Source organism: Scyliorhinus canicula, chromosome 6 (assembly GCF_902713615.1).
Source record: "Scyliorhinus canicula chromosome 6, sScyCan1.1, whole genome shotgun sequence".
Taxonomy (NCBI): domain Eukaryota; kingdom Metazoa; phylum Chordata; class Chondrichthyes; order Carcharhiniformes; family Scyliorhinidae; genus Scyliorhinus; species Scyliorhinus canicula.
Window position 1 is genome coordinate 215,832,885 of NC_052151.1, and position 144,179 is coordinate 215,977,063.

Here is a 144,179-nt window from a genome sequence, read left to right on the forward strand (position 1 = left end):
TTCCAACAGTTTGCATTGATTTTAACTTTGACGTTGCTCTGTACTGCCAAGTGTAAACCTTGCAATATTGATGCTTTCAAAGAATCTGCTGGAAGAATCTGAGGTTACATCGATTGTTCCGTCTCCACCTTAAACTTTACAATCCTCTGGTCTACCACTATCCCTTCCCAATTTGTATACCCTGCTTTTCAATTTAACTTTATTCCTGACCTCCTTTGTTAACCATGGCGTTTGCCTCTTTCTCGGAGAATCCCTCTTTTTGTTTGGGATAAACTGCTGCTGAGCATTATGGACCAGCTGCTTGAATATCTGCCACTGCAACTCTACAAACCTGTATCTTAGCTTGTTTACCCAGTCACCTTAAACAACTCATCCTTCATATCATTATAATTGCCCTTATTTCAGTTGAAGACACTGAGACACTGTTATAGACCTATGGCGCTGGCCCTCAAACTGCATCTGGAAATCTATTGTGATGTGGCCACTGCAAGATCCCTTTTTGTTTTATAAACTTAGACTATCCAATTATTTTTTTCCAATTAAGGGGCAATTTTGCATGTTCAATCCACCTCGCCTGCACATATTTGGGTTGTGGGGGCGAAACCCACATAAACACGGGGACAATGTGCAAACTCCACACAGTCAGTGACCCAGAGCCGGGATCGAACCTGGGATGTCAGTGCCGTGAGGCAGCAGTGCTAACCACTGCACCACCGTGCTGGGTCTCAAGATCCCTTTTTTATCCTTCTTCATTACACAAAACCAAATCTAAAATAGCACGTTCGTGGGTAGGTTCCACAACATACTGCTTTAAAAAATCATCCCCGATGCACTTCACAAATTCTTCTTCGACGCTACCATTGTCGGTTTTATTTGTCCAATCAGTATCCAGGATTAAATCTCCCATGATTATTTCAGTAGTAACCACAACATGATTGATTTTCAGATACAGTTTGAGGGTGAACACCCTCTTGAGTTTAAAGGTCTCTCTACTTCCCTAGTTTTATGGCCAATAAGTACACTGGTCCCGGTACGTTTCAGATGTAGTCGCCCAGCAGAAGAACCCCTGCATTCCCCATGTAATGTCGCACGACCCGAATGCCACTTGTCTTTGAGATACCGATCCACCTCTCTAATTTTATGTATCCTTTGCCAATTTGCAGTTGACTCAGGTAATAATCCAGGGATTTTTACGTTGTAAGTTATGTTCTTTAATTTCGTGCCTAACTCCACGAACTGCCAACACAGAAACTCCTTCCTCATTCTACATACCCCGTTGTTGCCTACATAGACTGTGATTACTGGCGCCGGGAAGGCAGCACAGCCTTGCAGACTCTCGGTCCTGGGTACAGAGAACTGTGTCTATTACCCTGACTGTACCAACCCAAGTACGGCGACATGTCTTTTCTCCCCCCACTAAAATGGCTCCCTGAACCACGGTGAGTGGTTCCTCATCCTTCCTGCAGCCCCCTTTCTCGTCCACACAGGGAGCAATAATTTTGTACATGTTGGACAGGGAACAAAGGCTGAGGCTCTTGCACAAGGCTGTCGCTTGGATCCGTCCACCTGCCTGATTTGCAGTAACACCCATTTGTCCCTGACCATTGACAATATTTAAGGCAGTTAATCTATAGGGTGTGACTGCCTCCTAAAACACTGTATCCAGGTAACTGTGTTGCAGTGTCCGAAGCTCAGACACCAGCTGACCAACTCTACGCTGGAGCAACAAACATTTGTGAATGGCATGGTCGTTCTGAACCACTGTGGGGCCCACCAGTTCCCATATGTTGCAGCTGCAATACATCGCCCGGTCCTGCATGCCTATTTAAATTCATTAGAATTTATTGAATTTAGAATTTCACCTAGTTTTTGCTTTTAAGCCCCACAATTTAAGTTTCCCGACTTAACCTGCACTTCCAAAGTCAGAAATGTAGATGACGTGCCAGCCACTTACCTGTGATAGCACACAGAAATAGTCACTCTATCCTACAGTTCTGAAAGTCGCCATAGTCCCAGGTGACCATCAGCTGCTATCCCCCTTGAGGAGGAGAACTGACAGGTGGTGACTTAACCTGAGGGTCACCACACCTCAGGCGAGGGGGAAGGTTGAGAAGGACACATGGAAACCTCAGCTGGTACGGGAATTGAATGTGTTTTAGCCCAGGTGCCTGGACAGCTGGTTCATGATGCACAGCAAGGTCAACAGCGTGCGTCCAATGCCTGTACTGGCCGATATTATTCACAACGGGACTATGGTGATGATACTGCAGTGCGACTGCAACTTGTGCCCCAACTCTGCTGCCTCTCACACACCAGCCATCACTGACCCAATCTGTTACTTCCTCCTGCCTCCGTCACTTATTGGAACCTTATGTCACCCCAAGATTCTTTATAAAATATTTTTCCACCACTTGGATCAGCTGCTCTGCACCAGGTTCGACCTCCCTCCCTGGCCTACGGTGCTCTGTGCCTCTCGCTGTACTACTCTTTTTAAAATTTACTCTCTAAGTTAACTTTACAAGTTTACAAAGGCTCACTCACCATCCTGACTTCAAAAAATATCCTTTTCTGTAGTTGGGTCAAAATTCTGGAATTCCACCCCGAACAGCACTGTGGATCTACCTCCACGACAGGAATAAAATGAAATGAAAGTCGCTTATTGTCACGAGTAGGCTTCAAATGAAGTTACTGTGAAAAGCCCCTAGTCGCCACATTCCGGCACTTGTTCAGGGAGGCTGTTAGGGGAATTGAACCGTGCTGCTGGCTTGCTTTGACCTGCTTGATCTAAACCCTGCGATTTAGCTCAGTGAGCTACAAGTCCAGCAGCTCAAGAATGCAGCACACAACCTCCATTTCAAGGGTAACAAGGGATGGGCAATAACTGGGGGCCGAACCAGCTACGCCCACATCCCGCAAAACGACGTAAAAAATAGTTCTTAAAGGTGCTATGATTTGTTGAAGTTTCGAGAGCTCTAAGATATTTTCCGACTTAGATAGCCTGCCTGAATACTATTGACTGGGAACAATTAGTTATCCCATGTCGTATTCTAGGGTCGATTAGGACACAAATTAACTGAAGGACAAATTAAAATGGGCCACTACCCAAAAATAACAAAGAGAATCGTAAACTTAAAAACATTAAATCAAAATGTAATGAGGGTGTTTGAAGGGTGTCATCCAGCCCTCTCCTCTGCCACCCAACACATCCCAGATCCTGGTCAGGCCAGCACCCACAGCCTTCCTCTCCACCAGCCGCCAGAAAGGATATTGGCGGAGGTACGGATTCCTGAGTAGTGGCTCCCAAATGTTAGAGACTATTCCTGATGATGGAGAGCTGCAACGTGTGTTGACCATGCTGCAGACTTTGAGAAAGTCCTGGTACAAGATGTGCAGCGAGAGAATAGAGCTACAAAAACCGTGTAGGTGAACGAACAGGAGTCGTAGTTCAGGCCATGCACCTGGTGGAAGAAACACATCGCCAGGGCACACCATCGTGGAGGACGCTCGACATATGGGGCTGGTTTAGCACAGGGCTAAAGAGCTGGTTTTGAAAGCAGACCAAGGCAGGCCAGCAGCACGGTTCAATTCCCGTCACAGCCTTCCCAAACAGGCGCTGGAGCGTGGCGACTTTTCACAGTAAAACGAGACAAGGCTTTTCACAGTAACTTCATTTGAAGCCTACTCGTGACAATAAGCGATTGTCATTTCATTTTTCTTTCACTTACAGGTACCACTGCAGGCTGAGGCAGACGGTTACCACCTTGGTGTGAAGGCACATCAGTGCCTGACCACCCTCCTCAAGTGGGAGACTCAAGGCCTCTGCAGCAACCCTGTGCAATCTTTTGTACCAGAAGAACGGGTAGAGAGTTCCTGGATGCATGTGACAAAGTCAGGGGGAAGGATCAAAGTGACCAGCCGGTCCCACAGCATGCAGGTGAGCAGCTGGTTTATGACCAACACTGGTCCCCTGCAGGACAGAACTCGGGGTAGTCCTGTCCAGCATTCCAGGTGAGTGGTGACCTTGGCTTCCAGCTCCTGCCAGTTCGCCAGCCAGACTGCCTCAGCCGGGCAAAGATGGTCTCCCAAATAGAGGCTGTTAGTCCTACTCCAGCAGAAGGGCCTCAGATCCTCTGGGAGGGGGTCCATCTGACATGGACCAAACAGGAGTCTGGAACATTTGGGGCTCAGGTGATCCTGTCAGAGGACGCGGTGGAATGCACAGACTGGCACTCTCGCATCTTCCGCAGGTCACCTGGATCAGTAAGCATGAGGAGCACATCATCAGCATAAGCTGAAAGGACCACCACGATTCCCGGTCTGCACACAACCAGACCAGATAACCTCAGTTGCAGGAGGTATAGGAAAGGTTCCATGCAAAGTGAGTAATGTTGGCCGTAAAAGGTACAGCGCTGACGCACGCCTCGCACAAAGTGAAGTGGCGCCATCAGGGACCTGTTAACATTAACCAGATGGGCAGCACGGTAGCATAGTGGTTTGCACTGTTGCTTCGCAGCACCAAGGTGCCAGGTTCGATTCCCGGCTTGGGTCACTGTCTGTGTGGAGGCTGCACGTTCTCCCCGTGTTTGCGTGTGTTTCCTCCGGGTGCGCTGGTTTCCTCCCACAAGTCCGAAAGACATGCTGTAATGTCTTTGGACATTCTGAATTCTCCCTCTGTATACCCGAACAGGTGCCAGAATGTGGCGACTGGCGGCTTTTCATGGTAACTTCATTGAAGTGTTAATGTAAGCCTACTTCTGACAATAAAGATTATTATTATTACACTCTGCAGCAGCGTACAGTATTTGGATATGGGTGACAAAATATGTCCCAAACCCAAATACCCATAGAGACGCGAGTAAATACTCGTGCCCCTCGCTGTTGAATGGCTTCTCCTGGTCAAGAGGCAGGATGGGGCTCAACAGACCAGCCCTCTGAGAATGGTGGATAATGTCCCGGACCAGGTGGATATTATAATACATTGTGCGGTCCGGGGGTGTGTAGCACTGAACAGGGTGGATCATGTGGTCCAGCACAGAACTATCCGCAAAATAATTGCCTCATCAAGGACTTTATTGTTCGTGCTGAGGGGGGAGACTGGTCGCCATTTCATAAGGTGGTGGACATCCTTTTTCTTGGACAGCAGGGTAATAATCATTCTACACCATGGAAGGGACATCTTGCCAGTTTCGATACATTTATCCTGCATCCCCACATAGTCGTTCCGCAGGATGTCCCAGAATGCCCTGCGGAACTTCACGGTCAGCCCATCCAGCCCTGGGGTTTTGCCACTGGTTAGACTGTCGAGGGCGCAAGTCATCTCTTTCATCTCCCGGCACCCTCCAGGCCGACCTGTGGTAGGTCATCCACAGAACTCCACAAGCATCGTCTCTGGATGGATCCAGAGAAAAGTGGTCGGAACAAGCCCCTGCAAGAGCCCTGAGCCCCGCTGCAGCCGAGACGAGGAACCCATCATTGGCCAGCAGCGAAGAAATCTGCCGATCGGCCCTGTTCCGTTTATCCAGCAAGTAGACGAAGGGGGAGCCGCGGACCATGTCCATCAGGAGATGGATCCACGACCTCACGTACGTGCCATGGGACCCGTTGCAGGTCCCATAACGTGCCCTTCTTTTCTCTGTACACCTGCCACAGGGCTGGTCCTCATTGGAGTGAGAAAAAAGATACTCCAGATCAAAGATCTCTTCAGCCAAATTAGCGATCTTGGATTTCCACCTTGCTGTCGACATCCTCGCGTACCCCTAACAGAAGGCACGGACGTGAGTCTTGTCCACACCCAACAATAGCTTCGAGGAGGGGAAGCCTCCGTGCTTCCTGCTCCAGCCGGCACAGAAGTGATGAACCGAGACAAGGAACCACCCATCCTCCAGCAACAGCTTGTTGAAGTGCCAGTACGTGGATCGCGCCTGAGCGTGGACAGGGCGAGGCCTGCCCAAATCAGACGGTGTTTCGGCATTGGCACCTTTTCCACAAAGACCGGAGCACTTGGCAAGTACATCTTAGAGATGTAAAGATAGTCGAATCTGGATGGTCCGACGCCAGGATGCGCAAAGGTGTACACCCTGGAGTCAGGATGGAGAGTCCATCAGACGCCCACCCGTCAATGGATGCACCCGACCAGCCTCTTCAACTTCACCACTGCCGGTGAGCTATGCTGTATATCAGCATGGTTCCTGTCCTGGACGGTGCAATTAAAATCCCCTCTGAGGACAATGCACTCGCCCACTGGGATGGTTCTGACAAGACTGGACACCACATCAAACACAGTCGTCTGCTGCAGGCCAACTTGAGAAGCGTAGACATTAACCAAGTGCAGCACCACGCCCCCATCGCGGACCGTTAAGTGCTGCAAACGGCCTGGCACTGGCTCCTTAGCCCCAAGATCTCCGGCTGAAAACTCAGGTCAACAAATAGCCAGCCCGCCTGAACATAAAGTCAGGTGACTCATGAAGCCCCCTTGGCACTCCCAAGAGCAACTTGGCTTCGTATCCCGGGGTGTTGTGGGTTTTGTGCAGGAAGCAGTACCAAAGAAGAACAAGATAGCGTACCTCAATAATTACTGACCGGTGTCCCTGACATCTGTAATCATAGAACATAGAACAGTACAGCACAGAACAGGCCCTTCGGCCCTCAATGTTGTGCCGAGCCATGATCACCCTACTCAAACCCACGTATCCACCCTATACCCGTAACCCAACAACCCCCCCTTAACCTTACTTTAATTAGGACACTACGGGCAATTTAGCATGGCCAATCCACCTAACCCGCACATCTTTGGACTGTGGGAGGAAACCGGAGCACCCGGAGGAAACCCACGCACACAGGGGGAGGATGTGCAGACTCCACACAGACAGTGACCCGGCCGGGAATCGAACCTGGGACCCTGGAGCTGTGAAGCATTTATGCTAACCACCATGCTACCCTGCTGCCCCCAATCATGAAATGCTTCGATCAGCTAGTCATGAGGAGGATCAACGTAGGCCTCCCAGATAGTTTTGATTCATTGCAGTTCGCCTATCGCCGCAACCGGTTCACAGCAGATGTTATCTCCCTGGCTCTACAATCAATGCTCGAACACCTCGACAACAAGGACACCTATGTCAAAAAGCTGTTATATAGATACATAGATGAAAGGAGCAGGAGGAGGCCTTTTGGCCGTTCGAGCCTGCTCTGCCATTTATCACAATCATGGCTGATCATCCTACTCAATAGCATAATCCTGCTTTCTCTCCATAACTTTTGATCCCATTCTCTCCAAGTGCTACACCTAGCTGCCTCTTGAATATATTCAATGTTTTAGCATCAACTACTTCCTGTGGTAATGGATTTCACAGGCTCACTACTCTTTGGGTGAAGAAATGTCTCCTCATCTTTGTCCTTAATGGTTTATCCTTGAAACCTCAGACAGTGACCCCTGGTTCTGGACACAACCATCATTGAGAACATCTGTCCTGCATCCACCCTGTCTAGTCCTGTTAGAATTTTATAAGTCTGTATCAGATCCCCCTCATTCTTCTGAACTCCAGCGAGAACAATCCTAACCTAGTCAATCTCTCCTCATATGACAGTCCTGCCGTCCCTGGAATCAGTCTGGTAAACCTTCACTGCACTCCCTCGAGAGCAATAACATCCTTCCTCGGAAAATATTCCAGATGTGACCTCACCACGGCCCTGTACAATTGCCATCATGTGGAGATGCCGGCGTTGGATTGGGCTGAGCACAGTAAGAAGTCTTACAACACCAGGTTAAAGTCCAACAGATTTGTTTCAAACACGAGCTTTCGGAGCACTGCTTCTTCCTCAGGTGAATGAAGAGACTCTTCATTCGCCTGAGGAAGGTGTTGTAAGACTTCTTACTGTACAATTTCAGCAACACATCCCTGCTTCTATACTCGAAACCTTTCGCAATGAAGGCCAACATGCCATTGGCCTTCTTTACCACCTGCTGCACCTGCATGCTTACCTTCAGCAACTGGTGCACAAGGACACCCAGGTCACGCTGCACACTCCCCTCTCCCAATTTCCAACTATTCAGGTAGTAATCTGCCTTCCTGTTTTTTCTTCCAAACAAATTATATTGCATCTGCCATTGATTTGCCCACTCGCCCAATCTGTCCATACCATGCTGTAGGATCTCTGCATCCTCGTCGCAGTTCACCCTCCCATCCAACTTGGTATCCTCTGAAAACTTTAAGATGTTGTACTTTATTCCCTCATTCAAATCATTAATATATATTGTGAATTACTGGGTTCCCAGCACCGATCCATGTGGCACCCAACTAGTTACTGCCTGCCAATTTGAAATGGACCCATTAATTCCCACTCTTTGTTTCCTTGCTGCCAACCAGTTTCTAACCACCTCAATACACTTCCCCCAATCCCATGCACTTTAATTTTGCCCAATAATCTCTTATGTGGGACATTCTCGAACGCTTTCTGAATGTCTAAGTATACCACATCGACTGGCTTTCCCTTATCAACTGTACTGGTTACATCTTCAAGGAATTCCAACATATTTGTCAAGATAGATTTCCACTTCATAAATCCATGCTGACTCTGACTGATCCTGCCAGTGCTTTCTAAATGTTCCGCTATAAAATCCTCGATAATGGATTCAAGAATTCTCCTATGACCGATGTTCGGCTTGCTGGTCTATAGTTTTCTCTCTACCTCCCTTTTGAATATTGGAGTGACATTAGCTAGCCTCCAATCTGCAGGGACTGTTCCAGAGTCTACAGAATCCCGAAAGATGACCACCAATACATCCACTATCTTCAGAGCCACCTGTTCACAGACTGCAGATTAATAACAGGACTCTACAGTCTTGGCCTGACCCCTCACTGTGCAGCTGGATCCTCACCAACAGTAAATAATCTGTCAGGATAGGTAACAGCACATTCCCCACAAACATCTCACACTTATTTGCTACCCCCTGAAAGAACCCATTCATTCTCGCCCGAGTCAGATGCACCCAGTGCACCACCTTAAACTGTATCAGGTTCATCCTTGCACAAGAGAAGGTCCTGTTTACCCTACGCAGTGCCTCACTCCATGCCCCCAATTGATTTCCCCTCCCAACCCCTTTTCCTATTTCTCCCTTATCTTCACCACCCAGCCGCTTGTATATACACCCACTTTTTCCCTTGCCTTCCACATCTGGAAGCATTAATCGCCCCAACAGGGTGTATCCCGGCAACCTGGGCTACCCATCCAGACCTTTCACATAAAATCCCTAACTTGCAGATACCTGAACTCACCCCCCCCCCCCCCCCCTCGGCAGCTCTACCCTCTTTTTAGCTCCTCCAGACTGGTGAACCCTTCCTCCAAATACATCCCTCACCTTGACCAGCCCCGCACCCCCCCCTCCCCACCCCATCAGTTCAAACCCATGATTCTCGCACAGATGCATTAACACCGACATCCAGTTCATCTTAAAATGCCTCCTCAACTGATTCCATATCTTCACATGGACTGCATCACTGGACTCCCTGAATACCTACTCAGGCCATTGGCAACGCTGCCGTCACCATAACCCTCAAACTAGACCCCTTACAGAATTTCTCCTCCATCCTAACCCACTCTACCGCTTTTCCTTCCCATCATCACCCCACTTTATCCAAATTCGCCACCCAGGTTAAGCAATGCCAACTCCCACTGCTGCCTCTGCCTCTGTAGCAGGGTCCTCCTGACACATGGCACTGTCTCCACCCATACAAAGTCCCAAATGATCGTGTCCAATTTTCTAATAAATGTCTTTGGTATAAAGATCAGGAGAGACTGAAAAATAAACAAGAACCTCGGCAAAATATTAATTTTCGCCACTTGGACCCTCCCCGCTAACATAAAGTGCAGTGTATCCCACCTCTTCAGATCCTCCCTGGCTTCCTCCACCAGCTTTGTTAAGTTCCATTCATGGAGCCCCGTCCATTCCCTCGCTACCTGTATCCCCAAATACATAAACCTATCCCTCACTGCCGTAAATAGCACCCCCCCCCCTAAATTTGCCCACCTTCCCAGCTCATTCACCGGAAAACCCCACAATAATTACTCTTCATATCCCGCTTACTCAAGAAGTTTGAGGTCAGCAGCCAAGTTAAACTAATACGCTGCTTAAGGTGCTGGCCGAAAGGTTGCCTACGGTTTTAAACAAAGCACCAAGTGAGATAATTGATGCCAGCGTGTAAATTTTCCAAAATTGCATAGATTCGGGGATGGTTCCATCAGTTCGTAAAAGAATGATTGCAAAAATGGAGGCCAGTTAACGTAACATCTGTCAGAGGGAAATTATAGACATTATTATTATTGGTGTTATAGCCGAACACTTTGAGAAAGCAAAATGAGAGCATAATGCAAAGTAATTTTGTGAGAGGGAAATCACGTTTGATCAATATGTTGGAGCTCAAGTAACACACAGTGGATTAAGGAGCACAGTTGGACGTACTATGCTTAGTTTTCCAGAAGATGTTTGATGAAATTACACGTTAAAGGCTATCGTGCAAATTATTTAGCTAATTATAAGTTGGTTACATTTTTGCACGTGAAGGTTGATTTGCAAGATGTAACGAACAGTGTGTTCTGGGGCCTCTGAAAATTATAGTAACTGAATAGGATGAAGGGCCGGAAAGTATGGTTTCTATGCTTGCTGATCACACACATAGATTGGCAGTAAGGTACGAACACGTGTACACAAACTAAAATCAACTGGTTATGTGTGTCTGCAAAGCTCTGAAAATTGGAGTTTAATGCGGGAAAGTGTGAATTGGTCCATTTTGGCAGGAAAATAATAGAAACATATTGTCTAAATTACGAGAATGCAGAGTTCTAAGATGTACAGGGAACTTGGTGTCCTGGCGTATGGATCAGAAACAGCTAAGATACAGTTAAAGCAAAGCATTCGGAAAGGTATTGCAATGTTATAGTTTATTGCGAAGATATATTGAACATGAGTATAGCGATGCTATCCCCCTTTCTGTTTCAAGCTTGTGTCTCTCGGACCACAACACCTAACTTCAATCCTCGGTGTTCTAAATAATTTCAGGGGGTGTTGGGTGAGTGTGGGTCTAAATTAATTTCACACATTGTCTTCTCTCGCCTCACTATCCCTGCTGACAAATTGTGTCGTTCTCCTCTTCCTATATCGGAGTGACTGTTTTTCTGGTTCAAACAAGGCAGATATTCGACAACCTTTCTTAAGTCTTGTGCACCTCTCACTCACATTGAAGGTCAATGGCTTTGAGTGAGAGTGTCCAAACACAGAACTACTTACTGAATTTGTGACACTCGAGATAGCCATGGTTTTCACGATCTTCCTTGTATCACAATACACCTGCACAGAGAAAGACCTTTGCTATTTCTACAGATTATATATTTGTATGTCTTTATAAATTTGATTGAGAAGTAGATTCAATTTACACGTTTGAAAGTAACTTAGTTTTGTTCAATTTGTCGTTAATTTGCCTGATTTCTTTATTACGCACTTTACCTGATTATTTACATAGTTTTTGATTATTAAAAATGCGATTACACTCCTGTATATCAAATTTTAGTTATGTTATGCGGAATCATTTACTGTTTATATTATTTAATTGGTTAATTCACCTCTTCACTTCAACCAATAGTTTGACCACTATATCTAAATGCCCAAACCTGGCGTGATTATGTAATAATAATAATCTCAATTGTCACAAGCAGCCTTACATTAACACTGCAATGAATTTAGTGTGAAAAGGCCCTCGTCACCACATTCCAGCGTCTGTTCAGGTACACAGAAGGATAATTCAGAATTTCCAAATTACCTAACAGCACATCTTTCAGAACTTGTGGGAGGATATGTTAAACACTTATCTCTAATTAATCCCCCATTAGTTTGCCATCTCCTTTTCAGCTCCAATTCTTCACGCAGGGATTGCATGGTCGCCGTTTCCTCGCTCGCACTACACCATAAATTATTCGTAGAACCAAAGTGATCTGCACGCCATAAATCATTCTATGTTCAATTCATTTCACGGTTTGTTAATCACTTCGGAATCAAAATGCTGCAATTGGACTATTAACGAAATACATTAGATGTACAGGTGTTCAACAAGGTCATGCAACATATATTTGGTGGAACAGGGAATCACAGCTCATGGATTTTCATTGCCAAACGAACGTTTTGTCTATGGCGATGTGTAACACAACGAAAGGAACATTGGGGCCGGTTTAGCACACTGGGCTAAATCACTGGCTCTTATCGCAGACCAAGGCAGGCCAGCAGTACGGTTCAATTCCCGTACCAGCCTTCCCCAACAGGCGCCGGAATGTGGCGACTAGGGGCTTTTCACAGTAACTTCATTGAAGCCTACTTGTGACAATAAGCGATTTTCATTCATTTTTTTCATTCATTGAAGATATAGCGTTAGAAAATTGGTAGGCTGGTATTATCAGTGACATTTCACCTTCGTAATAGCTAAGTTGCTCTCTCTTAAGGTACATAGTGAGGTTCTACCATCCATTGAATCGCTGTGATATATGTTTTTAGATTTTAGGGAGCCGAACATGCAAGGACAAGAACGGGGGAGAAGGGATGGCGAGGGATGCACGGAGATCAAACAGGAAAGGAAAAAAAGGAGAATGTTGGGCATGAAGAATCAGTTTAAGAATTGGCAATTAAACGGATGCCAGGTCAGAATCGGTTATACTGCAGAAAAGATAAAGCAAAGGGTGAGTTAGGAATTTACCAGGTGAGAGAGGGAAATAAATATCAGCAATCATAAACAAAATAGATGGGGGAGCAAAACATGTACTAGAGAAGGAAGTAGAGGACTCAAGCTGAGAGGCGTCGGGAGATGCATTGCGAAGTATTTGGATTCATCTTCAACTCAAATTTCACATTTCAAATATAGTATTCCAGAGTTTATTCATCACATTATAAATCCAGAGAATTTAAGGAAGCGACCCGAGAAAAAGTAGATCTATTGGTGGTTTTTTCAAAATTATTTTGACTCTGGTATGGGTCATAGAGATTGGAGGGCAGCTAATATAACCCCACTATTCAAAAAGGGAGGTATAGAGAAAGCAGGAATACACCAGTGAGCCAAACGAGTAGGGAAGCTGCTAGATTGCATTCTCAATGATTTCAGAGCATAGCATTTGGGAAACAGTGGTGTAATTAGACACATTCAGCATGGATTTATGAAAGGAAAGTAATGTTTGATAAATCTACTGGAATTCTTTGAAGATGTAACTCGTGAAGTTGACCAGGAAGAACCGGTGGATGTGGTCTATTTAGACTTACAGAAAGCTTTTGACAAGCTTTCACATAGCAGATAAGTATTCAAAGTTAAAGCACATGAGATTACAGGTAGTGTCTTGAATTGGATTAAAAGGAAAGAGGTTTGCAAACTGGAAGCAAAAAGTTGGAATAGATGGGTCTTTCTTCGGATTGGCAATCAGTGACTGTTGGGTTCTGCAGGAATCTGTGCTAGAACGCCAACTATTCACATTATATATAAATTATTTGGACGAGGGAACTAAATGTATTACCTCTAAATTTGCAGATAATATAAAGTTAAGTGTGGCAGGGGTGGTGGGGATACAAGCGTTCAGGAGGATGCAGAGATGCTTCGGCGGGTTTGGGACAAGCTGGTTGAGAGGGAATATGCATTGCAGATACAGTGTAATGTGGGTAAATGTGAGGTTATTCATTTCGGTAGCAAAATATGAAGGCAGATCATTATTTGAAAGATAGAAATTGAGATATGTGGATACTCACCAAAACCATGGTGTCCTTGTGCATCAGTCGCTGAAAGTAAGCGTGCAGGTACAGTTGGCAGTAAAGAAGGCAAAAGGTATGTTGGCCTTCATAGAAATAGGATTTGCGTATAGGAGTAGAGATGATTTCTTGCAATTGGGGCACCACGGTAGCATTGTGGATAGCACAATTGCTTCACAGCTCCAGGGTCCCAGGTTCTTTTCCAGCTTGGGTCACTGTCTGTGCGGAGTCTGCACATCCTCCCCGTGTGTGCATGGGTTTCCTCCAGGTGCTCCGGTTTCCTCCCACAGTCCAAAGATGTGCAGGTTAGGTGGATTGGCCATGATAAATTGCCCTTAGTGTCCAAAAATGCCCTTAGTGTTGGGTGGGGTTATTGGGTTATGGGGATAGGGTGGAGGTGTTGACCTTGGGTAGAGTGCTCTTTCCAAGAGCTGGTGCAGACTCGATGGGACGAATGGCCTCCTTCTGCACTGTAAAGTCTATGAAATTGTATAGGAAATTGCTGAGGCCACACCTGGAGTATTGTGTGCAGTTTGGTGTCCTTATCTGAGGAAGGATCTTCTTGCTATGGAGGGAGTACATCGATGGTTTACCAGGCTGTTTCCTGGAATGGTGGGACTGTCGTATGAGGAGAGAATAAGTAGGCTAGGATTACATAAAATGGAGTTTGGAAGAGTGAGAGGGCATCATATAGAAACGTTTAAAATTCTAACAGGATTAGACAGGGTTCATTCAGAAAGAATGTTCCCGATGGTGGGGTGAGAACTAGGGGTCATAATTTGAGGAAAAAAGGTACACCTTTTAGGACTGAGTCGAGGAGGAATTAAGTCACCCAGCGAGTGGTGAATTTGTGGAATTCACTGCCACAAGAAGTAGTTGAGGCGAACATTTTGTGTAACTACAAGAAGGAGTTAGATATAGCCCCTGGGGGCTAAAGAGATGAAGGGGTATGGGGGGAAGGCGGGATCAGGATATTGAACTGGATGATCAGCCATGATCAAAATGAATGGCCGAGCAGGCTCGAAAGGCCGAATGACGTGTTCCTGGTTCTTGTTTCTATGTTCAATGTATATATGTATTGTAGCTAGATGTCAGTGTTATACCAATACTGGAGCTTTGATCGGGGTGCAGGATGTTGAGGAGCAACATTTGTCATAAAATAATCAGGGCCTTTGAAATATCCGACGCTTTCAACCATTTCACAATATCAGCTGTAGTGGACCGAATTGGCCGCAAACTGATATCTGGGATGTTGGGCACCATGGAGGAGGCCGAGATGGATAATTCAATTGACAATTGTGGCTAAGGTTTGTTGCAAAAGCTTCACGATTATTGCCTGTATTGAGTTCTTGGGCTGACCCGTCATTGAGGATGGGGATATTGGTGCTCACCCTGCTCCATTGAGCTTTTGAACTGTCCACTGCGATTCGCGACAGGGCGTGTCAAGACTTCTGAGCTTTGAAATTAATTGTTGGTTGTGAAATCGATTAGCTCTACTGATTGTAGTGATATGCATCACTGTATATACACAAGGGGTTCATGTAAATGCACGACAACCAAGTAACCACTCGAGAGAGCACCAGAGATGTCCTGACATGCAGACACGCAACCAATGGGTCATTAGAACAGGACACAACCGATGGGTAATCAGGACACCCTGCGGTGGCATTACCACAAGGGGGCACTACACAACCCATATAAAAGGACAGGGCACACAGGTTCTGCCTTTTCCACAGACAGACACCTAGAGAGTAAGTCAGGGTTGATCAGCAGCAGCATCACACCCTAGCACGTGGCTTAGAGCAAGCTGGTACAATTAGACTGAGTTACTAGAGCTAGATTAAGAACTGTGTTAATAGTTCAATAAACACGTTGAACTGACACTGGTCTGGCAGCTATGTCCTTTTAAGGCTCAGCCATTTCGCTGACTAATTGGAATCTACTAAGAGGGGTAGATGAAGTGAGATATCCTGGCGAACAAGTACACAGATCCCTAAAAGCAGCAGTTCAAATAGATAAAGTTGTAAATAATGCATCTGGAGTATTCCCCTTTATTAGCATATAAGCATCCTTTCGTAAAGCTTACATCCAGTAGCAGTTTATGTTACATGAAGTAACATAACACAACACTGATGACGTGCTGCATATGGCTTTTACATATGCCTGGCGTTCTTCATGTCATGCCCTACTACACGCTTCATTGAACCAGCTTGATTCCCTGGCTTCATGGTAAGGGTATGATGGGAGACATGAGGAGGCCATGAGTACAATCTGATTTTGCTGATGAACCACAACGCCTCAGCTTTTCCGGTCTTCAGTAGCTAGATTTGTTCGAATTTTTCCGTTTAACACGGTGATAGAGCCACACAAAATCGTGGAGGGTTTCCTCAATTTCCAGAATTATTGTGTGGTGGTCACTCCTATCAATATTCTCAGACGCATGTGAAACACGCATGGTGACAAGGATGAGGTCAAAGATATTTGTTATCTGGTTGGTTCCCTCACCACCTTGCACTGACACTGGTCTGGCAGCTATGTCCTTTTAAGGCTCAGTCATCTCGCTGACTAATTGGAATCTACTAAGAGGAGTAGATGAAGTGAGATATCCTGGCGAACAGGTACACAGATACCTAAAAGCAGCAGTTCAAATAGATAAGGTTGTAAATAATGCATCTGGAGTATTCCCCTTTATTAGCATAGTAATATAATATAAATGTAAGGATATAATATCAGAATTATATTAAACACTGGTTAGGGCTCAACTGGAATGTTGTGTACTATTCTGGTCACCACATTCCAGGAAGGATGTAATTTCTCTTGAGATGGTGCAGACAAGGTTGACAAGAATGTTTCCAGGTGTAGAAAAGTATAGCTGTGAGGAGAAATTGCAAAGGTTGGGGTTATTTTCCTTGGAACAAAGAAGCCTAGGGGGTGAGTTAATTGATGTGTACATAATTATGAGAAGAGATAGAGTGGAAAGGATGAAATTGTTTCCTTGATGGAGACAGAGAGTAGTGGTGGAAGGGAGTGTCTCAAAATGGAGAAGGGTGACTAGTGATCCGTGCTCGGACCACTGCTGTTTGTGATCTACATAAATGTTCTTGAGGAAGGTATATGTGGTCTGATGAGCAAGTTTGCAGATGATACTGAGAATGGTGGAGTTGCAGATAGCGAGGAGAACTGACAGAGAATACAACAGAATATATATAGGTTGGAGAGTTGGGCAGAGAAATAGCAGATGGAGTTCAATCCAGGCAAATGCGAGGTGATGCATTTTGGAAGATCAAATTCAAGAGCGGACTATATGGTCAATGGAAGGGTCTTGGGGAAAATTGATGTACAGAGAGATCTGGGAGTTCAGGTCCATTGTACCCTGAAGGTGGCAACGCAGGTTGATAGAGTGGTCAAGAAGGCATACAGAATGCTTGCCTTCATCGGACGGGGTATTGAGTACAAGAGTTGGCAGGTCATGTTACAGTTGTATAGGACTTTGGTGCGGCCACATTTGGAATACTGCGTGCAGTTCTGGTCACCACATTACAAGAAGGATGTGGCTGCTTTGGAGAGGGTGTAGAGGAGGTTCACCAGGATGTTGCCTGGTATGGAGGGTGCTAGCTATGAAGAAAGGTTGAGTAGATTAGGATTGTTTTCGTTTGAAAGACGGAGGTTGAGGGGGGACCTGATTGAGGGCTACAAAATTATGAGTGGTATGGACAGGATGGATAGCAACAAGCTTTTCCCAAGAGTGGGGGTGTCAGTTACAAGGGGTCACGATTTCAAGGTGAGAGGGGGAAAGTTTAAGGGAGATGTGCATGGAAAGTTTTTACGCAGAGGGTGGTGGGTGCCTCGAACGCTTTACCAGCGGAGGGGGTAGAGGCGGGCATGATAGCATCATTTAAGAGGCATCGAGACAGCTATATGAACGGGCGGGAACAGAGGGAAGTAGACCTTGGAAAATAGGAGACAGGTTTAGATAAAGGATCTGGATCGGCACAGGCTGGGAGGGCCGAAGGGCCTGTTCCTGTGCTGTAATTTTCTTTGTTATTTGTTCTTTGTTCATTCCAGAACCAGGAGACATAGATTCAAGATAAGTGGCAAAAGGTGTAATGGGGACATCATGAGGAACCCTTTTACGCAGAGGGTAGTGTCATCTGGAATTCGCTTACCGAGTTGCTGGTGGAGGCAGAGAAGTAAACTCTTAAGAAACAGATCTGGATCTGCACCTTAAGTGCTGTAAACTAGAGGGTTATTAACTGGATGCAGGAAGGTGGCATTGGAAAGAGTACCTGGGGTGTCCCCGGACTGGAATGGACAAGATGAGCCAAATGCCCTCCTTCTGTGCTGTATCCTTTCGCTGGCTCCATAGCTCTACCGTGTACCCGAGCTTGGCTACAGACATTGAAGTCCACCAGCCAGAATCCATTCTGTGCTCGTGCCACCCTCAGTGCTTCCTGCAGGTGTGGCTAAACAGTGATTAGCCGTGACTCATCAGTTGATATGGAGGCACGTGGTGTAGGCCTGAGGTCTGCAGCCAATAATATTTTGCAATTTTGCATTTTATTTCTGCTTTGCTTTGTTTGCTAAATTTATGGTCACTAGGTATTTTGTCACTTGTTACATATTCATTTTAATCCAGCTATTATCATAGAACATAGAATGCAGAAGGAGGCCATTCGGTCCATTGAGTCTGTGGCAACCCACTGAAGCCCTGACTTCCAACCTATCCCAGTCACCCAATCACCCCTCCTAACCTTTGTGGACACTAAGGGAAATATATCATGGCCAATCCATCTAACCTGCACGTCTTTGGACTGTGGGAGGAAACCCACATCGACACAGGGAGAACGTGGTGACAGTGCCCCTGCGGCGAATTGAACCTTGGACCCTGGCGCTGTGAAGCCAACATTGCTGCCGTGCTGGTCTAATTAATGATTAACTATTTTTCTAGATATTTAGCTGGATTATCCTGTCTCCCAGCCTTCCGGCGGCTCACCCGTACCTGGCGGCGGATTCACGACTGCAGACACTGGTCAACGGGACGTTCCATTGAAACCAGGCCACGTCACCGGGGAATCCGCGGGCGGTGACAATGACGGTTGCAACAGTGAATCGCAACGTTATTTTTAAAGGCCGCACAGCTGATGTTTTGGCTAAGTTTTTGATTTTCACCTTCTCAAGCTAGAATATTGAAATAAGTGGTTTTTCCCTACACCAGCCATACTGTCCTTCGGCATTCTGTGACCCTTGAACTGCAGACCAAGTACCTGAGTGATCCTATCTGATGTGTACCTAGAGCATCAGATTGATGCACATAACACCCGATTGATGGAAGATGGCGAAGTACCATCAAAAGGTATGTAAACTGTGTAGTCTACTTATATCCAATACCTGGAAGTTCCCTTCCAAACCACTCCGCATCCTGACATGTAGAATGATAGTATAGTGGTTAGTACCGTTGCTTCACAGCTCCACGGTCCCAGATTCGGTTCCCGGATTGGGTCACTGTCTGTGTGGAGTCTCCATGTTCTCCCTGTGTCCGCTTGGGTTTACCCCGGGAGCTTCGGTTCCCTCCCACTGTCCAAAAATGTGTGGGTTAGACGGATTGGTCATGCTAAATTGCACTGTGGTGTCCAAACGTTTGATGGGGCTGTTGGGTTATGGGGATAGGATGCAGGTATGAACTTCGGTAGGGTGCTCTTTCAGGGGCCGGTGTTAACTCAATGGGCCGAATGGCCTCCTTCTGCACTGTAAATTCTATGATTCTACACTGTACCAATAATACCTGTACCAATTTTGTGGGAGCAGTACTGTTACAGGCTGGATTTGGGATTATGTTTGTATTTAAACAAACAGCTGTCTGCCACCTTTAATTCAGATTTATAGACAAAGTACTTTCTCTTTTAAGTAAAGTTATCTTTCTTCCATTTTTATATCGTCTTTTTGATATATAATACATATATTATTCTAATTGTCATGTGACTACCCCATGTCAATCCAGATCACGGACGAATATTTGATTCTGAGCTCTTATCGAAAAATGTATTTAGCTATGCAGAATCAAGGTCCAGAGCAGGAGTAGTTAATGACTGAAAGAATGGTGCTGATAAGAATTATGAAATAAGGTCATGGTTCAGACCGAACAGGTGCTTCACTCTGCCAGTTCATTTCATAACCAAACAACATTCCTTGCACTTTACTTTTTTTAAATTTAGAATATCCAATTAATTTTATCCAATTAAGGGGCAATTTAGCGTGGCCAATCCACCAAACCTGCACATATTTGTGTTGTGGGGGCGAAACCCACGCAAACACAGGGAGAACGTGCAAACTCCACACGGACAGCAACCCAGAGCTGGGATCAGGGCTAACCCATTGCGCCACCATGCTGCCCCTTTGAACTTTACTGGATAACAATTTAGTCGTGGTGGGCAATAAAATGGAATTGTTGTCCGGGAACTTGTACCATTTATATTATCTACTATTTATGTTCCGTATTTAAAAGGAGGTGGCAGAAATGAGAAAATATATCAATTGTTACCATACAAATAATTAAATAATTGATTACTTACGGCATCACTGTCATCACACATATTCAATTTAAATGCAACAGTGTGAGATTCAGACCCAGATTATGGTGGGGAGAGGTTTAGTTAATCAGGCTAAAGTTCTTGTTAATGAATGTTATGTGTAATTGATCCTTATACTGGGCGTGTTTGATAACCCACAGAATCCTTATATATATACCTTACCCAATCTCCCTGAAAGCAGAATCAAGGGCCGCAGGCAAGGTAAGTCCATAGATTCCACTGGGCGCAATTAATGTTTTACTATAGAGCTGCGTTAAATCGTCTTTATTTCGGGCATGAATTTCATTGAAAATATGACATGTCACGAACAGAGTAGCTCAGAAATTGTTATTTTCTCTCTGGTCTAGGAATAGGAAACTTGCCATAACGCTGTTTAATGGAATAAAACTTCTAAATGTAATCTCACAATGCCACTGTCTTAAATGCTACTTAAAATACATTTCTAGGTTACACTTATGTCCACTGCTCCTGTGACATTGTTGTGAACATCTCCACATGTACTACTAATACCCGCGCAGTAAAGCAACAAAGGTACGAGGATCTGCTCCTATTGGTTGTAGCTTACATTTACTCTGAATGTCATTTCACACGTCTGCTTCACTTTCCTATCATGTTACCAGTTTCTTCAAGTCTACTGGGACATCTACCTTAGAAGCGACCACGTTTCTCTGGTTTCGCGGCACAGCACACTACATCAACATTCTCGGTATTAACCTTTGATTAGAAATTCAACTGGGTTAGCCATACTAATGCTGTGGCTACAGGGGCAGGTCAGAGAGTAAGAGTCTTGCGGCGAGTGACTCATCTCCTGATTCCCCAATGCCTCAACAAACTACAAGACACAAGTAGGGAATTGGATTAACTGCTCTCCCCTTGCCTGGTGAGTGCAGACCCAACAAAACACAAGAAGCTTAACGCCATCTAGGGCAAAGCAGCCATCTTGATTGGCATGCTTCCACATTCACTTGCTCCACCAACAATGGTCTTGAGCAGCAGTGGGTACTACCTACAAGATGCATTCAAGAAACTCACCAAGGCCCCCGAGGCAGCACTTTCCACATCCAGGAGCACTACCATCTAGAAGTATAAGGGCAGAACATGCTTGGGAAATCCAGTAACTGGTTTCCCTTCCAAACCACGCCGCATCCAGACATGCAGCATGGTGGTATAGTGTTTTGCACAGTTGCTTCACAGCTCCAGGGTCCCAGGTTCGATCCCCGGCTTGGGTCACTGTCTGTGTGGAGTCTGCATGTTCTCCCCGTGTCTGCGTCGATTTCCTCCAGGTGCTCCGGTTTCCTCCCACAGTCCAAAGATGTGCAGGTTAGGTGGATTGCCCATGCTAAACTACACGTCTCCAAAAATATTGGGTAGGGTTATCGGGTTACGGGGATAGAGTGAAGGTGTGGGCTTGGGTAGGGTGCTCTTTCTAAGGGCTGTTCAGACTCGATGGGCCGAATGGCCTCCTTCTCCATTGTAAATTCTATGAATCTAGGTAAATATTCAGCCGTGCTTTCATTGTCGCTGGGTCCAACCCTAGATCTCCAACTCTAACAACACTGTGGACGTACCTATAATACGCAGTCGGCAGTGGTTCAAGAAGGGACCTTCTCAAGGGAAACTATGGATGGGTAACGAATATTCCCCAGCCGGCAATGCGCACACCTTTTGAATTACTAATATTAAAACAATATATAGCTGACGGTGCTCCTGCGAGACTGGTGACCATCCTAAAATATAATTTGGAGTAACGGTGGCATAGTTCTACAAAGGCTTATCTATGTCCTACACAAATAACGGGACAATGCACTATATTGGACGTAGACATGATCCTCTATCATCATTTACAAAGTATTCTTGAAATAACTACTATCCCCACACATTCTGCCTGCATTATTCCTGCAATTGAGATGACAGAGGCCAAATGGCTAATGGCACCTGTCACGTACAGAAGCAAGTGATCACATTTTTCAATTGTTAGTGGCACAGGTATGCTTACAATGCAGGCAACATTTCTTCTTTCTTCCAGGGATGGCGTAAAACCTACATATTAGAAAAGCACGCTCCTCAAAGACCAATACATTGTACATTTTTACTAGATGCGAAAATTCTTCTTTGATGCTCATGATAAGCTGCACTCATGGAGAGTTGGAAAGATTCTGCTAATATTATAGAAGGAGATATACTGTAGAGCTGAACAATTATATGGAGTGGTAACGATTTTCCACGATTACCTCAAAGGCTCCCCTATTCGATTCAGCACTGCCAACCTACCACACGTTAGATGCGAAAGTGCGTCCTCGGTCTAAGATACACGTTCCAGTCTGCACCCGATTGTCCTGGACATCAATGCCTCGTAAGGATACATAACCCGTGAAAAATAGTTTAAATTGATACAAAACTACGGTGCATGGATCCTATTGAATGTTTGTTTTTTAAATGACGGTCTAGAACAGCTGGGGCACGGTTCCTGCAATTCATGTCCGTCGTGGGACTAGCAGGAATTCCCACATACTCTGGATTTGCAAAGATTCGGGGATTGCACTCGGCTGCTGGACTGAATACCAATGGTTCTGACTTTGAAGAGTGGCTGGAAGCACGAAAGTCCATAAGGAGAGGGGGCTGAATATTTACTTGCACACACATTCTTGGAGGTGGTCATCCCTCTATTAAAGGATTTTCATGATGTGGTGATGCCGGCGTTGGGCTGGGGTGAGCACAGTAAGAAGTCTCAGAACACCAGGTTAAAGTCCAACAGGTCTGTTACGAATCACTAGCTTTAGAAGCGCAGCTTCATACTCAGGTGAATGAAGAGGTGGGTTCCAGAAACATGTATATAGAAAAAGTCAATGATGCAAGACGATGCTTTGAATGCGAGTATTTGCAGGTAATTAAGTATTTACAGGTCCAGACGGAACGACTGGAGAGAGGGATAATCACATGTTAAAGAGGTGTGAGTTGTGTCAAGCCAGAACAGTTGGCTGGATTTCGCAAGCCCAGGACATGAATTGAAGGGCGGTCAAGGCCATTCAGCATCTGATCTTCAAACAAGCGTTCTCCAAGGTGGCCTTCGGGATGCGCGACTACGCAGAATAGCCGAGCAGAAACTTATAGCCAATTTCTGCACACGTGAGTATGGCCTCAATCGGGAATCATATTGCATTACAATCACCCCCCACCAGAAATCTTATTGACAAGCGGCGTGAAGATACAACCCTATCGCCAGCGAAGGGTGCCCGGCAGAGAAGCACGCAACTGGAGGACCGAAATGTCCTACACGTGGCCGTTAATACGGAAAATGTATAAACGTAATGGAGTAAAATGGCAGAAATGCAGCAGAAGCTATGGTAATCATTGGATTTCCTGATCAGCTACATTTTTACCTGTTATCTAACAACATATGTGCGCACAATCCTAATGATACATTGACAATTCACGAAGACGCCTATATACCATGCTGCTAATTACAACAACATTTGAGGATTCTGCTGAGCTTTCTGACCAATTGTCATCCATCAGTAATGCCCCAGAACAACTACACGCATCGTCTGCATCACGTTTCAGTTATTGGAAACCTAATGTCGGCACTTAGGATCCAGCTGTTGGATTAAGTAGGATGAACTAACTCAAATTTAAAAGCCAAGAGGACATAGTTAGGAGGGACCTAAGCATACAGAAGGCCACAATTTACAAAACTAAATAGTAGACTGCTTCCAGCGAACCAGTCGATAGAAAAAAACTCGACCTGACTATGCAATGGATTCCGCTCCTTGATGCTATTATAGTATAGTAGGGATGTAAGCAGCTCATAAGCAAACTTCTGTGCTGCCTGCAGTACCCGATGGCGGGTGTCCAGTACTGATATATATATCCGAGAGTTTCCAATTTCTTATCTATAAAATTAATTAGGCCATCAGCACCCAAATGTTCTTCATATGCGAACTGAACTGGTAGTTGCAAGCGAGGAGTAGCCAAGTAGACAGCAATTGGGAGCATTCGACTCTCCAATCTTCCCGCGAATGCAAGAAAGGTGCAAGGAAGGGCAGCATGGTGGCGCAGTGGGTTAGCTCTGGGTCACTGTGGAGTTTGCACATTCTCCCTGTGTTTGCGTGGGTTTCGCCCCACAACCCAAAAGATGTGCAGATTAGGTAGATTGGCCACACTAAATTGCCCCTTAATTGGAAAATACGAATTGGGTACTCTAAATTTATTTAAAAAAAAGAAAAGCGCAAGGACAGAACATAACCCTTTTGTTTGCAGAGAATGTTTCCTTGTACTGCCTGAATGTATACAAATTCTAGAAAAAGTGACAATCCATTCTGCGAACTTGGCCGATTACCTTAATTCGGGTTGATAATAGCATTCTCAGGATTATTCCACAAGTGCTGTCCAATGGCGGAATCACATCGAACTGTAAACGTGTTGTTTTGGGTCCTGAAAGAGAGGGCTTGTTGGGTAACTTCTGTAATCTGTTATTAGAGATCATCGAATAAAACATAAGTTTGAATAGAGCAAGTCATTGGGATGGATGACCTATTTTCCTGCATTGCACCGACCTAAACAAAATCACACTCGGCATTGCTCAGGTTTATGGGGGGAAGACGGTACATGTAGTTGTTCTAGGTCATTACTTTCTGGTCCACCGACAGCATTCTATCAGTGGAGATTGCCCCTCGCTTGGGCTCTGCACACTCGCAGAATGAAACAATTGCGTAACATGTTGTTGACTGCCGGCAAGATGGATGGAATAACATTCTTCCACTGCTTGAGAAGAACTGAAAGGAAAGACCTGATGGAATGTTAGAAATAAGACGACAAGAACGTAGGAGCAGAAGTCGGCCAATCGGGCCACTGAACCGACTCCGTCAGTCTGTGAAATCATGGCTGATCTAATATGATCATCCTCAATTCCAATTTCCTGACTTATCCATGTAATCCTTGAGTTGCTTACTGACTAAAAAATCCATCTCAGCCTTGAACATGTTCAACCGCCCTACCTCCTCGGCTCTCTGCAGTAAAGACTTCCACAGAATTACTACCATTTAACAGAATAAATTCCTCATCACCCCTATCTTATGTGGGCGACCACTTTAACTGAGATGATGCCCTCTACTCCAAACCATGGAGGAAATAACCTATCAGCATCTACCTGGCCAATCCTGTTTTCTTTTATTACTTGCTACTTTGCACTCACATTTCATCAGCACCCTCGGTATTTTTTTGTTCCTCTCGTATTGTCTCTCTTTAACTTTCTCCATCCTCTGGCTACCAGCAAGATTTGCCACTGTCTATTTTTTCATTCCATTTAATTCTACCCTGAACTTTATTGGTTAACTGTACCTGATTTACCCTCGTTATGGCTTTCGTCTTCCACACTGGAATATATATTATTTGTGAGTTACCAATTATTTCCATGTAAATATGTTGTTGCTGATCAAACTAATTGTCTGGTCAACCCATTTCCTCGTCCACTCCAACCAACCTATGTAATTACCCTAATTTAAGTTCAGCATGGTTGTTTCCGACCCAACTGTCTCACTCTCAAATTCAATGCTAACTTCTGACATGCTTTGGTCGCTGCTTCCAAGGACAACTTTTGCTCTGAGATTATGTATTGAACCTGCCTCATTACTCATTTCTCGATTCAGTTTTTTCTAGAAAATTGCCCCGAATACACTCTCGAATTGCATTGCAGACAGTAGGGTTTAATTGATGCTGATGGATGTGACAGTGTCATGCATGTTAATATTGGCCATTGAAGCAGGGAGCACGTCAACGTTTAAGATTACGTTGTAAAGGAATGAAATGCATTGGGAACGGCGCAGATAAATACTGAGGACTACCACCCAAGAAGTTAAGACAACATCAAACGCAATGAACGGTGGTGAACGGAATGGTTTCTTTCTGTTCTGCAATTTCAATTCAATGATATGTAAGATCTTCTCCTACCATGTGTGTGGAAATCTGCTCAATAACTGATTCGGCTGTGATACGAATAATGCATTCGCATAAAGGTGTTTGATTTATTTAACGATTCGTAAAGGCAAACACACGAAGCTGACTTATGCTTCCTCAATGAGAAGGCGCTTCAGAAAACCAAACATTCAAAATAATTTCCGCTCTTTCTGTGAAATATCAAATTCATCGGGGATTTTATTTTGAAGAGAGAATTTCCTGTTGTAAGTGAAGACGTTGACTTTCGTAATGGCCAAACCGCCAGATGCGCGTGCAGGAATTTGCTGTTTATGCAACTCTATGCTTGCGTGGGCGTCTGTGTATTTTCCTGTGCGTGTTTTTAATGTCTGTAATGTTTTCTGCTTGTGTGCCATGTATTGCACGTGAGATTTGTGTTCCGTTTGTGCACTGGTAATTGCATGTGAAATTTGTCTTGTACGTCATACTTAATGTCGTTTGCGTATGTTTCGTTTATTATCTATACGCGTTATGTGTGGGTGTGTTTCCCTTCTTAATTGGATGCAGATGTTAGAGTGTTCTTATGTTTTTAAGAGAATGTGTCGACTATATTTATACCTTGTAACTATGTCAACTCGCATGTGTTTGCTGGTTGTTTTCAGGTGTGTGTCAGTTGCATATGCTGGTGTCTTGTAGTGTGTTTTTGTTCTTTGTTGCGTTTGAATGTGCTTATATGTATATGCACCTGTTGAGTGTATGTGTCTGTATACCTTCGAGACAAATTTTACATCAAAACCAGATGAAGTGGGTGAAATCCTTAATGAGTTCTTTGTATCGGTATTTACCAGGGAGAAGGACATGACGGGTGTTGAAGTCAGGTATAGGCGTCTGAAGGCTCTTGAGAACGTCAACATATCAAAGGAGGAAGCGTTGAGTATCCTAAATTGCACTGTTAGACTTGTCCCCGGTGCCTTACGGGATCTGTCCCAGGTTAATGTGGGAGGCAAGGGGAGAATTGGTGGGGCCTTAACAGATATCTTCACATCCTCTTTGACGCCAGGCGAGGTTCCAGAAGTCTGGAGAATAGCCAAAGTTATTCCCTTGTTTAAGGAAGCAGGGACAATCCAGCATATTATTGGCTGCTGAGCCAGTAGTGGTGAAGTTTTGGGGGAAATACTGAGGGACACGATATGTGTATATTTGGAGGGAAATGGACTAGTTTGTGACAGACAGCATGGTCTCACCCACTTAACTGAGTTTATTGAAGAGGAGACAAAGGAAATTGATGAGGGAAGGATGTGGTTGTAGTTTATATGGACATTTATAAGGCCTTTGACATGATCCCACATGGGAGGCTGGTACAAAAACTAAAATCACATGGGAGTCGGGGTGGGCTGGCTAGATGGATACAGAACTGGCTTGGTTATAGAAGACAGAGAGTAGTAATGGAAGAGTCTTTTTCAGAATGGATATCTGTGGCTCGTGGTGTTCCACAGGGATCAATGCTGGGACATGTGTTGTTTGTAGTATGTATAAGTGATCAGGAGGAATATATGGGTGGTCTGATTAATATGTTTGTGCATGACACAAAGATTAGCAGAGTTCCTGATACTGCCGAGGATTGTCAGAGAATACAAGAGGATATGGATAGATTGGAGACTTGGGCTCACAAATGGCAGATGGAGTTTACTCCGGACAAATGATCAAATCAAATTATGAATTCTACTGTAAATGACAGAACCCTTAGCAACATTACCATACAGAGAGATCTGGGCGTGCAGGTCCACAGTTCAATAAAAGTGGCAACACAGGTCGCCATGGTGATTAAGAAGGCATATGGCATGCATGCCTTCGTCAGCCAGTTCATGGAATAGAGGAGTTGGGAAATCATCTTGCAGCTGTATAAAACCTTGGTTAGGCAGCATTGCCTGCAGTCTGGTCACCACAATATCAGGAGAACGTGGAACCTTTGGAGAGAGCATAAAGAATGTTCACCAGGATGTTGCCTGCTCTCGAGGGTGTTGGCTATTAGGAGAGATTGAATATTCCAGAATTGTTTTCATTATAAAGTCAGAGGCTGAGGGGAGACTTGGTAGAGGTCTTCAAACTGACGACAGCCATAGACAGGGTGAATATTCAGAGGATTTCTTTCCCAGGGTGGAAGTGTCAATTACAAGGGGGCACAGGTTCAACGTGAGAGGGATAAAGTTTAATGGAGATCTTTATAACACAGATAGTAGTGGTTGCCTGCAACGCGCTGCCAGAGGATGTGGTGGAACCAGGCACATTAGCAACATTTAAGAGGCATCTGGATGGATACATGAATAGGGAAAAAAACAGAGGGATATGGACCGAGAAATGGCAGTTTAAAAAAAATTATGGCATCATGATTGGCAGCGGCTTGGAGGGCCCTGGAGCCTGTTCCTGTGTTGTACTTTGCTTTGTGCTTTGTTCTTTAGAACATTCGTAATGCCAATTCACATACTAACTACAGAAAACATGCCTTAGTTGTTACACAAGAATTACTCACAAATCTGAGCCTTATTAAAACATTTCATTTTGCAGGGAATGGCATAGATAGATTCAGCTTGGAGGACGAATGCCTTTTTATTCTGGGCCACCCTAATCATCATTCATTCGCTGTCACACTGAACATAAGACAAATCAACTTCACTGGTAGGTATAAAGTCCATATTTGCAAAGCAATAATTAATGCTGCATCAGTTCACGAAGAAATGTAATGGGTTGGTACTTCCTGCTGTCTTGTAAAAATTTTAATAGAAGACTTCAGACGTTTTGTTGTCTACCTCTGTATCGCACTACAGTGATCGTGTGGTCCCTGTTATTAGCTTTGAGTTTTGAAAAAAATGGCTTCTGCCTGATAGGCAAATTTCTGCGCAGTGAAGCTGATATGTTTCACAGCCAAGTTGCACCCGGGCAGCCAGAAACAGGGTGGATCGGTTTCGTCGTTATCACAGGTTATGTCAAGGTTATGTTAAAGGAGAATGAAGGTGTTTATTGCTTGCAGCGGGCATAAAATAACACACAAGCATCAGCAGTTTGCACGGAGAACTATTATTACTTTATGATAACATCTTTAGTGCACACACTTCATTCCAATCGTCGTATCCCCCCCCCCCCCCCCCGCCCCAGATCAGTGAGGCGTCAATTCGTAAAGGTCAAATGCACATAATCGAGAACAGATATTAATCCATGGCTGGATTTAATATTGGTTTAGCAAGGATTATGAATTGGTGAGCAGAAAAGACGCAGAGAGTAATTTAAACTGTTTCGCAAAAATTAACTCCCTCCACCAGCAATGCAGAGTGGCATCGGTGTGTACCATCTACAAATGCACTGCAGGAGCTCCCCAGGGCTCCTTAGGCAGGGCTCCTTCCAAACTCACGACCAGTACCATCGAGGAGGACTAAGGGAACAGATACATGGGAAAACCGCCATCTGGAAGTTCCCCTCAAAGCCATTCACCACCCCAACATGATAATGTATCACCGGTCCTTCGCTGTCACTGACGAGGTCAATATCCTGGAACTCCCTGCCTTACAATCCAGTGGCCATACATTCACGAGATGGACTGCAGCGGTTCAAGATGGGAGCTCACCACCAACATTTCAAGGACAATTTGGGATAGAATTACGAGATTACAGTCCAGAAGGAGGCCATTTGGCCAATTGAGTCTGCACGACCCTCTGTGAAATACCATCCGTTCTCAGTCCACACCCCGCCCTATCTCTGTAACCCCATGTATTATTTTTGGGCACAGGTGCAATTTAACATGATGTATCTGTCCAATTCAGATACTTCAACCAGCTCAAATAACAAAGAAATGTACTGCACAGGGACAGGCCGTTCGGCTCTCCAAGATTGCGCCGACCATGCTGCCCGTCTAAACTAAAATCTTCTACATTTGCGGGGTCCATACCACTCTATTCCCATCCTATTCATGTATTTCTCAAGATGCCCCTTAAACGTCACTATCGTCCCTGCATCCACCACCTCCTCCGACAGCGAGTTCCAGGCACCCACTGCCCTCTGTGTAAAAACCTTGCCTCGTCCATATCCTCTAAACCTTGCCCCTCGCACCTTAAACCTATGCCCCCTAGTAATTAACGCCTCTACCCTGGGTAAAAGACCCTGAATACCCACTCTGTCTATGCCTCACATAATTTTGTAGACCTCTATCAGGTCGCCCCTCAACCTGTGCAGCGCGGTAGCATAGTGGTTAGCACATTGCTTCACAGCTCTAGCGTCCCTGGTTCAATTCCCGGCTTGGGTCACTGTCTGTGTGGAGTCTGCACGTTCTTCCCGTGTGTGCATGGGTTTCCTCCGGGTGTTCCAGTTTCCTCCCACAGTCCAAAGTTGTGCAGGTTATGTAGATTGGCCATGCTAAATTGCACTTAGTGTCCAAAATTGCCCTTAGTGTTTTTTTGGGGTTACTGGGTCATAGGGATAGGGTGGGGGAGTTGGCTTGGGTAGGGTGCTCTTTCCAAGAGCCGGTGAAGACTCGATGGGCCCAATGGCCTCCTTCTGCACTGTACATTCTATGATCTGTGAACCTCCTTCGTTCTAGTGAGAACAAATCAAGTTTATTCAACCTCTCCTCATAGCTAATGCCCTCCATATCAGGCAACATCCAGTAAATCTCTTCTGCACCCTCTCTAAAGCCTCCAAATCCTTCTGGTAGTGTGGCGACCAGAATTGAACACGATACTCCAAGTGTGGCCTAACTAAGGTTCTATAAAGCTGCAACATGACTTGCCAATTGTTATACTCAATGCACTGGCCAATGAAGGCAATCATGCCATAAGCCTTCTTGAGTACCTTCTCCACCTATGTTTCTCCTCACAGTGACCTGTGAACCTGTACACCTAGATCTCTCTGACTGTCAATATTCTTGAGGGTTCTACCTTTCACTGTATATTCCTATGTATTAAACCTTCCAAAATGCATTACCTCACATTCGTCCGGATTAAACTCCATCTGCCATCTCGCCGCCCAAATCTCCAAACGATCTTAATCCTGTTCTATGCTCTGAAAGTTCTCATCGCTATCTGCACTTCCACCAAACTTTGTGTCGTCCGCAAACTTACTAATCATACCAGTTACATTTTCCTGCAAATCATTTATATATACTATGAACAGTAAAGGTCCCAGCACTGATCCCTGAGGAACACCACTAGTCACAACACGCCAATCAGAGTAGCACCCTTCCATTGGTACTCTCTACCTTCTATGACCTAGCCAGTTCTGTAACCATCTTGCCAGCTCGCCTCTGATTCCGTGTGACTTCACCTTTTGTATCAGTCTGCCATGAGGGACCTTGTCAAAGGCCTTACTGAAGTCCATATAGACAACATCCACTGCCCTACCTGCATCAATCGTCTTTGTGGCCTCCTCGAAAAACTATCAAGTTAGTGAGACACGACCTCTCCTTCACAAAATCGTGCTGCCACTTGCTTCCAAATGGGAGAAGATCCTGTCTCGAAGAATTATCTCCAGTAATTTCCCTACCACTGATGTAAGGCCCACCAGGCTGTAGTTCCCTGAATTATCCTTGCTACCCTTCTTAAACAAAGAAACAACATTGGCTAAACTCCAGTCCTCCGGGACATCACCTGAAGACAGTGAGGATCCAAAGATTTCTGTCAAGGCCTCAGCAATTTCCTCTCTTGCCTCCTTCAGTATTCTGGGGAAGATCCCATCAGGCCCTGGGGACTTATCCACCTTAATATTTTTCAAGACGCCCAACACCTCGTCATTTTGGATCTCAATGTCACACAGGCTATCTACACACCCATCTCCAGACTCAACATCCACCAATTCACTCTCTTTGGTGAATACTGATGCAAAGTATACATTTAGTACCTCACCGATTTTCTCTGGCTCCACACAGATTCACTCTCCTGTCCTTCAGTGGGCCAACCCTTTCCCTGGCTTCCCCCTTGCTTTTCATGTACGTGTAATAAGCCTTGGGATTTTCCTTAACCCTAGTTGCCAGTGACTTTTTGTGACCCCTTTTAGCTCTCCTGACTCCTTGTTTAAGTTCCTTCCTACTTTCCTTATATTCCAGCATTTTAGCCCTGACAAATGCCTCTTTTTTCTTTTTGACGAGGCCTACAATATCTCTCGTTATCCAAGAATTCCCAAATTTTCCGTATTTATCCCTCTTCCTCACAGAACCATACCGGTCCTGAATACCTTTCAGCTGACATTTGAAAGCCTCCCACATGCCAGATGTTGATTTGCCCTCAAACATCCGCCCCCAATCTATGTTCTTCAGTTCCCACCTAATATTGGTATAATTTGCCTTCACCCAATTTAGCACATTTACCCTAGGACCACTCTTATCCTTGTCACAAGCACTTTAAAACTTACTGAATTGTGGTCACTTTTCCCAAAAAGCTCCCCTACTGAAACTTGTACCACCCGGCCAGGCTCATTTCCCAATACCAGGTCCAGCACAGCCCATTCCCTAGTTGGACTATCTGCATATTTTTTAAAGAAACCCTCCTAGATTCTCCTTACAAACTCTGCCCCGCCCATGCCCCGAGCACTGAGTGAGTCCCAGTCAATATTGGGGAGTATAAAGTCTCCTGTCACAACAACCCAGTAGCTTTTACTCCTTTCCAAAATCAGTCTACCTATCTGCTCCTCTATCACCCACTGGCTGTTGGGAGGCCTGTAGTAAACCCCCAACATTGTGACGTCACCCTTCTTTTTCCTGATCTCTACCCATATAGCCTTACTGCCCTCTGAGGTGTCGTCTCATAGTACAGCTGTGCTATTCTCCCTAACCAGAAGCAGAACTCCTCCACCCCTTTTACATCCACCTCTAACCCACCTGAAACATCAAAATCCTGGAATGTTTAGCTGCCAATCCTATCCTTTCCTCAACCAGGTCACTGTAATGGCAATAACATTATAGTTCCAAGTTCTAATCCAAGCTCTAAATTCATCTGCCGTACCGGTTGTACTTCCTGCATTAAACCATATGGACTTTAGGCCAAAAGTCCCGCTGTTTTCAGCAAAATCTCCCTGTCTGCTCTTCCTCAGAGCCATAGTGGCCCTATTTCCTAGTTCTCCCTCAATTTTTTCACATTCTGACCTATTGCTCCGGTACCCACCCCTCTGCCATACTAGTTTAAAACCTCCCGTGTGACACTAGCAAACCTTACGGCCAGGATATTTAAGCCTCTCCAGTTTAGATGCAACCCGTCCTTTTTATACAGGTCACACCTGCCCCGGAAGGGGTGCCAGTGGTCTAGATAACTGAAATCCTCCCTCCTACACCAGCTGTTTAACCACGTGTTTAGCTGCTCTATTTTCCTATTTCTAGCCTCACTGGCATTTGGCACAGGGAGTAATCCACAACTCTTGAGCTCCTTAATTAAAGTTCACCCAGATATCTTTATTTATGAGCAGAACAAACTCTGGATATGGATATAATGCAACACACTTTATTAAATATAGTGAACCCATAAATTACGCACTATACATACAAGAAACACCCAGGATTCGACTATACTACCCGCAAAGGTTGTTTGGTAAGTTGTAGATCCGATCACTGAGTCCCACTGGTTCCTCTTTGCAAAGGAGATTCTCTTTGGCTGTTGCTTGCTTGCTTGCTTGCTTCATTCTGCTCCGGTCAGGGTCACCTCACACATCGAGTCTTTGCTTCGAGTCATGGCTTGCCTTCTGCGTGTCTTCTGCCCTTTTGCTTACTTTCTGCTCTTCTGCTTCTTCTGCCTCTTTTGCTTGCTCTGGTCACTCTTTTCCTTCTTACCTTTGCTCTGCTCCTTCTGCCTCTGGTGACTGAGATGCCTACTTTTATTCCCCTCCACTCGCTTTACCAGAATCTTCTCTGGCTTCCGGCCAATGAGGTCTCGGGAGTGGGACCCCAGCAGCCAATGGTCCGGTTGTTGACTGTTTGAGAGGCCACCTGATCCCGCCCCAGGTGTCCCATCTCTGCTTTTTGTGGGCTACATCTGACCTGTTTCCATGTAAGACAACAGTAGATACTCTCGTTGATGGAAAGTCTGGTTCGATCTGGCCGACGCACAACAGACTTCCTGAGGTTTGACTGCAGTATAATTTTAAAAGGACCATAATGGTTTACTACGTGGCCTGTATAGCGTTGGGTTGTAGGAGGAAACCTGCGAACATGCAGGGAACCAATGCAGACACGGGAGAATGTGCAAGCTCCACACAGATAGTGACCCTAGTTAGGAATCGAACTCGGATCCCTGACGCTGTGAAGCAGCATTTCCAAACATATGGGCAATGAATGCAGCCCTAGCCAGCAATGGCCACATCCTGCAATAAATGAATAAATATATAAACGTGTCCGAAGTTTTTGCAGTGACTTCTAGGACCCTGCAGGGATCAGCTCTTGGGCGACAGCTATCAACAATATTTATCCATGATTTGGATGGTGGAAACAAAATAAATAGTTCGAACTTTGATGACAACATGAAATTTGGTGAGAAGGTTGATCGTGAGGAGTATGTTAAGAGGCTTCATGGTCATTTTGAAAAGTCGAATGAGTTGGCAAATACATGGTAGGTGCAAAATAATGTTGATAAATCATCAACAGTTTGCCAGTTTGCACAGGGAACGATTATTATGAAAGTCGCCATTTCGCAAAGGAGAAACAAAACAGCAGTGTATTGTTGAAATTACAAGAGATTGAGAATACGCTGAGTAGCTATATTTTGGTTAATTGAATACACACACAGAGACAAATGCAAACAGGGATACACTCGATCACACAGAAACACGAAGACATATCAACAATCAACTTTATTTCTGTGAGTCTAGAGTTGCATGCATGCAATCAGCAGAATTTCTTCGCGACTGTTAACCAGATAGCTTTTTCAAACACCCTATGATTTGCTTGTGGCTAGCATAACAGGCCAGTTTTTCAATTGTATATATATTAAAATAATTCAAATTCCTCCAGCTGCCATGCCGAGATTTGAACTACGCTCTCAGAGAATTTTCCTGAGTGTCTGGATTACCAATCTCGTGAGTAGAGCACGCAGGACCATGGTGAACCACATTCGGAATAAAAATACCAAATTATATCACATTCATAAAAAAACAGGCAGCATAAAGAGGGATACTGAAGCGTAGAATAAGGACACTATCTAGAACTAATCTTTGTCAGAAAATTAGGAATTTGTATCAGTATGAGTAGAGATTAATTTGGGGCTTGGCTTAAATGGTTAAAGCGCCTTTCTTGTAAAAAAAGGGATCCTGAGTTCGAATTTCAGTGGTGCTTTATACCTTTAGATCAAATCAGCTACCTCGAAAAGAAATGCTTGTAATTTCACGGTGAAAGAGAATATCTTTGATCATCCAGCAGAGATAATTTTGGGAGAAGTCAACTCAATCACCTCAACTGTACTGTGGGTAGCCGAAGACCCCTTCCAGTGAGAAACAGGAGCAAGACCATCATCCAGAAAACGCGGCAGAAGAAGATTCTGGCAGAGGTAAACTCAGTCACCTCGACTGTACTGTGGGGAGTCAAAGAACTCATGTCAAAGGAGCGGTTAAGCCCAAAACACGACATTAAGTTTTCCCTGCCTTCTCTTCCTATTAAATAAAAGGCACTGTGAGGACAAGCAAGGTAGGACGCTTATTCATATATTTTTCTTAAGTGTGGAAGGGCAGAGATCGCAGTTGGGGCAGTGATGTGCTCCTGTCAAATGTGTGAGATCAGAGAGCTTTCTAGCGTCATTGACGACTATGTCTGCGAGACGTATGACCAGTTGTATCTCCTCACAGACCGCATAGTTCTGTTGGAGCCGCAGCTGGATATATTATAGAGGATATAGAGGGAAGAGCGAGTGATAGACACCAACGTCAGGGAGGTGGTCACATCAAAGGCTCAGATAGGTAGATGAGTGATCGTCAGGAGTGGTAGGGAGGTAAGGCAGGAGCCTCCTCTGGCTATTCCTCCCTCAAGCAGGTATATTCGTTTGGATAGTTTTTGGGGGTGGTACGATCGCCTCTCAGGGGAAGATGCCAGCAGTAGCCAGGCCTTTGGTACCACAACTGTTTCTGCAGCAGAGGAACGTCGGGCTAAGTCCAAGCGAGGGATAGTAGCAGGAGATTCGACAGTGCCCCACAAACAGGCGTTTATGTGACCGCAAACGGGACTCTAGGGTGGTGTGTTGCCTCCCTTGTGCCAGGATCCTGGATGTCTCTAAACAGCTAAATGGCATCCTGAAACAGGAGGGTAAACAGCAGATGACATTGTCCGCATGGGTACGGTTGACATGGGAAGGAAGAGGGAACAGGGATGCAAAGACATATCAGAGTTAGGTCAGGAGCTAAAGAGAAGCACATCTAGGGCAGTAATTTCAGGATAATTCCCCGTTTCACGTGCTAGTGAGGCTTGGAACAGGAAGATAGTGCAGTTCAACATGTGGCTAAAGAGCTAGTGTAGGAGAGACGGCTTTAGATGTTTGGATCACTGAGATGTCTTCTGGTTAAGGTGGACCTGTACAAGACGGATGGATTGCATCTGAACTGGAGGGATACCAGTATCCTGGGCGGCAGGTTTGCCCATGATATTCGGGAGGGTTTAAACTAGATCATAGAATTTACAGTGCAGAAGGAGGCCATTTGGCCCATCGTGTCTGCACCGGTACTTGGAAAGAGCACCCTACGCAACCTCCTCCCTATCCCCATAACCCAGTAACCCCACCCAACGCTATGGGCAATTTTGGACACTAAGGGCAATTTATTATGGCCAATCAACCTAACCTGCACATCTTTGGACTGTGGGAGGAAACCGGAGCACCTGGAGGAAACCCACACACACACGGGGAGGACGTGCAGATACCGCACCGACAGTGACCCAAGCCGGAATCAAACCGGGATCCTGGAGCTGTGAAGCAGTTGTGCTATCCACAATGCTACCGTGCGACAGGGGTGTGGGAACTGGAACAGCAGGCCAGTATGTGTAGGGACTGGGTGGGGGTGAGGGGGGGGGGGGGTGAGACTGAGATAAACATAGTGCAGAGTAAGAACAGGCAGAGGGAAGCCTCAGAGCGCAGCGGGACTCTTTGTGTGGAGTGTGTAAACAGATTAATGGAGAGCCTGGATTACTGCATGGAACTATGATGCGATTGTCATTACGGGGACATGGTTCAAGGAGGGACAGCTAAATGTTCGGGACATTGGTGTTTTTGATGGGACAGAAACAAAAGAGGTGTGAGAGTGCATTGCTGATTAGGGAGTCGATCACATCTGTGTTGAGGGTGGAAACATTGGTGGGATCTTGCAGTGAGGCATTATGGGTGGAGTTCATAATTAGAACGGTAAAATCAGAATGTTGGGAGTGTACTTTGGGCCTTCCAACAGACCGTAGGAGACAGAGGAGCAGTTTTGAAGTCAAATAAAAGCAGGATGGTTGTGGTGGGTGATGTTAACTTTGTCTATGTTGAATGTGAATCCCTTACAGCCAGGGGCTTGCATGGAGAGCATTTTGCTAGATCTGTCCAGGAGGGCCTTTTTGTACAGTACGTTGACAATCCAACCAGGGAGGGGGCCATACTAGATTGTGAGCCAGACCAGGTGATTGATGCTGCAGTGGGAGAGCATTTTGTGCTTCGCGACCATAATGCAATCAGATTTTGAGTTGTCATGAATCAGCATGAGGGCGGCCCGAGGGTGAGGGCGCTTAATTCGGCGAGGGCCAATTACATCCACATTAGACAGGAACTGGAGAATGTGGTTTGGAGCGGATACTTGAGTGCAAATCCACGTCTGCCATGTGGAAGGCTTTTAAAGGCCTTGAAGTGCAGGGCAGGCATGTCGCCTCAAAAATTAAGGATTGAAATGGCAGGATTCGGAAACCATGGATGACAAGGGAAATGTTATGCTTAGTCAAAAGGAAAAAGGAAGAATGCAATTGGTCGCGTCATCTAAAGACTGATGAAGCGCTTCATGATTACAGTGAAAGTAGGAAGAAACTTAAATGTGGAATTCGAAGGCCATGAAATGTGTTCAGCAAACATGGCCGAGGAGAACCCCAAAAATTGTTATGCATATATTAGGAGCAGATAGAAGCAAGAGAAAGAGTACGCCCACTCAAGGACAATGGGGGGAGGTTATGCTTGAACCACAGGAAGTGGGTGAAATCCTTAATTCGTACTTTGTATCGGTATTCACTAGGGAGATGGACATGATGGATGCTGAGGTCAGGGATTGCTGTGTGAACGCACTTGAGAACGTCAATATATGAAAGGAGGAAGTGTTGAGTATCCTACATTGCATTAAGGTAGAAAATGCCCGGGGATCTGTCCCAGGATAATGCGGGAGACACTAGAAGGAATAGCTGGGGCATTAACAGATACCTTCACATCCTGTCTCTTTGACCACAGGCGAGGTTCCAGAAGACTGGAGAACAGCCAATGTTATTCCCTTGTTTAGAAAATGAAACTGGGATAATCCAACAAATGATTGGCTGCTGACGCTGACATCAGTAATGGTGACGCTTTTGGGAAAGGTACTAACGGACATGATATGTGCACATTTGGAGGAAAATGGACTAGTTTGTGACAGGCAGCATAATATGGGGAAGGTTATGCCTCACTAACTTGATCGAGTTTTTTGAAGCGATTTTATTTAACGGATCTCTTCTTGTCCTGGTTCCTGGCTCCAATGCCACGTTCACTTTTGGATTCTCTCCATGATGAACTTCAGGCCTCCCTCTCGTGGTGGTGTTAATTAGCGCAACTAATGCTGTCACTTCAATTGTTAAGTATACCGAATATACCTGTCTCTGGATGGAGCCTACTTTATTTTCCTCTTTTCTACGTTGCTTGAAATTTGTATTTGCTAATACTTTTAGTTGTACTGGGTCAAGATTTGGGGCCTCTTTTGGCTCATAACGTTTCAGAAAGAAAAGATTTAGGAAATAATGTTCGTTGCAACAATTTAACTGGTGGACGGGCAAATTATGTAGCCTGAGAACGAACCGGTGCTTGGAATTTAGTATCAAGGATTTGGTGGCAAACTACAACAAATCAATGAGCTGCTGTTAAGAGAGATGTCATAGATGTTGTAGATGTCATAGATGGTTACAGCATGGAAACAGGCCCTTCGGCCCAGCTTGTCCATGCCGCCCAGTTTCTATCATTAAGCTAGTCATATTTGCCCACATTTGACCCATATCCCTCTATACCCACCCTGTCCATGTAATATGTTATCAGTGTAGAGGAGTTACTTTGTAACATTAATGGAGGAAAAGGTGGGGCATTGTACTTCATGGATCTCTGATGTCAAAATAAATTGAGCGCAAGGTGAAGCACAATACTGTTCCTTGGGTTCGAATTGAAGTGCGAATCCGACTGAAGCCGATTCCAGGCTTGGGTCACTGTCTGTGCGGAGTCTGCACGTTCTCCCTCTGTGTACCCAAACAGGCGCTGGAATGGGGCGACTGGGGCCTTTTCACAGTGACTTCATCGCAGTGCCAATATAAGCCTACTTGTGACACGAAAGATTATTATTATTTTTTTTTACAAGACAGAAACACACCGGGATCTCTGGCTTTAAGAATGGAGACTTGCAGTACAAATGGAAACAAATCATCATGAAAGCTTACTAAGAAAAGACATTTCCAACTCTGAGCGTTTATTTTGTCTAATTATGGCTGTCGCAATTCGGCAAGAATGCAAAGGACTTCGAGAGGTTCCATAAAATATTCAGCGGTATTGTTCGGGGGCTGTGCAACGTCTGTGACCTGAAATGTATGTCGAAGCAATTATTCCATGTTCCCAATTATACGGTTGTTCTCCTTAGAAATTAATAGATTGATAGGAAGTTAGACAGATTTGTTCAAAGTAACGAAGGCTCTTGGTAGAGCGACCAGTGAAAAATACTTCCAGTTGATGGTATATGATGTTAGATTGCTGATGCACATGGAGGAGTACAAAATAATCTCGGACCTTGTTTGTTGCTAGAGAGATAAAATAACAGCGCACGAACTTAATGCTTTGGCAAAATGAGGAGCAGTTTTTATACAGAAAGAATAGATAATGTACATAATGCATCGCTTGTAAAGCTGGTGGAGAAATATTAAATCGAAGCTTTCGAACGCTAATTGCATTAAACGCCGTGGATTAAATGCTTTCAGAGCTACAACTATACAATGGGAACATGTGACGAACAGGCAGCTATTACAGATGCCAAGAAGCTCCTTGTCTGCAACAACAATTGTATAATTCTATGAACCACAACAATGACACCATTTAGATATAACATTCAACATTATTTCACTCTATTATTTTTCAACAAATTGGCTCGAAACCCAGGTCATGATTGGCCCAACTGTATTGTACCCTCTAAATCAAGTTTCTCGGTTTGGAAGGTGTTCCAATTCCTAATATCAAATGCTATACATCCAACCTGTAAATAGATTTGTCCCTGCCTACCAATCGCGCTCACTTATTTGTAAGGGTTATGCTGGATTAATTATACTTCCTATTGCGTGAGTATAACAGGGCGCATGTTAATACATACTTGCTACAATTAGTGCAAAATAAAATGCTCCTTAAACATAGTGGGGGGGGGGGGCAGATGATTTATGAAGATTAGACTTGTGAAATTGTTGCTTCTGTCTGGATTGTTTTGCAGAAAAAACTTTCTTTCTTTGTCCGCAGCATGGCTAGACAAGCGAATACCATGTTTCCAGGTAAGAGTGGGTGCTCTCCGCCTTGTGAAGATCTGGATGATGTAGCGAACATTCCCGATGCCTACCAGAAGCGAGCAGGCGGCCAAGGCCGTTTCACTTTTGAAAACATGAGGAGAACTGTAGCCTCCCGTTTACATTGGAAGAAAGGCAAAATTGGAAATCACAGACAGAAAACTAGACTCGAAGAAAGAAGCAAAAGTCCTGCGGCAGCTTGCGAGATGGTTGAAGACACCCAAAAAGATATGGACGAAAGTACTCCCACTTCCAGAGATTCACAACCCACTGTACCTTCAAAGAACAATATTGTCGGTATGGACAATGACATATTTTCTCAGAACCAGGAGAAACATTTTCCTGCAGGGATTCTCAGACACACGGATATTTACAGCGGCACGAGTCCCACAGGCAAGTAGAAACAAGATTTACATCCATTGATACAAGGTGAATTCGTGTACATGTGCCGATATTTAGCTTTATCTTTAATTGAATTATTCGACATTATATGCATATATCAACACATTTGCATATTCATACCATCCATCCAAATACCTCCCGTACCGTCTATTATCCATCTGCTCATCAGCCTATTTATCTATATCTATCTATCTATCTATCTATCTATCTATCTATCTATCTATCTATCTATCTATCTATCTATCTATCTATCTATCTATCTATCTATCTATCTATCTATCTATCTATCTATCTATCTATCTATCTATCTATCTATCTATCTATCTATCTATCTATCTATCTATCTATCTATCTATCTATCTATCTATCTATCTATCTACAAACAAGGTCCGAGGTTATTTTTCATTCCTCCATGTGCATCAGCAATCTAACATCATATACCACTGATGGAACCAAATCATTTCTGCTAAACATAGTTTCCTTCATTTTATGTCAATTATCTTTCTTTTAAATAATACGTATGTCAAAATAGGCACGCGAGGGCACAGGGACAGAGTCACACACACTCACACTCAGACACGCGCGTGCACACACATCTATGTCTATTCCAACATTTACTGCTGCTAATTGCGCTTTTGCATCACGGCCTCACATGAGTGTCTGTGCGCCGGATATGCGGTTGAGGAAGGAGTCCCTGTTAATTGACCAAGTGACAGTCAAGGCACGGGGATTTATTTCAAGTCAGAATGGTGAGAGACGTGATGGAATAATTCCAGATGGTGCTTGCCCCATGTCTCTGATGCCTCTTTCGTGCTAGATGGTAGAGCTTGTGAATTTGGAAGGAGTTGCTGAAGATGACTTTCAGATTTCGTACAGTGTGTCTTGGAGATGGTAAACGCGGATGCCACTGTTCGACAGTTGTGGAGCGAGAAAATATTAATGGGAGAGGTACTAATCAATCGGACCGTTTTGTCCTGGCTGTTGTTAAACATATCATCTTTTGGCGTGGCAGAAAATCGAAATATTCCATCGCACTTGACTTGTAGATTGTAGATGCTGAACACGTTTGTGGGACTGAAGAGATGAGTTTCTCAGTGCAGAACACTTATACTCGGATCCACTCTCAACCTCACTATGTTTCTTTGCGGTGATCCACTTCGATTTCCGGTCAATGGCAACACCCACGTGGTGGATAGTGGGCAGATTCAATTATGTTAATACCATTGAATTCCGATGATCGATGGGTAGATTTTACCTTGCTGGAGTTGGTCATTGCCTGGCAAGTTTGCGGTGTAAGTGCTACTTGCTACGTGACAGCCCAAGATTGGATGTTTTCCTGATCTTGCTGAACTTGGACATAGAAAGTTTCAGATTCTGAAGAGTGCGGAACAATATGCAATCTTTAGTGAAAACCCACAATTCTGACCTCATGATGGAGGAGAGGTCATTGCTGAGATTAATCGAACAGCTGAAAATTTCTGCTCCGGACACTGCCATGATCAAATCCCGCAGTGATGTACTGGAACTGTGATGATTAATCTCAACCCGCTTGGAACAACTTTCAGAGAGTTTTCTCTCCTGATTGGCTTTAACTCCCGTTTTTCTACGCTTTCTGCATGCGATGTTTTGTCAAAAAGCTGCATTAGGTTGGGAACAGACGAATCCCGCGAGGAACAGAAGGAAAGTGGGACGGAACGTAAGCAAGGGTCAGCAGGGCTAAAATGGATGACGAAAAGTCATTGGCAAACCTGATTAAGGAAAATCTCAAGCCTTTTTACACACATATGAATATCAAGAGGATAGCCCGGGAAGGTGTTGACACAATCAAGGACAGGGAAGGGAATCTCTGCGTTGAACCAGAGAAAATAGGCAAGGTACTGAATGAGTACTTTGCATCAGTATTCAACAAAAAGAAGGACTTGATGGATGATAAGTCTGAGAACTGTGTCTAGACTCTAGATAGTCTGGGTAAAAATGAGATCAAACGGAGGAGATGTGGGCGTTTTGAAAACCATTAAGGTAGGTAAGTGTCAGGGCCTGATGGGATCTACCCCAGAATACTGAGGGAGGCAAGGAAGGAAATTGTTGGGGCCTGGACAGAAATCCTCATTGGCTACAGGTGAGGTCCCAGAGGACTGGAGAATAGCTCATGATATTCTTTTGTTCAAGGGGGGTAGCGAGGATAATCCAGGGAATTTCAGGCCGGTGAGCCTTACGTCAGTGGTGGGAACCTTATTGGAGAGGATTCTTCGAGACAGGATTTACTCCCATTTGGAAGCAAGTGGACTCACGAGCGAGAGGCAGCATGGTTTTATGAACTGGAAGTTGTGTCTCACTATCTTGATCGAGGTTTTTGAAGAAGTGACAGTGATGATTAATTAAGGTAAGGCAGTAGATGTTCTGCACATGAACTTCAGGAAGGCCTTAGAAAAGGTCCCTCGTGGCAGACTGGTACAGAGGTGAAGTCGCACAGGATCACAGGTGCGCTGGAAAGATGGATACAGAACTGGCTTGGTCATTGAAGGTAGAGGGAAGCAGTGGAAGAGTACTTTTATGAATGGGGAACTGTGACCAGTGGCGTTCCGCAGGCATCAGTGCTGGGTCCTTTGCTGCTTGGAGGAAATTGTAACTTGCCTGATTAGTAAGTTTGCAGACGACACAAATGTTGGTAGAATTGCAGATAGTGATGAGGACTGTCAGAGGATACAACTAGATATAGATCTGCTGGAGATTTGGGGGGAGAGATGGCAGATGGAGGTTAATCCGGAAAAATGTGAGGTAATGCATTTTGGAAGATCTAAAAGAGGAGAAAGTTTGCAGTAAATGACAGAACCTTTAAGAGTATTGACAGGCAGAGCTACCTGTGTGTACAGGTCCACAGGTCACTAAAAGTGGCAATGCAGGTGGAGAAGGTAGTTAAGAAGGCTTGCCTTCATCGTCCGGGGCATTAATTTTACAAATTGGCAAGTCATGCTGTAGCTCTATAGAATCTTACTTTGGCCACATTTGAAATACAGTGTTCAATTCTGGGCGCCACACTACCAGAAGGATGTGGAGGTTTTGGAGAGGATACAGAAGAGGTTTACCATGATGTTGCCTGGTATGGAGGGCATTAGCTATGAGCACAGGTTGGATAAACTCGATTTGTTCACACTGGAATGGCGGAGGTTAAGGAGCGATCAGATACAAGTCTAAAAAATTTCGAGAAGCAAGGACAGAGTGTTTAGTGAGAAGCTATTTCTCCAATCTGGAAGAGACAATTACGAGGGGACATAGCTTTAAAGTGCGAGGGGCAAAGTTTAGAGGCGATGTGCGAGGGAAGTGTTTTACTTCTAAATCATATGGGCCCATTATGAGACTTGCATCTTTATTCAATATAAATGACAAATCGTCAATTCCTCCAAATACCCTTTTCACTCTATTGTCCTAACTGCTTCCAAAATGATTTACATTGTCGGTTCTACATTATTTAACATAGAATGCACATTGAATATTAATTCTGAGAAAACATAAGACCACAGACTGACCCAATAATGAAAAGACAAGCGAACCAGTATTTTTATTACGATGAGGAAACGTCAGGTGATAACAGAGGAAAGGGGCTGGCATAGTAGATTTGCTGCACGGCGAGTAATCCAAAGACCCAATTAATTCTCTTGGGGTCCTGAATTCCAAACCAACCGTGGCATGTAGTGAAATTTGAACCAATGTTGAAGAATCTGGACAAAAACGGTCTTATGATGACCTTGAATCGATTGTCGTAAAATCCCAATTGATTCCCTCATGTGTTTTAGGGAAGGAAATCTTGCGCCCTTACATCGTCTGGCCTATATGTGACTCCAGTTGAATGGCAATGTGAAATGCCCTAAGTGGTGTGAAATAACTGTCTGCCGACAACAGCCATGTCTTATGAACGAATAGAAAAATGAGATTATAGTGGTTTGGTAAACAGTCATCAGACTCAAAACGTTAGCTCTTTTATCTCCCTAAAGGTGCTGCCAGACCTGCTGAGATTTTCAAGCACTTTCTCTTTCTAATGAGGTTATAGTGCTGGATCTCACTTTTCTCCTTTCGCTATCTGTTTTAGATGCTGAGGCGCAAATCAAGGAGTACCTGTCAAATCTCAGAGATAATGAACTCGGTGCAATTACACGTTTCTATCGTCAGAGATTGGTAGACGCCATTGAAGACTTCATTGAAGGTGTTGCTTTGGCTTTACTGAACGAAAACATCATCAGCAGTCAGGGATATCAAGTAAAGTATAAAACATTGCATGGAGTTTTTCATAATATCCACTTGGAAAATACAAATCAAAACGTTCTAATTCAAATGTTATTTTCAATATGACTTTCTTCCTTTCGAGATAACTAATTGTTTTTTCTAAGCTGATGTAATTGAATCAACAAAGGAAATGTATACTTTGTCTGGTACGTTATTAGCCAATATACTCCAATCCTGCCGGTTTTGAATATTGCAATTTTCATTTAATTTCCTGATTGACTGAATGTTAGAATCACAACTATGTCCACAAACACTTGTGTCAACATATTTTTGCCTAAAATGTATAGCTGCGGTACATTTCCAGGATGTAATGTAAATATCCACATATTTTTGATGAGAAACAGCTGTTCCTTTCTTTATCCATCTTAAGAATTCCTTCCTTTCCGGTTCAAATGTATGCCTAAATTTGAATTCAAATCCACGACTTACACATGATCTATGTTTCCATGTTCATCAGAAACTAAGGGCATGATCTTCCGGCCTCATTACATTCGGCCTCAGGTGTAACAATGTCGGTGAAGAGCAGAAGGGGTCAAAATTGAGATCCATGCTGGGCGCCCAACAGTTTGCGATGTAACTTGCCCACTTCCCTAGGTGACATCAGGATCTCACCATAGCGCAGCGAGAAAGTGATTATCACCACTTCCGTCCCATATCTACAGTATCAACGAGAAAGGCCCCATATCCAACGGCCTCCCGTTATTCAACAGCCTCCCCAGAAAGTGCTTAGGCTGGCGCCACTTAGCACTGATTTTGGAAAACGTGAACCTGGTGGAAGGGATTCTGTGGGGTGCCCAGGAGGTGAATAGCCATCTTTCCTAACAGGCAAAGAGCCCGGGTATGCTGGGCTTGCGACCTCAGTGTTTGGCAGGGAGTGGGCCGCCATGGGAGGGTGGGGGTGGGCAACTGGGGGGGGGGGGGCGTCAATCGCTCACGGCACCACCATGCCAAGCCCTGGATCCCAACTCCAATCCGGGGGCAACACTTGGCCCTGCCCGTCTGCCCCACCGATCACGCACCACCCCACCGCCTGTTGAGGTCTCTAGCTGCATGGCTGAAGGCTATCACTAATAAGGAATTGGCAATCATGGGTAAGTGAGCACTTGACATATGCTGTGCATTCCCGTGGGGGACGGGCCACGTAGCATGTGGCAGACATTGTCTCGCATTCCAATTGCACCTTGATGCATAGACAATGTCGGATCCTGCGGCAGGCAACACTACACACGCAGCAGCCAACACTCGAACACAGCTCCGGAGAAGTGACCATTGTCGCAGGCTGCATGAACGCCACGTTGTGGGGGAGGGGGAGCATTTGCCTTGAGAGATGGGCAAACAGTCCGATTGCAAAACGTTGTTTAACCTGCTGTACAATACCCCATTCTGGATATTGCCGCCTCCAACCCACCAGGCCCCCAACCCCACCCCTCGCCACCTCCTAGCTATTCTCCCCTATCTTCTACCTGGTGCCCTCAGTGATCCTCGACGCAGCAGGCCCTCCTATCTCTATCACTACGTCTTGGAGTTTCCCCAGAATGCACATCTGAGGTTGAGGAAGCAAGCTGCTTACCTCGTTAATGGCCCTCGATGAGTCTGGCGGATGTATTCTGGGGCCTCTGGCTCCAGAGGGTCCCGGCTCACATGCACATCCGTGCCATCGTGTCCCGTGTGCTGCCAGTGAGACATGACCTGATCAGACGGTTGGAATTCAGGAGTGCTGGTGCCCTCTGTCACCACTCCATGGGACGGGTCCAGCCTGGATTCTGACCAGTGCCCAGAGGGCCCTAAGATTCACCTTCGGAAGGAGGTTCGAGCAGGTTCGAGCCCTGGCTACCCCTGCATCGTCCAACTCTGACAGACCTGGCGGTTCCCCATGGACAGCATCATGGTGTTGAGCCCTCAACAATGCTGCTCAGTGACTGGGACAAACTCCATAGCACCTCAGCAAGAGTGGGACATTTTTCGCAGTACCTCATCAAGGTCGGCCTGGTACAGGGTGATATTCCCCTGTGACTGGGGCATTCTGCCGGGACCCTCAGCCATGGCTGTCACCGAGTGCGTGACACCTTGGACACCTTAACGCATGGTGCCAGTGTCGTGCACCAGGCTGTCCACTGCGGTTGCCACCCAGAAGTGTTGGCCGAGCTGCTACTCATTGCCAGCACCATCTCCTGCACCCATAGCCTCTGCAACTCAAATCGGCTATGAATCTGTTGGAGAGACACTGACATCTCCCTTTGAATGTCCTGCCTGCCCAAATCGTCTCCATTAGCTCCACATAATCCAATTCCAGAGGCTGAGCACCAGGCTGGGATCCAACTGGGTCTTCGGATCCAGCAGAACTCCGACTGCTGTCTCGCATGGGGGTTCCTCCTGTTTTACATCATCAGCAGTGTGGTGCTCGCCAGATTGCGTCCCAGTAGCATGACCACTAACATGTCCCACCGAGATTTGTGTGTCTGCAATGGTTGAGGGTGGGCTTGGGAGCTGTGCCGCGACCACGGTGGCATTCTCGGACATGTGGTCAGTGGGAGGAATGGGTCAGTCAGTAAGGCAATCGCTACTCACGTTTGAGAGGCCTCCCGGGAGGAACCCGGGGGTTCCTCACGTCGGCAGCGTCCGCCAGACTCCACGTGGGTGACTGACCTTCCACTGTGCATCCAGTCAGCTTGAGGTCCCGCTCCTTCAAGGAGGTGAGGATTCTAATGTCTGGCACCCTTCAGCCAGTCTGGGCCCTCTTACGCCGACTGTGAGGAGGCACAGAGGGAGCATTGTTTGCCACATGCGTGGTTTAATGGTGGGAGAGGGGGTCTGAAGACGGGGCTTGAGGGGGAGGGGGGGGGGTGGGAGCGCTGGGGATCACTTGGAGTTGGGATTTATGCTTCGATGAGGGATGGGTGGGGCGCGCTGGTGTCTACTCACTCGTATAGGTCTTTGCCCTATTCCTTCACTGCTAAGCAGTCTTCTTGGTCATACTGTTGGAACTAACCGTTGCCTCCACCTCATCCCAAGCAGCACTGGCTACATTGTGGCTCAGCCTCCGGTACCCCGGGAAACAGGCTATCCCTCCTGACCTGCTATCATGAGCCTCCCCTGTTCAGCGTCTCCATGGCACCAATATTGCAAGTTGGCTGCGGTTGGCTGAGCAAGTGCAGTTTGAGTGCTGCTCGATCTCGTTAGTGGAGGGACTGGCGAGCGCGGCCCCGGCAAAGTGGCTGGCTAAGCGTTATTTGTGGCGAGATTCCCGTGAGGTCTCCTGAAGTGAACAAATTAATGTTGAATGCATTGCTGGTTTTGCTGGGCCAAGCGGTGGCACATTCGTGGCAATTCCCGGTCGCTACAACACGGATTTTTTTCGGGGCAATCGCGGTTGTCAATAAAGATAAAGATCTTGGTAGGGTTATCCATTGGCTGACGCCAAAATCGTGAAATACAATTAGATGGAGATTATGTTCCGCTAAAATCGTGTTGGGTGCAATTTGACGCCAAAATGCTAGTCTACGTCAGCAGCATCAATGAGGGCCTCAATGGACGTACAAAAGAAACCGTTTGCATATCATCAGCAGACCTGACCCGATATGATCCAGGGCCTCCACGATGCTCCATCTCCAATGGGCTGAATTCTATAAATTCCATGAATTCTGTGTCACCGTCAACAATTATAGTGAATATTTATAAGTGTAGGAGAGAAAAATAGGTGCAGGCGACGCTGTGTGAGAGAGCGGAGTGTGTGAATTGAGTGTGTGTTGGTGTGTATGTGAGAGAGGTGTGAGTGTGAGTGTTTTTGTTTCTGTGTATGTGAGAGAGGGGTGATTGTCTGTAGGTGTGTGTTGGAGAGAGATGTGTTTGTATGTGCCTGTGTGTAAATGAGATGTTTGTGTGACTGTTTATTGCAGTGGATTGAGTGTACGTGTCATGCGCATGTGAGAGACTGATGAGTGTCTATGTGTTTATGTTTCCTTGTGATGGAAATAGAGAGCATGAATGAGTGGCGTGCTTCCATGAGTGTGCATGTGTGATAGGAGGGCTGTGTGTATCTGTGTATGGGTGTATTTGAGAGGTATGATTTTTTGTGAGAGATAAATCTGTGCCTGTAAATGAGAGGGAGCTGAATATGTGTGTTTGTGTTCTTGTGTTAGACGACGGGTATGTGCGCATGACTGCGTGGGTGTGTGAAAGAGGTGTGATGTGTGTTTAGTTGTGGGTTCGCATGTGTGACAGAGAGGGTGGTGAGTGTATGTGTGTGTGAGGGAAGTGCTCGTGTGTTTGTGTGTGATGGGGTTGCACGTATATGAGAGGTGAGTGTGTGTAGATGTGTGTTGGATAGTTGTAAGTGTGTGTGGCTGTATTACTGTATGTGTTTGATTGCTAAGTATGCTTGCAATTTGTGTGAGTGATACGTGCGTGTGTATGTGTATTTCTGTGTCTGCATGCAACAGACAGGTATGGCTGAGTGTTTCTGTGCGAGAAGGGTCATTGTGCATGCATGTGCTTGAGAGAGTGTGGGATGTGTGTGTTTGTTTTTCTGTGTGTATGCCTGTATGTAGGTGTGAGAGAGAAAGAGAGGGGTGCGTGTCTGTGTGTGCATGTGATAAAGGGATGTGTGCACACATGTTTCCGCCTGTGAAAGAGAGAGAACTGAAATGAAATCAAATGAAATGAAAATGAAAATTGCTTGTTCTCACAAGTAGGCTTCAAATGAAATTACTCTGAAAAGGCCCTCGTCGCCACATTCCGGCGCTTATTCGGGGAGGCTGATACGGGAATCGAACCGTGCTGCTGGCCAACCTTCGTAGCCAGCAATTTAGCCCTGTGCTAAACAGCCCCCGCTGAGTGAGTGAGTGGATGTGCATGTGCGTGCCTCTCTGTGAGAGAAAGATGGCTATGTGCCTGTATGTGTCTGTGAGAGAGAGGTGCGTGCAACTGTTTGCATTTCTGTGTCTGTGAAAGGGGTGTGGATCTCTGGGTATGTGTCCGTGTATTTGTGAGAGAAGTGGGTGTATGTGTTTATGCGAGAGCGGGGTGAGTGTTTGTTTATATGTAAGAGACAGGTGTGTGTGCGTGTGACTGTCGGTGTGTCAAAGGTGAGTGCGTGGGGATGTATTAGGATGTGTTTGTGCGTGCGTGTGTTTGTGGTAGACACTGTCATATCTGTGAGGGAGAGGGGTGTGTGGGTGTGTCAATGTATGTGTGCGTGAGTGTGGATATGTGTAAGAGGTGAGGGAGTGTAGGTGTGAGAGACAGGTGTGTGTTTGTGTGCGGCTGTAAAGAGAGGTTTGTGTTTGTGAAATAAAGGTGTGTTCATGCGCGTTGGTGTGTGAGTGTGCTTCTGTGTGTATGTCTGTGCATGTGTGTTTGTATGTGTGTGGGTATGTGAATATTTGAATGGGTATATGTGTGCGCGAGAGGTGTGTCTGTGGGCGCCGATGTGGGTGTTGGTGTGTGATAGTGGGATGTCTTTATATGTGAAAGTGCGTGAGAGAGGGGTGTATGTGTGTATGAGCCCCCGACTGCCTGTGCATATATTTGTGTGTCTGTGTGATAGAGGTGTGTTTACGTTTCTGTGTTAGTGTGTGAGACGTGTGTGTGTCTGTGTGTGAGTGAGGGAGAGAGAGTTTGATGTGCGTGTGTCTCCATCTGTGTGTCTATCTTTGTATGCGTCTGGGTCCCTCTTTTTCCACACTCCAAAAGACTAATCGTTTTACTTGCACCTGCGCTGATTGCTCTCGTGTCTCAATAAAATGTTTTTGGCCTCATTCGTCATTTTCCTTATCTTTATGTTTTGAATCTTTTTGTTCCGTTGCTCTTTATCACACATGATTTAATCAGAAATATCTGTTACTCATTTGCTTGACCAAAGCAAAATATATCACAATAAGTTATATTTGAATTATTTTCTCAATCAACCATCCATAATGCATCCTCCTTAAAATCGCTTTCATATTTTGTCCCAAGTTTTTACAATTATGATCCGTAATCATTGTAACTCCAACTTGCAAATTTTATTCCCACTGCCAGAGTTCAAAGCAATTTTGGTATCCATTTGCATGACAAGTTTCAGAAATAATTGAAATAGAACACAAGAAAGTTGTCAGAAATTGTTTACATTATGTTTACAGCTTATCAAGCAACAAATACATGAAGGTGATCATACAAAAGCCACGAATGATCTTCTTAACGATGTTTTGAAAAGTGACGTTAAAGCAGGGAGAGTATTGTGGGAAATATTCGTTAAAATGCAGAGCACAAAGCCAAAGTTGAGAGGAATACTGACAGAAATACAAGGAAAAGGTATTTTATCTGCAGTGGAATAAGTAAACAGGTCAATTTATTCATTGTTTATGTGATCTTATTCATGACCAATGTGCAATTAACATGTATCAATAGGTTGCAATTTGCCAAAAGAAGCAAGGTGGAGTTCGATTGAATCAAAAGTGCCCAGTAATTTGGAAGGTACCTTTCTTTCTTTAAACTGCACGTGTTATTGAATTCCTGGTTTAGTTTTTAAAACAAGATAAGTTCCTTACGGCTATGAAATAACGGCAGGATAACCCTTTACCTTTACTTAGGTGGACTGCAATCACTAAAAGTGATTCTATTACATATGACAAGTTGTACCATGTCAGAAATCTGGTACACCAGGTCGGGGTACTGTTACCATTGACTGGGCTGGGGGTGGTCTGGGTTTGGGAGAAGTTAGCAAACGTTGTACTCTGGGAAAGGGGGCCCGCATCCATGCACAACCACAGGGCAGCACGGTAGCATTGTGGATAGCACAATCGCTTCACAGCTCCAGGGTCCCAGGTTCGATTCCGGCTTGGTTCACTGTCTGTGCGGAGTCTGCACGTCCGCCCCGTGTGTGCGTGGGTTTCCTCCGGGTGCTCTGGTTTCCTCCCACAGTCCAAAGATGTGCGGGTTAGGTGGATTGGCCATGATAAATTGCCCTTAGTGTCCAAAATTGCCCTTAGTGTTGGGTGGGGTTGCTGAGTTGTGGGGATAGGGTGGAGGTGTTGACCTTGGATAGGGGGTGGGGTGCTCTTTCCAAGAGCCGGTGCAGACTCGATGGGTCGAATGGCCTCCTTCTGCTCTGTAAATTCTATGTAATTCCACAATAGCTAAAAACATAGCAATTCGAGTGCTCTTCATCTTCTCTTCTCTTCTCTTCTCTTCTGGGAACTTGCTGTGCTGTTGCTTCGGTTCCTTTCCTGAACGTCCGAAAGCTAAAGGGATCAAGCATATTATCTGTTAGTGTTCAGCTTAATATCTTGACTTTAAGTATATCTGTCCTCTTCTTCCAATTTTCCCTTTATGATGGTCACCTCCATGTGACTCCCTCATTTTTTTTTTCAAAAAGCGGATTTAGGACCAGACATATACTTAAATACTAAACCAGTGCGAGCCATCTCGCAGAGTGTTGAAATTTACCATCCCAAAATGTTCTTGGATGTAAATAGCATATGGAGTGGCGTCCGAAGGGCTACCTTAAACAAAAATGAAACCAAGGTTTGGAAATAAAAGGTCTAATGAGTTGAGTATGGGCCACGACGGGAAAGAGTTGTATGGGATCCCCGGGTAGTGCGTGTTGTGCTGTACCCGAGCTTAGCTGACCAAAGGTGGTCCTCAGACAGGGCGGGTCCTCAATGCCGTTTCTCCACTGCCTGAGCAACCTGAAATGGACGGGCAAGAATGTAGTCGTAGTGGAATTGCAGCCTCTATTTCCAGAATAGAGGGGCACCTAAAAAAAAGGGAGGAGCCAAGATGCTCCAGCATCTGTAAACAGAAGACAAGTCGTGAACATTGTGGGTTCTGCAGAGGACATTTCAATTGAGTGAAGTTCTCAGAAATATCGGCGGACAAACTAACATCCATGTGAGGTGGTCACAAGCTTTTCAGCTGAAAAGTAAGTGGCCAATCTCCAAATCATACATTTAACAGACAAACAAACATACGTGCAGGTTCCATCAGAAAGGACAGCGCTTCTCTGAAGCGGTTTCTCTTTTTACATCATCTGGACACCTCACTTCTGTTCATTCTCTGCGAACAGGGTCGCAAAGGGGTTGCCGTGTCGGGAGTCAGACATCAAGTCATCTTCTTCTCCCGGATCCCATACCCTTGTATGGATCAGGCATGCAATCTTTGCATTGTGAGACCGGGGGTCACTCTCGTCATTGCGGACAAGTCGCCAAGAATTGTCCCTGTGCCAAATCATGGGGTCTAAAATTGAAGGAGCAGTGTCGGGGTCGTTAGTGTTGGGTGGTGGGTGTAGGTGTGGGTCCGGATTTTTAATGTAGGTGATCTCCATGGGGTTACTGGAGTCGGGGTCGTAGTCGCTGAAGTGGGGGCTGTAGGGTGGAGTGCTGTGGCTGTCCTCAGTCTCACAGTCACTGTCACTGTCTCTGCTGTGGCAGCTTGTGGGCGTTCCGGGGCGTGGTCTGAAGTCAGTGGGCTGAGTCGAGGTCGAGTCCGATGAGGAAATGGTCTGTGAGGGAGAGGGTGGAAATGTGTCTCTTGTGGGCGGGGCGAGGTGTTCTACTGCATCCAGCAGGACATGGTGCATGTGGTTTGACTGTGTTCCATAAGACTTTAGCTGGTTAATATGAAACCACGCAGTCTTACCGTGTGGGTATTTTATTCTGTATACTGAGGGGCTGATTTTGTCCGAAATTGAGTACGGGCCAGAAAATTTAGGAGCCAAAAACGTGCTGGGGTTATAAACAGATAGCATAACCTGTTGCCCAACATGAAATTCTGTGGGGTGTACATTCTTGTTGAAACAGGCCCTGTTCTGTTTCCGTCTTTTTCCCAATTTTACTGCGGCTGCTAACTGTGCAGACCTTACAGTCTCAACTAATTCTTTGACTGCTTTCTCGTGTGTGAGGGCCGTCACTTCTGGGCTGGTCATGTCGAGACCTAAAAGGAATTCTGATCCTTTCATAGGGCGTCCGGTCATGAGTGTGTGTGGGGTGAAACCTGTAGATGATGAAACAGTATTCCTAATGAACATTAGAGCGAATGGGAGCACTGAATCCCAATTCGAATTGTTCTCCTGTACCATCTTCCTAAGGGTCGATTTTAGGGTCCGATTCATGCGTTCTACTATCTCGCTTGACTGGGGTGATGCGCAATGTGAAAATTCTGTTTTATTCCGAATATGGTCAGGACGTTCTTCATGACCCGTCCTGTAAAGTGAGATCCCTGATCTGAATCTATACTCCTGGGGAGTCCCATCTCGTAAAGATGTGGTGGGTCAGGATCTTTGCAGCTGTCTTTGCTGTGTTGGTGCGTGAAGGGAATGCCTCTACCCATTTGGTAAAGGTATCTATGACAACTAGAATATATTTATAGCCATTCCTGCAAGGGGGCAATGGTCCTATAAAATCGATCTGGTTTATCCAGCGGCCATTAACGGGGCGAATGTGGCTGAGTTATGCCTTCTTTGAATACCTCTCCGGGTTATTCTGCGCACAAATTAAAAAATTCTCTATACCGTGGGTTACATCTTGTCTTAAGTTGGGCCACCAGCAGAGTTGTCTAAGGTGTGTTGTGGTAGGGTCGATCCCTTGGTGTCCATGACTATCTTGGAATAAGGCAATCATTTGATTCCTGTCCTGTTCAGGAACCACATACAATGTATCTTTTATGATCACACCCTCATGTGTGGTCAAAGCGTGTTTGAATTTATCGTACTGGGCCACAAAGTTTCCTTTAAAAATCTACCGGAGATTTTCGTCCTGCTTCTGTGCCTGTACTAAATGTTCGATTTCTGTCTGTGAGACCTGAACTGCACTCACAGGGGCGCTAGCTGGTGCGCTAGCTGGGGGTGTCCAAAAGTGACCTCGCCTGGAACCTGCATTTGGCAGTGCGTCGGCTTTTACATTTCCAGGGGGGGATGACCTATGCTGACTTCTAACTTTAATGATGCCATACGTCCTATCCTTTGCCTTCTCCAGGATATGGCGGAGTAATGGGGCTGATGGAAGGGGCTTCCCGTCTGCGGAGACAAAACCTCTTGTCCTCCACAGGGGTAGAAAGTCTGTTACTGTTACAGACATGTAAACTGTCCGAGTATATATCTGCTGGGCTGGGGAACAAATCTGGGTGGTCCACTATATACGCAATGGCCGCGGGCTCTGCTGCCTGCGCACTTAAGTGACCTGGTAATTTTAATGCAATCTCTTCTAGTGCGCGACCCTGCACATCTTCAACATAAATCCCGCATCCTGTGATGCGTTCGCCATCTAAAACTGTGGATGAACCGTCCACATATATCTTCAATGGCGCACACGTGTCTGTGTGCTGGGGGCTCTGGCTTGAATTCCCTATCTTCCTGGGGGGCGTTTTGGCAATGAATGGTCCTGTGTTGTGGAGTGGTGCTACTATCTCGCAATCATGGGGTTGTCCTGGGTATTGTAGGTTGTCCGCTAAAAATGTGTGTGTCTTGGTCCGTTTAACTGTTATGCCCCGTCCTTGTAACAGTAGTGTCCACCTAGCTGCTGTTATCTGGCTCACTGAACCGTCCTTCAGTCGACCGTCTAAAGGTAACTGTGTGGGGGTGTGCTCGGCCAAAATGGTGATGGGATTGAGTCCGGTAATGTACGAGAAGTACTGAACTGCCCAAAAAACTGCTAGTAGGTGCCTCTCGCAGGCTGAAAATCCTTGTTCTACGGGGTCTAAAAGTCGTGAGGCATAAGCCACTGGTCGTAGCTGCTCGTGCCGTTCCTGAAGGAGCACGGCTGAGAGGGTCAGATCGGTGCTAGCTACCTCTATTGCATAGGGGGAGAGTTGGTTTTGAACTTGTAGCGCGGTGCTGCGCTAAGGGCCTTTATTTTAACTCTTCCACAGCCTCTGTATGCTGCGGAAGCCATTCCCAAGGGGCTCCTTTCTTAAGGAGGTCTGAGAGTGGGGCTGCCTTTGTCACAAAACCATCGATATGGTTCCAACAGTACCCAACCAGTCCTAAAAACGACTGGAGGGCTGAAACATTCTGGGGAAGGGGCAATTTGACAATCGATTCAATTCTTTTGAACTCGATCTCGCGTTTGCCGTGCGTGATGACTGTACCCAAATACATTACTTGATTCTCCAATATATGGGCCTTTTTGGGGTTAACTTTACATCAAATCTCTTGTAAAATTTCCAGGAGTTCGGACAGATGTGCTCTGACGTGATGTCTGTCTGCAGTAATAGGTCATCCACATACTGTACCGGACATTCGGGTCGGGAAAATTTTGCTAATCCATTTGCCAGCTGTCGGTGGAAATTGGAGGGTGAATTTTTGAATCCTTGTGGGAGGCATGTCCATGTATACTGCTGTCCTTTAAGTGTGAAGGCAAATTTGTACTGGCATGCCTTTGCCAATGGGATTGACCAGAACCCATTGCTAATGTCCAATACCGTGAAATATTTGGAGTGGAGTCCCTGCTTGAGCATGGTCTCGGTACTTGTTGCTACCGTGGGGGCTACTGCTGGGGTTACTTTGTTGAGTTCCTGATAATCTATGGTCAGATGCCATGATCCATCGGGCTTCCTCACTGGCCAAATAGTTGCATTATAAGTAGAGGCTACTGTCCTAAGGACACCCTGCTCTAATAAGCTCTCTATAACTTTTCCAATTTCTCCCTCTGCTTCTAGGGGAAATCGGTACTGTCTCTGTGGTCTTGGGTCAGGTCCAGTAACTTGAACGTGTCCAGTCATTCTGCCGCAGTCGTGCCGGTGACTGGCAAATGCTGTCCTGTGTCGGTTCAAAACTGCCCTAACCTGTTTGTCCGTGCTAAGCGTGGTCGGGTCGAAACAATAGTCGCCTATGGCGCTAATCCTGTTTGCATACTCTCCCACTGTGAGAGTTGCGGGTGCTCTGTCAGATTTTGCCATTCTCCAGACACACTGATTGACTGGATCGAACGTCAGGCTGTGGACATTCATAAAGTCAATGCCCAGTATGTGTTCTGCTGTGCGGGGCAGATTAACTAAACCAACGGGGTGTCTGGTGGAGATATTCCCTAGCTGAATTGATACAGGGGCTGTAATGTGTCCCTGCTGCGAGTGACCTGTAAATCCGCTGAGTGTAATTGTGGATGTGGTGGACCACGTGTCTGCCTGTGCTGTAGTGGAGGAATTAATGGTTGTGCGGGACCCTCCTGTGTCCCAAACTAATTCTATGGGCTTCCCTCTAATTTTTGCTGTGACCACCGGCCTTCCGGATCGGTCCCAGAGGGTGTCACAGACCCAAGTGGGGGAGCCCGAACACCGTCAGTCCGTCCCGTCCACATTGGTCTGTCCTGACTGCGTCTCCATGTTGTGTATTGGCTTTGCTTTATTCCTGGTCAGAGTGCCTGTCTGCTGGCCTCTCTGAGATCTCTGTGGGCCGTTGCATTCCCGAGCAAAATTCCCTAACTGTCCCCAGTTGTAACATTCCTGCGACTTTTGGGGGGGGGGGGCGGGCTGTTCTTTCCTTCATTTACCCATGCGGGGTTTTGGTGCGCTCTTACTGCCTGGATATCTGCTGCAGCCTGAGCTTCTTCTGGGGTCTTTACTTTAACCTTGCCTAGGACGGATTGTTCCCAAGCGCGGGACAATCTTTTGCAAACCCATTTTTCTGAGGGGTCATAATTGCTGCAGACATTCTGTCCTGCATCTGTGGCGTGGGAGATTATGGTGCGGGTCCATTCAAACATATTGTCGCGGGTTAAATCGCCAAAAACGGCAGTGAAATGAATCCACAGCCTTCCTGCGAATGCTGTGGGATGCTCTGTCCTTTTCTGCCTACACTTATTTAGGCCTTCGACTGGGTCTCCTCTATTGTACCCTATCGCTTCTAAAATAGATGTATGCATTTCCTCTAATGCGCCTCCTCCAACGTTCTTTGGGTCGGGGAGGGCTGCTACAACCGATGAGTCTAAACTCAAAACTGTGAGCTTCACTTGCTGTCACTCGTCCAGGCCGTACATGGAAGCCTGCTGTTTCAATTTCGCGGCGAAAAATTGGTGGGGGTCTGCAGTGGGGAGGAACGGGGTGGTTGTCTCACTCGCGTCCCTGAGTTGTGTTACAGTTAAGGGGGTGGTGTAGGTTACCTCGGGTGCACCTTCTGTGGTTGCCTTTCTTTGGGTGGTGACTGGGTTCATAGGTGTGGGTGCTATCTGATCCGTGGGGGGATGGGGCGCTTTCCTTTTCTGTTGCGCTGCTGGCGCACATGTTCCCTGAACATAGTGCTGCGCTGTTTAGCTCAATTCTTGCCAATCTGGGGCATTTTTCTTATCTAACTGGGTTCCAAATGTTTCTTGGAACCCATTCTGTCAGGAAAGCAGAGATTGCAGCTGCGCAATCTGCTTCCTACACTTCGCGTGATCCACTGTGCTTTGCCTTTGCTCAGTGGTGGCAGCATGGAGTGCTCTTACAGCTGCCTTTAGGTCAGAGCATTGCCTTCGCAGTGCCTCTACCTGCTTCTCTGAATCTTCCCTTATCAGAACTGCGCGCTGCACATCCTGATAGGCTTTCTCAAACTGGGATTGAGAACTGCTCAGAAGGGCTAGACAAGACTGATGTGCCCTCTTGGGATCATCCACCTCTCTATCCTTCCTGCCAGTCGTTGTCTCAAACCTAGGTTTTCCTTTTCGATGTCCCTGACATCCACTTGACTCATCCTATTCCTTTCCTCTAATTCTTTGTGGAGCGTCCAAACAACCTCCTCTGTGCCTCGCAATTGTGCCAAGCAGGACACAATTGCCATCGGCTTGCATGCTTTTCCTAAACTCTTCTTGTGAATTTGAGAAAGGTTCTCCCACCAAGTATGTCCTATACTCCCGGGGCCTGTCTCCTCATTCAAACAAAACTCACTCCAAAGGGGCCATCCTTTCCCTTTGAGGTATTTCCTGAGTTCCAGCTCCCATACGGGACACTGGCCTACTCTGCTACTGTTGGGCGCTGCGACCACGAACTGCTCTGGGTTCATGAGGCGTTCCATTGCCTGCATGGCCATTTCCCCTTTCTCTAAGCTCTCTTTCATTTGGAACGAGGGATGATAAGTTAATGCTTTTATAATACGGGTACGGCTATCGCTATGTTCCGATTATAAAACTCCCGACAGTTTGACCCAACAAAAATCTCTCAGTTTAACCTTACAACCCTGTTAGTTATGCATGCAAAAACACACTTCCGTATTATCGTTATTGATTTGAACACCTTGAACACTTGTGGTTTTTCCTTTTCCCAATTGGAGTTCCAATTCAAATTTCTGGGTTCTCTCCGAGTGGTGGGGCCACTTCTAATCGAGTCCCGTCAGAGTCTGCCACTAAATGTTGGTCGTTCTGGGTGAGTGTGCTTAACACTCAATTTGGCTCTGTTTCTTTACTTAGCTCTGGAGTCGCCAGGTATCGTTAAGAGACCGCCACAAGTTCAAGGTGAAGTTCAAAGCAATAAAACCATACACCAATTAGTAAGTTCAAACAACTGAGTTTATTATAATACAATTATAATAACTACCCATGCACACGCTAAAAGGATTAAGCTATTCCGACCGCTAAATAAACTAATACTTATCTCGAACGAACTGCCGGGTCAGGCAACAAGGCCTCTTTCTCTGCTCTGGTCTGCAGACTTCAGGTTGGTATAAGTTAAAAGGGGTCAGGAGTGTCTATCTCTGGTAGCGATCATTGTGAGACACTTACTTGCTGGCGGCTCTTGTCCGAACCCTCTCCTCTCTCTCGTTCAAGGTCTTCTTGGCAAAAGCTGGTTGAGGTGCTGGTCCATGGAGGAGTGCTGGTCAAGGAGAGAGGAGGGCTGGACGAGAAGACTGAACCATGTGTGGAACTTGTCTTTTATAGGTCCCAGGGATCCGCGCCCCTTTGGGCGGGCTCCCTTACCTGCTTGGTATCGATTGGGTCTCTTCCCAATCGGTATTTTTGTATCCCCCCAATACTGAGGCTGTTCCTTAGCTACTGGGCGGGCTCTCAGGCTCTTTGTTTTCGAACCTTGTTGGTGCCTGAGTGTCTGGTATCCTTTACAATGTTGCAGTTGCTTCCCCATTTGTGTCCATTGTCTCTGGAATCGTTCCATTAACATGTACCAGCCTCCCCGGACAGGCGCCGGAATGTGGCGACTAGGGGCTTTTCACAGTAACTTCTTTGCAGCCTACTCATGACAATAAGCGATTTTCATTTTCATGTAAACTATCCCGGAGATTGACTCATTAGTATGCGGAATGTTCGTTTCTGTGCTGTCTGCTTTCTTAGCAGACAGAATCTACACCTGCTAGGTGCAGCCTGCTGGCGCTGCAAACATTGTCCATTTTATCCTATATGTTTTGCGTTCCTCCATTTTGTATTCAGGGAATGGCCAACTTCGGTGGCTACAGAGGCATTTGCCCATCAAGGCTGCACGGACCAGCCTCCCCGAACATGCGCTGGAATGTGGCGACTAGGGGCTTTACACAGTAACTTCATTTGAAGCCGACTTGTGACAATAAGTGATTTTCATTTTATTTCATTTCACACAACCTCCGAAAGAGTACCCTGCATATGCTGACTCCCCCACCCAATCCCTGCAGCCGCAAGTAACTAGGACACGAAGAGGGCAATTTTGCATGGCCAATGCCACCTAACTTGCAAATCTTTAGTCTGTGGGAGGGAACCGAATCAACGAAGGAGCACACACAAACAAGGGAGAATGTGTCAACTCCAGAAAAACATCCAAGGTTGAAATTGAACCAGGGTCCTTGGTGCTTTGAGGTGGCAGTGCTAACCACGATGCAACCGTGCCACCATATAACTAATTCGAAAACTAGCAATAAATAACCAATTGACAGGACATTGGCGTAACTGCTCTAGACAGTTTTAATATCATTCCATTGGATTTTTAATTTTCGACCGAGACGACAGAAAATCATCGTGTATCATCCGAAAGACCACACCACCAACGCGAAGCAATCTCAAAGGACAACAACTAGCCTTGATTTTAGATTTAGATTCAGATTTATTGTCATGTGTACTGTGGTACAGTGAAACGTATTGTGCTGCGTACAGTCCAAGCAGATCGCTCAGCACATGAAAACATAGAACATATGATAAATACCATGAGGATACACAATGAAAATACATAAACATAGGCAGTGGGTGAAGTATACCATATATAGTGCTACAACTGTAGAGGAGATGCATAGGAAGATCAGTTCAGTTCAAAAGATTAGTTCAGACCCTAAGAGAAGAGGTTCATACAAGAGTCTGGTAACAGTGGGGATGAAGCTTTTTAAAAATCTATTGGTGTATTTTCTGTAACTTTGGTATCTTTTGCCCGATGTTAGAGGTTGGAAGAGAGAATAACCCCGGCAGAGGGGTCTTTGATTATACTGTCCGCCTTCCCCAGGCAGTGAGAGCTGCAGACATACTAAATGGATGGGAGGCGGGCTCGCGTGATAGACTGGACTGTGCCCACGACTGTTCTTTATCTACAGCTTTGAATTCTACACCATAACCTCTGCGAAATATTTCTCACGATCTTGCGCCGATCAGTTACCATGCCAAGCTGCGATGCAACCAGATAGGATGCTTTTTATGGTACTTGATGAGAAATTTGTAAGACTCGTTGTGGACATTCCGAATTTCCTTAATTTCCTGAGATCTATCGGCGCTGTTGTGTCAGTTTGTTCCTATCGTCGATGGGGACAGATTGTTGGCGATGGAATTCGAATATGTCCACTATTTACACCTCGGCACCATTGATACAGACAGGGGCGTGGATGACACTGTGCATCAGAAAGTCGATGGCCAGCTCCTTAATTTTGCTGACATTGAGGGATAGATTGTTGTCATTGCACCATGCTACCAAGTTCTTTATCTCCCTCGTGTACTCTAACTCGTCGTTGTTGGAGATCTGATCCTCTACGGTTGTCATCAGCAAACTTGTGGAAGGATTTGGAGCGGAAATCTGTCACACAGTCATATGTGTATAGGGAGTATGGCAGGGGGCTAAGTATGCAGCCTTACGGTGCCCCGATATCGAGGACAATCGTAGAGGAGGTGTCCTTGTTTATCCTTACAATTGCAGAACATAGGCCAGGGAGTCGAATTCTAGGTTCAGGAGTTTGGTATGTTCAGCTGAGATTATGGTGTAGAATTCAGAGCTGTAGTCAAAAAACTGTAATCAGATGCATATCTTCTTGTAGTCAAAATGTTCCCGGGACGATTGTAAGGCCAGAGAGATAGCATCTGCGGTAGACCCGTTGTAGCGGTAGCTGAATTGCGGAAGATCAAGGAAAACTGGAAGGTTGGAGTTGATGTTTCTCATGACTAACCTCTCGAAGCACTTCATAATAATAGACTCCAGGGCCACTGGTCAGTAGCCATTGAGGCACGTTGCCAAGTTCTTCTTTGACACCGGTATGACAGTGGTCTTCTTGAAGCAGTCGGGAACCTTGGAACGGAATAGGGAGACGTTTAGATCTCTGAGAACACACCCAGTAGTTGGCCCACATAGGATCTGAGTGCATGACCAGGGATTCAGTCAAGGACCATTGATTTCCATTTGTTCACTTCCCAGAAGGCCGTCATAACTTCTGAAACTGTGACTGTAGGTATGGGTGTGTCGGAGGCTATTGGAGCAGGTGATCTGTTATGCTGTGATCTCGGGGTACTTCTAAATAGACAACCCTCTTACTCCGAGTCATGAGTGCGAGCACCTGATAAATGAATAGGGGTACTGAGGAAAAACTTCCCGATTACGCCAATTATATTACGCACTTATAAATCAATCATGTCAGTGGACGAAATGAACATGGATATGTAAAGTTGACATGGGAGCGTTTTCCTGCAGTTAACATGATCATTCCTGGTTATGATCGAACTCTAATAAATCCATTTGCCAGTAGCATATAGTACCACGTGTTAAGAGGACTAATATTAATCACCTTTTAAGTTATCGTTTGATCAGCAGGAATTTACATCTTTTCATACAGGAAGTTCATATCTTAACTCCTGGAGAATTGTCCCTAACTATGCCTCAAGGTACTTAATTCTCAAAGAGAGCAAAACATTACCCCTCTTAATCCTATTAAGTGAGGATGATAGCTTGGAAACTTGTTATCGATTCAACTCTTAAATATGTTCATTTCTGGAAGTACAACACTTTGGCATTGTCCTGCATAAATTGTAAATACTTGAGAAAATTAATTGATTAGAATGGTGAGCATTTCGTTGTTTGCCTTTAAATGTTGAGGCATTTAAGTGAGTTGTTAGTTTTTATGATGTCTTCATTGATTATGATCATATTATCCGACTATATTAAAAAGCACAAGATTTATGCTGATTTCGATACGCTTTTCCAGTTTCTTGATATATTTTCTCTCGTCTTGCATTTCCAATTCGTTTGCATCCTTACAGTTCATGAAGCGGACTGGAATAAATATGGAAACAGTGTAAATGGCGGTTGGCCTCTCAACGCCAAGCACCGTGGTTCGATTCCGCCTTGGCTGACTGTCCGTGTGGAACTTAAAACTTCTCCCCATGTTCCTTGGGTTTTCCCCGCGTGTTTCTGTTGCCACCCTTAGTCCAAAGTTATGCAGGTTAGGTAGATTGGATTTGCTAAACTGCCCCTTAGGGTCCAACGATCTATATGATAGGTGGGGTTACGAGTTTAGTGAAATAGGGCGATAGGAGTGGGACTAGCTAGGGCGCTCTTTCAAAGGTCGGTGCAGAATCGATAGGCAGAATGGCTTCCTTCTCTCACTGTAGGGATATAATGCTCACTCCACTTTCCGTCTTATCCCCATTACTCCATTCCTTTGCTGGTGTGGCCTTGAACATACTCAGCGACCCAACCTCTACAGCTCTCTGCGGTAAAGAATTCCACTGATTCACTGCCCTATTGAAGATTACATTCCTCCTCGACTGTCTTAATTGGGAGACCCCTTACACTTAGATTAGGCCCTTTGGTTCTAGGCTGTTCCACAAGGGAAAACACCTCTCAATATGTACTCTGCAAATCTCCCTGAGAATTCTACTAGACACAACAAAGTCACCTCTCGTTCTTCTAAACTCCATTGCGACAAGATCTAACCTATACAACCTTGCCTCATAGCAAAAACCCTCAGTACTCGGGATTGTCTTTCAGTTATTTATTCGACATCAGTTTAGTCTAATACAGACACAAAATCACAATTACTGATATGTAGGTGTACTCGGAGTATATCAGAGGTCGTGTGATATAGTGAATATAATTCGTTTGTAATTCCATAGGAAACAAAAAACTTGACAGATAATGGAGGATGTTGCTGTGTAAATTATTACAGCAACCATTGCCTCCTAGAATTTCATTTCCAATTTTCTACCCAATTAAAAGCAAATTACTGCGGACGCTGGAATCTGAAACGAAACAGTTTTTCCAGCATTTTCCCTTTCGTTTCTACCCAATTGCCCTTGTGTGAAATAGTGTGATGTTATTGTGACATGGCTCCCTCCCTTTCACACTAATTAACCAACGATCAAGCAGTTTATAATACAAAAAATGAAAATGGAGATGTGATGATGAAATTTTTTTGCAGCATTAGGAAAGCAATATAAAGAAAATGTAAAATGAAATTGGTCAATTTCCAATGCTGGATATTCTACCTGCCTATAAATGTTACTGGTAACGGACACCAAAGGACTGTATGAATGACCCAGAGCCATTATTTCATATACTTGGCAGCTAAAAAATGTCTATTTAATGTATCAATATATAACAAAATAATTAACATATGTAAGCATGTGATTATAAAATTGACGTATTACCATTAAAAAAGCAATCAATATCTGACCCAATGGCGTGACTGGGCAAGAACATTTCCATTCGATTTATGCGAATCCAGAACGACAGCCAAATATTGGTTCACTATTAATTGCCTTTTGATCTGCAAAATAAAACATCAAATTTGCGAAACGAAAAGTAGGAATGTACCATAAATTATTACACAAGCCCCCGTCTATTAGTTTATACAGTAAATTACGTATTATATTCTATATCGAACATTTTTCTCCAAATTATTTCCTTCGCTATTTAACTTATTACTTTCCCGTGGCTGGAAATGTTTTTTTTCCAAGGTATCCACAGGCTGCACAAAGAAACGCTGCTGAAGCAGAGAAGGACAGCGATCGCGGCAAATGAACCAGATGCCATTTCTGCGCCCGACGAATATATAGATTTACACGTTATATCTTCCCCTCGTCAGCGATCACTTGTAGAACATGAACAGCTTTCCCGAGGGAAAGAGCACGAAAAGTGGCAAAAGCAACACATTAAAGAAGCGCTGGAGAAAGTTCGGATTCATGAATTATTCAGAAGTAGTTTTGGTGGAACGAGCCTATCAGGAACATCTGTCTTAACAGGCGTTGCTGGAATTGGTAAAACCAGCATGGTGCACAAGATTGTCCATGACTGGGCCGCAGGCGAAATATATCAACAGTTCAACTTCGTATTTCTTTTCAAATTCCGGGAATTGAATGCTGTAACAAAGAGGACAAGCCTGAATCAAATGGTTACCAGTTTATATCCTTATCTCCAGAATTACATTCAGGATGTTTGGAAAGAACCAAAGAATATCTTGATACTGTTTGATGGATTGGACGAATTTAAAGAAACTATTGATTTCAGTGACCGACAAAGAAATACAGCTACTGAGTATTACTGTTTCGATACCGACTGTCTGTGTGAAATTTCCGATATTGTCCGCTGTCTGGTGCAGGAGAAGTTATTAAAGAGCTGCTCCGTGCTCATCACCAGCCGCCCCACCGAACTGGAATCATTAGATCAAGCTAAAGTCAATCTCTGGGCGGAGATCTTGGGGTTCTTTAAGGAAGAAAGAATAACATTTTTCCAGAAGTTTTTCGGGAAAAAAGAAATTGCAGATGAGGTCTTCGCCTACGTCGAGCAGAATAACATCTTATACACTCTTTGCTTTAGTCCTTGCTACTGCTGGGTCATCTGTTCGACACTCAAACCTCACTTTGCAACAGCCGAAAAGAACAAAAGCTCGCTGCCTAAAACCATTACCCATTTGTTTTCATGCTATGTAGCTAGCCTCTTAACGCGGTGGGGTTGTGACAAAGAGAACCGCCGTGAACTTTTGTTAAAGATTGGCGCAATGGCTTATGAGGGAATAACCAAGAAAAAGCTGGTATTTTATAAAGATGATTTCAGTCGCCACGGCTTCGAGCCTTCACAGTTCACGTCAGGGTTTATGATGGAAATATTGCAGGAGGATTCGTCTTCCAAGGTTGCTGTCTACACGTTCCCTCACCTCACCATTCAAGAATTTCTCGGAGCTCTCTCAGTCCTTCTGAATAAATCTCCAGAGGATATTAAATCCATTCTGAATGAAGCATACAGTAACAGTGACGGTCGGTATGAAATATTTCTGCGTTTTCTCATTGGCTTATCTGCCAAGGATTCAGCGCAACCACTAGCGACCGATTTGTGTAACTTCCCTATACATTCGACCAGGCAGGTGAACGTTTGGCTGAGGGAGCATCTGGAAGATGATTTCAAAAAATTGCACGGTGAGGGCAGCAAGAAAAAACTCTTGAACACGTTGTACCTTCTATTTGAATCCCAGGACACACAGCTCATGCGAGAGATTTTTGATTCAATGAGGACAACTGATCTTGGCGGTGTTCGATTGAGTGTTTTGGACTGCAGTGTGCTGGCTACTGTCCTGGAACCCAGTGAAATTATCGAAGAACTGAACATGGTTTACTGTTACATGGATAGCGAGCACGTCCAAAAGCTACTACCAGTGTTCCAGAAATGCAAAATACTCAGGTAGGCACTTTTCTCGAGATTTATTTGCACCTTTCCTATTTTTATACAACTCTAATTGCGAGCTGAAGGAACTGTGGTGAAACTGGCAAAGCAATCTAAGAGGATTTGCACAACAAGGGCGTGACACATTCCAAACAGTATCCAGCGCAAATCATGTTCCACTAATCCAACAGCGGGAAGTTCATAAAACTGAATAAATATAACCCGCTTTCTTGTTCACACCCATTTTAAATTTAACTCTGATTTAATTCTCAAGCCATTTTTCAGGAAGTAGTTCAAAAAGTAAACTGGTGTGATCATCGACATTAATTGATCGAAATACATTAGTTGCAATTCGCACTTTAAAACTTTGACATTTTTATTTAAGATCATATTCTTCCATCTTGAAAGAGATTTAGCCAGAAGTAAAATCTACACAGTGGAATATCGTGATTTTTTTTCTAATAAAAATCCAAAGAACTCTGTAATTTTACAATAGCAATAGAATTTCCATGAAAAAAATATGTAATTCCATGCAAATTATTATCGACAGAGTGTGGATCATTTCATTCCACCCAGTTTTCGCAACACGATATCGAGGATATTGTTCCGTCGTATTTTCCTGACAAGGTTCCAGTAATTTTATAGTAGCATGCTCCCATTTATGGTAAGAAGCACGACCAAAGAAGTGAAACTACTCATGTTCGCACGCAGCTGAATTAATATATTTATTACTGTATGGTTAAGTGACCGTTTGTTAGTCACCCCGTCCCTCCGTTGCCTACTCCTAATTCCTATGTTAATTCTTTAGAAGAACAGGTAAACGTTATTTTCTGTTATTTGTACTTTTGCGCCAATCATTGACAGTATATTTTTGTCATGCGGTTCAAGGATGCGTGCTCCAAAGTTGATTGTCTGCCCGTTGCAGCGATTGCTGAGCTGGACAATCAGGCAAAGGCAGAAATACAGTTTGGGTACTTGAAAGCGATCATTGCTCATCACCGTTCTCCCAATTGTGCTTCTCGTAAATTTCTTTCAATGAAAAGTGTGTGAGATATCAAATGATCTGTCGATTCCAAAGCTTCACTTTTATGTCAGGTTCTAATATTATTTTTTACTTTTCCATACTTTATATGGAAAACATGGCAGTCCTCAGCAACAGTAACCCCTACCATGTTCATTATGACTTCATGTAAATTCAATGGTGCAATAATATTCAACGGTGCAACTGAGAGGATGGGTGACATTCTATATACAGATAAATGGAGACGGAAAGCTGCGAAAACATGGGAATCTCTGCATTTCGAACTGTGGGTTAACTGTAGGCGTTACAGGAAATCAATCCTGAGATTTTAGGAGAGGCGGTGTATGAAATTCCATAGACCATATTCCCGGAGGAGTTGCAAAGCCATGGCAAGGCTTTAAGGATTTAATACTAGCAGGTTACCTTAACGAGGGTCTTTAGGTCTGTCGGGGTCCAAGCGAAGCTGCCCGTTATATCGCTCAAATAAAGCTCAGGTAAATATGTTAGTCAGAAAGAAATAAAACAGGATTTCCAGTGGTGGCTATGAGGGAGTGAGTCGCACAATCGGTGGCTCTCACTCTGGCTGGCTTTTTAGACCTGGATTCCCGACTTTGCGGAAATTTTGAGCGCTACAAAAGACGGCCACAAAGTTGCTGATTGAATTGTGCGCAGCTGTATGGAAACAAAGAAGAGCAAAAAGCAGCGAAAGCAGGAAAAGAAGGGGCAGAGACAAAGTGGTGTGGGAGCTGACCCAGCACCAAGTACCGACCACGGACCAGACGATCCATGCAGCGGTGGACAATATGCTGCAGGTCATAAAAGAAAGTTTTGAAGCTATGAAGTGGGATAACTTAGAACTGCTTCAGAAAGTGGTGGAGCAAGTGAACCAAAGGTTAAAGGCCCAGGACAAAAAGGTTAAGGAGCTGGAGCAAGTGGTGGACCAACAGGCGGACTCACAGACGATCGCTGCAATAGAAATAGGGGGGTTGAAGGAGCGACAGAGAAGGCTGCTTGACAGACTTGAAAACCTGGAAAAAAGCCCGCAGACTAAATTTGAGAATTATTGGACTCAGAGAGGGGGCCGAAGCAGTGGATGACACAACGTTTGTGGCAGACCTGTTGCAGTAGCTAATGGGGGCTGGCTCCTTCCCGCGACCGCTGGAGCTGGATGGGACACTCAGAGGGCAAATGAGGCAGCTGTGACTGCCCCCTCCCCCCCCCCCCCCCCCCACCCCCACCCCCCACCCACCAGTGGTGGTCAGGTTCCGCAGGTTCACTGACAAGGAGCGGGTCCTTCAGTGGGCAAAGAGCACAAAGAGCTGTACATAGAACAACAATATCCTGCGCAGCTATCAAGACCTGAGTCGTGAGGTGGCCAGGAGGCGAGAAGCGTTTAAGAGAATTAAAGAGCTTTTGTTTAAAGAGCACGTGATGTTCAGTCTGCTTTTCCCGGTGCGGCTTTGGGTCACGCTCCAAAGCCGGCACTATTACTTTATGGACTCTGATGAGGCGATGAAGTTCGCAAAGGATCAAGGACTGATGCTGAAATGAAAAATGAAAACCGCTTATTGTCATGAGTAGGCTTCAAATGAAGTTACGGTGAAAAGCCCCTAGTCGCCACTTTCCAGCACCTGTTCGGGGAGGCTGTTATGGGAATCGAACTGTGCTGCTGGCTTACCTTAGTCTGCTTTCAAAGCCAGCGATTAGCCCTGTGAGCTAAACAACCCCTGAGGGCCCAGGTGCTCAAGTCAGAGTCTGAGTATTATTGTTTGTGGGACTTCTATTGTTCTTGGACTGACTTTCAATGTTTTGCTGCTTCGCAGGTATTTTGGAATTTCTTTTTTCCCGTTTCCGCTGCCTTTGGGTACAATGGGCGATGGGGGGGGGGGTGCCCCTTTTTTTTTGTTTTTGAGCTTCCAACGTAACAGAAATTTGGCCGTGATGCAATGTTATTAGATGTAGGGGGTGATGGGGGAACTGTGTTGCGGTGCTTTTTTATTATTAATGCGCAGAAAGGGGTGATCGGTATCACTCGTCTGTTTACACAACTGGAACAGCATTACAGCTGGAGCGGTCTCGGGTCTTTGTTTGATTGCTCTTGTTTTTTGTTTGATCACCCTTACTGCAGAGAGACTGCTCGAGGAGGACACATTGGGGGAACGGGTATGGATGGGGGGGATGAGTTCGGGGGAACAATGGGAGTGAGACAAGTGGGGGCCGGAGGGATGAATCACCGGGCTAACGGGAAGCTAGTCAAGGGAGGGGGGGGAGATGCGTGCAGCCAGTATATGGCAGGGGTTGTGTTACAGAGGGTGTTGTTGCTAGGGGGGAGGGGGGAAGTTGGTGTTATTCTGCTGACATGGGAGGGATCTAAAATAGGTAACAGAGCGGAGGTCGGCGGGTGGGAACTGCCAGGAGGCGAACTGGGAGGGGTACGGCACATGGGCTGAGGGGCCCAAGAAGCGAGATGGTTGATCGGCAAGGTGGGGGGAGGCAGGTGCCCTCCAACCAAGATGTTCACCTGGAATGTCAAGACTAAACGGGCTGGTCAAGAGGGCGCGTCTGTTCGCGCATTTGCAGGCTCTAAAGGCGAATGCAATCATGCTGCAGAAGACACATCTGAAAGTGACTGACCGGACATGACTAAGGAAGGGCTGGATTAGCCAGGTCTTCCACTCAGGCTTGGACTCAAAGTCCAGCGGGGTGGCAATCATATCAATAAACGGGTTAAATTTGAGGCGGAGGGCACAATTGCAGATGGAGGTGGAAGATTTCTTATGGTCCGTGGTATGTTTGAGGGATGAGGGTAGTCCTGGTGAATGTGTATGCTCCAATTTGGGACGACGCTGACTTCATTAAAAGGTTCCAGGGGGAAATCACAGTCTTAGATTCACGCAATCAATTTATGGGTGGGGACTTCAACGGTCCTCGATCCCAGACTGGACAGGTCATGCTCCAGAACGAGTAGGCTCCCAGCAATGGCACGGGAACTGAGGGGGTTCATGGAGGAGATGGGGGGGGGGGGGGGGGCTGGTAAGACCCACGGAGAGCCAGATGGCCGACTGGGAAGGAATATTCGTTCTACTTGCATTTCAATAAAATATACTCTGGAATCGATTTTATTCATCATGAGCAGGGACTGTGTAGGCGGGTAAAAAATACGGAGTCCCTGGCGATCAGCATCTCGGATCATGCCCCATACTGGGTTGACCTGCAGGTCTTCAAAGGGAGCTACCAGCGCCCGCAATGGAGGTTAGATGTAGGATTGCTAGCGGAGGAGGGGTGTGTGCGAGAGACTGCGGAAGTGCATGCAGGGCTTCCTGAAGATTAATGGCAGAGGAAATCTCAGCAGCGTGGGAGGCACTGAAGGCGGTGGTAAGGGGGGAGCTGATTTCAATTCGGGCCCACAGAGATAGAACGGACAGAACGGAAATAGACAGACTGGTCAAGGAGATCCACCGGACAGAAAGGGAATATGCAGAGGCCCCGAGGGACAACCGACTTAGGGATAGACGGAGACTGCAGGCTGAGCTGGGAGTGTTGTCCACAAGTAAAGCATGGAACAACTCAGGAAGGCAAAGGGTGTGGTCTATGAGCATGGGGAGAAGCTAGTAGAACGCTTACGCAGCAACTCAGGATGAAGGAGGAGGCCAGATAAATAGGCAGGGTCGTGAATGGTATGGGGAACAGAGTGGATGACCCATCAGGACTGCACAAGGTGTTTCGGGAGTTTTACAGTAAGCTCTATACCTCTGAACCCTCTGGGGAGCCGGAGGAGATGTACTGCTTCTTCGATGGACTGACTTTCCCAAAAGTGGACAGGGGGCTAGTAGACGGACTGAGGGCCCTGATTAGAGATGAAGAAGTGCTTGGGGACTTGAATGCCATGCAGTCTTGTAAATCCCCGTGGCCAGATAGATACCCAGTGGAGTTCTACAAAATGTTCTCGGAGATACAGGGGCCGGTGCTGAGTATGACATTTAACGAGACAAGGGACAGAGGGATGCTACCCCTCACGATGTCACAGGCGAACATCTTGCTGATATTAAAACGGGATAAAGATCGGAAGCGTGTGGGGCATACACACCAATCTCCCTGATCAACATCGACGCCAGGCTCCTGGCTAAGGTCTTGGTGCTTTGAATTGAGGACTGTGTCCCGGAAGTGATCCGGGAAGACCAAACAGGGTCTGTTAAAGGCAGAAAGCTGGTAGCCAACTTGATAAGACTACTCAACGTGATCATGATGCCCCTGGAAGGCAGAAGGTAGAGGCAGTGGTGGCAATGGATGCCGAGAAGGCCTTTGAGTGGGTGGAGTGGGACTATTTGTGGGAGGTATTCGGACGGTTTTGGTTCGGGAAGGGCTTAGTTGACTGGGTGAGAATATTGTACCAGGTCCCAAAAGCTAGCATGAGGACGAATAGGACAACATCAGAGTATTATAGAGGACACCGGGGGACCAGGCAGGGATGTCCACTCTCCTCGTTGCTGTTTGCACTGGCCATAAAACCCCTGGCGATTGTTCTGAGAGCTGATAGGGGTTGGAAGGCAATGATTAGGGGAGGGGTGGAAAAAAGGGTGTCACTGTACGTGGACGACCAGCTCCTGTACGTATCAGACACGCTGGCTGGGATGGACAATATACTAGTAATATTCAGAGATTGTGGCTGGTTTTCGGGGTACAAACTGAACGTGACGAAGAGTGAAATGTTTATAGTGCAGGCGAGAGGCCGGGAGAAGAGGTTGAAGGGGCTACCATTTAGGATGGTCAGAGAAAGTTTCCGATACTTAGGGATGCAGGTGGCATGAGACCTGGGTAGGCTGCAAAAGCTAAATTTGACGAGAGTGGTGGAACAAATGAACAAAGGACAAAGCACAAAGTACAAAGAACAAAGAACAAAGAGCAAAGAAAAGTACAGCACAGGAACAGGCCCTTCGGTCCTCCAAGCCCGTGCCAACCATGCTGCACGTCTAAACTAAAATCTTCTACGCTTCCTGGGTCTGTATCCCTCTATTCCCATCCTATTCATGTATTTGTCAAGATGCCCCTTAAACGTCACTATCGTCCGTGGTTTCAACACCTCCTCCAGCAGCAAGTTCCAGGCACCCACTCGCCTCTGTGTAAAAAACTTGCTTCGTACCTCTCCTCTAAACCTTGCCCCTCGCACATTAAACCTATGCCCCCTAGTAATTGACCCCTCTACCCTGGGAAAAGCCTCTGACTATCCACTCTGTCTATGCTCCTCATAATTTTGTAGCTCTCTATTAGGTCGCCCCTCAACCTCCGTCATTCCAGTGAGAAGAAACCGAGTTTATTCAACCACTCCTCATAGCTAATGCCCTCATACCAGGCAACATCCTGGTAAATCTCCTCTGCACCCTCTCTAAAACCTCCACATCCTTCTGGTAGTGTGGCAACCAGAATTGAACACTATACTCCAAGGAGGTCTAACTAAGGTTCTGCACAGCAGCAACATGACTTGTCAATTCTTATACTTAATGCCCCGGCCAATGAAGGTAAGCATGCTGTGTCCCTTATTGATTACCGTCTCCACCTGTGTTGCCCCTTTCAGTGACCTGTGGACCTGTACACCTAGATCTCTCTGACTTTCAATACTGTTGAGGGCTCTACCATTCATTGTATATTCCCTATCTGCATTAGACCTTCCAAAATGCATGACCTCACATTTGTCCGGATGAAACTCCATCTGCCATCTCTCCGCCCAAGTCTCCAAACGATCTAATTCCTGCTGTATCCTCTGACAGTCCTCATCGCTATCCATAATTCCACCAACCTTTGTGCCATCTTCAAACTTACCAATCAGACCAGTTATATTTTCCTCCAAATCATTTATATATACTACGAACAACAAAGCTCTCAGCACTGATCCCTGTGGAACACTACAAGTCACACCCCTCCAATTAGAAAAGCACCCTTCCATTGCTACTCTCTGCCTTCTAAGACCGAGCCAGTTCTGTATCCACCTTGCCAGCTCACCCCTGATCCCGTGTGACTTCAACTTTTGTACCAGTCCATCTGAGGGACCTTGTCAAAGGCTTTACTGAAGTCCATACAGACAACATCCACTGCCCTACCTGCATCAGTCATCGTTGTGACCTCTTCGAAAAACTCTGTCAAGTTAGTGAGACATGAGCTCCCTTTCACAAAACCATGCTGCCTCTCACTAATACGTCAATTTGCTTGCAAATGGGAGTAGATCCTGCCTCGAAGAATTCTCCCGTAATTTCCCTACCACTGACGTAAGGCTCACCAGCCTGGATTATCCTTGCTACCCTTCTTAAACAAAGGAACAAAATTGGCTATTCTCCAGTCCTCCCGTACATCACCTGAAGAGAGTGAGAATTTAAAGATTTATGTCAAGGCCTCAGCAATTTCCTCTGTAGCCTCTTTCAGTATGCTGGGTAGATCCCATCCGGCCCTGGGCGCTTATCTACCTTAATATTTTTCAAGGCGCCCAACACCTCGTCTTTTTGGACCTCGATGTGAACCAGAATATCTACACACCATTCTCCAGACTCAACATAAACCAATTCCTTCTCTTTGGTGAATACTGATGCAAAGTATTCATTTCGTACCCCGCCCATTTCCTCTGGCTCCACACATAGATTCCCTTGCCTATCCTTCTGTGGGCCAGCACTTTCCCTGTCTATCCTCTTGCTTTTTATGTATGTGTACAAAGCCTTGGGATTTTCCTTAACCCTATTTGCCAGTGCCTTTTTGTGACCCATTCTAGCCCTCCTGACTCCTTGTTTAAGTTCCTTCCTGCTTTCCTTATATTCCACACAGGCTTCGTCTGTTCCCAGCCTTCTAGACCTGACAAATGCCTCCTTTTTCTTTTTGACGAGGCCTACAATATCTCTCGTTATCCAAGGTTGCCAAAATTTGCCGTATTTATCCCTCTTCCGCACAGGAGCATGCCGGTCCTGAATTCCTTTCAACTGACATTTGAAAGCCTCCCACATGTCAGATGTTGGTTTACCCTCAAACATCTTCCTCCAATCTAGGTTCTTCAGTTCCCTCCTAATATTGTTAGAAATAGCGTTAAAAGCCTTGAAGAGCTAATTCAGGAGGTGGGGTGCACTCGCGCTACCACAGGCGGGGAGAGTGCAGACGGTAAAATGACAATCCTCCCGAGATTCCTGATTGTTTTTCAGTGCCTCCCGATTTTCATCTCGCGGTCCAGTGTGCGACAACCACCGATTCGCCCCTGGGAGTATGGACGGGGGGTTCCAAGCATAGCGGCGGACGGGGGTTGGAAGGGTGGGCAATTTGTTTTTTTGGGGGGGGGGGGGCGCTTCTTGAGCATGAGGGCCTTGGAGGAGAAATTCGGACTAGTAGGAGGGAATGACTTTCGGTATTTGCAAGTGTGTGACTTCATACGCAGACAGGTCCCATCCTTCCCTCGCCTCCCACCATATGGGCTCCAGGACAGCTAGTCTCTCGGGGAGAGGTAGGAGAGGGGAAAGCCTCGGATATTAACCGAGAACTCATGAAAGGGGAGGAGTCCCAGGCAGAAGAACTGAAGCTCAAGTAGGAGGAACTCGGCGAGGAGGTGCAGGAGGGTGTATGGTCGGAAGCCCTGAGTAGGGTAAATTCAACTTCAACGTGTGCTAGGCTCAGCCTGATTCAGTTCAAGGTCGGCCACTGGGACACATGACGGTCAACCGGATGAGTCCGTTCTTTGGAATGGAGGACAAGTGCGCTAGGTGTGCGGGAGGGTCAGTGAATCACGTCCACATGTTCTGGTCTTGTCCAAAACTTAGGAGATACTGGGAGGGGTTTGCGGACGTCATTGCCCAGGTACTGAAAACTAGTGTTGTGATGACTCCAGTGGTGGCAATTTTTGGGGTCTCAGATGACCCAGGGGTCCAGGAGGAGAGGGTGGCCGACATCTTGGCCTTTGCCTCCCTGGTAGCCTGGTGACGTATACTGCTGGCACGGAGGGAGTCAAAGCCCCGAAGACCGAAGCGTGGCTGTCGGACCTGTCGAGCTTTTTGGGGCTGGAAAAAATTTTGGGGCTGGAGAGGATCCGTATTAGGGTTCGCCCGAAGGTGGCAACCATTCATCGACTTCTTAGCGGGGAATTAAATGTCAGCGGGGGGAGGGGGGGGGGGTAGATTAGAGTACAATAGGAGGGTAAATAGGCGGGTACTGTTTATGAGAGAGAATGTGTCTTTTGCACTATGTTTCTGTTTTTGTGTGGATATTTGCACATTACTGTACACTTTAACTGTTTACAATTCAAAAATACCTCAGTAAAATTGTTTATTAAAAAAATGAAACAAAATCTCGTATGAATGTATCTCGCCAGCACATGGGTTAACTAACCATTGTATAGGAGGTCAGGTGCTCTAATAAATTGCATCGTTATTTCTAAATAAGAGACGCACCTAACGATTTGTACACATTAGGATCCAACAGTGAGCTGTTGATAATTGCCAGAAAATATTTTGTGATGTTAGTTTCCCATGACTTTCTTAAAATTAGTGCATTGAATTCTCTGAGTATGAAATAACTCCACATCTCACTCCTAGCTGACCATTCTCAAATTGTGACCCCTAATCACTGACATACAAACTAGTGGAAACAGAATAACCACTGTTATCCTGTCAAAATTGTTCATAATTTGAACACCTCAATAATGTCGCCTGTTGATCTCTGCTGCAAGGAGAACATGCCCAATTTTTCGAAACTTTCCATGTATCTAATACTCCTCAATGTTGGCATAATTTTTGTAAAACTCCTCCTGACCCTCTCTAGCGCATTAACATCCGACACTAAATAAACTGCGCAGAACTGAACACAATACTCAAAATGTTGTCTGACTTTTTAGAGGTGTAGCATCACTTCCTTGCTTTATATTCTGTGCCTTTACTTATAAACCAGAAGATCCTATCGTCCTTCTTACCAACTATTTCAACTTGCCTGGCCAGCTTCAGAAAATTATGCACTTGAACCCCGAGGTCCCCCTGCTGCGGTTCTCCCCTGAAAGTTGTACCATGGAGCCTGGATTGTCTCCCCATGTGTCTTCTACCAAAATGCATTACCTCACAATTTGCTGCATTGGGGTTCATCTATCAGGAGTCTGCCCATTTGCCCAGCTTGTCAATATCCCCCTGACGTCGCTCAGCGTCATCCTCACAATTCACTATTCTCCTTCGTTCAGCATCATCTACAAATTTAGAGATTTGTCCTCAACTCCCACCTCTATATTATGTATATACATCAGTAAAAGCAACACGGATCACCGGGAACCACCACTTCAACTTATCTCCAGTCCGAGAATTGCCCATCTGTACCTACCCTTTGTTTTCTATCTTTTAATGAACCATTAACCAATTCTGCCAAGGATCCATCGACGCAAAATATTTTAAATTTTCTAACCAACCTGCCACGTGACACCCTATCATATACCTTCTAAAAGTCAAATATACAACATCACAACAGTACAGCCTCTGCCTGTGTCGCCTCGTCAAATAACTCAATTAAATTTGTCAGACATCACCGGTCCTTGGCAAAACCATGTTGGCTGCCCAGTATTAACTTATTTTTCTTAGTATATATTTATGTCATAACGATTTGTGGCCTCCATCAGTTTTCCCACTATTGATGTTCAAGCTGACAGGTCTGTAGTTTCCTGGGTTATAGTTTGCGCCTTTCTTAAATAAAGGCGTCACATTTACAATTCCTCCAGTTGCCCGGGATTCAACCCATGTTCAGAGGCCTAAAATAATTCTGTCGATGGCTCCGCATTATGCTACATTACCTTTCTCAGCAATCTAGGATGCACCCATTCGGGCCTGGCGACTTCTGTACCTGGAGTACTGCCACCTCTTCTTTATCTGTGGCTATACTGCTTGGTTGCCCAACACGCAGATCTTTAGCTAGCCCAAACTACTACCACCTTCTAATTCGGTAAAGACAGAAGCAATATACTAATTTAGTTCCATTGCCACAACCTCTAGCGCCAGTGAGCAGCTTACCCTGCTGGTCCCTTATGGGTCCACTCTATCCTTCCGTTATATTTTACCATTAATATGTTTGAACAACATTCTGTATGAAAATATTCTTCTTTTTCTTCAATGGCTAATTCTGCTTGGCTCTGGAATGCGTTCAAGAGATATTTTAACGAATAGAACTCAAAAGGAAAAATCAAAATTGAATTGGAAATACATGCAAATCATGCTCAGCCCAGGTGAATGGGGAATGAGGAAGAGGGAAATTACACAGCTTTTTTAATAGTTTTCGCCGTTATACAGAGACCAGTAGCCTTCCTGTACCATGGTTTGTTATGCAACAACTTATGTCATATATTTTCTAATTTCTCTGTTTTTCTAGTTAAACATTATTCATACCCTGAATGATTATTTCAAACCTCTCTTAGTTCTCCTTGAGAATTCGTTGTTGAAGTTTCACTGTACTCCCGGAAACTTCTTTCAAATCTCGTAATATTTCATGAAACTAAATTACTTCCGTTCCAATGTGCATCTGCTCTTTTTTGCACGAATTTCATCATGCTGCGAATTTGAGTACGTTCGTGTGTCAGTTTGGAGGCGTGGAGGTTTTGGTTGTAAATTAGATTTCTCTCCTAAGTTACACTGATACGATGTCAGCTTTAGCTCAGTTGTAAGGCTCTCACCTCTGAATCATAAGGTCGTGCATTTACGCCTCACCAAATCCGGTTAATTAGACCCGTCCGAGTAAATAGCGCAGTGTAGAGTCATGGAGTGATGCAATCATAGAGCACATAAAAGGCACATAAAAGGCCCTTCGTCCTATACACGCCGTGGGACAAAAACAACCACCTCAGCATTGTAGTCATATTGTCCAGCACGGCCCTTAGCCGTGTGTGCCCTGAGATCACAACTGCACATCTGAATACTTCTTATATGTTATTTGGGTCTCTGTCTCCACCACCTCTTCACCAGCGAATTCTAATCTCCCAACAACGTCTTGCTAAAAATGTTTTCACTTGCATCCTGTCTAATCTTCCTGCCCCTCAGCTTGAATGATGATCCACTCCACCAAGGGGAACATTTTGCTCCTGTCAACATAGGGGCTCACTTGTTTCCGTAGTGCAGCAGAGGCCAACGTCTTGCCTGTCCTTCCAGGTGGGTGGAGCGTGGAATGCCGTGATTTGGAGAAGAGTAGGCGAATTCATTCGTCACCCAGGAGAAGGTTTACTGGTAATTCTCCGGCAAAGTGAACTTCAGCTGGGCAATCGCACTGCAATGGGAAGCGTCCGACAAAACGATTTAAATCGCTAAATTCGGGGCATTCTGCCAATTTTGCATCAATAGTCAGTCTGAAGGCGTTCGAAGGAATACAACCAATTCTAAGTTCAGGAAGACTGGCATTAAGACCTAGACCGAGTTTCGCGAGGGAAAATACACCCCTCTCCCCAACACGCCCCAGATCAACAAGGGGCTCCCGCCCCACCTGCCCACAACACCACGCTATTCCCCATTCGCAAAACTGTTCCATCGACTTGCCCCTCCATCCAATCAGACTCAGCGCTCACCGGTCCGACCAACCTCGACCCGTATCCTTTGATGTATGTCCGCCCCAGTCCAACGCTGCACCTCGTGTACGACTGCTGCCCATGTCCGACTATTGCCCTGACGTCTGACGTCCACTCCTTACGTTCCACCCGGTCGTCATCGGTGTCTGACTCCTCCTCATGTTCGACTGCCCCCGACCGATGTCCGATTCCCACATGATGCCTGACTCCCCCATGTCCAACCAAACATGTGACTGACTCCCCCCCCCCCCCCCACACTATTCAACCACCCACGCCCAAGCACCTCTAAATTGATGTAACTTTCCTTAGACCCTCACCTTCTCCCTCGCCTCTTAGTTACAATGTGACATTGACGCTCACGTGCTTGAGGGAAGCCGGAAACGTTGGCATGTCCTCCTTTGCTTCTCTGCTTTTATATAGCGCTTGAGTCTTAGTCACTCTTTTGTGCTGGAGTCATACTCGATCTGAGTCATGAAGATCGAGCCAGACAAGCGCTTTTGTATTTTAGTGCAGATAATTCGGTACTGAGTGACAACCCATTGCTAATTGCCACGCCGAGGGAGTTCCCACCCAAAATTAGTAAGGTGTGCACAGTTCAAGACTTTTTGATGGGATTTAGAGACAACGTGCATAATGTTTGAAGTATGGATGGTTCCTCGTCGATCCTGTGATGTCGAATCATCCAGACTCGACCCTTTCGCTCCGTTCTGTCTCCACAGATGCCGTCGGAACAGTTGATGTTGTCCAACATTTTCTATTTCATTTCAGATTCCAGCATCCGCAGTAATATGCTTGTATTAAAGTTGTTATAATTGCATACACCTCTGTTAAATTTAGCTCAGTCACAAACCAACAAGGCGAACAGGCATAACCTCTCTAAACTAAGCTTTGAACGAAACTCGAAAATTCCTTTAACCCATGCAGTAGAATTTCTCTACACCAACTGCATGACCATCAAGTCATTCGTAAACCGTTTTCCTGGAAACTGTGCAGCATGCTCGTTGTGTCTGACAAAAGCGTGACAAAGATCCAGGATAAAATCCCTGTTATACGCAGTACCTCGATTTGTTGTGTCTATGATGTTATATGCTAAGAAAACTGCTCTTTCAGTGTTCCTTGCCACATTCACATTTTTTTCTGCACATACATTCATCGCTCCCTGTATACCTAGACATTATTTGCTCTATTATCCTATTCATATTCCCTCTGTTAAAATCCATTACATACATTTCATCATTATTTATTATTTGTTCTTTAGAAGAGCAACATTTTGAATTTCTAAATGATAACATTATATGATTACTACAATGAGGGTTAATACTCCGTTTAATCCTGGCTGCTTCTTTCATAATTTAATATCCATGACATTTTGACTGTTTCTTTAACCTTTTGTTTTTATATTGTTATTTATGGTTTAGGTTTCTGTTATTACATAGTATATCTCAAATGTGTTGAGTTTAATTTGACATTTCTCTTCCCATTTTTTCGGCATAGAGTAATATGGAACGCTGATTATTTCTTTACACCGGTTCTAAAGTATAACTTTCTGCCTTTAGACTGAACGATAATGCTTTAGAAGATTCAGGAGTACAACAATTACTTACAATTTTGGAAAGCACGAATTGCAAATTAGAAACACTTGAGTAAGTGAAATTCTGCTCAGTTTGAGTTTCAATAATTAATCTACGATTGGTAAACATGTTATTTATTATTCATTAAAATTCCTATTTTATTGAGATACTGTGCTTTGAGTGGCCTCCGTCAAAAAATAAAATAAAAAGCTTCCTAAGTCATTTTACTACCTCTTTAAACTTTGCAATACAGGTTAGCCAACAACAAACTCACAGACGCATGTATAGAGGGACTCTGCATGACACTCTACAAGAACAGATCACTGAAACATTTGAAGTTGTATTCATCAGAGCAAGTGCGGGCAAGATGGAATGTCTTTTCACGTGAATCCGATCGGCAGGTCAAGAAACTCGCCCAAAAAAGAAATATTGAAATACTAACATGGTAAATGCCTTTTCTTCATTATTTATTATTCGTTCTTTAGAAGAGCAACATTTTGAATTTCTAAATGATAACGTTATATGATTATTACAATGAGGGTTAATTCTACGTTTAATTCTGAGTGCTTCTTTCATAATTTAATATCCATTAAATTTTGACTGCTTCTTTCACCTTTTGTTTTTATATTGTTATTGATTGTGTGTGTTTCTGTTATTACATAGTATAATTTTAGATTCTGGCGGGACACTCTCTAATTGCTGATTTAAAAAAATATATAAACATTTGATTAAGGTATTTATAATTTTATAATAATAATAACAGGAGTAAGCAATGCAAATCAAAATATAAACAGTGCATAAATCATCTCCATCCCTAACAGCTCCCTCCTACACCAAAGAGAAAATAGCCTAATTTCCCTCTCCCCCAACCCCCATCTAAAAACAAAATTGCCTCTGCTGGCAGTTAATTTTCTCCGAAGAAGTTGTCAAATGGCTGCCACCTCCGGACGAACCCTAACCTTGACCCTCTTTGGCGAACTTGATTTTCTCAAGACTGAGAAACCCAGCCATGCTGCTAACCCAGGTCTCTGATTTCGGGGGCTTCGAGTCCCTCCATGCGAGCACCATCTCTTTGGGCTGCCAGGGAGGCAAAGGCCAAGATGCCAGCCTATCCCACCCCCTGGACTCCCGGATCTTCCGACACTCCAAAAATCGCCACCTCTGGACTCGGCACCACCCGTGTTCTAGTACTGTGGACATGACATCTACAAATCCCTGCCAGAGTCCCCGAAGTTTCGGGCATGCCCAAGTCACATGGAAATGATTTGCTGCTCGCCTCCCCCCCCCCCCCCCCCCCCCGCAGACTTGTCCTCTACCCAGAAAACTTGCTTATCCAGGCCATCGTCATGTGTGCCCGGTAAACTATCTTAAATTGTATCAGGCTGAGCCAGGTACATGATGAGGCCGTATTGACTCTGCTCAATGCATCCGCCCACAGACCTGCCACTATCTCGCCCCCTAGCTCATCTTCCCATTTGCCCTCTAGCAACTCTATCTGAGTTACCTCGGATTCCATGGGTTCTTTGTAGATATCCAATACCTCCCCCTCTCCCACCCCCGTTCTATAAACTACCCTGTCCTGTATCCCCTATGGTGGCAGGAGTGGAAAGGTCGAAACCTGCCTTTGCAATAAATCATGTAACTGCAGATACTTGAATTCATTTCCTGCTGGCAATTCAAATTTCTCCTCTAAATCTTCCAAACAGGGGACGCTCCCATCTATGAATAAATCTCCCATCCTCTCGATCCCTGCTCGCTGCCACCTCCGAAACCCCCCCCCCCCCCCCCCCCCCATCCAGTCTTCCTGGTAAAAAACAACGATTGTTACAAATTGGGGCCCAGACCAATGCTCCCTCCACTCTCATGTGCCTCCTCCACTGCCGCCAGACTCTCAGGGCCTCAACTACCACCGGAGTTGTGGAGTATCAGGCCAGCGAGAATGGCAGATGTGCCGTTATCAATGACCCAGACATGTGTCCTTACACAATGCCGCCTCTACTCGTTCCAACACCCCCACCCTACTGCCCACTTCCTAATCATGGCTATATTTGCCACACTGTAATAGTGGCTAACGTTTGGCAGCGTCAGCCCACCTTCCCCTTTGCTACACTCCAGCAACACTTTCTTCGCACGTGGGACTTTACACGCAAACACAAATCCCGAAATTACCTTTTTACCCGTGTAAAAAAGGCCCTTGGGGTAAAGATGGGGAGGCACTAGAAACCAAACAGAACATTATTTTTACTGTCTGCACCCTCCCCACCAGTGACAGCGGGAGCATGTCCTACCTTTAATGTCCTCCTTAATTTGCTCTACTAGCCGGGTCAGATTTACCTTATGTAATGTCTCCCATTTCCATGCCTCCTGGATTCCTAATTAGTGGAAGCACCCTCCCATCATTCTAAACAGCCACTCTTCCAGTCTCCTCTCTTGCCACGTCGCCTGGATCGCGAACATCTCACTTTCCACTATATTCAATTTATATTGCGAATAACGGCCAAATTCCCCCATGATCCGCATAATCTCTCCCATCCCCCGGACAGGTTGGAAATATACAGGAGCAGATCGTCAGTGTACAGCGAGACCCTGAATACCCCCGGACCAATCCCTTCCAGTGCCGAGATACTCTTAGCACCATCAGCAGTGGCTCTATGGCCAGAGCAAACAACAGCAGGGAGAGGGACGTCTTTGCCTTGTCCCGCAGTTGTGCTTAAAATAGCCCAACATCAGCCGATTCATTTGTACACTTACTACTGGTGCCTGGTACAGCAGCAGAACCCAATCAATGAAGCCCTGCCCAAACCCGAACCATCCTAACACCTCCCACAAATAATTCCACTCCACCCGGTCAAAGGCCTTTTCCGCATCCCTCGCAACCAGTACCACCATCCCCCTCCCCTCTGAGGGCATCATGATGACATTTAAGAGCATGCTAACATTGGTAGTTAGCTGCCTGCCCTCAACAAACCCCATCTGGTCTTCCCTTATGACCATCTGGACACAGTCTTCTATACTTGAGGCCAAGGTTTTAGCCAACAGTTCAGCATCAACATTTAATAGGGAGATTGGCCTGTATGACAGCATAACCCCAGCCCCTCTGCTGTTTCTTGAATCCCAATTGGGGCTCCCAAAACCTCCACCAACCCTTCCTCCACCTTTGGAAACTTCAACTCACCCAGGAACCGTCTCATCTCCTCTACCCCAGCTGGGGGTTACGACTCATATAGCTGGCTATAAAACTCGTTTAACACCCTATTCACCCCTGCTGGGTTCAAGACCGTGCTCCCTCCTCTATCCTTCACTCTTCCTATCTCCCCGGCCACCTCCCTTTTGCTCAACTGGCGTGGAAGCATCCTGTTGGCCTGTTCTCCATACTCGTACATCGCCACCCTCGCCTTCCTCGATTGCCCAACCGCATTCCCTGTAGATAACAGACCAAACTCCATCTGTAGCTTCTGCCGCTCCTTCAATAACACTGCCTCCGGGGCCTCCGAATATCTCCTGTCTACCTGGAGTGTTTCCCCAACCAGCCTATCTATGCTCGCTGCACCTTTTCCCTACGCGCCCCTATCGAGATTTGATCCCCCCCTAACCACTGCCTTCAGCGCTTCCCAAACAGTTGCTGCCGAGATTTCACCCTTGTCATTCATTTCCATATAGTTCTGGATGGACTCCCTCATCCGCCCGCATACCCCCTCATCCGCTAACAGTCCTACATCCAATCTCCATTGTGAGCACGGACCGCCCTCCTTGTTCACCCATAAATCCACCCAATGTGGGGCATGATCCGACACAGTAATCGCCGAATACTTGGTATCAGCCACCCCCGCCAGTAATGCCCTGCTCAAAATCAGCAAATCGATCCGGGAGTATACTTTGTGTACATGGGAGAAAAAAGAAAACTCCTTCACTCTTCGCCGTACAAACCACCATGGGTCTACCCCACCTCCCCGCCACCATCTGCTCCATGAACTCCTTTAGTTCCTTCGCCGTGGCTGGCACCCTCCATATCTTTGACCTAGACCGGTCCAATCTTAGACCAATGACCGTATTACAGTCTTCCCCCATGATCAGCTTCTGCGAATCAAGGTCTGGGATCTTCCCTAACACCCGTTTCATAAATTCCACATCATCGCAGTTTGGTGTGTATATATTCACAAGCACCACCCGCTACCCCTCCAGCTTCCCACTCACCATAATGTACCTACCTCCCGTGTTCACAACGATTTTCCCTGTCTCAAATGCCACTCGTGTGTCGATCAGGATCACAACCCCCCCTAGTCTTAGAGTCCAACCCCGAATGAAATACTTGGCCAACCCATCCCTTACTCAATCTGATCTGATCTATTACCCTCATGTGTGTCTCCTGTAGCATTGCCACGTCCACCTTCAATCCACTCAAATGTGCAAATATGCGAGCCCTCTTAGCTGGCCCATTAAGCCCTCTAAAGTTCCATATGATCAGCCTAGTCAGGACGCTTCCCGCCACCCTCCGCTGCCGATCAGCCATCATCCTTCTTAGACCAGCCTCCAGCTCGCGTTCCCCGCCTCCGGAGGCCCACCCTCAGGCATCCACCTTCCTAGACCTCCCACTTGTCTCCCAGAAACAGTCCCTTCACTGTCAGCAGAGCAACTACCGACAACCCTTCCCCCTATTAACAGCACAACAATCCCAACACCCTGAACAAAGTTATCACCTCCTCGCCCCCTTTGCGCTTCCATGAGCTAGCCCGACCAGCTAGCCTGGTAGCCCCCACCCATGGCGCCAGACATCCAACTCCTATTGTCCTTCCCCTCCCCCCACTCGAACATATTTTAAAAAACATCATAGTCCCCAACAAACACACAGAAACAATGTTCCCCACACCCTCCCCCCACTGGAGCAAAGTTAACACAGATCTGAGCAACGGCCCAAACATTGTTAAAGACAGCACTGCATGTACAGTTCCAAACGAAAATTACTTTTACAGAATCGATACAGCAATACCCTCCCCAAAGGTTCAGACTCCTCAAACACTTGCCAGCCTTTTATCTTTGACAACATCCATCACCTCCTCCGGCGATTCAAAGTAATGTATTTGACCCTCATAGGTGACCCACAAGCACGCTGGATATAACATTCTAAGCCTCACCCCCTTCTTGAAGAGGGCCGATTTCACCCTAATGAATCCAGCTCGTCTCTTGGCCAGTTCCGCACCTAGGTCCTGGTAGATGCGCAGCTCACAGTTCTTCCACTGGCTGCTCAGTGTCTGCTTGGCCCACTGTAAAATCACCATTGTCATCGGCGGTTCATTCACTCACGGCTTCCTCGCAAGCGCTCTGTCACTCTGTCTACTTCCAGGGGTCGAGTAAATGCCCCATACTCCATGAACCTTTCCAGCATACTTGCCACATATGCCCTTGCACCCAATCCCTCGCTGGCCTCTAGGAGGCCAACGATCCTCAGGTTCTGTCTCTGGGACCTTTTCTCCAGGTCCTCCACCTTCTCCTGCAGCCTTTTCTGGTGGTGCCTCATCAACCCCACCTCCGCTTCCAACGCGGCTAAATGCGAATGGCGCTCGGCCACCTTTTCCTTCACCTTCTGCGTCGCCAGTCCTTGAGCGTCCAATCCCTGTTCCACCCGATCGATTGTTGCCTTCATCGTCTAACCTTTCCTTCTTTTGCTTGGCGAAGCTCTCCGGAATGAACTCCACCAGCTGTACAGTTGACCACTGTGCCACCAAACCGGGACCTTGCCCCTCCGCCTTGCTTTCCCATGCTGCAGGTTCTCCACTCGCCTTCTTTTCTCGATGAATTCTTCTTATACAACCACTTCTGGTCCACGTTTCCATCTACTGATGGGATATTTCTCCTCATTGTCTCACTCTCCACCTATTTCTCGCAATAGTTCAGAACAAAATCGGGAGAAAATTACCAAATGGTCCGTCACGAGCCGGAGCTACCAAATGTGTGAACTCTTACTCCATGACTGTCACCGCAAGTTCACTCTAATTGCTGATTAAGCAACACATTGAGATCTACAGGTTGGCTGCTTATGAAATGCAAAAATACAAAAACGCACACGAAAGACGAGCCAGAGTAGACTCTATGGTGCGTTGTGACTGCCGTACCTTCCAACACGATCATGCTTGAGCTTCTGCAACATCTCCACTTCCCTGTCGTCCTATTCTTCCCCTTCTGATTTCTCTTCTTCATCATTATGTACTTATTTTCTCTTCGTCTTCTCCCCTACTTCCTTTCTTTCGTCTTCTTTTCCTTTGTCTTCTACCTCTAATAATTATTCATCTTCATTGTATTCCACTTATTCTTTTTATTCTTCTTTGCGTTCTTCCGTCTTATTTTTCAAGCTACTATCTCTTTCCCCTTCACTTACTTTTCTTCTCTTCTGACCAGAGCAAATTATTTTCTAATTTTTTCATAATATCCGACAATGTCCTATTTTTCCTCCAGTGTTTTTCTTCCTGCATTGCCACTCAATGCACGTATATTAAAAATAGAACATATTGGATAGACTCAGCAGATCTGGCAGGATGTAAGGAGAGAAACATAAATAAAATTTCAGGCCCGTGTGACTCTTCCTCAGAGGTGAACAGGGATAAAAATGTGCCAAATCATATTGTGGAAGAGGAGTGTGGAGAAGGTGGGACATAATAGGTGGCCATTAATATGTCGGTGCTAAGTAGAGATTGGCAAATATGTCAATGAAACATAAAAACAGGAGTGATAATGGTAGCATTCAGGACTAAAGCAATTTCTAATCGTAGAATGCAGGTTGGGTCACAAAATATGTTAATGGAGAACCAAGATCAGTGCTCAGTAAAAGCAATACGAAATAAAATGTGACAGATAGCCTTATGGTGCATCAGTCGTTCCATCGGGACAAAGGATACAATAAATAAGGCGCCCAGATGAGAGAACAAATTTCATAGTTGCAAGTTCTTGAACTCAATGTTGAGTCCAAGATGCTATCACTTGCCTGATCACAGGATGCAGCTTTGTTGCTCGGGTTTGCGCTGGTCACCATGGAATACCCGAGGGCTGGTTAAACATGGTCTTCCTTTGCTGATTTCGTCCATGCTAAGTTTAATAATTTTCAATGTTTAAATCTATTACAGCAGCTCTGATCGACCAATCAACAAAATGCAAACAGAGATATAGAAACTGACTGTATTGCTCTCATGCATATTGATGTCGAAATTGATCCTTATCTGGGTTCGACAGAACGTCACACAATGTCGTAATCCAATTCTGCGAAGGAAATATAAATACATTTTATTATTAACACAGATGTTTCTTTTATTCCGATACATTGTTTAATATGAACCTATTATCAATTTGAAAATGTATTCTTGAATCTAATTCTTAATTTACAAACACTTAGCTGTTTTCTCTCCAAATAATTAGCTGTTAAACATGTTTCACCTGACTGTACGAAGCATTGCTGTTTATTTCTTGCTACTTAAAGTCACAAACAAGAACTGATGATGCACATTCAAATATTCCTTCCAATATTTGTAGTGGTACAAATAGTAAATTCTTATTCTATGTAAGTGCAAAAAAGAGCGGGAACCTGTAATCCTTATCTATGATTCTATTGATATCAATGTACCCCAATATCAGACAGTACAAACGACATTAGATTTGACCCGCAATGCAGGTTGAGGATTTACCCTGTCACCCTGCTGATTTGTTTAATGTAGCTAACCTGGGACGAAATTAATCTTGGACAGCATCTTAAATATTGAGTGGTTATTAGGCCCATTGCCTGCATTAAGCGCTGCGTCATATGAAGTCGCAATCCGTGCAATTGAATGCCGATTTGTATAAATGGCGGTGAAGTGATTCCCTCAGGTTTTGCACCAGCGTCGAAATCAAATTAGACGCAATTGATTCGGGCAAGGTTATGAAATATGAATCATTACCTTGCAGCAACTTAGCCGGCGATTATTGGTTGATTATTTCAAATGTCAAAAGTCTCATGCATTTCTGATGAATGCTGGTCCTCGTGATGTGAGGGCATATCCAGAATTTAGATTTTGTTTTTGCGTTCTATGAGCAGATGTAATCCTCATAATTTCGTATTTTCTTGTTTTTCTACTTTTATTGGGACTTACGTTAAAATACAAAATTGAATCTGTACAAATTCTTGTTTGAATAATTTGCGACGCAACTCGGTTGCTGTCTATTCGATATTCACTTACGACAAGGAACTGTAGCTGACAAAACACTGTATACTTTTTGTAGCCTGGAGAAAGTCACAAAACAGCTGACAATGCACCGTTAGCGAGCTTTACATTCTGCACGATATTACAATTTATTTACTCAGATATAACCGATATGCAGTGCGCTGTAAATTTCCACCAAATGAAATTTGCACTTTTCTTCAACCAATTCAGTCAAGTTTCACCCAACCAACTGCACTATGGTCGGATTTTTATAAATTGCCTTTTGCAACTTTTATACGTTGTCTTTCATGTCGCATTGCATTAACCCATCACCATCTGGCCTGGGCTTGCAAACAATGTTAAAAAGACTAACGTAAAGGCTCTGTGCATGAATGCATGGAACAATTGCAATAAAGTGTATGAACTAATCGCGCAGATATATATGAATGGGTACAATATAATTTGGATTACGGAGACATGGCTGGTGACCAGGTATGAATGTCCCAGGGTATTCAGTATTTAGGAATGATATTAGTTCTGACAATATGGAGTCCATATGGGTAGAGTTGAGAAATGCCATTAGTGGGTGTTATATATAGACCGCTGTGCTGCAGTGATGCTGCAGCAAAGAAGAACCAAGGGATTGATTATGAAGGGAAAAATACAGTACGAAAGTAAGCTTGCAGGGAACATAACGACTGACACGAAGAGTTTCTATAGATATGTGAAGATAAATAGATTATTAAAAAGAAATATAAGCACCCTACAGACAGAACCTGTGGAATGTATAACAAGGGTCAAGTAAATGGCAGAGCAATTGAACACATACATTGGTTCTGTCTTCACAAAAGAGGACACAAACCAGAAATTATGGAGATTGAAAGGTTTAGTGAGAGGGAAGAACTGAGGCGGAGTAGTATAGTAGAGAAATGGTGCTGGAAAAATTAATGGGACTGAAGGTGGATAAATCCACAGGGCCTGATAATCTGCATCCCAAAGTGCTTAAGGAGTTGGCCCTGGAAATAATGGATGCATTGGTGATCTTCCGGGATTCTATAGACTCTGGAACAGACCCTACAGATTTGAGGGTAGCTAATATCACTCCAATATTCAAAAAAGGACGTCGAGAGAAAACGGAATTACCAACGAAAAAGACTAATATCAGGAAAATTCAGGAATTTATTAGGAGGGACTTTATAGCAGAACATTTAGGAAACAGTGGCAGGATCAGTCAGAGTCAGCATGGATTTATGAACGGGATATCATGCTTGAAAATCGGCTGCATTCTTTGAAGTTGTGCCTAGTACAGTTGACAAGGGGGAGCCAGTCGATGTGGTATATTTGGAATTTCAGAAGGACTTTAACTTGGTGTTGTAAGACTTCTTACTGTGGCCACCCCAGTTCAACGCCGGCAACTCCACATATTTCATAAATTAGCTGTTTAGGGATGGCATAACTATCATCGTTGCATTCAAATTAAAATTGAGGTGAGATTGTAACAATTGAATTGTGGAGGAAGAAAAAAGAATCTTGAAGTGTGGAGCAAACCTAAATTTGGCCAAATGTATTAATAACATGCAGGAGAAAGGTTCCTGTTACCGGAGACTAGTCAGTAAAACTACCTTATTTGTGCAGCATTTCAGAAAAAGAAAACATATAATTGCCTCAGCGCCATACCACATTCAAACAGGGTGAACCTTCCCTGCAATTATATTTTTAGTTTGGTCTTTGTATAAGCACAGATTGGGAAAAAAATAGCCAATAGTTAAGCAGGCCAGATAGGTATGATAAAGGCTCGCAGTGGAAAAATACAGTTGGAGAAATCTCAATCAGCATAATGTAAAGTAATCTAGTGACTTCAATTAAGACCTCAGTTCCCGATTCAGCTCAATCACTACACGTGATAAAATGATTTGAAAAAACTCCTAAGTCCATGGTGTCACCAGACCTTGGGATAGTCCATGTTCAATTCTAGCCCCAAACGACCAAAGTCGTAAAACAGGGGAAACTAGATTTTGTATTAATACCCACGGCTTGGTTGAGGTGAATCCATTTTAGTCACCAGGTTTGTAAAATGTGCCCACGAGTAACCTGTTATTATTAAGAGTAATTATAATTAAGGAGGCAAATAATCCAATGGATACTATTGTCTGATACCCTCCCCCTTTCTCTTCATTTATTTTTATAAATTTAAAGTGCCCAATTCATTTATTGTCAACTAAAGGGCAATACTTAGAATCATAGAATTTAGTGTGGCCAATTCACCTACCCTGCACATTTTTAGGTTATGGATTGAGACCCGTGAAGACACGGGAGAATGTGCAAACTCCACACGGACAGTGACCTGGGGCCGGATTGAACCCATGCCTTGTCGCGATGAAATAGCAGTGCTCACCATTGCGTCACCATGCCCCCAACCCAGCATTTTCTAACTTCAGTCTCTCTGCGCACGCTGATCAAGAGCACAGACGAAAAGGATTGATGAATGGGGAAAACAATAAAATACAGGGACAAGGACTTTTGATTCGGGTGGACATTCTCTAGTTAGATTCTTTCTCGTCTAGGCATGCGGTTGGGCACTATTTTGCCCCTTCATGATCTTCACTGAAGACTCATGGAGGCAGTAGGCAACCGGTTGCAGACAGGGAGAGCACAGCTCATTTTTTTCCGAGCGGGCCGTACACTTCTGGCATGTTCTGTCCGAACGAAAACACCTGGAAGGAACACATCACTGACTGTTGTCAGGCAGAATACAGGACCTGGCCAAGCCATTGTCTGTCAGTTAACCAACTTATACACCTCCCTCCAACCTACTGGATGACGAAACATCTGAATCCTCCTTTCACAAAAATCAAACCTGAGTTCTCGACTTCCTCTGCATGACTTAAAATCTATATCTCAATTACTGATCCATGGACCAAAAACATAAAGATAAAATAAAATAAATAGGAGCAAATGAAATGATCGGGAAGGACTAGAACACACCTCCCCCTGAGAGGGATGAAATGTCATTGCACACACGTTTCAAACCAACGTACGTGACACAAACCAAAACATATTCTCCTTTCGCCCTTCATTTCCCATTACCTAAGATTCTCCGACTCTTATATTTGTCACTGATCTACATTTAAATCTGCGACAATGCATTCACAATAATAATATTGTCCATGCCAGGAATATGTACAATTTTGCAACGAATAGTCGATAATAAACTCCAACGGAACAATAGTGTGTTCAGAGCTTTAGATTTTCCGACAATTGCAAGTGGATCATGGTTGGTATAGTTTAACCTTTGCTTATTCTCAAACGGTTCATTAACTTCAAAATGCCAATGATAGTACCAACGATTTTTTAAAAAATGTTTTTTATTGAGTTTTCATATTTTATATCCAACAAATTACAAATTATTAGAGAGAGAAAAAAAAACACGCAATAATTAACATGTATATTTACAGGTAAGCATCTTCATAATAACAACTGTAGCCGCCCCCGGCATACATATTTTACATTCCCCAATATGGCCGAGGCACATGTTTATAGGCATTTATTTACAGTTTGGTTTTGGGCCTTAGCTAGCCATCAAACCCCCATAACGAACCCGTAGCCCTCCCCCCCCCCCCCAACACGGCTACCTTCCCCCGATTCCCGTCCATTTCCCCCTGATTCTTGGCCACCCGACTATTCTTCCTCTTGTACGTTGGCCACAAACAGGTCCCGGAAGAATTGCATGAATGGCTCCCACGTTCTGTGGAAGCCGTCGTCTGACCCTCGGATGGCGAATTTGATTTCCTCCATTTGGAGAGATTCCGAGAGGTCGGACAGCCAGTCTGCAGCTCTGGGCGGTTCTGCTGACTGCCAGCCAAACAGGATTCTATGGTGGGCGATCAGGGAGGCAAAGGCAAGGGCGTCCGCCCTTCTCCCCAGGAATAGATCTGGCTGGTCTGAAACCACGAAGACCGCCACTATCGGGCACAGCTCCACACTCACCCCCACCACTTTGGACATAGCCTCCAAGAAGGCTGTCCAGTACTCCACAAGTCTGGGGCAAGACCAGAACATGTGGGCGTGGTTGGTTGGGCCTCTTTGGCACTGTTCACATCTGTCCTCCACCTCCGGGAAGAACCTACTCATACTGTTTCCTGTTAAGTGGGCTCTATGTACCACTATTAGTTGCGTCAGGCTGAGCCTTGCGTACATGGAGGTGCAGTTGACCCTATGTAGTGCTTCGCTCCAGAGTCCCCACCCTATCTCCATCCCCAGGTCATCCTCCCATTTCATTCTTGTTGCGTCCAGTACGGTGTCGTCCCTTTCTACCAGTCGGTCATACATGTCGCTACAGTTCCCTTTCTCTAGGATATTTGCGTCCACTGTGTCTTCCAGTAGTGTCTGTCGTGGCGGTTGTGGGTACGTCCTTGTCTCCTTTCATAGGAAGTTTTTGAGCTGCTGGTACCGTAGCTCGTTCCCCCCAGCTAGCCGAAATGTCTCTGTCAGTTTGTCCTGTCGTCCGTGTATAGGTCCCTGACTGTCAGTGTCCCCCCGTCCTGCCTCCACCTTTTGAAGGTGGCGTCAGTCAGTGCTGGTGTGAACCTATGGTTGTTGCAGATGGGAGCCTTGTCCGACATTTTGGTTCGGCCAAATTGCTGCCGCAGTTGGTTCAAGGATTGGAGGGTGGCTGTCACCACTGGGCTGCTGGAGTGTTTTTTGGGTTGGGATGGGAGTGCTGCCATGGCGAGGGCCTGGAGGGAGGTCCCCATGCAGGAGGCCTCCTCTGCATGCTCCCACTCGGCTTCTGGCTCCTGGATCCATCCCCTTACTCACTCGGCTGTTGCCGCCCAGTGGTAGAATTGTAGATTCGGGAGGGCTAGCCCCCCCCCCCCCCTGGATTTTGTTTTTTGTAGGACCTTCTTTGGGGTCCTAGCATTTTTACCCCCCCCCCCCCCCCATACAGACGCCATGATAAGTTTGTCAAGCACTTTGAAAAAGGCCTTGGGGATGTAGATCGGAATGGATCTAAACAGGAAGAGGAACCTGGGCAGTACGTTCATTTTGATCGTCTGGACTCTCCCCGCGATGGAGAGTGGGACTGTGTTTCATCTTTGCAGGTCCTTTTTTACTTCCTCCGTCAGGCTGTTGAGGTTCCATTTGTGGATCCCTTTCCAGTCATGGGCTATTTGGATCCCCAGGTAGTGGAATTTGTGTCGGGCTTGTTTGATCGGCAGCCCCTTTAGTGCTGCCCTCCCCCCCTTGCGTTTGTACTGGGAAGATCTCGCTTTTGCTCATGTTGAGTTTGTAGCCCGAGAAGGCTCCAAACTCTTTCAGGAGCGTGATGATTCTGTCCATGCTGCTTTGTGGGTCCGAGATGTAGAGGAGCAGATCATCTGCATAGAGTGAGAGATAGTACCAATGATAAGGCTTCCTATTCCACCAGCCTCTCGATTCCTGACTCCTCATCGTATAGTATCACTGTCCCACCCCATTTCACTGACAAACGTGGCCATTTTAGAGAGTTTGGAGAAATGTGGGCTGGTCTAAATTTGTTCACTTACCAATTTCTCAAACTCTATTTGTCATTCTATGCACCATGCAATTTTCGCTGCATTCTGTGGTTCAGTGGATATGGAAGCTGTTTTATCGGCTTTTAGTCACGGACGTCTACATCATGTTCAGTTAATCTAGTGCACCCCGGTATGACCCTACAAATCTTATCATGCTTTTACAGCAGCCTTATGAGATGTTTTTTGCTCTTCATCTTAGTACGCAAATCAGTACATAACGGTTTCAGTGTTACAATGATTGCTGATAGTACCACAGGAGATTCCTTCTGTGAACTGTCGAACTCGTTTCCTACCGCACTCTTTTAATTTCTATTCACTTCCCGACTTGACTTGACACACTTGTTCCTTCATATCTTCTTTGCTGCTATTATATAATATGGTATACTCGGTCCATCTTCCAATGCTCTGTAGTACCGAATAGGCACGTCAAATTATTACCCTGTCTCCTAGGGGACGCTGCATTTCGCTTTCCGAGGGTGGCCCTGCAAATACAACAATACCGGTGCCACATCTCCAACTTGAAATGTTCTGGACATAGCTGGTTTGTCTGCCCACATTTTCATTCTTTCACCCGAAGCATTAAAAAGCTCTTGGTCTATTTGCCAAACTCCTGTAAGTTTTTTTCAGCAACGTAGACAGGTAATACAATATTCTGAATTTGTCTTTTTTGTTTTTGAAACTACTCTTTCGTCAACTTTAATGTACCCGCACTCCTTGGCCACAGATCAACTCAAATGGAGCTTTTAGATTTATTCCTGGAATTCCAGGAGGCAAATAGTAAAACATCCAATTCCTTGTCGCAAACTCCTGTAATTTATGGCAGTAGGCCCCAATCATTGTTCTTTGTTTCTGATGATATCTCCCAAAGCTCCCTCAGTCTGTGGGACGGAGCGAGGTGACAATGTTACTGCTGTCCTATACATGCATTTGTAGAAATTAACTGGGAGAAAATGATGAGCAACGCATGACTTCGATATGAGGAACACCGTTCCAGTCATAAAATGTCCATATAGGTTATGTTCAGCTGGGTTATCACATGAACAGAAGGAAATTGATTATTTGCTCAATAATGTGATGATTGAACTAAAGTTCTAGAGACCATGAACTCACCATGGGTTCATCGTCATGGTGCCAAAACATGATGGAGTTAGGTGTTTTTTTTCCAATTAAGGGGCAATTTAGTGTGACGATCCATCTAACCTGCACATCTTTAGGTTGTCAGGTGAAACCCACACAGACAAGGGAGTATGTACAAACTCAACACAGACCGTGACCCGGGGCCAGGATCAAACCCGCATCCTCAGCGACGTAGGCAGCAGTGATAAACAATGTGCCACCCTGCCGCCCTCAGTATTATTCAGACTTCTGTTATCATGTGAACCTTTTATCACTGGAAATGTCCATGCTAAAATGAGTTCCTGGTTGAATAGTGTTCTCTTGGACTGCGAAAAACAATGATGGGATTTTTAAAAATTTGCAACGTGTTTCCGTTTTCCCGCTCGGCTATCCTAGTACTTCCCGCAGCAATTGTAGCAACTGTCAATTACTGAAACCTCAGGGACAATGCTACGCATACAAGTTAGAAATAAATAGTTATGTGAGTCATAAAAACATTGCGTCAGCATAGATTGCGAGAATGTTGTTCCATGCGATGTCCAACTATAGAAATGATAACGATTCCATGAGATCTGAAAGAATAAATAAAAGGGTAAAATAAATATTTTGCCTCATTTGGCTGAGAGTTTGTGATAGTAACATACACAAATAGCGGAAATGGCTGCTCTGAAAAGAGCTCAACGGAATTTGATGAACTAAAGGATTTAGGCAGACGTCGTAGCTCTGGATTCAAAGGGATATGCCCACGCGTGACTGAGTCACTGGGCCCCATTCCCAATGTCATCCGGGACACCTGTTTTACCAGCCATTAGACTATTACAGCATCTGATGGCCTCTTTGTCCATCACTAGGACGTTAGTTGCCTATCAATAGAATGGTTCTCTTCTTTTATATAAACAGGAGCGGGCAATCAAGCAGCCAAATACAGACGATGAATTCAATTCCTGAACCAGCAGATAACCTTTGTTTGAAAGACAGGGCAGAGCTCAGCGAGTGAAAGAAATAAATCCTTTTTGATCAGGTTTAAGGGAGAACGATGTGAGCACCAATCGAAGACACGCCATGAAACCTGCTATAGATCAGGAGGCTTTGGAAATCGAATGAGATAGGTTATGGAAGATTTCACTGACTCAAGCTTTAAAATAGGATTCAGAACGCATTTCCTACCAGAAGAAACATTGCTTTCAAAATGCAATTGTTGCCTTTCCTTACTTTGTAACTGGAATGAGAGCTGCCTGTTCTGTTAAATGGTGTTTCATGGGAACTCGTGTGTTAAGGTTACGACACTGAATGTAATCTGTTAGTGTTGGAGTTGATGATTAAAAGTTTAAATATGATTTGTATTTCTTCCAATAAAGTTTATTTGTAAAATAGTCAAGCCCTATTTCATACTTAATCGCTCGTGGAACAAATCGACCTTTCTGCATGATATTAAGAACAGTTTAACAAGTTACGCATCTGGCACAATCTCTGAGCCATGGTTGACAGATGACCAGGCATTAATGACACTCATGATGAGATTAGGCATTCTTCTGTAAGGGTTCTGGTCAATCTCTTAAAACAATCTCAAAGAACAATTATTAACAATTATGCCTTTGTCTGCTAAGTGTATTTCAGTGGGTTTTGACCTGAGGTGGGTTTGTTTGAGAAAGCAGAAAGATAATGGTTTTCATTGTAGTATCAATCACGGTTTATTTTCTTAGTGGTGCTAAATCTAGTCATACAATGTTAGTAATAAAGTTTGTTTTGATAGACAAAATCCATATCTTGCTTGATATCATTCTTGGAGCAAAAAACCCTTTCTCATTGTCATATACTATCAATTAAAATAGTGGTTTCTATCCAATATCCTCGCAACTGTTGCACTCTGGTCCCAGATCCGGATAATTACGACTTCATTTGTGATGACAATGCACTGAATCACAGAGTTAAAATGTACGAACTGACTAGGAAACGTGCGAGTCAGAAACGTGCGCATGACAGGAATTATCAGATAAATACGTGACTGAAGAGATGGTGTTAAGGGGGGGGGGGGTCAGATTCCTGGGGCATGGCGACCGGCTCTGGGAGAGGTGGGAACAAACTGAACGGCGGCTAGGGGGGGGGGGGGGGGGGGGTAGAATCAGTTGTTGAATAGTTGCTGTCTATCAGTTGTCGACTAGCAATCGGCATGGAATGAGTTAAACACTAGCAGCAAAGAAAATATTTGTGTGTGGTGTATATTGGCAACCAAACTGTAGTGGCAATGTTGGGAATAGCATTAGACAGTGAATCTGAGATGTATATGATAAAGGAACATCTGTGATTATGTGCTATTTTAATCTGCATATAGAGCGGGTGAGTTAAATTAGCCAAGTACAATAGATGAGGAATTTCTGGAGTGCATACAGGATGCGTTTTGGGCCAATACATGGAAGAACCAACAGAGGAACTGGTTAACTTGGACTGGGTGTTGTGCAACGAGAAAGGATTGGCAATCTAGTTTTGCGGGAGAACCCTTGTGGACGGATGACCATAGAATGATTTATCATGGTGGTTAGTGAGGTAATTGATACTGAGACCAGGATCCTGAAACGCAATAATGGTAACTATGATGGAATAAGGCATGAGCTGGCGTTGACGGACCCGGAAACATTACTGAAAGGAAGGACTGTGAACAAGCACGCATTCAAGCAACTAATAGAACAACTCCAAAAGTTGTCCATTCTTATTTGGTGCAACAGAAGAAAGGGAGCTGTGGCCAAACCGTGACTTCCAAGGAAAATTAGAGATAGTACTAGATCCAAAGAAGAGGCATACAAATTAGCAAAAAAAAGGGCACACAAATTTGCAAGAAAAAGCAATAGACCTGAGGATTGGGCACAGTTCAAAATTCAGCAAAGGTGGATGAAGGGCTTGATTAAAAAGGGGAAAATACAATATAAATGTAAGCTGGCAGGCAACATGAACACTGACTGTGGACATTTCTGGAGATATGTAAAGAGAAAAAGATTGATAAGAACAACTGTTGGCCCCTTAAAGTTAGAAACGGGGCAACTCATAACGGGGAATGAAGAAATGGCAGAGGAACTAAATTCGTTACTTTGCTTCTGACTTCACAGATGAAGACATGAATAATGTACTGAAACCTCTGCGACGCATGTTTTAATAATACGCTGGAGTTGTATAGTAGAGAAATGGTTTTAGGGAAACTAATGAGATTGAAGGCAGATAAATCTCCAGGGCCTGATAATCTTCATCCCAGTGCATTTTAGGAAGTAGCTCTCTAAATTGTAGATCCATCGACAGTCATTTCCCAAAATTAATTAGACTCTGGAACGGTTTGTACGGGTTGAAGGGCAATGAATGTAACCCCGCCATTCAGAAATGGAGGTGGAGAGAAAACAGGACACTATAGACCCGTAAGCCTAACGGCAGCGAATGTTGATGAGTCCATTACCAAGGATTTCACAGCACAAAATTTGAAAATCAGTGAAATAATTAGATATATTCAGCATGGATTTACAGAAGGAAATTATGCTTGACAAATCTACTGGAATTCTTTGGGGAACTAGTAGAGTTGACTAAGGTGACTCGATGGATGTGCTTCATTTAGACTTCCTGAAGCCTTTCAATAATGTCTCGCATAGGAGGTTAGGTTGAAGTCCATCGGATTGCGGCCATTGTATTTAGATGGACAGAAAGCCGATTAGCAGACAGAAAACTAAAATGTTGGAAATGGGTCTTTTACCGATTGGCAGGCAGTGACTGGTGGGATACCATAGGGATTAGTGATCTCTACTAGGACCCCAACAGTCCACAATATATGTTAATAACTTGGACGAGGGTACTAAATTAGTCTCTCCATATTTGCAGAGAATACAATGTTGAGTGGTGGGGTGAAGTTCGAGGATGCAGACATGCTTTAATGGGATTTGGAGAGGCTGAGTGGTAGGAATACATGTGCAGATGGAGTATGTTGCAGATACATATGAGGTTATTTCACTCGATAGTAAACTAGGAAGTAGATTATTATTTGAATGGACGTAAATTGAGATAGGTGGATACTCAGTGAGACATTGATGGCATTGTCTATCAGTCACTGAAAGTAAGCAGGCAGGTACAGCAGGCAATAAATAAGGCAAATGGTACTTCGGCTTTCATAGTGAGAGGATTTGAGTATAGGAATAGGGATGTCTTACAGAAATTGTATAGGGCATTGATGAAGCTATAACTGGAGTATTGTGTGCAGTTTTGATGCCCTTATCAGAGGAACGATGGCATTGCTATAAGAGTGCAGCAAAGCTTTACCACCCTTATTCTTAGGATCGCGGGACTGTCATATGAGGAAATAGTAAATCGCTTTGGCTAATATGCATTGGAGTTTAGAAGAATGAGAGGGCATCGTATAGGAACGTATGAAATTGTAACAGAATTAGGCTGGATAGATTCAAAAAGAATGTCCCCTATGGTTGGAGAGTCCAGAACTCGGGGTCATAATTTGACAATAAAGGGAAAATCTGTTCAGACTGAGGTGAGGAGGACTTACTTCATCCACTGAGTACTGAATCTGTGTAACTCACTGCCACAAAAAAACAGTAAGACGTCTTACAACACCAGGTTAAAGTCCAACAGGTTTGATTCAAACACGATCTTTCGGAGCGCAGCTCCTTCCTCAGCTCGTGTTTGAATCAAACCTGTTGGACTTTAACCTGGTGTTGTAAGACTTCTTACTGTGCTCACCCCAGTCCAACGCCGGCATCTCCACATCACAAAAAAAACGTGAGGGTAAAACAATGAAGGGATATTGAAGGAAGCGGGATCAGAGTATTGAACTTGATGATCAGCCATGATCATAATGAATGGCGGAGCATGCTCGAATGGTCGATTGGCCTCCTCCTGCTTCTATTTTCTATGCATGTCCATCTTTCTCTGTCTGAAACGAATCACATCAATGGACAGCTATTTGCTGTTCAATGTCGAATTGAAAATAGTGCACAGCGAAGCATCATTATACAAAGTACTTCTCCTAACATGATGAAGCATCAAGAAGAACAGGACAGTTGTCTTTGCTAAATTGAATGAAAGCACAGGGCGATGATTTGAGGTTCGCAAAAAAGAGAAACCCGTTGATTTAATTTACAGATATACGTTGGGGAAAAGTTTTTTTTTGTCCATAAAAAGTTATGAAGTGAAGCCAAATGCATTCAATGTCATTCAGTATGGATTGATGAACCAAATTGCAGAACACACTTATGTTTTTTATGCAGAAGTCAACCAGGAGGTACACCGTAGAGTGACTGGAAGAATGAAGGAAACACTTTGATCTTTGGAAGGCATCCCAAAAAAAATCCCAGCAAACATTACAAATCAAAGGGTATGAATGAATAAATGATAATAAAGATGAAAGTGTCAAGAAAAGTAAAACCTATGCCGAAATTGTGTGAAGAGTCTGGGAAGCAGTGCACAGAACTGCAAACAAAAACGGCAGCACGGTGGTGAAGTAGTTTGCACTGCTGCCTCACGGCTCTCAGGTCCCAGGTTTGGTTCCGGCTCTGGGTCACTGTCCATGTGGAGTTTGCACATTCTCCCCGTGTTTTCATGGGTTTCACCCCACAACCCTGATGCACGATCAATTGTACAAAGACTAAAGGTGGATACAACTGTGCCTTTATTGCAATAAGATGTGTGGCCTCCCACAGCAGCTGGTGAAATGGCTGCTGAATAAAGGACACGCATATTTATAGTAGGTAGGGGCTACCGGCGAACCTGTAGTACAGGCCCTACCTTACATCACCTAATACAGGTGCAGCAGTGGTTTACCTCATTCACCCCCTGTTAAAAATGAGTCCGGCGGGGGTGGTGGAGAACTATATACTGTAGTGAGTTTATGTACAGTGTTTTACCAGGGAAAAAAATAACTTCCTTGGAAAGTCTGGTGCCAATTACAGATTCAACCGGTCTGGTGCCTTCATGTTCCACTGGGAGCGAAGTAGCAGTGGCGGCGATGTGGATGCTGGCGACGTCGATGCTGGTGTGATGTTGGATGACTCCGGGAGTGTGTCGGAATCCTCTTCATCCTCTGGCGTGGGTAAGGGAAGGAGCGATGGTCCTGGTGGGGTTAATGTTGTGAGAGCCGGGGCAGGGGAAGGTGGCGCCGGGCCAGAGAAGAAGAGTGTATCGGTGGAACCTGCTGGTGCCAGGTCCCTGAGGAAGACAATACCTTGACGGCCGTCGGGGTATGCCACATAGGCATTTTGGATTTGGCATGGAGCATGTGCACCCTATCTACCAACAGGTCCGCCTTGTGGAGTCGGACTTGCCTACGGAGCAGGACCAGTCCTGGAGCTGCGAGCCTCGTCGGGAGTGACACCCAGGATGTGGACTTCCTGGGGAAGGCAAAAAGACATTCATGGGGTGTGTTATTCGTAGCGGTTCACAGTAGTGACTGGATGGAGTCCAGTGCATCAGAGAGGACCTCCTGCCAGCGAGAGGCTGGGAGGTTTCTGGACCGTAGGGCCAGTTGGACGCCCCCCCCCCTTCCCGCAATACTGTCGTTCTCCCTCTCTACCTGCCCATTTCCCCGGGGATTGTAGCTCATCATCCTGCTCGAGGCGATACCCATGCTGAGCAGGAAATGACGCGGCACCACTCATGAGGATCCCCTGTCACTGTGGATGTATGTGGGAAACCGAACAGTGAAGATTGTGTTCAGAGCCTTGATGACGGTGGCAGACATCATATCGGGGCATGGGATGGCGAAGGGGAATCTGGAGTACTCATCGACCACATTGAGAATATATGTATTTCGGTCGGTGGAGCGGAAGGGCACTTTAAAATCCATGCTGAGATGTTCAATGGGGCAGGAGGCCTTTACGAAGCACGCACGATCTGGCCGGTCGAAATGCGGCTTGCATTCTGCACAGACCTGGCAGTCCCTGGTGACTGTCCATACATCCTCGACGGAGTGGGACAGGTTGCAAGCCTTGATAAGGTGACAATTGAGTGACCCTCGGGTGACAAAGGCTGTTGTGTAGGGCCCGGAGTCAGTCTACTTGTGCGCTGGCACATACACCTTGGAGTAGGGCGTCTGGGGTCTCGTTACGTTTGCCAGGTCGAAACAAAATCTCGTAATTATAGGTGGAGAGCTTGATTCTCCAAGGTAAGATTTTATAATTTTTGATCTTGCCCCGCTTTTGTTGTTAAACATGAAGGCTACCAGGGCAGCACGGTGGCCTAGTGGTTAGCACAACCGCCTCACGGCGCTGAGGTCCCAGGTTCGATCCCGGCTCCGGGTCACTGTCCGTGTGGAGTTTGCACATTCTCCCCGTGTCTGCGTGGGTTTCGCCCCCACAACCCAAAAAAATGTGCAGAGTAGGTGGATTGGCCACGCTAAATTGCCCCTTAATTAGAAAAAATAATTGGCTAATCTAAACTTATTAAAAAAAGCATGAAGGCTACCGACCGTTGGTCAGTGAGGAGAGTGAATCTCCTGCCGGCCAGGTAATGCCTCCAATGCCGCACAGTTTCAACGATAGCTTGGGCCTCCTTTTCGTTGGACTAGCGCCGAATTTCTGAGGCATGAAGGGTGAGGGAAAAGAATGCCACGGTTCTGCCTGCCTGATTGAGGGTGGCAGCAAGTGTGGCGTCTGATGTGTTGCTTTCTACTTGGAAGGGCAGTGACTCATCTACTGCGTGCATCCAGCCCTGGGTTATATCAGCTCTGATACGTGTGAAGGCCTGTTGTACCTCTGCCATAAGAGGAAGGTGGATGGACTGAATGAGGGGTTGGGCCTTGTCCACATAATTTGGGACCCACTGGGCGTAGTAGGAGAAGAACCCCAGGCATCGTTTGTGGGCCTTGGGTCAGTGGGGGAGGGGAAGCTCCATGAAGGGGCACATGCGGTCGGGATCGGGCCCCAGAACTCTGTTCTGGACTACATAGCCGAGGGTGGAGAAGCGGGTTGTGCTGAACACACACCTCCTTGTTGTAGGTGAGGTTTAGGAGAGTGGCAGTGTGGAGGAATTTGGCAAGGTTGGCGTTGCGGTCCTGCTGATCGTGGCCGCAGATAGTGATGTTGGCTAGGTATGGGAAGGTTGCCCGCAAACCGTACCGGTCGACCATTCGGTCTCTCTCCCTTTGGAAGACCGAGGCCCTGTTACTGACGCCAAAGGGAACCCTGAGGAGTGAGAGAGACGACCGCCAGCCACAAAAGCAGTGGATGGATGGTCCGATTTACGAATGGGTAGCTGGTGGTGGGCGGAGTTGAGGTCTATCATTAAGAAGACCCGGTACTGCGAAATCAGGCGGACCATATCAGATATGCGTGGGAGGGGGTACGCATCGAGCTGCATCTACCAATTGATGGTCTGCCTGTAATACACGACCATTCTGTGTTTCACCCCAGTTTTAACGACCACCTCTTGGGCTCTACAGGGGCTGTTGCTGGCCTCGATGATGCCTTCCCGAAGCAACCGCTTGACCTCGCACCTATGAATGTCTTGTCCTGGGTGCTGTACCATCTGCTCCTGGTGGCAATGGGTTTGCAATCCGGAGTTTGATTGGCAAAGAGGGAGGGTGGGTCGACCTCTAGTGTCGCGAGGCCGCACACAGTGAGGAATGGTAGGGTCCTGCCGAATTTGAGGGTGTCTCTGGAGATTGCACTGGAAATCCAGGCCTAGTAGTAGTGCAGAGCAGAGGTTAGGCAGGACGTAGAGGCGGAAGGCACTGGACCGTGAGAGTGACTGTGCAGAAAACCCTGATCATGACTGAATTGGATTCGGAGGCAAGGGAGATTCTTTAATTGACCGGGTGGACCACAAAGTAGGAGCACCTTACCGTATCTGGGTGGATGGGTCCAGTAGGCAAGAGGTCACATGACCATTGATTTTCAAACTGGTCGAAGCAGTGGCCATGTTGCGCTGAAGTGACTGGTCGATCGTCACTGAGTCGAGCTGCGTCGGTCGTCGCTGGTGTCAGAAGATGAAGAGCATGGGGGGCCCAGGTCGTGGAATGCTGACAGCGTCGATGTCCCGTGGGGAAGACAAGATGGCGGCGCCTGAAGATCCTGCGGGGGTCAAAATGGTGGCGCCTCTGGGCCACACGTTGCAGGGTCTCGACAAGATGGTTGTGCCCATGGGCCGTACGTTGCGGCGGCTGGATAAGATGGCAGCGCCCATGGGCAGCACGTGGACTGAGGAGGGAAGATGGTGGTGCCCACTGGCCACTCGCGGCCCGGGAGATGAAGATGGCGGCACCCACTGGCTGCACGTGGTCCGGGGAGGAGAAGATGAAAGCGCCCACTTGTTGTGTGCGGTCCAGGACGACGATGGCGGCGCCCATTGTGTGTAGGTTAGCGGGAAGGGGCGATAACGGTGACTGCGCGGGCCTGGCACACCGCGCCGAGGTGCTCCTTTTTGCCACAAGCCTTGCAAATGGCAGTGCGGGCAGGGAAGCGTTGGCGGGGTGCTTCTGCTTGCCACAGAAGTAACATCGGGGACCCCCGGGGTGCATCGGTTGGCATGTGGCACCGGCGTACTGGCTGGGTAAAGCCCTGGCTGGGGCAGCCGTCTGTGGGGGCCACGAGGGATAGGAGGGGTGGGCCGTGCAGCTGGAGGGGTAGGCCTGAGCATTACATGAGGCGACAGTCATGGAGAGTGCTAGCTTCTTAGTCTCAACTAGATCGAGCATGGCCCCTTCTAGCAGTCTTTGACATATGAGGTCTGATGCAATTCCCATTACAAACGCATCGCGCATAAGAAGTTTGGAATATTCAGTGGCCGTAACGGCCTGTCAGTCACAGTCCCGGACGAGTGGGATTAGAAGTCTTCGATCAACTCACCAGGGAGTTGGGAGCGAGTGGCCAGTACATGCCTGGCGAAGAGTGTGTTCGTTTTCTGTGCGTAGTTTTCTTTGAGGAGTGCCATGGCCCCTGCGTAGGTTGGGGTGTCCTGGATCAGCAGAAACACGTTGGGTTCTCAACCTTGAGTACAGGATCTTTATCTTCTGAGCCTCCAGAACAGGGGTGGTCGCTGAGTTCATATAGACCTCGAAGCAAACGAGCCAGTGATTAAAGTATTTTTGGCGTAGCTTGATTGCGGATACTGCTGCCAGTGGTGTGGTGTGATTCGGAGGTCCATCTTTTAGAAAATCATACTGCTATGAATCGATGCACGATCAATTGTACAAAGACTAAGGTTGGATACAACTGCGTGTAGGAACCAACAATACTATGGACACGTGCTTGTAGGATTAGAATAGCGGTTTTAATATACTCACAACAGACCCAGCCTATTAGCCATTGAACTTTCGGTGTACTGGCCGGCTGACCATGTGGCACTGATCTTTATACAGCAGCTCCAGGGGGAGGAGTCCTGGGCAGAGCCAAGGGAGAAGCCCCGTACAACTCGAGCATTCCCGGAGCTACTCCCCCTGGAGGACAGGTAGTGCAACTGCACTTACAATATAGACACATGTATATACAGATTATAATCCGGTGTGAATCACATTCACTACACTGTGGCTTTATTGCAGTAAGATGTGTGGCCTCCCACCGCAGCTGGCGAAATGGTTGCTGAACAGAGGACATGCATATTTATAGCAGGCAGGGGCTACCGGTGAACCTGTAGTACAGGTCCTACCTTACATCACCTAATACAGGTGTAACAGTGGTTTACCACAAACCCAATGATACAGGGTAGGAGGAAGAAAGAAAAGACCTTCAACAGTTGTGCTCACTCCCACTCTCTCCGTTGGGAAGAGTGCAGATGATCAAGATGAACGTAATGCCAAGGTTCCTATTTCTGTTTAGATCCATCCAGATCTTGATCCCAAAGGCCGTTTTTCAAAATGTAGACAGGATAATCATGGCGTTTGCGGAGGGGGGGGGGGGAAGAACCCGAGAATTTCCAAACAGACATGCAAAGATGAAAAGTAATAGTGGGCCTGGCTCTACCGATCCTACAATACTACCACTGGGCAGCAACAGCAGAAAAAGTGAGGGGATGGGTACAAGAACCTGACACAGATTGGGTACAAATGGAAGAGGCATCCTGTTAAGGAACAACCCTCCGGGCCCTGGCCACAGCAGCACCCATCCTCCTCAACAAGATGCTCAACAAGCCCAGTGGTAGTAGCCAGGCTGAGAACGTGGACCCAGTTGAGACAGCACTTCGGAATAAACCAAAATGTCCCTTATGGCCCCCATCCAAGGCAATCACAGATTCCTTCCCAGAAATGCTAGATACCACCTTCAAAAGACAGGCAGATGGGGGCACACTGACGGTCGGCAACTTCTATGTAGGGTGCAGATGGCGACACTGGACGAATTGATGCGGAAGTGGAAACTGTCAAGAGGACAGGTTTTGAGACATCTCCAAATAAAGCACTTCCTCTGCAAAGAGACAGTAGGATACTGTGGGGCCCCAGAAAATGGGGAAACCACAAGAGAAGAAGAAGGGAGGAGGATGGCAGGGATATCACAGATCGACCCAGAGGGCAGCAAAATGTACATACAGTTAGTCAAATGAAGGACAAAACAAACCTCTCTGTAAAATAAAGCAAATTAGCGTGGGCAATAAAAATGGAATGTATATAAGTAACAGCTGTTTACAAATATGAGAAATGGAAATCGCTTATTGTCACAAGTAGGCTTCAAATGAAGTTATTGTGAAAGCCCCTAGTCGCCACATTCCGGCGCCTGTTCGGGGAGGCTAGTACAATAATTGAACCGTGCTGCTGTCCTGCCTTAAAAGCCAGTGATTTAGCCCAGTGTGCTAAACCAGCCCCTTATCACCAGCCCAGAAAAGCCAATAAAAAGATTTTCATAGGAAAGAAAGATGTACAGGATCGGTGGATTGGCCACGCTAAATCGCACCTTAAATTGGAAAAATGAATTGGGAACTCTAAGTTTATTTAAAAAAAAGAAATGAAAAAAAGCATATTAGGTTTTCAGATAGATTCATGGTCTACATAATGAAAACAGAAATCTGTAGAGCAATCAATCCGTCCACAATGGAGTTGAGATTGTGAGAAATAATGAGGAAATTGAGTGAATTGGAATGATTAAAATCAAATTGTAGAAGAAAATTCATCAGATGCTGAATTTGACACAGTTGAAGAGGAAAAATTGATAATCATGCACCACTGCTCACTCGAACCACTCCAGAACCAAACGAGGCAAACATCCACTCATTATTGTAACAGCTAATTCGGGCATGCATGCTTCAATTCGTACAGGATGAAAAGACACCGAGAACCTCCAACACCACTGAGATTAATCTTCCAGGCAAAGCTTGCCAAACCTCAAGCGTTGTGCAAGAGACATCCATATCACCTTAACCATTAAAATCAATCACTTGACGGTAATAGGTGTGTCAGCGACAATGTAACAATGTCAATCAAGGTGATAGTAATAAAAACAAAGTCATGTACTAAACTAATATAACTCAGAGCATGCTGGACTGTTGGAGCATGAGGATCTGGCACTTCTAGGTTTTATGTGGGACTGCAACAGCACACATAGTGATTTCATAATGTAAATCATCTGTTGCAATGGGAAAGCATGTATTCAACAGACCCGAATGATACACAACACCACGAAACCTTCCAATATTTAAGCTGTTGCTGCAAATTTGTAAGTTGTATAAATAATCAAGAAAAGTCGCAAGGCAGGATTATATACACCCACGGTGGCGGATTTGTAAATTTGAATTCTGAGCATTACTTTCTTCATATGGTCTTCCATCTTCAGCCAATTGAGCTAAACCGTCACACAAAATTGCCTGTTTCTGGAAACACATTACTCAGAATTTATGGACATTGACGCTGTGACTCGGGTGGACTCATCCCAGTCGTCCGCCCGTCTTTGCAACTGAGCAATTTTTGATTAAAGTGCTGTTTCCCAGTCAGCCACAATTAATCGTCTCACAGAATGAGATTCGGGATAGTGGAGAAGCCAAATCATAACTCAATTTCAGGTGGCAGAGTAGAAGGTGGGTCTGCCTCCATTAGAAGCAAACTTTTATCCATGCCTCCCTCGCCTCATCCCTCCCACCCATCTAAAGAATGCTCCCCGCAAGACCTTCTTCCAACCCAACTCGTGACTCCGCGTTAACCCCTCACTTTTCTGCTTGCAAGCCTGCGCAGGGCATCATGACCTGAGAACTCCATAAAATTACATGTTTCTGGATACCCCAGGATGCACACTGACGCAGTGGGTTAGTCCTGCTGCCTCACAGCGCCAAGGTCACATTGGGCTCTGTCACTGACCATGTGGAGTTTGCGCATTCTCCCCTTATTTGTGTGGGTTAGGTCCCCACAGCCCAAAGATGTGCAGGCAAGGTAGGTTGGCTACGCTCAATTGCCCCATAATTGGATTCTCTAAATTTATATAACAAAATGTTTCTGGAAACCATTTACTAATTGGACTGGTTGCTTTAACCGTCCTATTCACCGAAACGTCTGCCGCAGCAGGGCCTGGGAATTGCAGTTCAAACAAATTTGCCAGCAGTTATCCAAAGCAGAAACAATGTGTGCGCTTGCGATTGAGTGCGCATGTGTCGGGAGGGGGAGAAGGCAGTGAGGGAGGGAGTCCCGTCTACAGCCAAGCAAAGCTCGTTAAGTGAAATCACTTTGTAGCAGGCAGTCTCAGAGGAAATATGCTCTCTGTCAACGATTCAGGTGGGGGGGATTGGAAACCCAATATTCTAAAAACAAAATGCGCCTTTACACATAATTTGTAAATGGTCAGGAATATTTAACCAGGACCAACAGAACGGCAAGAAGAGCATTAAAAATGGCAATGTGTATTCAGTGTACTCAGCTACAGAGCATAGTGCATTAATGCGTGAATAAATAGATATTATGGATGAAATAAACGAATATGATATATGCTGCTTCAGTGGAGGGAATGTAAATAACAGTCTCCAAACAAGCTTGCACCAGGAGGCGAAAGAGAGGAAGGATCGTGGTCACTTACTTCGGACTAACTTTTACGAAATCCCCAGATCCTGAAGGACTTCCTCCTCCCCTGTTGAAATAAGTGACTACTGAGATAGCATATGTATTGGTTTTAAAGTACATAAATTCTACAAATATTTTAATTCCTGGAACGGCCCCAAGTTTGGCAAAGTGCGATTATTACTGTTCCGCTCAAGACAGGAGCGGGCAGATCAAAGGAACATCCTTCCTGGGAATATTTTCGAAACACTTGGCTAAGAGTTTACACAGGGCAGGGCTCCACTTCCCCCAGGCAAGTGTTTGTCTGTAACGCGCCATTTGCTGCGTCGCAATTTTCTACTCTCGCTGCTCGTCAATGGGGTTTCCCTGGCGGGGGTGCTGGCAACAGAAAAGAAGAATCCAATAAACATCGTATTCGGAACAATGACTTAATTCAAATAAGAAAAAAGTGAATGATATTTTTGAACAGGGAATTTTGCGAGAATAATTGCTTATTTGATGAAGTAACACCGAAAATGGATGAAATGGATCCAGGTGGAAAGGTACAAGTATTTTGACATTTCGGAAGGACACGTCAAGAAGGACTGGCTGCTTTAATGATATTTTTTGAGTTTCTACATTGCCCTAAACTCCTGGAAGCCTGAAAAAGTCTGGGCACAAAGCAACCCTGAAGTGGTCAACAATTGTTAAAGTAAGAGCGTCGCCCATTCGAACCAAAGAATATGGCAGAGTCGGCGGGGTAGGTCAGAATAGACCCGGAAGACCATTCTCCATTCTACAAATCTCACCCCAAACACAACCCCGCCCCAACACCACTAAAACCAGTCACTTTGTCGGGGGAGGGGGGGGGGGGGGGGGCTGGACTTGAAATTTTGCGCCAAGGCAAGGAGGTGAAATGCAGAGACTGATCCCAGAATAATACAATTGAATTATGTACTTTGTGGGGTTAAATTCAGAAGAGAAAACTAAGATGCTATTAATGTTCGCACACGAAAAAACATATCCATTTTTGGGGAGACGTGTGGCAATATTATGTTATCCTATTAACACAGACCTAGCTTTACAGAGGAAAATATACTTGGTACTCAGTCTTCCATAGTCCAAGGTGCAACTGAAGAAGAGGAAACGAAGGCAAGGAAAGGAAATGATTGGACCCAAAACGTGATTGCTGGAACTAAAAAATATAATTGATTAGACAGCAGTCGGACATGAATGGTGAGACATCAATATCAATTAAACTTTCACAACTGGACATGTTTAGCAGCCTATTAACTATATTGGCAATATTTAACTGGTAACAATGAATACATAAAACTGATAATGATTGATATCAATTATTTCAAGTTGAATTGTTAAGTGACAATGTGAATTATAGGTGCATAGAGACAGAACTATACGAGTAAAGTACAGGGCAACAGAAAGGGTTCCAAGTGATCGAAACACAGGCCCCGCAAAGGCAGACATGTGAGAAATTATATTTTCTGGAATGCTTTGCCCGGTGTGTTCAAAGTCAGGGGGAAACATTTGACACAAACAAACGTGATCCCAGGATCATAGTATTTAGCTTAACTGTGCAAAATACGAAACAAAACAAAAATCATTCGAAGGAGCTGTGCTCCGAAAGCTAGTAATTCGAAACGAACCTGTTGGACTTTAACCTGGTGTTGTAAGACTTCTTAAAGGTGCTCACCCCTGTCCAACGTCGGAGTCTCCACACCATGACTGTGCCTCCAATTCAGTGTGTCGACTTTGCCGCACTATTCAGTGATGCCACTGACTCCCACAGCCAACTGCCTGAAATATTTTTATTTAAGGCAATTTTCATATGTACAAAATGGCAACAGTTAACAAAACTAACAACCCGCCATCCCCATCGCACCCCTCCCGCCCTACAGCTCTCAAACCCATGTCACCACAAGTCAGACTACTTCTTCTTTCCCCTTCAAGCAGAACAAAACTATAATAAACTTTGCCACTCTTCTTTGAATGAAAAGTAAACTTACATATTCCAAGAGATAACGAACATCACGCAGACAATAGTCGGTACAATGTAGTGTTGCAGATAAAGTTCTAATTTAATGAGGATTCTGACACATCTGAGACAACGGGTTAAAGGTATCATTTACGGGGGCATGACAGTATATTGTCCCGATGGTTATTAAACTGGGAGTAAAGTACCTCAAAAAATTACCTAATCTTAGCAAGAAGTAGATAATCTAACCGCAACAATAATGAGAGCCGTTGTACCACGAGTAATTCAGTGTGTCCGTATGGAGGGAAAGGGAAATATAATTACTGGATTACCATTACCATTGAGAAACCAAATAGAAATCAATTAAGCACTGCCTGAACAAATCAGCGACTGATCATGCACCCCAAAACAAATAAGGAATTACCTTGCCTTATTTAGGCTGACCAGAATGTACTAACATTATGTAACATGCCGTCGGTCGTGGCTTGCAACTACTTAATGAAAAACAGCCTTTGCTGACCAAGGCACACAACACACACCGAGTTTGAAAACGACTTTTTCAGGACCTGTTGTTCACAGGGAGGTAGAACGAAACGGAGTGTCAACCTGCGCCCAAAGTTGAACAGGACATCAAGATCCGTAGCATGCTCGTCCAGACCTGTCCTATTTTTGGTTGAGTATTAACATGGAGAGACGATATCTTGGGGGGGATAAGAAATGAAGCTATGTGGGTAGAGCTGAGCTACAAAAAAAGGGACAGCCACATTGCTAGCTGTTTATTATTGACCCCAGATAGGCAGCGGGAAGTTGAGGATCAAATATGTGTGCAATTCATAGAGGAGAGTAAAAATAATAATTGGATAATTATATTCGGGGATTTAAAATTTGCCCGCTTTAATTGGGATTGTCACTGTGTTAAGGGCTTAGATGGGGTGGAGTACTTAAAATTTATCCTTTTTAGCTCAATATGTACAGAGTCCAACAAGGGCTGGTGCAGTGCTCATTCTGGGTAATGAAGCCGGACAGGTGGTTGATGTGTTTGTGAGGAGCATTTTGGTGATTGCGACCACACAATGCTACAATTTAAGTTTGCTATGTACAAAGAACTGGACAGGTTGACAAAAATGATTGCTGATTGGGGGATAGTGGATTTTAGTAAAGTAAGGCCGAATCTGGCCAAGGTAAACTGGAAAGAGTTACTTCTAGGGAAATGTACAGATGAGCAATTGGGGCGTTTAAAAGGAAACGATGAAGGTACAGGCTCCACATGTTCTCTCTAGGGTAATAGGAAGGAGCAACAAGCCCAGAGAACTATGGATGACCAGATACATTCAGGATATGATGAGAAGGAAAATAGAGACTTTTAGCAAGGACAAGAGTAGCAAATCAATGGGGGAATTACCGGTGTGCAGAAAGTGCAGGAGGGAGTTTGAGAAAGCAATTTGGCGAGTAATGAGGGCATATCAGAAAGCTCGACTGGTAAAAGTAGGAACATTCACAAGATATTCTGTAAGTATATCGATAGGAAGAGGATAACCACGGAAATAGTAGCGCCAATTATAGACTAACAGGGAAATCTGTGTGTGGATCCAGAGGACATTGGTAGGGTGTTGAATGAATATTTTACACCTGTCTTCACCTAAGCGTATGAGGAGGTAGATATAGAAATGCGGGAGGTTCTTGAGCAAATTTCCATAGGGACTGACAGGATACTGGAGATGGTGGTAGGCTTGAAAGTGGAACAAATATCCAGGTCTAGATGAATTGTGGCCAAGAATGCTGAGGGGAGTGAGGAGGGAGATTGCAGGGGCTCAAATCCATTTTTTATATTCTTCTCTGGTGTCGGGGTAGGTGCCAGAGGACTGGAGAAGTGTTTCTCTATTTAAGAAAGGTAGTAGAGATAAGCCATGGGACTACAGACCAGTGTGTCTCACATCACTTGTCAGGAAACTATTGGAAAAAAAGTGCTGAAGGAGAAAATAAATCTTTTGATCAGAAATAGTCAGTATGGCTTTGTAAGAGGGAGGTCATGTCTCACAAACTTAATTGCTTTTCTTGAGCATGTGACCAGGTATGTCGATGAGGGTAGTGCGATTGATGTCGTTTACATAGATTCAGCAAAGCCTTTGACAAGGTCCCACGTTGGAAACTTGTAAAGAAGTCAAATTCATATGGGATACAGGGTGATTTGATCAGGTGGATTCAAAATTGGCTTAGTCGTAGGAGACAGAGGGTGATGACAGACAGCTGCTTTAGTGACTGGAAGCCAGTGGCCAGTGGCGTATGACATGGACCTGTGTTATTGTTTATCATTTAGATAAACGACATAGATGACTATGTGGGGGAATGATTGTTACGTTTGCGGATGACAAAATGATTGACCAATGGTTAACAGTGAGGTTGAGTGTCTTAGTTTACAGGAAGATTAACTGGAATGGTCAAATGGGCAGAAAAGTGGCTGATGGAATTTAACACTGAAAAGTGTGAGGTGAAACACTTTGGAAGGAGTAATGCGAGAAGGATGTATTCAAGGATGTCATGCCACTGGGAAGTTCTGAGGAACAAATAGACTCTAGAACCCAATGGGAGAGACAGCAGGAACACAGGGTAGGGTAGTAGTGAAGAACTGGTTCATTAGATTGAAAGAAATACTGCACACGCTCTACCTACTGAGTCCAGTCATCGAACTGTTCAAGTTTTCCAATATGCGGCATCACACCATTCGGAGCAGAGGCCTATGGGGGTGAGGACGAAGTGGTTCGGCAGGAGAACATGCTGCGGTAGCTCCACTTTACCCTCATCGCCAGTGTAGAAGCCGAAGGGAGATATAAAGGAACGTATGGTCGGATATAAATGAACAACTGGTTTATTATGTTGTGCACAAGAAATCAAAACTATTACTCCTCTCCACAAATGGACACGCTCCTTGACCTGATCCCATGTCAGGATTTTCATACTCAGTAGTTTACTCTGGTTTAGGTGAAATGCCACACCCAATTTCAGCTGTTTAACATAGGAATTATGCGGCGCAAAGTCCTTAGCTTCCAAAGGAGTGGTAAATTATCGACTTTATATTTCAAGACGACATTGTAATATTTTGGCAACTGTGATTTGTTGCATGCTGGTTATTACTGACTTTCCAGTTGAATCCAGAGAGAACTGTGGTGACATGTCTAATTTTAAAAATCTAATGAACATATATTGTCCTTGCCCTCTCTAGTGATTGATCTCTTCAACAAGATTCGAATATTCTCTTCAATACTGTCACCATGCCGACTATTTTCTTTGTTTCTGGATTGACCGCATTGAATTAATGGTATTATGACAACTTCCACCTATTTTCTGGCTCAGGATTACTCTGGCTCTGCATACAGTCATCGCCTTAAAAGAATATGTGTTCCTGTATTTAGAAACCTGTACGGACGATATAGTTTAGACATAGGGCGGAATTCTCCCATCCCCCAGCCGCACGTTTCTCTGTGGCACGTTGGATTCCATCCTCCCACTGCTGGTCAATGGCATTTCCCATTGAATCTCCCCAGGTTGTCGCGAAACCCGCTGGTGGGGCGGCGTGACCAGTGGATAAAAAATAATAATTCAGACGGGCATATTTACCATTAATCTGGCTCATTATTATTCCTTCATCGTTATTCAGGGACTTTAATTTAGTCGTATTATGTTGATCCCTGCATGGCAAATAGCAGTATTCGCATACAAATCACAGTGAGATGATGATAGCTACCCTCCAGTTCAAAATTCTTATTTCATGCACCATGCGAGACTCCTCAAGTAACTAATAGGATCATTACCAGGAGGTAGTCATGAGAGGCATGAGGAAAGGAAGGATCTCAATTTGTGAAACTTCGGAAAATTAGGAAAATTCTAAATAGCTAAATCGAAGCATAATGGACTGCACATTATGTCATGCTGGAGTTTTATCTGGTTCAATACGAGGTAGTGGAAGCCAGAGTGTGGTTTTGTGTTGCTCAATGTAAATGTGAAGTGGCCATATGGCCAGCGTGACGTTTGTCTAGATTTTCCCAAGATACGCAGCAGTGTTTGCCCCGGAATAAATCAAAGGAAGAACATGCAAATCGATTTAAAATTAAAAATTATGATGTGAATCTGGTTAGTTACATAGATACATAGAAGATAGGAGCAGGAGGAGGTCTTTTGGCCTTTCGAGCCTGCTCCGCCATTGATCACGATCATGACTGATGATCCAACTCCATAGCCTAATCCTGCTTTGTCCCCATAGCCTTTGATCCCATTCTCCCCAAGTGCTATATCCAGCCGCTCTTCAATATATTCAAAGATTTAGCATCAGCTATGTTATGTGGTAATGAATTCCACAGGCTCACCACTCTTTCTGTGAAGCAATGTCTCCTTATATCTGTCTAAAATGGTTTACCCTGAATCTTCAGACTGTGACCCCTGGTTCTGGACACACCCATCATTGGTAACACCTTCCCTGCATCTACTTTGTCTCGTCCTGTTAGCATTTTATAAGTCTCTATGAGATCCCCCCTCAGCCTTCTGAACTCCAGCGAGAACAATCCCAACCTAGTCAATCTCTCTTCATATGACAGTCCCGCCATCCCTGGAATCAGTCTGGTAAACCTTCACTGCAAACCCCTCGCGAGCAAGCACCACCTTCCTCAGGGAAGGAGACCAAAACTGCACACAATACACCAGGTGTGGCCTCACCAATGCTCTGTATACTTGCAGCAACACATCCCTGCTTCGATACTCGAAACCACTCGCAATGAACGCCAACATACAATTCGCCTTCTTTACTGTTTACTGCACCTGCATGCTTAGCTTCAGCGAATGGTGCACAAGCACACCCAGGTCCCGTTGCACATTCCCCTCTCCCAATTTACAACCATTCAGGTAGTAATCTGCCTTCCTGTTTTTACTTCCAAAGTGAATAACCTCACACTTAACCAAATTATACTGCATCTGCCATTGATTTTCCCACTCTCCCAACCTGTCTAGATCATGCTGCAGGATCGCTGCATCCTCATCACAATTCGCCCTCCCACCTAACTTGAATCATCTGCAAACTTTGAGATGTTACATTTTGTTCCCTCATCCAAATCATTAATATATATTGTGCCAAGCTGGGGTCCCAGCACCGATCCACACTCGTTACTGCCTGCCAATTTGAAAAGGACCCATTATTCCCAACTCTTTGTTTCCTCTTTGCCAACCAGTTTCCTATCCCCCTCAATACATTTCCCCCAATTCCATGCGCTTTACTTTTGCAGAATACACTCTTATGTGGGACTTCTGGAAGTCCAAATATACCACATCGACTGGCTCCCCCTTGTCAACTGTACTTGTTACACCTTTAAAGAATTCCAACAGATTTGTCAAGCATGATTTTCTCTTCACAATTCCATGCTGACTCTGATTGACCCTGTCACTGCTTTATAAATATTCCGCTGTAAAGTCCTTGGTAATGATTCAAGAATTATCTCCACTGCCGATGTTAGGTTTACTGGCCTATATGTCCCTGCTTTCTCTCTCCTCCATTTTTGAATATTGGTGTGATATGAGCTACTCTCCAATCTGCAGGGACAGTTCCAGAGTCTATGGAATCCCGGAAGATGACCACCTATGCGTCCACTATTTCCAGAGCCACCTCCTTAAATGCTCTGGGATGCAGATTCTCAGGCCCTGGGGATTTATTCGCCTTCATTCCCATCAATTTTCCCAGGACCATTTCTATACTAATGTTCATCTCCCTCAGTTCCTCCCTCTCACGAAACCTTTCATTTTACAGCTTTTCTGGTATTTGATTTGTGCCCTCTTTTGTGAAGACAGAACCAAAGTATGTATTCAATTGCTCAGCCATTTCATTGTCCCTCATTATACATTCCCCTGTTTCTGTCTCTAGGGGGGCTACATTTCTCTTTAGCAATGTCTTTCTCTTCACATATCTGTAACAACTCTTAGTCTCAGTCTTTCTGTTCCGTGCAAGCTTCCTTTCGTACTGTACTTTCCCCTTCTTAATCAATCCCTTCGTCTTTCTTTTCTGAATTCTAAACTGCTCCCAATCCTCAGACCAATTATTTTACTTGACCAATCTGTATGCTTCTTCCTTGGATTGAATACTATTTCTAATTTCCTTTGTAGGTCCTGGATGGCCCTCTTACCCCATTTGCTTTTATGCCAGACAGGAATGAACAGTTGCTGTAGTTTCCCATGCGTTCCTTGAATATTTGCCATTGTCTACCCGCTATCATCCCTTTAAGTAACTCTCCCCAATCTATCAAGGCCCACAGACGCGTCATATTTTCATAGTTCCCTTTATTAAGATTCAGCACCCTGGTCTCCGAATCAACTATCTCACTCTCCATCTTGATAAAAAAAATCTTCATGTTATGGTCGCTCATCCCCAAGGGGTCTTGTACAGCCAGATTGGCAATGATTCCCTTCCCATTACACAGTGCCCAGTATAAGACGGTCTGCTCTCTAGTTGGTTCCTCCACATATTTGTCAAGAAAACCATCACGTATACATTCCAGGATTTCCTCCTCTATGGCATTGTGGCTAATTTGATTTCCCCAATCTATGTGAAGATTAAAATCACCCATGGAAGTTAGGGATTTGAATAACTGCTTCCCCTTACATATATTTTTCACTCTACGACTGCTTAAGTGTGCAACAACTTTTTATATTCTGAACACATTTGCCCCCAACTTATCCAAGGACATGATCCATCCTTCTGTAATAACTGTTAAACGATAGGATGCATTGACTGACTGCAGTTTGTTACGTCCTTGCTTCGCTAAATAATTGTATTGCAACATGACAACAAATAAACACGACAAATATGTTAATCGATTAGGAGTGTAACATCATGTTACTCTAAAATTTAGAAATAATTGTAATTTAACCGGGTTTAGCATATTGAAATATGAGCCATACCAAAGTGCAATTTAGAATGGACGCAAAAAATGGAAACCCAATAGGTCCTTGACTTGTATCTGCCAGCAGTCATTATAGGAATTCACTTGGTAGAATACACACACATTTTGCTCCATCACCACAAATATTTATCTTCAGAAAATTATACGTTTTCCTTTGCTGTGACATGACTAAATCTATCCACAGCAGCTTCATGCGAATGCATTCCACATATTCACCACTTCATGCGAGGGAGAATCAATCCGTATGCCTCAATTGTTTCTTTGCATGTTGCATTATTTCAGTTTCTCCTGGCTCTCCAATCTTCGTAAAATTGAACCTATTGCTCCATAGCTCCTCTATCCTGGCCTCATTAATTGTTATACTATTCCTATATCAGATGACACAAACGTCATATTCTCGAACCTCTCCACAGCCAGAAGTCGTCCCGATATTTTTTATGCATTCTCTGTGAAGCCTTTCGCTGGGATTATAAAACATGGTGTGCAACCCTATATATTGGAGACTACAGTTGGAGCCCAGCAGTCTTTATAACAACTTAAGATATCTGGGACAGGCTGCCAGAGGCAGTGGTAGAGGCGGGTGTGATTTTGTATTTTAAAATGCAGTTAAGACAGTTACATGGGCAGGGCCAATATAGAGGGATATAGGCCAATTGCGGGCAAGTGGCGACTAGCTTAGTGATAGAAACGTTGTGGCACGGACACGTTGGGCCGAAGGGCCTGTTTACATGCTGTAAACATCGATGATATGTCTGTTTATAAAGAAAGGGGCCAATGTTGCCAAAATGTATATTGCAGTCACGATCGTAATTGCAAACAAGGCAATCTCAAACAATTGCAACAATTAGCAATACAGACTAAACCTGTGATAATTGTTGGAGTAGAGTTTGATTGGCCAAGGGATTCCTATCGAAGGCGCTTCATCATGTGAGTAATTGAAATACAACATATTACATTTGTTTGTGTAGAGTAGTGCATGTCTATGACTGTTCAACCTTTAATGAAATGAAATGAATGAATGAAAATCGCTTATTGTCACGAGTAGGCTTCAATGAAGTTACTGTGAAAAGCCCCTAGTCGCCACATGTCCGGGGAGGCTGGTACGGGAATCGAACCATGCTGTTGGCCTGCTTGGTCTGCTTTAAAAGCCAGCGATTTAGCTCAGTGAGCTAAACCAGCCCAGATAATGTGTACAAAGCCAATTCAGGAAATCTACTTTTTTGTTTTAGTCTTATAATTGAGCACTCAGTTTTATTCAGCAAGTTCTGCGCAATTAGAGAATCTGATTTAACAATAGATGCTTTGGTTTACTGAGGGTTTCGCAAGGTCGATCGCTTTGAATAAGGTCTATATTCTTATGTTACGAAACAAAGACATGTGGGGTGAGATTCTCTGGTCCCACAGCTGTGTCATGCGGATATCAATATGATATTAATTATGATAAAAATAGTGATGTAATGTACTTGTTCTTCAAATCTGAAAAGAAGCTGTTCTCAATAGTTCTTAAAAAGACTGAAGTAAACTTGAACCTTCCATTCTGCTCTCTCTCTCACTTGACATGTATTCCAGGTAACAAATATACTGAATTTTCCGTCCATCAGCAGATATTTGTTATATTCATTTACGGAAATGTGGGCATCGCTGGGTAGGCCAGCATTTGGTGCCCATCCATAATTGTTCTTCAGAAGGTGATGGCGAGTTCCCTTCTTGAATCGTTGCAGTCCTCCAGTTGTAGGGACAACCATTATGGCTGTTGGGGCGGGAATTCCAGGGTATTGTCTCAGCGACAGCGAACGAATAGCGATCTATTTCTAAGTCCAGGTGGTGGGTGACTTGGAGGGGGACCAGGTACCTACTGCTCTTGTCCTTCTAGATGGTAGTGGATGTGTGATTGGAAGGTGCTGTGAAAGGATACTTGGTGAGTTGCTGTCATGCATCTTGTGGATGGTACACATGGCGTCCACTGCTCGATAGTGGTGGAGGGTTTGACTGTTTGTGGAAGGGGGAGCAATCAATTTGCCTGCATTGTGCTGGATGGTCTCAAGCTTCTTTATTGTTTTTGGAGCTGCACTCATCCAAGCAAGTGGAGAGTATTCCACTAAACTCCTGACTTGTGCCTTGTTCATTGTGGACAGGCTTTGTGGGAGGGGGGGTGGGGGGGGTCAGGAGGCGAGTTACCTGCCGTACATTTCCTAACCTTTAAACCTGCCCTGGTAGCCACAATATAAATGTGGCTAGTCCAGTTCAGTTTCTGATCAATGGTCACCCCCTTGATGTTGATAGTGGGGGCTTCAGCGATGGTAACCAGCACCATGAGTAGGAACCAGTTTATGGCTTCTGGTGCCTAGAATTGTCACCATTCGGTGTGATAATTGCTGATCCTAATTCGACCTCAACTTGAACATCTTGCATGGATCGCCCACCTCTTGACCATTAAACATCCTTCCAATTTATCCTTGAGCATAATTAATGAGTCAGCCTCCAATTACCTTTGGGATAGAAATAGCACGTGATTATTCTCTGAGAGAGGTAAACAAATATTCATCTCCATCTTACATGGAGACAAAGGGCAGCACAGTGGCCTAGTGGTTAGCACAGCTGCCTCACAGCGCTGAGGTCCCAGGTTCGATCCCGGTTCTGGGTCACTGTCCCTGTGGAGTTTGCACATTCTCCCCGTGTCTGCGTGAGTTTCGCCCCCACAACCCAAAGATGTGCAGAGTAGGTGGATTGGCCACGCTAAATTGCCCCATAATTGGAAAAAATAATTGGCTAATCTAAATTTAAAAAAAACTTATTGCATGGAGACAACTAAATTCAATACCGTTTCTCATAGATTTACACTCCACGGCAAGAGGCAGCAGTCTCCACATACTTCCGGTCAAGACCCCTCTGAATCGTAAATCATTGGTTTAGACCAACTGTCATTGTTTACGTCGAATGACTCGCCCTAGCCTACGAAACACTTCATCATGAGGTAATTTGCTTATCCGGGGAACCAATGTATATTCCAGAAATTAGGTGATACTAACGAGGCATAGTAATCCAAGTGTGAGCTAAATTCGTCCATGAACATCTGCAGCAGGAATTTTCTAATATCATGCTTTTTTCCATGTTCAGCGGTATTCCACTTGCCATCCCAACCTCTAGCTCTCCTTGCAGACCAACAGTTTTGGTGTTTCTACACCAGGATACCAGAGCCAGTATTTACCGCAGAGGTCTGCAGTTTCTCCGTTATATAATATGGTGTGTTATTGTCCTTGTCCTGTTGCCAAAGGGAACGGAGGTATTCAACAAATACATATTGGAAATACAATTGTAAAGGAACGACAAGTCCATCTTCATCTACTTGGTTTGCTATTAACTCAAACAACGAAAGAAACTTACAAAACTACATTTTTCCCACAAACCACTGCGGCCATTGCGATCCACTTTCCTGCCAGGAGTGCATGCCCACCGGGGCGGCTGAAGTGGCTTCAACAGGAAGTCCCATTGATAAGTGGGGGAAAGGAAACAATTCCCACACCAGCAAATGGTCCAGCCCACCGACTTTGTCTGCCAATATAATGCTTTCATTAATGTTCTGATATTGAGTTCGTAATAATCGATTCTGGTATTGCCATTGCAATGGCTATAAAACTAACTCATTTGGTTGTACGCTTTATGCGCCCCTCCTTTTTTGAGTCGAAGTGCTACATTTGCAATTTTCCCATGCAATGCAAACTTTTTCTAATCTAATGAGTTTTCGAAGAACACTCTTTAATCATCTACACATCGAAATTAAAAATCTTTCGCAATGTCTATTTTATCTACTGCGGTGGAAATAGGCAGAAAGTTCCGTTTCTCTTCAAAGCATCACACATTTGTTTTTTAATCCACCTTCATCCAATCCTTAATTTACTCTCGCAGGAACTAATAACCCCGTTACAACGTGCATCCTTCTTAAAACAAACCAAATTGTTTCACATTTCAGGCTAGCTTTTCTCGCAGTCACATTTATGCATTCTTGTTTTAATCATTATTTTTTGGCTTGTGAAAGCTGCTCAGCCTCTTTCACTGCCATTAATCTTCTCAGTAGTTTACGCTGATTCAATCATTTGTTAAGACGGTATGTTTCCTTAAAATAATCATAAAGCACTTTGAACATTTATCCATATTTCCTCCCAAGTGATTTTAACATTGATCCAAATTATAATTTCTTAACTTTTGACTGCCACGCCGGGTCAAGTGATTGTTTAAAATTTTATTTTAAGCAGTGATTATTACACCAAGTTTGTATGCAATGTACAAAAGTATGGCATCCACATATGATCAAAATATATTTAACTATTGAATTAGATTCGGTTATTGTATGTTTTAAAATGGCATTGAGCTGATTTCCTTTAAATTCATGTTTCTCTGGTTGAGAAGAGTTTAGTCAGTCAATCTGGTAGCCGAATCAGAATCGTCACTGAGACCCAGCGCCACCAATGTGCTGCTTGCACTGAGACAGCATACCAAAATTTAACTAAAGCACGTCTGAGATGGTTGGATTTCAGCCTTACGGTGCCAAAAAAATATATCAACGTACACTGTACAAAATGTAAATGTTTTGGTCGACAAAACTTTAAGTATTATTGCAAACTAAAGGCGAAACCTATTAAAGGAAATAAAATTTGTAATAACTATATTGAAGACTGAGGTTAATTGCTTTGAATTTCCACAGTTATTGCATTTTTGACTGATTTTTCTCCCCCATAAATTTAGAGTACCCAATATTGTTTTACCCGAATTAAGGAGCAATTTGACATGGCTATTCCACCTAACATGCACATCTTTAGGTTGTGGGGGTGAAACCCATGCAGACTTGGGGCGAATGTGCAACTCTGCCCACGGACATTGACCCAGGGCCGGGATTCGAACCTGGCTCCTCAGGGGCGCAGTCCCAGTGCTAACCACTGCGCCACATGCCACTCCCACTTTTGACTGATTAAGGCGACACTGATGGGACTGTTCGACACTTTGAGCAACAGTATAGGCACTTGAGTATTTTATTCCACAAAATGGCAAATGGTTGTGCGACTCCTTTTTTCGGGATTATTCTCATTCAGGTTAAAACGTGTTTTTAAAAATAAAAACAAAATATTGCAGCAGACACCGATTGCATGAAAAGAATCGGGCTACGGGACCCAAAAATAAAATCTAAGCGGAAAAGACCCAGAAATAATATATCCAGTGGAAAAGAAATCATGTGATCTCAGACTTGCATGCCGGGATTTCCTGCCCACCCAATGTAGCTCTGAGCCGACATCACTCGTGGCTCTTCCACAAAGATGTTCAGGTTCCAAGGATGGTATGTGTGTCCATATTTGTGTTAGATTTTTCACTGAATCTGAAGTTTCACAAAATAAATCTCAGGTTAGTGTATCAATAGAAAACTCATTCTGAAAAAAAAACACAAATTTCTTTGCGTTCGCGATGTAGTGTTGATGTAGGGATCGAGAAATTGGCCAAATCGCTCATTGTTTTGCATTTACTCATGTTGATGGGCCAGAAACCAATCAAATTGATGTATTTAGAGCAGTAAAACCACTTATTGAGGATGTTTTAAATGGAAAGAAACTGTTTGGTTTGTACTATGGTGTCACCAATGCAGGAAAAAACATACATATTCCAAGGAGAAAGTTCGTTGAAGTATTTTCGCAGTCGAGGAGAGTTTGCTGAGGAATCAAAGAATGCTCAACAAGTTGCTGTGACAGGAACAGATTGGATCATATATCGTGTTTTCGGTTTCAGTTTGTGAAATATACAACAAAACTCTTTATAATTTAGTTGATCTTGTATCATATAAACATCAGAAATGAAAGGCACTTTGGTTTGGGTAAGATGTAAAAGGCAACACTTTTGTGAAAGTTCCAAGGTGGATTCAGATTTCCAGTTCAGAAGAGGCATATAAATATTAAACAAGGGAGGAAAACAGCAAAGTATTGCTTCCAGTAAAATCAACAATCTTTCAAGCAGAAGCCGTTGTACTTTTTCAGTATGTAGTCTGCAAGTGAGGAATGGTGGGCTTCATGTTGCAAGAGCCATGGAGATGGCTCTGTGATCTTGTTGGATGAGAGCGGAATGCAAAAACCAAAAATGCTGGGAAAAGATTGAAAGAAGCTGGAAAGATCAACACTTCTTTGCTGATCCATGGAAAATGTATCAATGCATTGAGGCATAACTGAATTTCAAAGAAAATGGACTCTGATGGTTTCGGCTTGCTCTGAAACCAGTTCTCTCTAATCGTCATTGTGATGCCAGCCTCACGAGGGTAGCACTGCAGCACGGTGTTTAGCACAGTTGCTTTACAGCTCCAGGATCCCAGGTTCGATTCCCGGCTTGGGTGACTGTCTGTGCCGAGTCTGTACGTTCTCCCCCTGTCTGCGTGGATTTCCTCCCGGTGCTCCGGTTTACTCTCACATTCCAAAGATGTGTAGGTTTGGTGGACTGGCCATTCTAAATTGCGCTCAGTGTCCAAAAAGGTGGGGTGGGGTGGGTGTGCTCCTTCGAAGGACTGGTGCTGACGCGATGGGCCGAAGGGCCTCCTTCTGTCCTGTGAATTCTATGATTCTATGACATTGTTTACAGCTGAATTCTGTGTTATGTAGGTAATCCCTTTGGAAGCGAGTTCCCGGATTTTTCCCCACGACAATGAAGAGTCCAGTCATATTGTATCACGTCAGGATAATGTCACGGGTGTGGAAGGAAACGTGTAGTTGGAGGTTAGTGGAGCATTGTGACATGTAGCAGCAGGTGCGGAGGTGGGCAGGTTTTCGGAGTCAGCATGAGTATCTGGACTTGGAATTAAGGACATCTGAACAGCTTTAGCGCAATAGTATTGTAAAGCTGCTCCCGTTCAGTTAACAATGGAGATTCAAATTATGGTAACTCAGAAAGTTTATGTACATTTTGCTTAATACGTGCTGTTAGGTAATTTGGACATTCTGAATTCCCCTGTGTACCCAACTGGCGCTGGAATGTGGTGACTAGGGGGCTTTTCACAGTAACTTCATTGCAGTGCTAATTTAAGCCTACTTGTGACAATAAAGATCATTATTATTATTACGATGTGCAGAGAGAAGCGTGTTTCAAATTCGAATGATACACGTCCAACCTCCAAAATAGATCAAAAATGCTGCATTTCCCTGAAATACAATCCTATTACAGCTCTTGACAATCCTATTACAGCTCTTGACAATCCTATTACAGCTCTTGACAATCCTATTACAGCTCTTGACAATCCTATTACAGCTCTTGACAATCCTATTACAGCTCTTGACAATCCTATTACAGCTCTTGCCATAACCGCTGTACAGCAAAGACTGGAACGAATGCGCCAATATTTGATTAAAAATGCATATTGTGATCTTGCCTCTATTTAATATTAATTCATATACAATTGAACTAATCAATAATTATAATTTCAAGGCACAAGGCGATGTGGAGAGCGAGCTGTGAAGGAAGATGCAGAGATGCATCATATATATGGATAAACAGTGAGTGGGCAAACACATGACAGATGCAGTACAATGCACTACATGTCATGTGATCCACCTTTTGTAGTAAAATCAGGAAGGAGACTATTAACTGAATGGGTACAAACTAAGATAGGGAATGTATTCGTAAATCAGTCACTTAAGCTCAGCTTGTAGGTCAAGCAGGTGATAAAGATGAAAAATTATATGTTGGCCTCCATAGCGAGCCAATTTGAGGTATGTTTTGCCTCAGTTTTGGTCTCCTTATTTGAAGAAGGATGCTTTGCTGTTGAGGGAGTGCAGAAAAAGTCTACTAGTCTGTTTCCTGTGATGGCGTTACCGATGTATGAGAGGGAGATTGAGCGGTTAAGATGATATTCGCTGGAGTTCGGAAGAATTAGGGTGAGGTCATAGAAACTTTTACAATTTAAACTAGACGTTGCAGGTGGAGGAACGATGTTTCCGATGGTCGGTGTGTTCAGAACCAGGGTCATCGTCTAAGGATATGGAGTAAACCTTTTTTGTTCTGAAATGAGGATACATTATTGACCTATAGAGTGGTGAGCCTGTGGAAATCGCTACCACAGCATGCAGTTGGGTTCAAACATTAAGTCTTCAAGAAAGGGCTATAAAGATATCAAAGGTTATGGGGGTACTGAGGGAAGAGTTTCTTGAGTTGGATGATCAGCCATGATCATTAAATGTTGGAGCAGGCGTGAAGCCCCCAATGATATACTCCTGAACTATCATCTATGTTTAGAATTCTATAATGTGTCAGGTCAATATTCGTGAATTACTTGGGAGTTTTACATTTTTGCAGTATTGGGTCCAGCAGTTTGATGCCTCTATCCTGTACATGCCGGTATCGAAATTCAGCTCTTCAAGCATTTTTGCATTGCTTAATGTTGCAGACAGAACAGCACAGTCAGAAAGGTTCAGAGAACACTTCCTGAAATCTATTTTCTTTATCGATGCTAAAGCGGAAGTCATCAGTTCTGTGTCTCCAAATTCATAAAGATAATGCAATAATTTTAAGAACTTCTTTTGTGATTGTCCATCATCCAAGGTCACGCCACGTTTCATGATATTTTCAGCCAGCCACTGGGACAGTATTTTGGATACGTCATGGGGTATTTTTCCCAATTGCAACTCCAGCTCGGTAATTGGATTCTGTGCTGAAAGGCCAAACAAAAATCGTAAAATATGTTTAGCTGTCATCCGTACCCCTGTATATTTCATCAAGCAATCCTCTCAATTCGTTTTTGTTTGACGTTAGGTGCTTCATAAGTGCACCGATAAAGTTCTGCATTATGACATCAGTGAATGTGTAGAAGCTTTTTGAATCCATGTCGTGAACCTCCATCATAAGCACAGAGTTAAAATTGGAAAGTTTATGTCTGATGTTCTCCACTTGGTCTGCTTGGAAACGGATGAGATTTTTACCAATTCTTTGGCAGGCCAACTGGCCTAGTTGCATTATTTCATTGCGGCAGCGTTCCGTATCATAGCCGAGTCTTTCTAAAAGACTTACAACGTAAGCGGACAACACTTGCGTACTGGTTGGAGTGAAGAATGGCTTCTCCCCGAATTCTTTCGAGTATGGCTCCTCCCTGATTTCTTTCGAGTATGATTCCACTGATGATGAAAGGGTGGAGCAGAACAAGGGATTATAGCACATGCTGTTCAAAGTTTCATTCTGCTTCAGACACTCTGTTAAAGCAAGCACAAGCTGTTCATCTCTAAAATAACGGCGAAAATATTCAATTGCTTTATCGAAGGTGTAACCCATGATTTGGAGCATCATCTTTGTATTTGCTTTTTCCAGATACTTCAGTCCCCCATGGTCGGGTTGCAATCAGCACTGCGCATCCTTTCAGGAGCTCTCCCTGTAAGAGCCAACGCACAATGTCCGAGACTAAACCACAACTCTCAGGACTGAAACACGGATTGACATTTTCCTTGTTGCTCTGAACGTTCCTGCAATCGATTTTATGTTTATATTTGTCCAAGTCATCAAATATGAATAATATTTTACTGGGATCTTTCCATAGAATTTCCAATTTGTTTTCGAATAAGGGTAGAAAACCAGGATCAATGTTCCTAGATTAGTTCGGAGCTTTAATAAAGATAATTGAGGCAAATTAAAATAAAACACAAAGTTAAACTGCTGGTATTCGTTCCCTTTGGCCCAGTCCCGGGTTATTTTCTGCATCATAGTACTTTTCCCGACACCGGCGGTCCCAATTACCACAGTTGTTCCATCGGTATCTATTTTAATGGGTTTGCTTCCTGATAATTCAAAGACACAACTATTATCTTCATGAGATGTGTGTTTAAAACTCTCTCCATGGGGAATTCAAAGCATTTTCAATCACTCCCTGTTCACTGACCGGAGTGATTGTTAAGTCGTGTACAATCTCATCCAATAAACATCTTCGAGCCTGTTGTTCTCCTCCAGTGATGCTGCCTCGAATTCTTCTGGACTCCATTTCCAGAACGTTTTTGTGCTGCTCTCCTGGCTCGATTTCCAGAAGTTTTTGTGATGCTGCTGTCCTGGCTCGATTTCCAGAAGTTTTTTGTGCTGCTTTCCTGCCTCTGTAATGTAAAAAAAAAGGTTTCATTATAATTGCATTAATGAGGAACTGATGTTGAAAGAAAAGCAACAATATGGAAATAAAATGCATTGTTGGTTAATCACTTTCTGCGTATGTTATCTTGCATGGTCAAAATTTTAATTCTGCATTACAATATGTTGTGGCGATTTGGGATGGAGTGGCAGTTCTTTTAGGCAAAAACATTCTTTTGAATTGTTGGCCAATGTCACGCCTTAAGTTAAGTAACATTTTCGGAGTATTAAATGGCTGCGGCCAGGCAGGATATTTTTGCGCCGATTTCTCCCGATGGTAGAACGCAAACTCCCTTCATATCGAAATATCCTCACCGCATTGCAACTGGCAGATTTATCTATCCATATGGTATTAATAAGAATGAACATGACATTTTGTGTGGAGGTCACCTTGTTCTGCAAGGTCATTCATGTGCTAAGGTGACAGATTAGGTTCGGCATAAGCAGAAGCAGAATTGTGAGCATCACAATCTGTAACCTCAAGGCCTCGTGACCAACTCTCCTTAACCACCAAAGCGGGGTTTGGAGGCATGGTTCAGTAAAAAGTGAAAGGAGAGATTCCCTGTATCAGTGTTCTGAAATTTGATGTATTCAACTGCTGAAGCCGAATTAATGATATTTCCATGTCCCAAAATGGCTCCAAAGAGTCAGGGACAGGGCAAAGAAATTCCATCACCATCGGATATGAACAATTTTATGAAATCCTGCCAAATCCAGTCATGAATAATGCTGGACAATTTCATAAGAATGTCAATGAGTTCTCACAATTACAATTCACAACGGGGCAGCACGTTAGCACAGTGGTTAGCACAGTTGCTTCACAGCTCCAGCATCCCAGATTCGAGTCCCGACTTGGTTCACTGTCTGTGTGGAGTCTGCACGTTGTCCCCGTGTCTACGTGGGTTTCTTCTGGGTGCTCCGGTTTCACAGTCCAAAGATGTGCAGGTTAGGTACATTAGTCATGCTAAATTGTCCTTAATGTTCAAAAAGGTTAGATGGGGTCACTGGGTTATGGGGATAAGTTGGAAGTGTGGACTTGGGCAGTGTGCTCTTTCGAAGGGCCGGTGCAGAGTCGAAGGGCCAAAAGGCTTCAATCTGCACTGTAAATTTGAAGCTTTCTATGTTTCTACAACCATCCGCAATAATGGAACATCCCAAAACAATTGTGCCGAATAGAACACTGAAGCATATACAACCATAAGTGGCCAGACATGTCAATTTCATTTGCAACATCGGCCTCCGACTGAGGTCAAATTCCAGTGTTCAGGCAAATTAATTGTCTCCACCAGCTTGGAACAAATGTACATTCTACATCTGCTGTTTGTTTGTTTCATGGTTCATATGCCTAATTGCCTCAAGAGCTCATTATATTTATTATTTCTTCAATTCAATACATTTACTCCAATAATTACTACACAATAATGGGTTGACTATTCTCAATGGCTTTTACTTGACTCTTCACATTAATGCGAAAACAAAAAATTACAACCCACGACCGGTGCACAATTTAGGATCACCCGCAGAAAACATCATCGTGGTTCGTGAAAGAAAATTGAGGTCTACAGTGCAGGATGTTAAAAATCTTAAGTCTTTGGATGTTGGGTGTTATTTTTTTAATCTTCCAATTGTAGCGAGAGCTCGGACAAAGTGTAACCAAGTAAGAAAGTGTAACATAACTTAAGATGATTCTAAATCCAGCTTATCATCTAACTCGATCTTATCTCGAAGTTGACAATATAAACATAGCAAGTTTGAAAAGAGTGCCGAAAATCCACTTTATAGAATTCTCAGATCAATTGGAACTTGCTTATGCATGGCAGCCAAGAAGGCTGAAATATTTCAAAAGATTAGCAATAGATTTAAATATACGAAAGGGGCTAGTCATAACTAATATTTTCAGAATTGCGAAAATTGAAATGGCGAGGATTGAACTGCAACGAGACATAGCAATTTGGAAGTCAGAGATTCTGGAAACCGAGATGGAAAGAGAGAAGAGAGAAATGGAAAGAGTTGAAAGAGAACGGGAGAGTGCAGAATCAGAGGAGACTACGTTTAAAATGAAAATAGAGCAAGTCAGAACAGAAAATAAAAACATAATGGGAAAGAGAAAGGGACGCGCAACATCACTCACAGGCAGCAGCACAGGAATATAGAGCAGACGGCAGGGAAGGTGGGTCAAGATAGGAAACTGGTGTAGAAATGCTCAGATATGTACAAGCTGTCCCAGAATCGATTACAGAGGTGCTGAGTGTTTTTCGAAAATGGCTGAACAGATTAAATGACTCCAACACATTTGAAACCTACTCTTAAGAGAATATACCTAGGGCAGCACGGTGACGCAGTGGTAGCACTGCAGTCCTCAGGGCGCCGAGTTCCCAGGTTTGATGCCGGGTCTGGGTCACTGTCTGTGTGGAGTTTGCACATTCTCCCTGTATTTGCGTGGGTTTCACTCCCACAACTCAAAAGGTATGCAGCGTAGGTGGAATGAATACGCTAAATTGCCCATTAATTGGAAAAAATGAATTGGGTGCTCTAATTTTTTTTTAAAAAAGAGACTAAACCTGTAGCTAGAGCTGGTGAAGTTTATGCATACTTGTTAGGGGAAAGGTCTGGGCTCTATGAGACAGTGAATAAAGCTGTATTGGATGCTGATAAACTGGAACCGGAGGCATTGTGACAAAATTCCGAATGTTAAGAAATGGCATGGACAAAATTTCATTAATTCTGAATGAAGTATTTGATAAATAATGCGCTCATTGAAAATAGAGCAAAGCTATGACGGCCTTAGAGCGGTAATTGTGATGCAGGAATGATGAAAAGATAACGAGTAACAGAAGTTTCGACCTGCCTGACAAGCCGTGCTGTTTGAAAACGACTATGAGCTGGTTCAGAGACTAAACAGTTTATTTAGAACCACTTTTAAAATAGTGAAGATTAGAAATTGGGAATGTGCGGCAGAGAACAGCCAAGAGGATGTATTGGATGGAAGCTCCAAGGAGGCTTCAACTGAAAACGATCCAGAGTTTGCTGAAGGCGTCAGGGATATGAAAAATGCTGTATGTTTGGAGTGTAAGGAACTGTGCGACCCAAAAGTAATTATTCTGGTTTACCAATTTTAAAATCGGAAAAATGGAACTTAAAACAGTGGAGAGCATAATACACTGTTACTGGGAACACCAAGAACAAAGGCAGGCCCTCGGGATGATAATGGATGCACAAAGTGCACAGGGGCAAAGTAAGCAAATTTGTTTAAATATTTTCTGTTCAGTTGTAAATGTTTCCACGTGGACAGGAATAGATAGGAATACGGTAAACTGTACAAATACAAGCCAGTCAATCCATACTTTCGTCAGATAAAACATATGATGTCAGGCATGCACATTAAATGAAAAGGTTCTGATCAGCAGCATTCACAGTGAAACAAATAAATTTTTTGTATAAATCAGCTCACAAAGTAGCTTAATGGTGGGGATGTAATGGAAAATATGGCACAGATCTTGTCCGGTGCAGTAATTAAAAATAATTCTAGGGGAATAAGAAATCAGAATCCTAGATAGTATGATACCTACTGCAGTCGAACAACCGATAGAGAATCACGCCTCAGATCAATTACTAACAAACCAGATTGGTGTCGTTCAGAATTGGGTAATCACGCGATCGCTCACAGCTAAAAGAAAGGAGGGAGGTTTGCATGCCCAGTGAGATCAGGTAACATTTTCAGCAAGTTAAAGGGGGATGAGATTGACAGACAGAACGAGACTGTTGCAATTAATTTATAGAGGTTGATTGAATTGCAGAAGAGTCACAAAGATTTAAATATTAAAGACACCCAGCAGGGAATGAAACAGCTGTTTGGAGAGTCCCAGACTCGGTTTTACAACAATGGTTTCACTGCTTGTATTATTACCTCTGTCAGACGAACCACTGAATGCTATGTTCAGTTGGCCATATCACATTGAATGTGAATTGAGCGACGCACTCTACCTGTTACACACCCTTGATAGCCACAAAACAGTGTGTCACATAAGCAGTTTAGTGAAGTAAAGGGTTGGGACATTAGAATAAGCAGTGGTCTTATTCACAATGAAGCAGAGGCAGGCGAGTCATCAATTTCAAACAGTGATTTCCATATCATTCGTTGGACAATGAGGAAGTATTAGAAAATTTGAAGCAGAGGTTATGTTATGTACCAGATAAGAACCGAGGCGAACTGACAGTTACTGTTGGCGGACAATTGTATTTTCGGGAATAAATAGGCAAAATCGAGTTAGCGAAGCGTGAGTGAGATTTGGGGGCACCACTAGAATCAAAAAACATCTATATAGGTTAGGTCCAGCTATGTTAATGTAGGTACAGAAGGAAACCGAGTTTGTGCTTGAGAATGACGTTATAAATTGAGTGCCTGTAGACACCATATCATTATGGTGCACAGACGGGATGGAACCCAAAGAGTTTGTGGGATTACAGAGGGGCGAATGCATTGCAAGAGGTATGCGCTTCCCATTCTGCGTTTGGAAGACGACATTGGATGTTGAAAGGCGGAAATTCATCCCCAAAATAGACTGGCTGAAGGGTTATTTGCAAATACCTTTGACAGAGAGGCAAAGAAGATCTCAATTTTTCTGATGCCCCAAGGACTTCATCAGTTCAAAGTTAGGGCGTCCAGTTTGAATAATAGTTAGGAACAGAGTGATTTCATTTTTGCATTTGTGTCGTACGTATTGATGACTTAGTGGTGTTCAGCCAGAGTCGGAAAGAACATCTATACCTCCTAAAGTTTTTGTGTTGGCAGTTCACAAGAGTTAATCCAGTGAACCTAAAACAATGAATTTCAGAAGACCCAAATCCAAATCTAGGAATATCGTGGGGACATAGTCAAATAGTAACACGAGATGCAAAGGTACAGACTTCCTGGAACTTACCAACAGCAAAAATATTTCATTATATTTTTTTTCTGGGCATGAAGGGATTCTTCTGTACGATTGTGTCAATATTCACAATTCTGATAGCAACACGCACAGAGCTCAAGTAGAATAAACACTTTAGCTGGATAGGGGACTGCCAAACGGTATTTTACCAGGTAAAAAATGTGTTGACTATGAATGCTGTGTTGGGACAAGCAATTTAAACTGGTTGTGGATACAACCAACATTGGTTGTGCGAGTTGCGCTGATGAAGGAAGACAAAGTTGTCATTGAGGAGCTGCTGCAATAAATCTCAAAGAAATCAAATCGGCACCAGAAGAAGTATTTGTCCAGTGAAAAAGATGTGTTAAGCCTGGCGGTGCTGTTTCATCATTTTGAGGTTAGGTTGCCAACAATCGAAGAGAGACAATTGTTTATACTTTGAAATTTTTGAGAAATTTCGAGGTATGACCTGCTGATTATTCCAATGGTATTTGCTATCGAAACTATTTACTTCAAATTTCCAATGTGGCAGGGAGAGAAAACATAATTGAGGATGTTATTCCCTGTGGATGGAAAGCCAAGGCAGAATAGAAGCATTTGTTAAGGGACCACAGAAATAAGTCTCCCAATTGATCATGAACCTGCATTGTGTAGCAATCATAAGCTGGACTTAATTTATAGATCTATATAATTTGAATGTTGTTTGGTTTCGTAATGCAGTCATGCCTAGTGCAAAGGAAGGTTTTCTTTTCAGAATCCAGCAATCTCTGCCTGGAACATCACTGCAGAAAATTATTTTCCAATGCCCTTGGGCCAACTTTCATCCATCGTCAAAATAAATGAGGCTGATCTTGATCAATACCTGAGGAAGTCTGCATTTCACATACAATTGCACAAGGATCGTCAACACTCATAGAACATAGAACAGTACAGCACAGAACAGGGCCCTTCGGCCCTCGATGTTGTGCCGAGCAATGATCATCCTACTTAAACCCACGTAACCCGTATACCCGTAACCCACAACAATCCCCCCATTAACCTTACACTACGGGCAATTTAGCATGGCCAATCCACCTAACCCGCACATCTTTGGACTGTGGGAGGAAACCGGAGCACCCTGGAGGAAACCCACGCACACACGGGGAGACGTGCAGACTCCACACAGACAGTGACCCAGCCGGGAATCGAACCTGGGACCACTGGAGCTGTGAAGCATTGATGCTAACCACCATGCTAACTCATCAGATACATAATTATTTCTCCTCCATATGCTCTGAGAGCAGGTAATAGTAATATCTAGACCACCAAGGGCAAATTAAAGGAATAATGCAACCATTGGCATTTAGTGGCATGACGAACGTGAAATCCCGCTCTATCAACATTCGCCATGTTACCACTAAGCAGACACTGAACTGGGCCTGCCAAATAAATGGTTTCATTTTAAGAGTTTGTTCTTGAAGCTGGGAATCCTCTGGTTCTCAAGGCCCAGCAAAGAAGTACACGCCTCGGGGCAGACATTTTATAACATACTATTTGCATGTCTGGATCCAACAATTCTCTGAAGCATGACAAAATTCAGGGAAAAGCACTCTGCAAAACCTTCAACTTTCAAATCATCCAGGATGTAAAATTGTGCAGCCCAAGATGAAATGCGGCATTTCACCAACGTAGCCTGAAAAACCGGCTCTCTACCACCTGCGATGAGTCACTGGGGCTGTACACATAGCATCCTTAATAAAAGGGGCTTGCTACCACTTTCTCAATTTTAGATGGCAGTAACTGCTGGCTGAGCCAGGAATGTTGAACGCCTGTGAAACCAAAACAAAAAAAAAAATACTCCCGTATTGAACAAAATATTGCAGACTCAATCCACAAAATTCAAAAAAATGAAATTAAGACCATAAGACATCGGAGTGGAAGTAAGGCCATTCGGCCCATCGAGTCCACTCCGCCATTCAATCATGGCTGATGGGCATTTCAACTCCACCTACCAGCATTCTCCCCATAGCCCTTAATTCCTCCGACATCAGAATTTATCTATCTCTGCCTTGAAGCCATTTAGCGTCCCGGCCTCCACTGCACTCCGCGGCAATGAATTCCACAGGCCCACCGCTCTCTGGCTGAAGAAATGTCTCCGCATTTCTGTCTGAATTTACCCCCTCTATTCTAAGGCTGTGCCCACGGGTCCTCGTCTCCTCGCCTAATGGAAATAGTTTCTTTGCGTCCACCCTTTCTAAGCCATGTATTATCTTGTAAGTTTCTATTAGATCTCCCCTTAACCTCTAAACTCCAATGACTACAATCCCAGGATCCTCAGCCGTTCATCATATGTTAGACCCGCCATTCCAGGGATCATCCGTGTGAATCTCGCTGGACACGCTCCAGTGCCAGTATGTCCTTCCTGAGATGTGGGGCCCAAAACTGGACACAGTACTCCAAATGGGGCCTAACCAGAGCCTTATAAGGCTCAGTAGCACATCGCTGCTTTTATATTCCAACCCTCTTGAGATAAATGACAACATTGCATTCGCTTTCTTAATCACAGATTCAACCTGCATGTTTACCTTTAGGGAATCCTTGACTAGCACTCCCAGATCCCTTTGTACTTTGGCAATTATGAATTTTCTCACCGTTTAGAAAGTAGTCTATGCTTGGATTCTTTTTTCCAAAGTGCAAGACCTCACATTTTCTCACGTTGAATTGCATCAGCCATTTCCTGCACCACTCTCCCAAACTGTCTAGATCCTCTGCAGCCTCCCCACTTCCTCAGCACTACCTGCCTGACCACCTAACTTTGTATCATCGGCAAACTTCGCTAGAATGCCCCCAGTCCCTTCATCCAGATCATTAATATATATGGTGAACAGCTGCGGCCACCAACACTGAACCCTGTGGGACACCGCTGGTCACCGGCTGCCATTCTGAAAAAGAACCTTTTATCCCAACTCTCTGCCTTCTGTCAGACACCAATCCTCACCCATGCCAGTAGCTCACCTCGAACACCATGGGCCCTCACCTTACTCAGCAGCCTCCTGTGTGGCACCTTATCAAAGGCCTTTGGAATCCAGATAGACCACATCCACTGGGTTTCCCTGGTCTAACCTACTTGTCACCTCCTCCAAGAATTCTAACAGGTTCGTCAGGCACGACCTCCCCTTACTAATGCATGTTGACTTGTTCTAATCCGACCCTGCTCTTCCAAGAATTTAGAAATCTCATCCTTAACGATCGATTCTAGAATTTTACCAACAACCGAGGTTAGGCTAATTGGCCTATAATTTTCCATCTTTTGTCTTGATCCTTTCTTGAACAAGGGGGTTACAACAGCGATCTTCCAATCGTTCGGGAGACTTTCCCTGACTCCAGTGATTTTTGAAAGATCTCAACCAACGCTTCCGCTATTTCTTCAGCCACCTCCCTCAGAACTCTAGGGTGTAGCCCATCGGGGCCAGGAGATTTGTCAATTTTAAGACCTTTTAGCTTTTTTAGCACCATCTCTTTTGTAATGGCAACCATACTCAACTCAGCCCCCTGATCCTCTATAATTTTTGGGATATTACTCATGTCTTCCACTGTGAAGACAGACGCAAAGTACTTATTAATTTCTCCAGCCATTTCCTCGTCTCCCATCACTAGCCTTCCGGAATCAGTTTGAATTGGCCCAATGTCTACTTTGGCCTGTCGTTTGTTTCTTATGTATTGAAAGAAACTTTTACTATCATTTCTTATATTACTGGCTAGCCTGCTTCATATTTGATCCTCTCCTTCCTTATTTGTCTCTTTGTTAACCTCTGTTTGTTTTTGTAGCCTTCCCAATCTTCTGATTTCCCAGTGCTTTTGGCCACTTTATAGGATCTCTCTTTTTCTTTGATACATTTCCTGACCTCCTTTGTCAGCCATGGCTGTCTAATCCCTCCCCGGATAATCTTTCTTTTCTTGGGGATGAACCTTTGTACAGTGTCCTCAATTATGCATACAAACTCCTGCCATTTTTGCTCTGCTGCCTTCCCCACTAGGGTCTGCTTCCAGTCGATTTTCGCCAGTTCCTCTCGCATGCCCTCGTAATTACCTTGATTTAACTGTAACACCATTACATCCGATTTTGCCTTCTCTCTTTCAAACTGCAGACTGAACTCAACCATATTATGATCACTGCTTCCTAAGTGTTCCTTTACTTTAAGATCTTTTATAAAGTCTGGTTCATTACATAGCACTAGGTCCAGAATAGCCTGCTCCCTTGTGGGCTCCATGACAAGCTGTTCCAAAAAGCCATCTTGTAAGCATTCCATGAATTCCTTTTCTTTGGATCCACTGGCTACATTATTTACCCAATCCACCCGCATATTGAAGTCCCCCATGATCACCGTGACCTTGCCTTTTCTGACATGCCTTTTCTATTTCCCGGTACATGTTGCGCCCCTGGTCCTGAGCACTGTTAGGAGGTCTGTACATAACTCCCATATGGTTTTTTTGCCTTTGTGGTTCCTCAATTCTACCCACACAGACTCCATATCATCCGACCCTATGTCGTTTAGTGCCATAGATTTAATTTTGTTTCTTAACTAACAAGGCAACCCCACCCCCTCGGCCCACCTCCCTGTCTTTTCGATATGTTGTATATCCTTGGATGTTTAACTGCCAGTCCTGAACCCCCTGCAGCCATGTCTCTGTGATGCCTACCACATCATAATCATTCACGATGATCTGTGCCATTAGTTTGTCTACTTTGTTACAAATGCTATGAGCATTCAGGTAAAGTGCCTTAATGCTAACTTTCTTATTATTACAGATATTGAAGTCCTAAGATGTCCAAAGTTATCCTTCCTTTTTGTTGAATTCCTAGTCTGCCTCAAGCTTAAATCCACCTGCCTACATGTTATCCTCCTGCGTATCTTGCCATTTAACTCCATGCTCCCTGTCGCTTTCACTTTCCCTTCCCCCCAACTCAGAAGTTTAAATTAACTATAGAATGTAAAGAAAAGTAAGACATTAAATCTTGCCCACAGAATTTCCAGGACTGCTCATTGGCGAAAGTCTATGCATTGTTCAATTGTTGCACAAGGTGAATATTTTGTCTGTTTAAATGTGTTCAAGGACCTGGCTTCTTCACAGGACCTATTTCCTTGCATTAGAGGTAGATCCTTGAGAGAGAGGAGAATTTTTGGGAGGATGGTTTTACAGGCAAGCCACTGGAAACACCTTACGCAAATGTGGCCTCAAAATATGTTCTTGCAATTATTGATACAGCTTTGTCAGACTTTGTGCCATGGTGTAACAAATCATAATGGGCAAGGTGACAGCCCACCATAGGTTGTCTACTCCAACCAGTGCCCCTTGCCCCATTGCAAATTTGTGTTGGCAATTTGCAGAATATTTTTACATTTTGTGTTACTGCTCGATAATAATCGGAAGATACGCAGAACATGAAACCAGGCTGAGTGTTCAGCTTATTAATCAATCAGAAATAGAAAATCTGGTCAATCAAATAACGAGCTGTACATTCTGCTGAAACTTTCTCAGTCACTTCAGCTCACAGATTTAAAAATCACGTAATAGGAAGGTTATTTCCTCATTTTCTCATATTTCCTTCAACTACGGGGATGCATTGATAGACTGATAATATCAGTAAATTAGTAATCCATAGCACAAAATTATTATGCTTATGACAGGAGTCCATATTCCACCATGATAACTGGCACAATTTTAATTAAATGAATCAATCTGATAATAGAAGCCAATGTTGGTCTCCATCTGGTTCACATCGGGAAATCTGCCGCTGTTACATAGTCTGCTGCACGTGCGACGGTTTCCTGTCCTCTGACGTAACATAGTAAGTCACTATGATCACCACTGCAGATGTCAGAGCAGCCTTCTTGAAGGTCAACCCACGGAAAGACACTGGCCCGGATGGAGTACCTGGACGAACACTCAGGTCTTGCGCGGATCAGCTGGCAGAGGTATTCACAGACATCTTCAAACTCTCTTTACAACAATCTGAGGTCCCTATCTGCTTCAAGACGACGACCATCATCGCTGTACCAAAAAGAAGGTCAAGCAGCGTGCCTTAATGACTATCGTCCAGTGGCTCTGACATCCATCATCATGAAGTGCTTCGAAAGGTTAGTCATAGAACATAGAACAGTACAGCATAGAACAGGCCCTTCGGCCCTCGATGTTGTGCCGAGCAAAGATCACCCTACTCAAGCCCACGTATCCACCCTATACCAGTAACCCAACAACCCCCATTAACCTTATTTTGTAGGACACTAAGGGCAATTTAGCCTGGCCAATCCACCTAACCCGCACATCTTTGGATTGTGGGAGGAAACCGGAGCACCCGGAGGAAACCCACGCACACACGGGGAGAAAGTGCAGACTCCACACAGACAGTGACCCAGCCGGGAATCGAACCTGGGACCCTGGAGCTGTGAAGCATTTATGCTAACCACCATGCTACCTTGCTGCCCCCAAATTCATGGCACGAATCAACTCCAGCCTCCCATATTGCCTTTTCCACTACAATTTGCCTACCACTGCAACAGGCCCACTGCAGACGCCATCTCCATGGCCCTGCACTCTACCCTGGAACACCTAGATAACAAAGACACCTCTGTCAGACTCCTAATAATCGACTACAGCTGAGCCTTCAACACCATAATTCCTACAAAACTCATCTCCAAACTCCGTGGCCATGGCCTTGGCTCCTTCATCTGCGATTGGATCCTGAACTTCCTAACCCACAAACCACAATCAGTAAAGATAGGCAACAACATCTCCTCCACGATCATCCTCAGCACCGGTGCCCCACAAGGCTGTGTCCTCAGCCCCCTACTATACTTCTACACCTATGACTGTGTGGCCAAATTCCCCAACAACTCGAATTTCAAATTTGCTGATGACACCACCGTAGTGGTCGGATTTCAAACAATGATGAGATAGAGTACAGGAATGAGATAGAGAATCTGGTGAAATGGTGCGATAACAATAATCTCTCCCTCAATGTCAACAAAACGAAGGAGATTATAATAGATTTCAGGAAGCAGGAGAACATGCCCCTGACTACATCAATGGGAACAAAGTAGAAAGGGTCGAGAGCTTCAAGTTTTTGGGTGTACAGATCACCAACAGCCTGTCCTGGTCTCCCTATGCCGACACTATAGTTAAGAAAGCCCACCAACGACTCTACTTTCTCAGAAGACTGAGGAAATTTGGCATGTCAGCTCCGTCCCTCACCAGCTTCTGCAGATGAACCATAGAAAGCATTCTTTCTGGTTGTATCACTGCTTGGTATGGAGCCTGTTCTGCCCATGACCACAGGAAACTACAAAAAGTCGTGAATGTTATCCAGTCCATCGCGGAAACCAGCCTCCCATCCATTAACTCTATCTATAATTCCCGCTGCCTCAGAAAGGCAGCCAGCATAATTAAGGACCCCACGCACCCCGGACATACTCTCTTCCATCTCCTTCCATCCCAAAGTTTGAGGTCACGAACCAACCGACTCAAGAACAGCTTCTTCCCTGCTTCCATCAGACTTATATATAGACCTACCTCGTATTAAGTTGGTCTTTTCTCTACACCTTGCTATAACTGTAACATTATATTCTTGAATCGGTTGGTACATTAATAGTTTGGACAGAGGGGCGGAATACGATCTTGCACCCGGTGGGGTGAATGGGGTTTTTCGGGACTTTTACTGCAGGTTATACGAGTCGGAAACCCCAGGCGTGGAGAGGATGAGGCAGTTTTTGGAGGGATTGGAATTTCTGAGGGTGGAGGAAGAGCTGGCGGAGGGTTCTAGGGAACCCAATTGGGCTGTTTGAAGTGGTGGAGAGGCTGGAGGCTATGCAGTCGGGCAAGGCCCCGGGGCCAGGTGGGTACCCTGTGGATTTTTATGAAAAGTTTTCTGGAGTGCCGGGCGCCTGCGGGAAAGGGCGTTCAATGAGGCTAGGGAGCGATAGACGCTCCCCCCACTCCAGCGCCGAGGATGTCACAGGCCTCGATTTCACTCATCCTGAAGCGGGATAAGGACCCGGAACAATGAGGGTCATACAGGCCAATCTCCCTTCTAAATGTAGATGCCAAGCTACTAGCATAGATTTTGGCCTCAAGAATAGAGGATTATGTGCCAGGGGTGATAGGGAAGGACCAGGCGGGGTTTGTGAAGGGGAGGCATTTAGCTGCAAACATTAGAAGGCTGTAAAATGTGATTATGCCCTGCGAGGGAAGCGAGATGGAGGTGGTGGTCGCCATTGATGCGGAGAAGGCCTTTGATCGGGTGGAGTGGGACTACTTGTGAAAGGTACTTTGTGGGGCAGTTTGGGTTTGGGCAGTTTGCAGTACCAGGCACCGTCACGGGCGTGTGAACGAACCGAGTGAGCTCGGATTATTTTAGGCTGCACCGAATTTCAAAAACTACTACTCGGCGGCGACATAGCAATGATCAGAAAGTGGGTAGTGGGGGAGGGGGTCGGTGTTGGTGTGGCTGATGGCGGCCTCATGAAGGGGCACAGGTTTAGGGGCACTGGTAACGGCACCTTTGCCGTTCCCACCGGCTCAGTACTCCACAGGCAGCCCGGTGGTAGTGGCGGCCTTGAGGGTGTGGGGACAGTGGCGCAAGTACATGGGAGTCAGTATGGAAACTGATTTGTGGCAACTACAGGTTTGCGCCGGGGCGTTAGAAGGGGGATTTCGGAGATGACAGCGATCTGGGATAGAATGGGAGCAGCTAAGCATGTTTATTGATGACAGATTTCCGTGCTTGGAGGATAAGTTTGAGCTGCCAGAGGGAAATGGGTTCCACGACCTGCAGGTGAGGCACTTTGCGGGGCGGCAGGTCTCGAGCTTTCCGCACCTACCGCCCCAGGGGATACAGAACAAGGTAGTGTCGAAAACGGGAGTGGAGGAAGGTGATGTCTCAGAAATCTATAAAGAGCTGAGGGAATGGGAGGGAACCCCGGTCGTGGAGGTAAAGCGAAAATGGGAGAAAGACTTGTGCAAGGAACTGAGGCAGGTCTGTGAGAGGATGCTCTTAGTAGAGTCAACACTTCCTCGTCATGTGCCAGGCTTAGCTTGATACAATTCAAGGTGGTTCACAGGGCGTATGTGACTGTGGCCCGTATGAGCAGTTTCTTTGAAGGGGTGGAGGATCGGTGTGGGCGGTGTGGGGGAGTGCCCGCAAATCATGTTCACATGTGTTGGGCATGTCCAAGGCTCAGGGGGTTTTGGCAAGGATTTGCCGATCTCATGTCCACAGTATTGAAGGTACGGCTGGTTCCGAGTCAGAAGTTGGCGGTTTCGGTGAGTCGGAAGACCCAGAAGTCCAGGGGGGGGGGGGGGGGGGGGGGGAAAAGAGACTGATGTTTTGGTCTTTGCCTTCCTGGTAGCCCAGGGATGGATCTTATTTGCATGGAGGGACTCGGAGACCCCGATATCGGGGCTCTGGGTCAGTAACATGGCCGGGTTTCTCAGGCTTGAGAAGGAAGTTTCGCCTAGAGGGTCGATGCTGGGATTCGCCCGGAGGTGGGAGCCGTTTATTGACTTCTTTGGGGAAAATTAAGCTGTCAGCAGATATAAGGGGGGGGGGGGGGGGGTAAAGGGAAAGAGGGAGGCATGGGGAGGGGATGGTCGGGGGGGGGAATAGTTAGTGGAAAGGGGGACTGGGGAACTGTGTATAAGTCACGCTGTCTGGGTTTGGTTGTTGGTTGTTTGAGTGTTATTTGTTCTGTTGTTTTTTCCTGTTGAAAATTGTTAAAATTACATATGCCTTAATAAAATATTTTCAGAAAAAGAATAAACGATCTATCTCTATCTTAAAGACACTGGGCAGGATTCTCTGAGCCACCGCACCATGTGTGGGATTCTCCGTTTCCCGAAGCCAATTT

At 44.9% G+C, this 144,179-nt stretch overlaps 1 protein-coding gene across 11 annotated transcripts; it reads left to right on the plus strand.

Moving 5' to 3' along the window:
* The first annotated feature begins 3,788 nt into the window (after positions 1-3,788).
* LOC119967870 (NACHT, LRR and PYD domains-containing protein 3-like) lies at positions 3,789-89,720 on the plus strand. Of its 11 annotated transcripts, XM_038800942.1 has the most exons (15): positions 3,789-3,934; positions 18,984-19,121; positions 20,496-20,556; positions 28,831-28,941; positions 35,575-35,774; positions 38,676-38,800; positions 39,820-40,043; positions 40,956-41,392; positions 45,489-45,655; positions 51,802-51,973; positions 52,070-52,135; positions 65,749-67,465; positions 81,567-81,653; positions 81,835-82,026; positions 88,697-89,720. In XM_038800942.1, the coding sequence occupies exons 8-15, from the start codon at positions 40,957-40,959 to the stop codon at positions 88,737-88,739; spliced, it is 2,880 nt and encodes a 959-aa protein (XP_038656870.1). In that variant the 5' UTR covers positions 3,789-3,934; positions 18,984-19,121; positions 20,496-20,556; positions 28,831-28,941; positions 35,575-35,774; positions 38,676-38,800; positions 39,820-40,043; position 40,956; the 3' UTR covers positions 88,740-89,720. The 11 variants fall into 11 exon arrangements, with proteins under 11 accessions (XP_038656870.1, XP_038656868.1, XP_038656877.1 ...); XM_038800940.1 differs by lacking the exon at positions 20,496-20,556; XM_038800941.1 differs by lacking the exon at positions 3,789-3,934 and having other exon boundaries at positions 18,834-19,121.
* The last annotated feature ends 54,459 nt before the right edge of the window (positions 89,721-144,179 follow it).

What these genes read in the sequence shown, in the direction of transcription:
- LOC119967870 (XM_038800942.1), top strand. Translation starts at nt 40,957, where the DNA reads ATGGCTAGACAAGCGAATACCATGTTTCCAGGTAAGAGTGGGTGCTCT. An exon ending in TCAGCAGTCAGGGATATCAA is followed by an intron (nt 45,656 to 51,801) that starts GTAAAGTATAAA and finishes TTATGTTTACAG; the next exon opens with CTTATCAAGCAACAAATACA. An exon ending in TGCAAATTAGAAACACTTGA is followed by an intron (nt 81,654 to 81,834) that starts GTAAGTGAAATT and finishes TTTGCAATACAG; the next exon opens with GTTAGCCAACAACAAACTCA.